This window comes from Jaculus jaculus, chromosome 8, assembly GCF_020740685.1.
Source record: "Jaculus jaculus isolate mJacJac1 chromosome 8, mJacJac1.mat.Y.cur, whole genome shotgun sequence".
NCBI classification, from domain to species: domain Eukaryota; kingdom Metazoa; phylum Chordata; class Mammalia; order Rodentia; family Dipodidae; genus Jaculus; species Jaculus jaculus.
In genome coordinates, this window is record NC_059109.1 from 124,782,772 (window position 1) to 124,925,704 (window position 142,933).

General features: G+C 50.1%; 3 protein-coding genes and 1 pseudogene across 3 annotated transcripts; 3 read left to right on the top strand and 1 right to left on the bottom strand.

Moving 5' to 3' along the window:
- Positions 1-12,943: 12,943 nt before the first annotated feature.
- On the top strand, positions 12,944-27,829 carry Ccn5 (cellular communication network factor 5). Its single transcript, XM_004669313.2, has 4 exons — positions 12,944-13,027; positions 16,938-17,154; positions 24,414-24,668; positions 27,609-27,829. The coding sequence occupies exons 1-4, from the start codon at positions 12,968-12,970 to the stop codon at positions 27,827-27,829; spliced, it is 753 nt and encodes a 250-aa protein (XP_004669370.2). The 5' UTR covers positions 12,944-12,967.
- A 13,474-nt stretch (positions 27,830-41,303) lies between these two features.
- On the top strand, positions 41,304-46,095 carry Kcnk15 (potassium two pore domain channel subfamily K member 15). The gene is made up of 2 exons (XM_004669277.2): positions 41,304-41,586; positions 45,386-46,095. Exons 1-2 carry the CDS (start codon positions 41,304-41,306, stop codon positions 46,093-46,095), a joined length of 993 nt encoding a protein of 330 aa, XP_004669334.2.
- Positions 46,096-46,870: 775 nt separating this feature from the next.
- Positions 46,871-118,700, bottom strand: Rims4 (regulating synaptic membrane exocytosis 4). Its single transcript, XM_004669314.3, has 6 exons — positions 118,589-118,700; positions 69,204-69,342; positions 55,569-55,681; positions 55,214-55,315; positions 54,563-54,702; positions 46,871-51,350 (listed from the first exon to the last, which is right to left on the bottom strand). The coding sequence occupies exons 1-6, from the start codon at positions 118,683-118,685 to the stop codon at positions 51,132-51,134; spliced, it is 810 nt and encodes a 269-aa protein (XP_004669371.3). The 5' UTR covers positions 118,686-118,700; the 3' UTR covers positions 46,871-51,131.
- Positions 118,701-131,919: 13,219 nt separating this feature from the next.
- LOC123462931 lies at positions 131,920-133,160 on the top strand (annotated as a pseudogene).
- The last annotated feature ends 9,773 nt before the right edge of the window (positions 133,161-142,933 follow it).

A 142,933-nucleotide genomic window follows, 5' to 3' on the forward strand; every position in this document is an offset into this window, starting at 1 on the left:
GCTGATGGCGGAAGCCTGGGTCCCCAGACTTAACACCCTGGAATGTGGACAGGCATTTCCAGCCTCCACCCTGGAGGCTGGCTCTCCCAGTCACCTGGTTCTAGGACAGCTCTTGCGGTTTCCTGGGAACATCCATCCCCAGTTGGGAGGCAGCAGCTCAGGGGAAAAGGAGCTGCAGGCTTCAAAACAAAGAGAGCTGGGTTTCATCTCTCCCTCCCCAGCTGTGTAACAACGGGCAGGAACCAACCTGGGCAAGCCACCACGTGCACATCTTTAAACATGGATAATTATCAGAGCATCCAGGGACAACCTTCCTTCCACCGCCACCAGCTTTTGGCCCCTGGGGTACAAATAGGTAACTCTAGGCAACGGCCTCAGGGCCCATCCAAAGAGACTGACCTCCATCAGCTATGTCAGGTTCCAGGCTCCTGAGAACATGGAGAGAGAGGGGCCAGATTCTATCTGGACATCTCTGGGCCAAAGCAACTTACTTGCATGTTCTTCCCAGATCAAGGGCAGCATGTACCTTCAGGCTACAATATTAACAATGACTGTTGCTCATGTTCACAGAGCACCAGCATGGAGCATTGCTACTATAAGCCTCCTGTTAATGACCTGGATCAGTCGTCACCACTCCTTTATCATTGCCTTTATGTGATGAATATGGGACCCAGGGACACTTGGCCAGAGTCTCACCCCAGCATAGGCTGATTCAAGATCTGAACCCTGGGGCTGGAGAGATGGCTTCGTGGTTAAGGCACTTGCCTGCAAAGCCAAAGGACCCAGGTTTGAGTCTCCATGATCCACAAAAGCCAGATGCTCAAGATGTTGCATGTGTCTGGAGTTTGTTTGCAGCCAGATATGGGGCTGGAGAGATGACGTAGCAGTTAAGGCACTTGCCTGCAAAGCCTAAGGACCCAAGTTTGATTCCCCAAGACCCATGAAAAGCTAGATGCACAAAGTAGCACATGCATCTAGAAGTTTGTTTGCAGGGGCTGGAAGCCCATACTCATATCCCTCCCTCCCTCTCTCTCAAGTAATTAAATAAGTAAAATATTTTAAAAAAATTAAAGCTAGATATGGTGGCCCATACCTGTAATCCCAACTCTGGGGAGGTAGAGACAAGAGTATCCCCGGGGCTCGCTGGTTAGCTTGTCTCACTTAATGGGTGAGCACTGGGTTCAGTGAGAGACCCTGTCTCAAAAAAGTAAAGTGGGGCCAGGCGTGGTGGTGCGCGCCTTTAATCCCAGCACTCGGGAGGCAGAGGTAGGAGGATCACCGTGAGTTCAGGACCATAGTGAATTCCAAGTCAGCCTGAACTAGAGTGAGACCCTACCTAGAAAAAAACAAGCAAACTGGGGTTGGAGAGATAGCTCCACTGTCAAAGGCACTTGCTTGCAAGGTCTGAAACCTCGGATTGATTCCCCAGTGCCCATGTAAAATCAACATGCACAAAGTGGCACATGTATCTGGAGTTTGGTTGCAGTGGCAAGAGGCCCTGGCATGCCCATTTCTGTCTCTCTCCTTGCAAATAAATAATAAATAAAGTGGGGCTGGAAAGATGCCTCAGCAAATAACGGTGCTTTCTTGCAAATCCTAATGGCCTCCATTTGATTCCCCAGTACCCACGTAAGCTAGATGCACAAAGTATGTCTGGAGTTTGTTTGCGGTGGCCCTGGTGCACCCATTCTCATTCTCTCTTTCTCTCTCTCTCTCATAATTAAAAGAAAAATAAAGTGGAGAGCAATTAAGGAAGGCATCCAACATCAACCTCTAGCCTCCACATGTGTGCGTGTGCACACATTCACGCACTCACGCACACACACATATGAACAGGAAATGCACGCATGCATTTATCACACACACATGCAAGATACTTGGTCCGTCTGCTTCCTTGTGGGCTGGGGGGCAAAGGTGGGCCGCTGAGGGTCTGCAAACATTGGACCCCAGCCCCTGCCGCCTGAGCTGGAGAGAAACGCTTGCCTGTGAAGCCTAAGGACCCCGGTTCGAGGCTCACATGACCCACATTAGCCAGATGCACAAGGGGGTGCACACATCTGGAGTTCGTTTGCAGTGGCTGGAGTGTGCCCACTTTCATTCTCTCTCTCTTTTCCTCTTTCTGTGTCTGTTGCTTTCAAATAAATAAATAAATTAATTAATTAATTAATTAATTAATTAAAAAAAAATACCCGCCCCCAAAAGAAGCTTTGGACTATGAGGTCAGTCATGCAGCTGTTGTCGCCAGCTGTGCGACCTTGGCTTGGCCTCTCTGAGCCTCAGTTTGCTTCATAATGAGTGCACCATCTTCTGAACGCCCTGTACTCGGGCCTTTAATGCTCAAGACTACCTGGAAACTGAGGCTCAGAGAAGACATGAAGTGACTGGGCCAAAGTCACACAGCCAATAAAGTGAGACACAATCAAGTCTCACCAACTCTCACCTGGTGTCTTGAACCGACTCTGCCTTCGCTTCCAAATGCCAGGCAGCAGGATTTGGAAGGCGCCCGCAGGCTTTCCCGCCCCTTCCAGGGCCTCATACATGCCCGGCAAGTGCTCTGCCACTGAGCCATGCCCCAGCCTCCAGCAGTCAGCCGTACGCTCAGTGAAGGAAAGCACAGATTTAAGGGCCCGCCCCCTGAGGGAAAATCCCAGCTTGGGGAGGACACCCAGGCTGGGCCCTCTGAGCATGTAATTGTTTCTTCGCCCATCACTCCCCCACCCCCCCCTGCAGAGACAGACACCTGATGTGGGTGAAGCCTGCAGGGCCCATGTTAATGAGGAGGGTAGGTCTTGCCTACAGCTCCTGGTATGCCCTGGGGTCATGAGAAATGTCTAAGCTAAGGGGAGTCACTGGGTACCCCAACCACAGCCTCCTCAAGGGGGAAGGAAGGCCTCTTGGAGGGAAGGGAGTGGACAGGAAGTCCCCAGGGCCCCTTGCCATCAGTCCTAGAGAAAACATTTCATTACTGGAAGCCTAGTCCGGCAGAGGGGGTGGGAAGGGGCCTTGTCAGAGGAAACCACACAGGACCAGCCAAACCTCAGTTTCTCTCAGCCAGCAGCCACAGCTGACCACACGGGGCTGGCTCACCCGGTGTTTACGGAAACACTGGCCCGAGGTCACCCAGCTGCTGGGCTGGGATCCCCTGGGTACCCTCAAGCCTCCAAATGCCAGCTTGGCAAGAGCCATCAAAGGCCGTCGCTAGGCCCTGCTTGCCCCTGTGGGAGGCCCTGAGCGGTCAAGGGGCAGCAGGTCTCTCTGCCCACCCCAGGCTGCTTGCTGCGGTAGCTGGAATTGGAGCAGGGGTTTTCTGGACACCCTTGAGAAAGTGACATCCCCTCAGGAGAGACGTACACTGAGGGGACTCTGGATGCACAATGTCTGCGTTTGGGTTCTGGCTACATCTCTTGCTGGTGGTATAATGTAACTTTTCTTTTTTAAAAAAAATATTTTATTTTTATTTATTTATTTGAGAGAGAGAGGATGGGCGCGTCAGGGCCTCTATCCACTTCAAGCAAGCTCCAGACGCCTGCACCCCATTGGGCTTACATGGGACCTGGAGAATCGAACCTGGGTCCTTAGGCTTTGTAGGCAAGTGCCTTAACCACTAAGCCATCTCTCCAGCCTGTAACTTTCCCTTTTTAAAAAAAGTATTTAGGGTGGGCATGGTGGCTCATGCCTTTAATCCCAGCACTTGGGAGGCAAAGGTAGGAGTTCAAGGCCACCCTGAGAATACATAGTGAATTCCAAGTAAGCCTGGGCTAGAGTGAGACCCTACCTCAGAAAACCAAAATAAAAAATAAGGGCTGCAGAGATGGCTTAGTGGTTAAGGTGATTGCCTGCAAAGCCTTAAGAACCCAGGTTCAATTCCCCAGGACCCACGTAAGCAAGATGGACAAGGGGGCACAGGCATCTGGAATTTGTTTGCAGTGGCTAGAGGCCCTGATGTGCCCATTCTCTCTCTCTCTCTTTCTTTCTCAAATAAATAAACAAAATATATATTCTTAAAGTATTTAAAAAGTTGGAGCTGGAGAGATGGCTTAGCAGTTAAGGCACTTGCCTGTGAAGCCCAGAGACCCAGGTTCGACTCCCCAATACCCACATAAACCAGATGCACAAAATGGCTCATGCATCTGGAGTTTGGCCTGGTATGCCCATTCTTTCTCTCTCTGTAATAAATACATATTAAAAACATTTTAAAAGTATTTTATTTATTTATTTGAGAGAGAGAGGCAGATAGAGAATAGGTGCGCCGAGCCTCCAGCCACTGCAAACTCCAGACACGCATGCCACTTTGTGCGTCTGGTTTATGTGGGTACTAGGGAATCAAACCTGGGTCCTTAGGCTTCACAGGCAAGCGTCTTAACTGCTGAGCCGTCTCTCCAGCGCTTGTGTAACTTTCCTATGCTTCAGTTATCTGTCTCTGAAGTGGGAAAAACAGTATTAGCCCACATTTCTCAGGGGTGTTGACATAACTAGATGGCTTGGTATCTCAAGTGCTCAGTGCAATCTCTTATATACTAAGCATCTTAAGTCTCTGTGGTAGAAATTTCTTCAAATCAGATGTCTGTCTGCTGAGCACTCACAGCCTGAACTTATGGAGGGGGGCCGTGAAGTCCCGGGGGTAAACTGAACTTAGATCCTGCCCCGGGGATCTGAGTAAAGGCGACAGGTATGTGTTGGGGGGGGGTGCTAGCCCTCTCCTCCAATTCGCATGTACTTTACCTCTGTGGTCCCTGTCTGCGGGAGGATGACTGCGTTAGTTGCTCTATGGGGCCCTGCACCAGCCTAACCAACCCCAAGCGCAGGTTTGGCACCTGGCTGTGAAATGAGTGAACAACGCTTCCCATCCCTGCTGGGCCTGCTGCAGGTTCAGAGCTCGGGCCTCCCAGCCCTCTTCTTCCCTGGACCCCAAGGAGGAGGGGTTGTGTGATGCTGGGCACACACCACGATTGGCATTCCAGCAGTGAGCACCCCTGCCCATGGCCCCCTGTAGAGCCACTCTGTAGGGAGTTTGGGGGTGCGGGGGGTGCAGTGGCAGTCCAGCTAAGACCTGCCTTGCCTCTGAGCTGCCTACTTCTGCCCCTAGCACAAGCTTCCCTCAGGCCTCAGGCCCAAGGACCCACAGGACAGGATCCATGTCCCCTGGGTGTCTCACGCACAGGACTGGGCAGCGCCAGAGCCGGGCAGGAGAGGACCGATGAGGGAACAGGGACCGTGCTGTGGGACGTCTCTTAGGGGAGAGAGCACTGGGACTCATAGACTTAGCAGGCCTCCGTGGGGCTCCCGGCTCAGAGCCCCACCCCCTGCTTCATCCCAAACTGTTTGGCTTGGGCCTGTTTTAAACACAGGGATCTCACATGTGGTCACGTGCAGAGTGAAGTCTGGAGACTGGCCCCTGAGGCAGGAGTTGGGGTTCCCCGCCCCCACCCAGCAACCCCGAGGCACAAGCTGATGACTGGTTGGTGAGTCAGCTCCTCCTGGCACATCTGCCGTCCCATGACTGGGGATCCGGGGGGTGGCTCCTGACCAAGGTCCCCTGCTCAGTGTCCCCCTCCTCCCCAGCACAACGGGGACGGGAACAGTTAGCTCCAGGCCAGGCCACATGGTCACGTGGACCTCCGTTTTGCTGACCATATGTTACCCCCAGGGCTTGAAGAGCGCCAGGAGGTTAGAAGGGCATCTTGTGATGTCACTGCTGGGGGCACCTGGAGTAGGCAAGAGCCTGAGGGCTGATTCCTGCCCCAGGCAGGGCTATCTTACCTCTCCAGAGGGTCTTGCAGGACACTCCAGGCAGAGCTCCCATGTCCACCTCAGGTCACAAACGTGCCCTCAGCTGACGCAGACCCTCCACACTCAGCTCTCCACCTCCCGCCCTCAGCTCCCTCCTGTTCAAATCACTTAGATAGCAATACCAACTCTGTCCTCAAAGCGCTGTGTCCAGGGCTGGAGAGATGGCTCAGCAGTTGAGGCGCCTGCCTTCAAAGCCAAAGGACCCAGGTTCGATTGGCCTTGTAAAGCCACATGCACAAGGTGGCCCGAGAGTCTGGAGTTCATTTGCAATGGCCAGAGGCCCTGGTGCACACATTCTCTCTTTCTATTTATCTGCCCCTCTGTCTCTCAAATAAATATAATTATAATTAAATTTTAAAAATTAAAAAAAATATTTCAAGGGCTGGAGAGATGGCTTAGCAGTTAAGGCACTTGCCTGCAAAACCTAAGGACCCATGTTCTAGTCTCCAGATCCCATGTTAGCCAGATGCACAGAGGTGAGGCAAGCACGAGGTTGCATGTGATCATTAGGTGGCACAAGTGTTGAGTTCAATTACAGTGGCTGAGGCCCTGGGGAGACAATTCTCTCTCACACTCTCTAAAATAAATCAGAATATTAAAAAAAGTACATGTCTGGCTGGGTGGGGGAGGGTTGGAGAGGTGGCTCAGCAGATAAAGTACTTGCCACACTAACCTCAGCTCAGATCCTCAGAAGCCTTGGGAAAGCCAGATGCTACCGTGAGAGTGTCTGTAACCCCTGGGGCCTTCGTGGAGAAGGGCGGAGAAGACAGGAGAATGTTCCAGAACCTCACTAGCCAGCTGGCAGGTGTGCCAGTGCACGTGAGAGACCCTGCCTCAGACCGGGTGGAAGGCAAAGACGGACACGGAAGTTGCCCACTTCACACGCACACCGTGGCACATGCGCCTTCACAATCACACGCATGAACACGTGCACATGCGCGCGCACACACTCCTCATCTATCTCCCAGGCTGGCTCAGGTGCTCCCGCTCCTTCCCCTCAGCACTCCCCGCTTCCTGTGCTACAATCACCCCTGTGGGCCTGGCTGTCCCTTACACAGGAACTTGTCTTGTCTTTTTCTTTACCAACAAGGCACAGCCCATGCAGACAGTTTGTCACACGAGTGCACGAAATGGGTAGAGGGGTCACGGGTGAATGGATAAGTGGACAAACAAACATGTATGGAGGATGGACAGATGTCTGACAGAAAAGGATCGGGTAGGTTGGACAGAGACTGGTGCCTATAGGGATTGCTAGGTGAGAGGAGAGTCCTCAGACTATGGGTGGGGGGGCTCCTAACCAAAGTGGGGGTTCTCAGATGGGGCAGCCTTTTATCTAACCATGACTTGGCGCCTTGCTAGCTGCTCCCCATTCAGTAAGGGTGTCCTGAACTCAGATAGGCTATCGGAGCCACATTGTGGAAATAACGTTCCACATTCCTGAAGACTCGCCTCCACACCTCCTTTGGATCAGAGCAGCTGCTCCAGGTGTGCTTTTCAGTATAGACACAAATCTCTACAGTCAGGGGGCTCTGGGGAAGGGAAGGAGCTACCTCCCCTTCATTTTACAGATGTGAAAACAAAGGCCAAGCAAGCCCAAGAAATTACAAGAGAGCTGGGCTTGAAGCCTGACTCGTACAGTTCACCAGGTCATTCAGGTAACATGTATGTGTCTAGCACCTAACATATCAGGCCTCATACAGTTTCTCTGGCACGCTGTTCTGTAATGCCAACTATCAGAGCCCTGCCTGCGCCCCATCATGACCTTCAGCTCCCAGCAGCTGCACACTTAACAGCCCCTCACCCCAAGCCCCAGCCCACAGTGGCATGCGGCCACGGGCAGAAGGATCGCATGTGTTCTGCAAGCATCCCCGTTTCAGAGCTTCGGTGGGAAGCACGCTGGCCCCCACAAGCTCCTCCTTGCCAATTCACACTGCAGCCAAGCTCTGGGCTCCAGCCCAGCAGTCCCCCATCCTCCCCACCACCAACAAAAAAAAAAAGGAAAATAAAATAAACAGTTAAAGGGGGCTAGAGAGATAGCTCAGTAAAATACTTGTCTTGCAAGCATGGGCACCTGAGTTTGATCCCCGGTACCCATGTGTATTAGTCAGGGTTCTCTAGAACTGCTAGAATGAATTATTTTAAAAAGGGAAATATTGGATTAGCTTACAGTAGTCCAATATCAGTTGCAGGCCTAAGAATCACGGAACCTGGTAGCTGCTCAGTCCAGGTGGCCAGGGGCCTCAGCAGTCCCGACCCAGCACTGCAGATGGTGCCGGAAGGCCTGGAGGCTTCCTGAGGAGCCACTGGGTTTTGATCCATGCAGGTCTTCAGTCCCTGCTGGTCTTCAGTCCACGCTGGTCTTCAATCCATGCTGGAAGGCAGCAAGCAGCTCCAGCAGCCAAGTGGAAGGAAGGAAGGGCTCTTTTCACCCAGAGCTTCCTTATATGAAGTCCCTCTCTGAGCGGGGCCGCCCGCTCTGGGGGAAGGGCTCACTCTGGGGGAAGGACTTCCTCCTTTAGTTGATCCTTCCTGGAAGCAACCTCTGAGACCCACCTGAAAGGGATTTCTAAACAGATCAAGTTGACAGCACCTTAACTATCACACCATGGAAATGCTGGACAGGATGGCATGCACATGTAATCACAATGCTTGGAAGGCAGAGACAGGTGGCTCTCTGGAACTCGCTGGCTGGTCAGTCTAGTCCAATCAATGGGCTCCAGGCCAATGAGAGACATCCTGACTCAAAAAAGCTAGATGGTATTGCTGAGGGTGACAACCGATATTGTCCTCTGGCTTCCATGCACATGACCATTAAGTGTCCTTGTGTTCATATATTGATGTGCCCACAGCCATAAAAACATGCATATACACATGCATATAACACACACACACACACACACACACACACACACACACACACACGCAAAGGGACTTAGAAATTAAAAGCAATTTTAAAGCTAATATAAACCAGCTATGCATTTAGACATTTGAAAATGGGGAAATGAATAGATTGCCAGGGAGGTATGTGATGCCAAAATATTGACCCAAGAACGAATGGAAAATTTAAGTTGACCAATTGTAATCCATGATCAGGAGTGGTTGTTAAGGCCCTTTCAGCCTCAAAACATTAAAGTCGGGGACTCTGGTGGTGAGCTGTGCAGAACTTTAGGAAAAACTTACTGGTCATTTTATATAAATGGCAGAGGGGAGGAAGGGTGGAAAAGACAAGGAAAGGAGGAGAGGAGAAGATGAAGAAGAGGAGGGTAGGGGAAGATAAGAAGAGGAGAGAAGGGGTGGAGAATGAGGAGAGAAAGATGAAGAACAGGAAGGAGATGGGGAGGAGATAGGAGAAGATGAGAGAGGAGAAGATGCCAGTTCAGCTATTTGATACATGCTATCTTTACATGTTGGTTACAAAAACCAGATGAGGCAACACAAGGAAGGAACATGATAGACCCATTCATTTATGAACATAGATAGAGAGACACTAAACAAAACATTTTTTTGGCTGGATCCAGCAGTGTTAACATAATGACGCTGCATCACCACGAGGAAATTTTCCCAGAAAGCATCGCCGTCAGAAAACATGCCAGTGGAACTCACTGCCTCAGTAGACCAAAAGGGTCAAGAGACCGATGCTCGTGGCAACCCTTGGGGACAGGCTTCGAAAATCCTTAGCAAGGGCTGGAGAGATGGCTTGGTGGTTAAACGCTTGCCTGAGAAGCCTAAGGACCCCGGTTCAAGGCTCCATTCCCCAGGACCCACATTAGCCAGATGCACAAGGGGGCGCACGTGTCTGGAGTTCGTTTGCAGTGGCTGGAGGCCCTGGTGCGCCCATTCCCTCTCTGTCTCTTTCATTCTCTCTCTGTCGCTCTCAAATAAATAAACAGCAACAACAATTTTTTTTAAATGTTAAAAACAAAAAAGAGAAAAATCCTTGGCAAACTGGCAACAGAAGAGAAGTTCCTTGCTCTGGTACAGCTTTTCATAACAGAAAAACCTGCAGAAGATGTTCCCAGCAGGGAACTCATGAGTCCAGCGAGATCAGGAAGAGGCCAGAACGCCGGGTACTTCCCATGCGATCTGACTTCTGGAGTCAGCAGCCAGGCCAGTGGATAAGGAGAGGTGCCACTACTGGAAAGGAGAGGCAGGCTGCTGCTGTTTGTAGATGGTGTGATTGGTTTACCTTGACAAGGTAGACCAATAAATGGACAAAATGTTAAACAATTGGGAACGTGGCTAGCTTCTCAGGTCTGTGATCAGCAACAAAAGCCAACAATACTTTTACATCAGCAATAACTAACCAGAAAAACCAAGACTAATGTTGACTTCAATAGGAGGGGATATATATATATATATATATATATATGTGAATTTTAGAAATAGTGTTTATATATGACAGTGTATATATGCATAAATAATTATGATTTTATTTATTTATCTATATTATTTTATTTTTGAGAGAGAGAATGAGTGCTCCAGGGCCTTTTCAGCTGCTGTGAATGAACTCAGATCCATGCGCCCCCTTGTGTGCATGTGTGACATTGCATGTTTGCATCATTGCAACTGGCTACCTGGGATATGGAGATTCGAACATGCATTCTCAGGCTTGGCAGGCAAGCGCCTTAAACCTCTAAGCCATCTCTCCAGCCCAGTTTTATTTATTTTTTAAAGAAGTTTTTATCCTTTTGTTTGAGAGAGAGATGATGGGTGTGCCAGGGCCTCCAGCTGCTGCAAACAAACTCCAGACACATGAGCCACTTTGTCCATTTGGCCTTATTTACCAGGTCGGGAGGCTTTGCAAACAAGTGCTTTAACTGCTGAGCTATCTTCCCAGCTCCAGTATTGTGCTTTTATGGACGTGAGTTCAATCTACCAGAAGAGTCCCTCAAGGTCACTCAGGGAAACTCTAGGCGTCAGGAGGGATCCAGTTTCCTTCTTTTTCTAATCTTTCTGTTTTCTTTTTTATTTTTTCAAGGCAGGGTCTCGGTCTAGCCCAGGCTGACCTGGAATTCATTATGTAGTCTCAGGGTGGCCTCAAACTCATGGCGATCCTCCTACCTCTGCCTCCCGAGTGCTGGGATTAAAGGCGTGTGCCACCACACCCCCAGCCTTTTTTTTTTTTTTTTTTTTTTTTTTGTCTGAGACAGTCTCACTATGTAAGCCAGGCTAGCCTCAAACAAGATTCTCCTGCCTTATAAGTTCTGGGGTTACACATGTGCTCCCACATTCCTGGCTCTGGCTCCCCCTTTAGCCCCTTCTGCAGGTGAGGCTCACTGTGAAGGCACCCTTGCTATCCGAGATGGCTGCCTGCATCACCGTATGTCTGCCTCACCGAGCAGGTGGAGGAAGAAAGGGGGAGCCGTGGTGGGATCAAAGGGAAGCCCCACCTTTTAAGGAACCCGACACTTCTGCTTGTATCCCCCAGCTGCATGGCCAAACTGAAGGCATCACCTTAAATAAACTCAGGGCTTGGTGACTATGGAAGGACATAAAGAAGGTTATTGGAATAGGCAATGACCAGGCTCAGCCACGGATCCCAGGCGCCAAAGGAGGGGCCAGAGGCTCAGAGAAAGGCGACTTACCTACAGTCACAGAGCGAAGGAGCAACAGGGGTGAGGTTTTCATCAGGCTCAGCGTTGACCATCTGTGCCCACCATGCCATTCCCAGCCGCAGAGCATTGTGGCTCCTCAATCCCAGCCTGCCCCTGTCAGGGCCTGTGTCCTGTCCCTCTGTTCCTTCTACCTAATGACACTGCTGTGAGCTCCTCTTCCCAGTTACCTGACACGGTGCATGAGGCGTGGACTAGCCCAAGCATAGTAAGTGTGAAGGGAGAAAGAAGACAGGGCGCTATCATGAATGGCCCACGCTGGCCCTTTTCCTCCTGCAGGCTCTGGTGCAAGCCTGATGGAGCTAGGTTTTATGGACCAGCTTGATGGGGCCAAAGCCTTGTCCAAGTACCCCTTAACATCACCCCGAGTATTATTACTACCTTTGCCAAATCCTACAGGTAGCGTCCATGCCATTAGAACTCCTGCATCCAGTGCTGGGCCCTTGGAGATGTCCCCACATTCAATGGCTAGGCTGTTAATGTCCTCCAATCTTGGTGGAGAGAATCCTGTGCTGTATTCTCCACATATCTCTTCATTGTCTGCTGTCTAGAAAGTTCTACACCCCACCAGACACCTTCTGCTTCCAGAACAGGCAGGGTTGCTGCATTGGGCCCTGCACCTGGTCATTTGAACATGCTGTTCCTTGTGCCTGGAACATTCTACACTTCCAAGCCCTCTTTGTTTGGCTCAGTGGAATGGCATCTCCTTCACAAAGCTGTACCTCAGGCTAAGTCTGAACAAGGGGCCCTCCTCAGAATTCCCAGGAGCTCCAGGTTTCCCCTGGCTGTCGCCCTCTGGGTCTGGTACCCTGGCCTGCATTGAGTCTTCATCCCTACAGAGCCCCTGAGAGTTGCTGGAACTCAACAAAGAAAATTTGGCCTGACCAGATCATCAGAGCCCAGGAAATGGTGGCACATAGTAGGGCAGCCTGCTCGGGCTCTGCCACCTTAGGCCAACTTGAGAACCCAAGAAACAGGACTGGGAGGTTCCTGGTTGCCAAGAGCAGACAGGCTGTCCCAGGAAGCTCTGCTTTGGGTCACACCCACCTTTGAGTGACTGCCAGTCCCTATGCCAGAAACCGCAGGCTGGGCTGGCGGAGGCTGCCCGGAGTCCGGGCTGCAGGGCTCAGGAGGCTGCGGGTCAGACCTGCAAAAGGGCGCTCGCTGAGCACGTCCACTCTTCACAGACCCCTGGGATGGGCCAGCGGTCCCCGCAGAACTGCGGCAGCTGAGGCAACAGCTTGGACGAAAGGCATCTCTTGCTGGGAGAAGCTAGGAAGCCCCCTGACAACCTGTCACCAGCTGTTAGAGCTGGCGCTGGTTCTGGCTTCACAATACACTGCCCGTCACCCCTTGGTGGCCTCCACAGCCTCACCTTCAGGTAACTGGGCTCATCTCTGAAGCCATGAGGGTGGGGAGAGGAGCAGGGGATATAAAGGCCAGTGTGTGTGTGTGCGTGTGTGTGTGTGTGTGTGCATGCCTGGGAGTGACCTTATAACCTCTCAAACATAGGCTCAGGTCCTGTCTCCCAGGCTCAAAGCTGGCTCCACAGGGAACACAGTGACATGAAAGCCACACTGCAGACCCGCCTCCTGGCCATCTCCTTCATCTGCCTGCTCTCAGAGGTAAGGGACCTGGGCCCCTGAAGTGACAGCAGATTCCTTCCAGGTAGTGGGATGTACATATGTGGCTCAAGACTGTTGGCAGGATCCCAAATTGGACACAGTCTGGTCTCTATGCCCAGACCTGCTTCCCTCCCTGGTTCCAGACAGCTGTCCTTGGTTAGTTCTGTGTGACCTCAGGCAAGTGCCCTGCCCTCCCTGAGCCTCAGCCTCTGCTGAGTGGGCACAAAGAGGAGATCATTGCTCTACAGCACACAGCTCAGGCCCCGGATTGAGATGCGGGCCCAGAGAGGTCATTCATGGTTCCTAGCCAGCTCTGCACCCCTCTCTATGGTAACGGTGGGTCGCCTCACAATGAGAGCAGATGTGAGCTTTGTGTAACTGTGACCCAGAATGGGTAAGATGCTGCCACCTGACTGATTGCAAAGCGCCTTCTGCAAGGGCCCTGTGTGCCGGTCCTCGGGCAGCAAGTGACCCTCTGACCTGAATCACTTCTGTGGAGAAACGGCATGGGTCGTTTTTCAAACAGCTTGTGGGGAGCTCCACCTTGCCTGTCATGCAAAACAATCTTATAAGGAATTGTCCCCACTTTTAGTCAAGCGAGGCTCAGAGATGGCAAGCAATTTTCCCAAAGCCAACAGTCGATGAAGTGTTTTGAGTTATAAAAGAAGAGGCATGTATAGCCCAGGAGAGACATCCATGTGTCTTGGGGGAACTCTAGTTTATGTCTCTTCACCCCAACCTGAGCCAAGACCACAGCTGCTGAGTAATGTTGTCCTCCCAGCAAATGCTGAGTTCCCAGAGCCCTTGGCATTGGCATTGGCCTTGGCATGCAGGCACCAGCCTCTCCCTCTGAGGCCCCAAGCAAGCATTCTCCCCCGGAAAACCGAGGACCCTCCCAGCTTCCAGTTTTGCTGTTACTCTCCCCCAGGGGATAGGTAGGGCATGATGCCAGGGTGTGTGGCTTGGAGTAGGGGATCTGGGTTCCTGGGAAAGTTATGAGAGCCCAAGGTAGAGCTGTCATACACATGGGGCCATTCTTCCCTGGCCCTGGGAAATTAAACAGCACCCCACACAGCATCTGGGGGACTTAGTCATTGCAAACAAGGTGCAAAGCCGCGACCTTCCCTGGGGAGAGAATTCCAAGTCTTCCAAGCAGGCTGTGGGCTCCTGGCCCTAGACTCTGTCAGTGGCAGGGGCGAGAGGCAGGGGACCTGGAAACCGCGAAGCTCTGTAGACAGGAGCTGACTGTGACCGCACTCCCTCCTCATCATCACTTGAGCGCCAGAGGAGGAAGCTCAGCTCTACCTGTACGTCATAAGGCCACCAGCAGTCAGTGCCTTTCATGGTCATAACAGAGTTCTTGGGGAAACCGAAGCCATGGAAAAACTTGATCGTGAGGACACGGGCGCATGGGGTAGAGGGAGGCCTATCGTTCCTTGGCTAAGTGAGACTACTTGCCCTGTCTTGTTCAGTATCTTCCTTGAACAAGTGGGTAAACCGAGGCAGGGGCTAGCGGGAACCCCTGGGGCACAAGGAGTAGGCTTAGGAATTAAGAGCTTGGCCTCTGCTTGCTTGTGAACCTGGATTCTGGTCCTGGCCCCACCTCTTCCCAGCTATTTTCTACCGGTTAGTACTTGGCTTTGATGGCGTCTGTTTTGCTAGCATTGTTTTGGGTTGTTTTCTGAGACAAGGTCTCACACGATAGCCCAGGCTAGCCTGCAGCTTACTCTGTAGTTTAAGCTGGCCCCGAGCTGCCAACTACTGGTTGACCATCCTTAAAAACAGACGCCCAGCACGTACCTCACAGGGGAGGGCTACGGCGACAGCTCACTCACCCGGCACACGTGTAACGGGTGGCGGTCACTGGCATAGTCAGGTAGTCACTGATGGGAGACCCGGATCCAGAGAAGCCACCGAACGCATGCTTGCTGGGTTGCAGCCAGTTCTGATGAGCCAGAGAACCTGACATCTGCTTTGGAGTTCCAGCCTCTTTCCACTCAGCCTCTGAACATTTCACAGTGGAGACAAAGATTACACAGAAGGGTCCGAGAGCTTGCGGTTCTGCTGGACTGCGGGTCCACACGGCACCTTTGGAGTCTGGGATCTGTGCAGTCGCTGCCTGAGGCAGGAGCCTGTTGGTGACAGCTGCCACTCCTCCGACATGGTCAGCCAGATTAGGGCGACCCCTGCTGGCCAGGGTGGGAACTACATGCATCAAAAAGCGGGATTTCAGGACCTCTTACAGAAGTTGGGAGAGACAGGATAAGGACAACTGTCATTAAGGAGTCATTGCTTTTTGGGCCACAGAACAGATTTAAGGTCAATAATTTCCTTTCTTCAAATCACAAGTCCTTGATGAAGCTATCTAGTTCTCCATGGACCTGTCCACAGATGGATCCTTGGACAACAACCTGAGTGATAGCTTTCTCTCTTCAGTTTATTTATTTATTTATTTATTTATTTACTTGAAAGAGAGAGAGAGAGAGGCAGAAAGACAGAGAGAGAGAGAGAAGGAACTCCAGACCTGTGTGCCCCCTTGTGTGTCTGGCTTACGTGGGTCCTGGGGAATCCAACCAGGGTCCTTTGGCTTTGCAGGCAAACGCCTTAACCACTAAGCCATCTCTTCAGCCTGATACCTCTCTCTCTTAGTCCCCACCTCCAAGGAGATATGTAGGGAGACCTTGGCATCTACTCTTGGTTTGGGTGTTTCTTTGTCCTGGGAGGGTAGGGTGGCTGTGTCACTGTGGATGACACTTTGGCCCTGCACTGGGGCCTGGGCCTCTGGCTCAGGCTTCCATGTCACAGAAGTCCCGGGACCTCATCAGGGAAGTGAACTTGGGACGGCTCTGAGGCCTGACTGTGAGCTATGACCACAGTCGCTTTGCCCATCTGCACATAGCTGGGGCAGAGGGGCTCTGCTTTAGAAGCCTCTGGTCGGTTTGTTGAATGGACACGCTGAAGGGACAGGGACTGTGTTTCCTCTTTTTCCCAGCTGATTTGCCATGCGCTGTTGGTAGGTTGAGAAACACTGTGAATTGTACCAGCAACCCAAACCACCCACAGTTCTGTTTGGTGTGTTCAGCCCCGAGGATAACAGCCCGCATGGCAGGAAGTGCTCTGTGTCCGGCGGCGTCCCATCATCTCACTCCTTTGGTTGTCACGCTTACCTTCCTGTGAGCTCCTAAGGGCGGGATGTGGTCCTTTATTGTAATTAGCAAAGACGACTGTGGCAGTCACCTTCTTCTGGCAGCTGGGACAAACCAGCGGACCAGATGCAGTTTGCAGAAGGAAAGGGTTTGTCAGCTTGCAACACTGACAGAAATTTCATCATGGCCGGGGAAGCGCAGTGGGCCTGGGCAGGAAACCTGGGTCACATCTCCACGCCAGAGGGAAGGAAGATGGACCAATAATTGTGAAGACCCGCCCCTAGCGACACACTTTCTCCAGCAAGGCTGAACCTCCAAAAGACCTCGCAACTTTCTCAAATTGTCACCAGCTTGGGACTTAAGTATTCAAAATGCATGAGCCTATGAGGGAGGCTTCATTCAAACCACCGCAGTGCACTTGAGATGCTCAGGGCTCCACAGGCATCATTCACTTCCCTGGCTTCACAGCCAAGGGAACCCAGGCTCAGAGAACTCATGGAACCTGCCCCTGGTCACCCAGCCAGCAAGGGACAGAGGGGGGAAAAGAAACTGTGACCCAGGGTCCTTGCTCACGACCACGTGCCACACTGCCTCTTATGGAGTGTCATAGGATAGCTGAGGTTCAAGGCTAGGTAGGTCCATGTGATTCTGAGGCCAAGCTGGGGAACCCCACATTTCCAAACCGGGCACGGTGGTGGCCAGCTGTGAGGGTCTACTCTGCCGTCCTTGATGGTCATGGCTGACTGAGGTCTCTGTCTCCTCAGGTGTACGCTCAGCAGTGCCAGACCCCCTGTGTCTGCCCCTGGACGCCACCCCAATGTCCGCCAGGGGTACCCTTGGCTCTGGATGGTTGTGGGTGCTGCCTGGTGTGTGCACGACAGTTGGGGGAGTCCTGTGACCATCGGCACGTCTGCGACACGATGCAGGGCCTGGTCTGCCAACCTGGCACGGGCCCCAGTGGCCTTGGAGCTGTTTGCCTCTGTAAGTAGGTTTGTGGGAATGATGTAGGGGGTAGGTGAAGGAGGTCAAGGCCATGGGGTTCAAAGTCAAAGGGCAGTCCTACTCTCTTCATTTCTCTCACTCTGGTACTGTGGATTCATCTTGGACCTGCTCCTTGCTTCTCCCCTCTTGGCCTCGGCTCCGGCTGTCCTTCCACGGGAATAGTCCTTCCCATCCCTACCCATCTGAATCACAGCTAGCTTTCCAAGTCGAGACAAGCAGCTTCCCCAGCAGAGAGCTACCAGACTCTTTAGACCACTGAGGACCCTCGTAACACCGAGTGCAATAAGAGAGCAGGTCGTTTGTGGGCATAGTGTGTCACACCCTGTGCCCACTTCTTGTGGTGCATGCCCCATGGTCCTAGCTCACAAACTCTACACCGAAGAAAGCGAGGCTCTGAGGTATTCGGTGACATGCTCCACATTGCACAGCCTGCCCCTTTCCAAGCAGATCTAAGGGACGGTTGTTCTACTCCTGCCTACGCTGGGAGTCTTGGGCCTCGATATGAAGTCTGGAGTGCAATTTCCCAGTGGCCTTTGGAGTGTTACATTCCTCACTTCTCTCTGCCAGGCATCATCCTCTGGTGCCTTGGGGCCGGGTTTGGCAACTAGGTGTTAATGCCACTGTTGCTAGATGACTCTGCAGTGGGACAGTCAGTGGTCTCTCTGCCCCACTCGATGCCAGGAGAAGCTACCCATCCTCCAGCTTTTTTTTTTTTTTTTTTTGAGGCAAGCCCAACCTGTTTGTTTAAGATGAGAGTGTGAGAGTGAGCAAGGGTGGGGAGGAGAGAATTGGCGTGCCCGGGCCTCCAGCCACTGTAATCGAACTCCAGACATGTGCGCCATCTTGTGCACATGTGCGACCTTGCATCACATTGCGCATCTGGCTTACGTGGGACCTGGAGAGTTGAACATGAGTCCTTAGGCTTCTCAGGCAAGCGCCTTAACCACTAAGCCATCTTTCCAGCCACATCCTCCAGTTTTGACATTGCCACATGACCCCCCCCCCCAGGGTAAAATACTCTGAATAAATATTGCAATTACCTTTTTTTTTGAGATAGGGTCTCACTCTGGCCTAGGCTGACCTGGAATTCACTATGTAGTCTCAGCGTCACTATGTAGTCTCAGCATGGCTTTGAACTCATGGCGATCCTTCTACCTCTGCCTCCGAAGTGCTAGTATTAAAGGCGTGTACCACCATGCCCAGAAGTTACCTTTTTGGTACTGGGACGAATCACCCAACAGAAGCAGTTTATGGAAGGAAAAGGTTAATTTCAACCTACAGTTTAGAAGGGAAATTTCATCATGACAATCATGAAATGTCACATCTTGTCATATCAACAGGGAGGAAGCAGAGCTTGTCAGCACTGGCAAGCAGTGCTGGATTACAAAACCCCAAGGACACGCCCCACATGACACTTCTTCAGCCAGACTCCACCCCACAAAGCTTCACCAGCTGGGGAATCAAGTATGAGGCTTCACCACAAACACATGAGGCTCTCAGGGACAGTTCATTTCAAACAACCAGAGTGAAGAACTATCACGTCAGAGAAATAGGAAGAGGTGAAAAATTGTCTTTTTAACTTTTTATTTATTTAAGTTCAAGCAGAGAGAAACAGAGGGAAGAGAGAGAGAATGAATATGGGCACACAAGGATTTTTAGACACTGCAAATGAACTCCAGATATATACACCACCTTGTAGATTTGGCTTTACATGGGTACTGGGGATCTGAACCTGGGTCAGTAGGCTTTGTAGGCAAGCACCTTAACCACTGAGCCATCTCTCCAGCTCGAAGTAAAGTAATCTTAGCTTTCCGTGTTGGCAGTAGCATAGCCAATATCCAAGGCATGGTTATTATTAATTGAAAAAATAAAATAATAATTTGTGGAGACCAATTTATCTACTTTATCTAAGTACACATCACAGTTTTATGAAGATGAGAGAGAGTGAGGAAGAGACTCATGAGCTATTGACAGTGACTCATCAGTAGGAAAAACTTTGCTACCCAACAAAACTATTGGCTGGGCATGTGGCTCAGTAGGTAGAATGCCTGCCTAGCATGCAGTAAGCCCTGAGTTTGGTTCCCAGCATCACATAAAACCAAGGTGGTGATGCATACCTGATATCCAGGCACTTAGGAAGCAGAGGCAGGAGAATCAGAAATTTAAGTTCACTCTAAGTTACATAGTAAATTCGAGGCCAGTTTGGGCTACATAAGAAAACCTTGTCTTAAAAAACAAAACAACAACAAAAAACCCTTCATCATCAGAAAATTATCAAGAGCAAACCCTTTGGTTGACAGATGCTGAGAAATGGGGGAGGAGTGGTATATTAGATAAGCTTCTGGGCATTTGCCACTGAAAACATGTCTAATTAAAAACCCGAAGTCAGTGACGTGGCTCCTCGGAGAGGAACTGGCGCCTCTGTTGAGAGTTCTGCTCTCGTCATGGCTCTGCATACACCTTCATCAGCACCATCACACGAAAGCTCCCAACCACTACCCGAGGCAGGTTCAAATGTGACTCTGGAGAAAAGGCACCCAGAAAGGCCACTCTTCTTGCCCAAGGTCACACCACTCACAATGGTTTGAGCTGGGATTTGAATTCAGGGAACCAGCTCCATGGCTTGTGGTTTGTGTAAAGCAGCTGTTATTGCTGACAACTTTAAGGAGGGCATTTTCTCGTGCCATCTGGTTTAGGACAAGGATCACAAGGTGGTCCCTGCAGCTCCCAACCCTGGATGGCATATGACAGGTACTCATGTACATTTAAGGCTTGAACCCTAAGGGAACAATCATGTAGTATGAAAGCAGAAAAGAGGCTAAGTGGGGTGGGGGGGGTGGAGAATACTAGCTGGGAGTGGGAAGAGAGAAAGAAATAAAAGAATTGCTTGAACACACCCTAATGGGGGCTGGGAAGATGGGTCAGTGGAGAAAGTGCCTGTTTACCAACTCTAGTCATTGAGCTTGGATCTCCAGCCCTCATGTATGCCATGACACAACACCACACACGCCACACCCCAAACACAAACCAATAATTAAGATCGTAAGCGCCATAATGAAACCTCATACTTTGCATGCAAATAAGTAAATAAATAAATAATCCTTGAATCGGAAAAGTTCCCCAGCTCATTGGTAAGACATGTGCTTAGCATGTGTGAGGTCCTAGGTTTTATCCCCAAGTATATCACATTAAAGAATAAAGAACGGAGGGCTGGAGAGATGGCTTAGCGGTTAAGCACTTGCCTGTGAAGCCTAAGGAACCCCGTTCGAGGCTCAGTTCCCCAGGTCCCACGTTAGCCAGATGCACAAAGGGGCGCACAAGTCTGGAGTTCGTTTGCAGAGGCTGGAAGCCCTGGCGTGCCCATTCTCTCTCTCTCCCTCTATCTGTCTTTCTCTCTGTGTCTGTCAGTCTCAAATGAATAAATTTAAAAAAAAATTTAAAAAAAAAAGAATAAAGAACGGAGTTTTGAGGCTGGGGGTGATGGCCTGCACTGGGCAATCAGAGCCCAGCTAACTTAAGTCCAGCTCCTGGGGCTCTGGAGGGAATTTGCTGCCCAAATCTCTCCTGTCACTTCCTCCTTAGACCCCCCTCTCAGAGCGGATGGGTTTAGGAGACCAGTGACATTCCAGCCCCCAGATCTCCAGATCTGAGGCTTCCTGGTCAGCTGAGGGCATCTCCACCTTCTCGTGGTTCAGGCCCAGGCCCTCTGGGTCCAGCTTGACACCCTCTCTTTCTCTCACCTCCACACACTGCCCACCACACATTCCACATGTGACTCCCAGTACCTGACCCTTCCCAGTCTGGCCCTCACCAGCACCCTGTCTGAGCCCCGTCCTCCTGGGGCCCTGGTTTGCAGTAGCCTTAAGTACATACCCCACTCTGTCCTTGCCTTCTCATCTATTCTGCACACAGCAGGCAGCTTCCAGGATCCCTTCCTTCAGCTCAGTGCTCCTCCTCTGCCTCAGCCTCCCATGGCTTCCCATGTCCTCAGAGCAAAGCCAGCATTCTCACAGGGGCCTTCAACATCAATCTTACTCCTTTCCCCGCCTGACCTCACCTCCTTCCCCTCTCATTTCCGATCTGTGGTCTAGCCACACTGGTAGTGAGTGCCCCAAGCACGTTCCTACCCCAGGGCCACTCCCCTCTACCCTTGTTCTCTCTTCCCAAGTATCTGCAAGGTAAGTTCCCCCATCTCTTTCACCATGCGCTTCCCCAACGAGGCTTTCTCTGGTCACCATGTCCAAGTGCAGCCCTTCCCAGCTCCTCAGCCTCGCTCTGATCGCCGTCCGACACAGTTACCTGGTACTTGTGTTTATTTCCACCGGGTGTATTTCCTCTGCTTGGGGGAATGGCTTTTTGGATCCCCCAACCTCTCTAAAACCCAGCGGGGGCAGGATATTTGCTGAGTCGTAAGTACCTGAAACAGCTTAACCCATGGCAGGTGTTCGGTAAGTACTGGCAGCGTGAATGCATGATTGCGAAAGTTCTAGTAGGGCTGGTGGTCACATACTGCCATGCACTGCGGTCGCGTACTGCGATGTGAGCGAGCCCATGACGGGCACGGTTTTGCTTCAGCCTCAGTGGGGTGGCTCCCAACATTACTCCAGGTGGGGTTGCTGGGCTCAGAGAGGTTGTCACCTGCCCAGGTCAAACCGCTTGCAAGTTGGGGAGAATCCGAACAACCCAGCGGTTCCTGTGCTTGAAAGATACTTCCAGAAGGGAGGAAGCCTGCGGTCTGCGCCTCGGGGAGGCTGGGAAACTCAGAGGAAGGCTGCCATTCCTTAAGGGGAGGCTGTTGGAGGAAGGGGGACTCTGGAGAGGGCCTGGAGGGGAGTTGGGGCCGCTGGTCATACTGGCTGGTAGAATTCCAAGAGGACAAGGAGGTGGCAATGCCTCAGGGACTTCTCACAGGTGCAGCCTATCCTGCTTGGGGGAGCGGCTGCCCAGGGTCCCCTGGCCTCCCTAAATCCCCTCCAGTTCCAAGCTGATGGCCTGGAGGTGCCAGGAGCCCTTGCTAAAACTACTGTCCTCTGGCCAATTTTCCTAAACAAGCCTCTGTTTACCAGGTCATCCTGGCAACCTGGAGGCCTGGAGCTGGGGCACGAGAAGTCAGGCTGGGGGACTTGGGCATAGCCAGGCCAGGGTGGGGATTAAGGCACAGCTGCTCCCGTGGTTTCTAGGGAACTGTCAACAACATGGTCCGGGGCAGCCAGGTCAGGGGTTTCGAGCCAAAGACTTCATTCGGTAAGAAGCCGGGACAGGGAGCTGACAGGGGCTCTGTTCCCCTCCCTGGAGGAGTAAGCAGAGACTGGTCCTTCTCACCAAGCCCCTATATGCACCAGGCTTGGAACAAGATGCTACAAGTACACTGGTTCACTGACCACCCCCTCAACAGCCCTGGGCGCTGAGCTCAGAGAGGTGAAGTAACTCAGCCTTGCTTCCCCCAGAGCGTTCAAGGAGCCAGGGTTGAGCCCAGGCACATGTGACCCCAGAACCCCTATGGAAGGTTCTTCTCGTCAGATCCCCTTGTCCATGAGTTCTTTCCCCAGCCCCGCTCAGTTGCGTCCCCGGGAAGCCATGTCTGCCCCCACCACATACACCTCTCCAGGGTCCTTCATTCTGTCTTGGACATGGTGACTTTTGTCTTCCCCCACCCATGAGCGCCTAGAGGCCAAACTGCGTCATAGCCCTGTGTAGGAACATGGTGGCTGGCACACACGATTATAAAGGGCTGGGTGGCGGGGGGGGGGGATGATTTTATCAAAGTCAGTTCTGGGCCAAGCCTGTGGCAGGCATTCACTTTTTAAATATTTTATTTACTTGTTTGTTTGAGAGAGAGAAAGAGGCAGAGAGAGTAAGAGAGAAAGACAGAGAGTGAATGGGTACACCAGGGCCTCCAGCCTCTGCAAATGAACTCCAGATGCATGCGTCCCCTTGTGCATCTGGCTTACATGGGTCTTGGAGAGTCGAACCAGGATCCTAAGCGTCTTAACTGCTAAGCCATCTCCCCAGCCCACAGGCATTCATTTTTTGAAAAGCCCTTCCTGAGGCTCTATGGTTCCCATCTGGCCTCTGGGCGAGCCCAAGGGATGCCAGGGAGTGTATTCTCGGCCCCAGCCCTCCCAGGAGGCGGTGGCATCAGGCCACATCTTGAGGGTTTCATGCAGTGTTCCCAGGGTGCGTGGCCCTGTGTAAGACACTGTGTATGTTCGCCCATACAACCTAAACGTACAGGTTAATGTTCCTGCTGGCGTTTGGGTCACTCAGAGGTGCTAAAGTAGCTTGCCCAAAGTCACACAGCCAGCAAGTTAAGCCCCGACCTGACAGTAAAAAGTACACATGGCCGGATAGTGACTCTGCTGCTCGAAAACCCCACTGTGTGTAGAACAGCTGTGATTGGGCCTGAGAGACGGCTTAGCGGTTAAGGCGCTTGTCTGCGAAGCCTAAGGACCCAGGTTTGACCCTTCAGATCCCACGTAAGACAGACGCACAGGGTGACGCAGGCGCACAAGGCTGTACGTGTGCACAAGGTGGCACATGCATCTGGAGGTCGATGACAGTGGCTGGAGGCTCTGGCGCACCAATTCTCTCTCTCTCTCTCTCTCTCACACACACACACACACACATACACACACATTTAAAAAAAGGGGGGGCCAGTCTGCTGGGCTTATCTCAAAAAAAAAAAAAGACTAGCTATGATTAATCTATAACATTTATGCTAGTAAGTAGTGGGTGTACTGAAGGGTTTGTACTCGTGGTAGTTGATGTTGTGTATGTGTGTGCGTGTGTGCACATGTTTCTGAGATAAGATTTCCCAGCAGTAGTCTAGGCTGGTGTTCACCTTGCTGTGTAGCTGGGGATGACCTCAAACTCCTGATACCCCTGCCTCCTCCTCCCCGCCACAGGGGTTGGTGAGATGATGTTGGGGGGTCGACCCCAGGTCTCTGTGCACGCTGGGCAAACGCTCTACCCACTAAACTAAGGCCTTTTTATTGTATTCATTACATATTTCAGTTAGTCTCTGACACCCTGTGAAGTAAGTGCCAATATACCCCCTTTATACAGATGGGGAGACTGAGGCAAGAAGTGAACTGCCTTGGTCCAGAGCTAAGGGTGAGGAGGGCTCGGGCCTGAGGCAGGCTGAAGGGTTGGAGTGGAGAGGGTATGCTGGTCTCAGACACACAGGAGACAAGAGCTGAGCGAGCTCGCTGGGGGGGGTCTGTCTCCTCTCCCAACAGTGAGAGAGGACAACGGGAGCTGTGAGGTGGATGGACGCCTATACCAGGAAGGGGAGACCTTCCAGCCCAGTTGCAGGACCTACTGTCGCTGCGAGGACGGGGGTGTCACCTGCCTGCCGCTGTGCCACGAGGATGTGCGGCTGCCCAGCGCAGACTGCCCACACCCCAGGAGGGTGGAGATCCCAGGCAGGTGCTGCCCTGAGTGGGTGTGCAGCCAGGGAGCGGCACTGGGGAACTGGCCCTATGCCGCCCAAGGTGAGTTCAGGTGGGTCCTGGGGCAGAGGAGGCTGGGCTGCTGGGGCTGGGGACAGGATGCTGGGAGCTTCAACAAGCTGGGACGGGGAGAGGATAGGAGAGACGGGGAAAGTGGAGCGTCTACAGGCCTTGAAGCAGTCAAAAGAGGCAGCAGCCACCTGGGTGCCTAATTGTGATTCATAAACAATTAAAAATAAAATTCAGAGCCGGATGTGGTGGCGCACGCCTTTAATCCCAGCACTCGGGAGGCAGAGGTAGGAGGATCGCCGTGAGTTCAAGGCCACCCTGAGATGACAGAGTTAATTCCAGGTCAGCCTGGACCAGAGTGAGACCCCCACCTCGAAAAACCAAAAAAATAAAAAAATAAAAAAAATAAAATAAAATTCAGGTGGGAAGGTGAGGAGGGGGGGACAGGAGGGCTAGGATTCTTTTTTTTTTTTTAATTTTTATTTATTTATTTGAGAGCGACAGACACAGAGAGAAAGACAGATAGAGGGAGAGAGAGAGAATGGGCGCATCAGGGCTTCCAGCCTCTGCAAACGAACTCCAGACGCGTGCGCCCCCTTGTGCATCTGGCTAACATGGGACCTGGGGAACTGAGCCTCGAACTGGGGTCCTTAGGCTTCACAGGCAAGCGCTTAACTGCTAAGCCATCTCTCCGGCCCGGGCTAGGATTCTTGAAGCAAATACTTCCAGCTCACAGTAGTGATAATATAATATGCAAGTATGCAGCATATAATATTTAGAGCATGTATAATATATAACATGTAAATATTATGTGTGTATCAACACATACAAGCCATCCACAATATTATCAACACATTATTTGGGCTTAGCAAAAAAGAACTCAAAACTGAATCAGGCAAGAGACTTTTCTTGGGCTGGGTGGAAATGGGAAAAGCCAGCTATCTCCTTCTATGAACTCTGCAACTTTGGGATTTTGTTGTTCAATTGCATTTGAAAAGTATTGTCATCACACTGGTGTGACTTGGTTTCTGTGAAGGATGCCGCTGCCGAGCAAAAGGCAGGAGAGAGGGGTAAGAAGATGGCTGCGTGGCTGAAAGCACTTGCCACTTAGGCATCAGTGCCTCTTGGGCTAGAGACTGCCAAATTCTACTCCCCAGAACCTACATTAAAAATCTGAGGGCTGGAGAGATGGCTTAGTGGTTAAGTGCTTGCCTGTGAAGCCTAAGGACCCGAGTTTGAGGCTCCATCCTCCAGGACCCACATTAGCCAGATGCATAAAGGGGCGCACACGTCTGGAGTTCATTTGCAGTGGCTGGAAGCCCTAGCACGCCCATTCTCTCTTTCTCTCTCTATCTGCCTACTTCTCTCTCTGTCACTCTCAAATAAATAATAAAAATGAACAAAAAAAAAAATCTGAGAGCCAGGCGTGGTGGCGCACGCCTTTAATCCCAGCACTTGGGAGGCAGAGGTAGGAGGATCGCCATAAGTTCAAGGCCACCCTGAAACTTCATAGTGAATTCGAGGTCAGCCTGGGCTAGAGTGAGACCCTCCCTGAACCCCCCCCAAAAAAAAATCTGGGCATGGCCATACACTCCTGTAAACCCAGTGCACGTGGTGGGAGGAGTGGGGGGCTCTTTGGAAGACTGCAGCTTAGGGTTGAGGGTTGGCACCTCTGTCCTAAGGAAACACGGTTGAGCAATAAGAAAAGGACACCTGACATTCTCTTTTTTTTTTCTTTTATTTTTTTGAGGTAGGTTCTCACTCTAGCTCAGGCTGACCTGGAATTCACTATATAGTCTCAGGGTGATCCTCCTACCTCTGCCTTGTGAGTGCTGGGATTAAAGGCATGAGCCACCACACCCGGCCACAATGGATATTCTCTTTTGGCCTCCCCAACATGCGTGTAAGGGATGTGCATATCTGTACATACATGTGCATACACCACACACACATACACACACACACACACATGACATGGCACATGCATAGCCTCCCCACATGCATGCACACATACATACATACATACAACAGATAAAAAATATAGGGCTATACTAAACATGTGCAGATTTTTTTCTTGTCATCACATGATCTAACAACTATTTACATGGCATCACGCTGTGCCAGCTATCACTAGTGACCCAGTGATGGCACAACAAAGGAGGGTGTGTATGACTTCTATGCACACATGACACCCTTTAAGCAAGGAGTCAAGCATCCCCACATCTTGCTATCAGAGACAAGTCATGGCTCCAACACCTCCCAGACACAAAGGCTATCTGCACCTGGACACGGTACACATGCGTGTGCAGAGCATGTTTTCTCATGTTCGCATCAGCTGAGTAACCCCTGTGGCTCGAGGATGTCCTGTGCATGGTGGAGGTGGAGTCGCGTCTCCAGCCAGTATCACCTCCACCGCCAACTGTGACTACCAAGGTCATCTGTACACATTGTCAAACGTCCCCGCTGGTGCTCAGGACTAGAAAGAAAGACACAAAAATACAAGAGAGAGAGAGAGGGCGAGTTGCGGGAAGGAAAAGCTAGGCTGTGACCAGCCTGCCATCCTGTTTGTGAAACTTGGACTTGTTAGCACCCTGTCACCAGGTGCCAACACCTCACCATAGAGGTGTGTCTGAAAGATGCCAGGCATCAGGAGAAAGTAGCGGGTGCAGAAAGGAATAAGATAGTCACTTACTGAAGACTCCACCTACCAGCCTTATGCTCAGTAGCAGTGGGGGCTTGCAAGCCCCAGATACTGTGTTAAGCACTTCCTGGCCATTGCTTTAGGTAAGTTCCTTAACAGCTAGGTCACTTCTCAGCCCCTCTGGCCATTATTTGATTCACTCTTAGTTCTTAGGAAGTTGAAGAGGAAACCAGGGTCCAGAGAGGCGAAGCGGTTTGGCCAGGGTTGCCGTGACCTCCATCAGGTGGGTGCCAAGCCCAACTTTGCAGTGACCTCCACTTCCTAACTCCTAGGACGCCAGATTCCTGGCCTTGCCGCCACCTCACCTGCTGGCATCCCCTGCCCAGAATGGAGCACAGCCTGGGGTCCCTGCTCAACCACCTGTGGACTGGGTTTGTCCACCCGTGTGTCCAACCAGAACAGCTTCTGCCGACTGGAGACCCAGCACCGCCTGTGTCTGCCTAGACTCTGTCCACCACCCAGGGGTCGCAGACCATGGGACAGTGCCTTCTAGAGCCGCCTGAGAATGGAGATGCGGGACCAGCTGTCTTCACCAGGTGGCCCTGGGATCAGGCCCTGGGGCAGATGGCCAAAGGCCTCTGTCCATGCCCTTGGTTGCAGACAAGCCTTCCTTCCATGTGGGTTTATCATCCAGGGCCACTGACCAGCTGCCTGCTTCTCTGGTACAACAGGGTACGTGATCAGTCCCTTTCCTCTAACTGAGCCTGGGAGGCCGGTCCAGGCAGTGCCTCCAACTTCCGCAACAGGAGGTGGATGGCCAGTCCCTTCAGGGTTAAGCTGCTTGAGGGGCTGGGTGAGCCTGGCCACTCTGCTGTGGCTAATGAGGAGAAGGGATACCAGGCAGCAGACAGTCTGAAATTCCTGCTTCCCGGCCTGGACTCTTATACACCCATCCCCCGAGGTCCAGGCTATGTTTGAACTTGTGGCTTGGGCTTGTGCAGGCTGAGAAGGCTCTCCTCACTGGGCAGAACTGTGAACATCAGGAGGCAAAGCCAGACTTCCTTAAAAGAAAAAAAGTTACAAAGCTCCATGCTGTCCACTTTGCGAGAACACACCTTTCTTAAGCACTCACAATGCTTGAGGCCCAGAGCCCCGCCCCGCACTTCACACAGGCCTGAGCTCCTCAACGTGAGAAAGGCGGGGCCAGTGGAGCCCCAGCCTGAAATAAACCAAGCCCAGTGTTAGACGCTGTTTGATGCCTCATTTTTCCTGACATGTGTGCGTGTATGTATAGTATGTATGGTGTTGGGTGTGTGTACATGTGTGTGCAGCCAGTGCACATGTGTGTGAAGGCCAGAGAAGAGTGTTAAGCGTCCTTTATTGCTCACCTGTTTCCTTAAGACAGAGTCTCTCAGGCTGGAGAGATGGCTTAGTGGTTAAGGCACTTGCCTGCAAAGCCAAAGGACCTCAGTTCGATTCCCCAGGACCCAGATGCACCAGGTGCATGCATCTGAACTTCATTAGCAGTGACTGGAAGCCCTGGTGCGCCCATACTCCCCCTCCCTCCCTTTCTCTCTCTACCTCTTTCCCTTTCTCAAATAAATAAAAAAAAATGAATTTAAAAAAAAAAAAGACAGAGTCTCTCACTGAACTGAAAGCTGCCTTTATTTATTTATTTTTTTTCAGTCAGACTGGTTAACCAGTGAACCCTAGTGATTCTCTTCTAGCTGCCCCTCATAGGACTGAGGTTACAGGCATGGGTGACCATGCCCAGCTCTTTTTTAAAATTTAAATTTATTTATTTTTAAGATCTAATTTTTAAAATTTATTTATTAGAGATAGAGTGAGAATGGGCATGCCAAGGCCTTCAGCCACTGCAAACGAACTCCAGACACATGTACCACCATGTACTTCTAGCTTACGTGGGACCTGGGGAATCGAACCTGGGTCCTTAGGCTTTGCAGGCATGTGCTTTAACCATTAAGCCATCTCTCTAGTCCCCATGCCCCATTTTTAGAACAGTATTTTAATTTAATTAATTAATTAATTAATTTTGTTTTTTCAAGGTAGGGTCTCACTCTAGCCCACGCTGACCTGGAATTCACTATGGAGTCTCAAGGTGGCCTCGAACTCATGGCGATCCTCCTACCTCTGCCTCCCAAGTGCTGGGATTAAAGGTGTGCACCACCACACCTGGCTCTAATTTTATTTTATTTATTTGAGAGAGAGAGAAAGAGAGAATGGGCACTCCAGGGCCACTAAACACTGCAAATGAACTCCAGACACACGTGTCACCTGTGCATCTGGCTTTATGTGGGAACTGGGGAATTGAACCAGTGTCCTTTGACTTTGCAGGCAAGTACCTCACCTGCTAAGCCATCTCGCCAGCTCCCATGCCCAGCTTTTTTATGTGGGTGCTGGAGATCTAACTTAGATGGTCTCAGGCTCTACGACTGCATAGCAAGCACTCTTACCTGCTGACCCATTTCCACCTCATGTTTTATTATTCAAAACAACAACAACAAATATCCAAATGTAAATTTTACATCCTCTATTCTCTATGATCTCCTTGTGTTTGTTTAAAAATAAAACTGTTTCCATCAGGATCCAGCCAGGCAACTAGAAAATAGTTGTTCTATTCAAATGAGGATTTCTTTTTATGAAACTGATTATGTCGAGGCATGTGTAATTTGCACACAGTTAAATGTGCAGGTTGTAAGCCCATAGTTGAATGAGTCTTAACAAATGGGCACCCTGAGGTGACCAGCACCTCCATCCAGGCATGACATGTTTCTGCCACCTCAGGGGGGTCTTCTGACCAGCATCCTGTCGCTGCCCTGCTGCGATTCCCATCACCACAGGCATGAGATCTGCCCATTCTTTGCATACCTAGAGCCAGGGCAGGTACCCTCTGATGAATGGCTTCTCCCCGTCAACATAATAAAAAAATAAGAAATTTAATGTGGGTAATGAGCTACCCAGCTGAGAGACCAAAGAGAGAAAGTTGAGACCAGCAAGAGGAGGTCATAGCGGCCCCGCTGTGGCAGGGACAGGGTGGCCAGACGGAAGGATGCCCAGGGCTGTCTTCTCCCAGAGTTGCCTTCAAAAGCCACCCCTGCCATCTGCGCCTGGTCACAGCAGGTTCCTGCATTCCCCCAGCCTCCGAGCCCACCCCATATCCCCTCAGCATGGTCCTGGATAACTGCATCTCGACTCCCAGCAGCATGGAATACACCTGCTTTGGAACTTCATTTTCCATGTGTGTATGCCTCCTAAGTGCACGTGTGCATGCACACGTGTGTGTGTGTGTGTGTGTGTGTACATGTTCCTATGTATGGCAGTGTGCATATGGAAGCCTGGGGAACCTCAGGTGTCATTCCTCAGGCATCATTTCCCTTTTTAAAAAATATTTAATTTAATTTGTTTATTTTCAAGGAGAGAGAGAGAAGCAGCATGCCAGGGCCTCTGGCCACTGCAAACCAATTCCAGATGTGTGCATCATTTTGTGCATCTGGCTTTACATGGGTCCTGGGGAACCAAACCTGGCTCGTTAGGCCTTTTTTTTTTTGTTTGTTTATTTGAGGGGGTGGGGAAGATAGAGAAAGAGAGAATGGGTGCACCTGGGCCTTCAGCCATTGCAAATGAACTCCAGATGCATGTGCCACCGTGTGCATCTGGCTTTCGTGGTTCCTGGGGAATTTAACCTGGGTCCTCTGGCTTTGCCTTAACCACTAAGTAATCTTTCCAGCCCAAATTTGTATCTTTTTTTTTTTTTTTTTTTTTTGGACAAGCTTCCCACTTCTTTGAAATCTGTAAAAGTAACAACCCAGTGGCTTCAGATAGGGTTTGGGCCTGGTAACGCGATGCTGCCCCCTCGTGGTACTTATGAGCAAGGACAACAAAGAGGCCAGAACCTCTCAGCAGCCTCTCCCGGATTCTGGAGCCCCAGAGGGGTCAAGCCCAGAGCAATGGCTTTGACTTCCACCCCTAGCTTCCCTCAAGAAGTGGTCCTCCACGCACTCGAGTCCTCCTGCATCCTTCAGACATCCCCAAGGCCCTTTCTCGGCTCCCTTCCACCTGCAGCGTCTGCCCAGACTGGACCCCGGAGTGACACCCCTATTGCCACATCGTTTGCTGCAGGTGGCCACTTCAAGGTCCCAGAGTGGCCCTTACGGAGGGCAAAGTCCTCTGAGTCCCCTCTGCAACTCATCACAAATAAACAGAAAACATAACACATACGATATGACATGATGCTTTGTTACAAAGAATGAAACAAGATCGAGCGACCTGCCATCACTGCACTGCGGTGAAAGTATAAACAGCACTTGGGAGACCTCTGTGGCTTCAAGGAGATATGAAAATACCTACGACTTCTGTTGGTGATGCAAATTGACTTTGACATCTGCATTCATAATCAATGGGAACGTTAAATGTCAGAGTGAAAATAAAAGATGCAATCATTTTCCCTACCCAGACACTAAACCCAATGGTGTCTGATCATGGGCTTCTCAGCCTCCAAACCTGAGGGCAGTAAACTTGTTGGTAATCAACTACTCAATCTGAGATATCTCTGTTACAGCAGCGCAAATGGACTAAGACAGTGCCAACCTTGTAGGATGCCATAAGGATGAAAGGGAATGCTTGTAAACTTTATTGACGTTTCTACCTGGTGCTCCTGGGCACTGCTAGATTTCAAGAAAGTCAACTCCTGCTCTTCTTCCAGTAGCTGCTCTTGGGACCAGGTAATCTCTATTTACTATTATGAAAACTGACTAAACCAAACTGTGTCCCAGAGTGGAGATGACATTGCAAGTCCCCTCCCCCAGAGGAGTTTAATAAGTGGTCCAGATAACCTGATCTCCTAGGTTTGAGTCATGGGTGCTCAACCTTCCCTCACACGCCACACATTCCATGAGAGGGACCTCCCTTCTGCCCTTTCTCAGCATCCTGATTCCTCTTGGTGTTCAATAAGACATCTTGGGCCCAAGAAACAGTTCATCTTGGCCTTCAAGCTCTCCAGCTGACAGGCACTGTCAGTGAGCTAGGGATACAAACAAGAATGACACAGTGAGGTCGCTGGCTCAGTGGGCTCCATCTGAAGCACCATCCTTCCTTCACAAATACATAAAATATGCAAATCACTTTTTATTCTATTTATGTGTGTGGATGTGTATGGTGTGTTTGTGTATGTGTGTGTGTGTGTGCCACAGCATGCATCTGAGGACAGCCTCAGCGTGTTTGTCTTTTCTTTCCATCTTTTTTAAGGCAAGGTCTCTGCGACAGTCTAGTTGGCTCATGAGCTTCTGGATTCTCCCGGCTCTGCCATTGCTGGAGGCATGTTGGGATCCCAGACGCAGGACATACCACTTTGCGTCTGGCTTTGCATGGTGTGGCGGTTTGCACATAAAATGTCCCCATAGCTTCATGAATCTGTGCTTAAGCCTCATACTTGATCCCCAGCTGGTGGAGCCGTTGGGAGGCGGAGCTTTGATGGAAGATGTGTGCCACTGGGGGCATGCCTCGGGATTTTTATAATCCAGTCCTCCTTGCCAGTGCTAGCTGGACTCGCTCTTGCTGCTTCCTGCCAGCTCATGTGACAAGATGTGACACCCAGCTGTCTGTTTCTTGCTGAGCTTTCTCCACCCTGATGACACTTCCCCCTCGAGACTGTAAGCCAAAATCAACCCTTTCCTTCCATAAGCTGCATCTGGTCGGGTGTTTTTTCCCAGCAATGAGAAAGAAACCACTATATACAGGTGCTCAGGAATTGAACTCAGGCCAGCAAGCTCACAAGCAAGCACTTTTACCCACGGAGCCGTCTCCCCAGGCAAGCGGGAGGGTCTTATCTGGGGATCAGGCCATAGGAAACGTATCACTTAAAACTCTTTTAGATATGTGTGCCATCTAACATCATCATCCCAGAAACCCTACATAGCAAGTGTAGTAGGTAGGGTAGTGTGGTAAGCTGCTGTTGCCGTCAGGTTGGCATTGCTGGCAGAAAACACGCAAACAAGAGCAGCTTGTTGGGCGGGGGGGAGGAGATTGGTTTACAGACTCAAGGGGAAGCTCCATGATGGCAGAGGAAAATGATGGCATGAGCAGAGGGTGGACATCACTGCCTGGCCAACATGAGATGGACAACAGCAACAGGAGAGTGTGCCAAACACTGGCAAGAGGAAGCTGGTTATAACACCCATAAGCCCACCCCCAACAACACACTGCCTCCAGGAGGCGTTAGTTCCCAAATTGCCATCAGCTGGGGACCTGGCATTCAGTTTATGGGGGACCCCTGAACCAAACCATCACTACTAGTGGAGCAGGGTGATAAGCAGCCGTTCTGGCAAAGCAGGCAGGTGCCCGGATGGGACAGCTGCTCTCCTTCACGGGATGATCCTGGTAACTTACACGGTGGCGCCACCATTCCCCAGGGTTTCTCTGCATCTAGGTTGCCGACAGATGTAGGAGCTCATCTGTTTCCTAAAGGCCCTGCCTGGACAAAGTGACAAGCCAGCTTGGACTCCATTTATAAAAGCTAGTCATATAGTCACCTGTGGGGGTGGGGGAGGGTGGGAAATGTAGTGTCTGTCTGTCTGGGCAGGTTTCTTGCAGAGCCAGCACCATACTATGGAGTCTTGTTCAGATCGAGTAGGATGGAGAGGCTCTTGTCACCAGCCTGTTTAAGCAGCTCACTGTGCCAACCAGTGCTCTCCATACTGTCTGAGTGTCCTGCCACCGTCTTGCTAAATGCTCCTGGCCAGCAGGTCACTCTCTGGCCACCTTGCCCCCCTCTGGCTCTCTGCCACAGAGCAGCATGTTTTGCCAAGAGTCAACTGGGTCTGTTTCCAAACCGGTTTGTACCAGCCACACTTGTTATTGTAAGGAGACAGTTGAATTATAGAGGCCGTAAGTTGGTGGAATATGAGCGCAGTAGGCAGAGACTGGTTTTTATGAAAGCTCAACAAAGACTAGTTGGTGGGAAAAATACTGTTAAATTGGGTGTGGAAGAAACAAGTGCAAAGAAATGACCACAAGGGGGCTGGAGATGTGGCTCAGTTGGTAGAACGCTGCTCTGTGTGTACACAGCCCTGGGCTTGATCCCTAGCCCTGGATAACCTGGGTGTGATGGCACACGCAGAAGTGGAGGGAGGAGGCTCCGAAGTTCAACGCTGTCCTCAACCACATATGGAGTTTCCTTGAGGCTAGCCTGGGCTACATGAGCTCCACCGTTAAACAAAAGAAAACAAAACAGACAACGAAACCCCGCGAGAACCTACAGCGATTCTGCACTTATATTGCTATGGGAGCGTCTACTTTCTGCCAGGCCAGTGTGGTAGCCAAACTTGAAGTATGTTTGGTGCAATAAAAGAACTGAAATTTTTAAAGTGACTTATTTATTTATACCCGGGAGGCAGAGGTAGGAGGATCACCGTGAGTTCAAGGGCAAGGCAGGGCCTCCAGCTGCTGCAAATGAACTCCAGATGTAGGTACCTCTCTGTGCATCTGGCCTTACGCAGGCACTGCAGAATCAAACCCAGGTCACTAGGCATTGTGGGCAAGCGCCTTAACCGCTGAGCCATCTCTTCAGCAATAAGAACCAAAATAAATAAATAAATAAATAAATATTTTTTGTTTTGTTTTTTGAGGTAAGGTCTCGCTCTAGCCCAGACTGACCTGAAATTCATTCTGTAGTCTCAGGGTGGCCTTGAACTCATGGCAATTCTACCTCTGCCTCCCAAGTGCTGGGCTTAAAGGCGTGCGCTGCCACACCCTGCTAGGTTTTTTATTATTAACAGACAGCAAAGCAATGCCTTATAATTAGTGATTAGCAAAGGTTTTACTCTCTCCATTAATCTAAGGGTATTTATCCTAATGAAGAGAAAGAAAAAGTCGTAGGGCCTCCATGTAAATACTCACAGACACATGTTGAGACTCCGGCCCTGGCTGGGACTCAGCAGCCAGAGAGGGATCATGTTCACACATTAACCCCCAAATAACCTCCTCATCTTCCAGAGAACAAAGTTGCCCTCGAGTCTGGAGAAGGTTATGGTGTTTCCCTGGCCATAAAGGCTCTATCTCTCCCGGTTCCCCCAAACCACATGTTGGTTCTTCAGTGCCCGGAGCATTCCGGGAGACCCTCCACCCAATCCTGATAACAACATTCTTATATCGGAAGGTAGCTTTTGATGCCTTGCAGCCCAGACCCCTGAGTGACAGTCACTGCAGAAAGGCCAGAGCTGTTCTGACCAAATGTCCCGTGGAGTGAAAACCAACCGTTCTGTTAGGAGAGAAGTTGGGGAAAATACCTGGGCTATGTGGCCTTCTGGAAAATCACTGAACTATATTCTAACCATAAGAATTGATCTCTTATGATTCCAACAGTCCTGCAGAGGAAGCAGTGAGGGGGGGAAAGAAGAAGCTGGAGGGAGGGAGGGGGCACCGGCATTTGCTGGCACTCCTTGGTGTGAGCGTGCCTCAAGCATTTCCATTTGATCCTCACAGGAATCCTGCCCCTCCCCCAGTCACAGATGGGGAAACCGAGGCACAGAGCTGGGAAGTGACCTGCGCAATATGGAACCTGGTCCTGACTGATTCCGAAACCCACTTCCTTTTTAACCGCTGCCTGCTCACGTGCACCTTAGACAAGCCCCGACCCTCTCTCATTCTGAAAGCTTCCTGTCCTTCACTGGGCAGTGGCAGTGCCTGCCAACTCTCAGAAAGATCCAGATGCAGAAGGCGTCTGAGTCCCTTTGAAGGAAGCCCAGAGCCCTGTCAGAGTCAGGAATCACCTCTTTTATTGTCCTCAGAGTTGACAACTTTGGAGCTCTGGAAGAAGTAACTTCCAAAGCCTCATCGGGGGGTCACGGGGTAACACTGTCACTGTGGGACAGAGGAAAATCACTGGGTCCCCAAAGGGTGGAGGAGGAAAGGAGGCAGACGGAGGGGAGCTGAAGGGGTGCCTCAGGGAGTTTCTGTTTTTGGTGTCTGCTCAGCAGATGACTTTCCAAGCTGAGAAACACACATAGACAAACTCTAACCTCCTCTGGCTTAAAATAGAGCTGCTGCACCAAAAATGCCAGGCACAGGGCACAGTCACCTGCCTGGCAGGGCCAGACAGCTCCGCCATGGCCCCAATTATACCCACTCGAGCAGGCGGGCTACACAAGCTGCCTGTCACAGGGTCCTCACGACGATGGGGGAGTTTTGGCCACCGAGGCTCCCTTGTCCACCTCAGAGCAGAGGGAAGTGAGGTCCCCAGGGCTCGTGGGGTGGTGATTTGAATAGCAGCATCTTCCGTGACCAGAATGGCGCCCTTAGGGGCTGGGGAAGTAGCGCGGCAGGGTAAGAAAACTTGCTGTGCAAACACGAAGACCTGAGTTTGATTCCCAGCACCCAAGGCGTGGCTCCGTGTGCCTGTCAACCTAGCTCCAAGGGGAAGTGGAGGCAGGAGGGTCTCTGGGGTTCACTGGTCAGTCAGTCTAACTGAAAGCTTGTTGAGCTCCAGGCTTAGTGAGTGACTGCCCCTTCCTCTAGAAAATTAAGTAGAAGAGCAATAAAGAAGGACACACGTGTATCTGAACACATGAACACCCACTACACACACACCACACACACTCACATACACACATAGTGCACACACCACACATGCACTCACATACTACACACACACACACACACACACACATTCTATAGACACACCAAAACTTTTCTTCTAAAAATTGAGATCCTTGGGAGATAGAGAGATGGCTTAGTGCTTAAGGCATTTGCCTGCGAAGCCAAAGGACCCAGGTTCGATTTCCCCAGGATCCACATAAGCCAGGTACACAAGGGGCACATGCATCTGGAGTTTGTTTGCAGTGGTTACAGGCCCTGACGTGCCCACTCTCTCTCTGTTTGTCTCTCTTTCTCTGCTTGCAAATAAAGAAATAAAAAATAAATTATTAAAAAAATGGGACCCTTGAGAGTCAATGAGCCCCAAGTTCTAGTCCTGTTTTAGCTATGACCACGAGGACAGTGTCTTCTGTTTCCTGTCTTATAAGCAGAGGGCCACTGTGATGTCTGTAGTGAGGTACAGTATAGACAGAGCCCCACAGTCTTCAGCCTTGCCTCTGCTTCTCAAAACAGAATTCCTCCATCTGTAAGCAGACAGTTGTGTAAAGGGAGGGAATGTAGCTACCAGCCCAGGGCACCTGGAAAATGGCACGCAATACTTCTTTTGTAAAAAAAAAAATATATATATATATATATATATATATTTTTATATATATATATATATATTTTATATATATATATGCGTGTGTGTGTGTGTGTGTGTGTGTGTGTGTGTGTGATTGAACACAGGACCTCTGGAATGCTACACAAGAGCTCTACCACTGAGCTATATCCCCTGCCCTCACCCAGTAGTCTTTATAACTTCAGTACGGTCCCCTGTAGGTAGCATTGGTATCCTGGTTCATGCATGGGGAAACTGAGACATGGAAAAATGGAAGTGTTCTGTCTGTGGACACCCAAATAGAAAGAAGAGTTAAATTTGAACCCAGTTTTTTTCTGGACCCCAGCTGTGCTTGTGACCAGTTTCATGAGCCCTCTGCTTTCCCTAAAACAAATCTGTTTCCCCAGCCCCACTGTCTTCAGGGACTCTTCTCACGCCCTTCTTGGGGCTGAAGATCCTGGTGTCCCCCACTCCCATCGTGAGGCTTCTGCCCCTCAGAAGGCTGCAGGGAACCAGAAAACCAAACTTGCTGATGCTGTTACAAAAAAATAAGAGTGAGCCAACTTCCAGCAGCCTCACCATCAGCGTCCTGTTTCTGGGCCGCCGAGCTGCCATCCTGCTTCTCTGGGAACAAACTCCCCTCTCCAGGAACAGTCCCAGAATTGAGGCCCCACAGGCCAAGGTCCACTCACTGTGATATTTGTAATAGCTAAAGCTTCTAGACACGTTCTGGGGCCAAGCACTGCTCTCTGGGTTTCATGAATCCTCATGATCATTCGATTGTCATCTTGTGACAGCTGCCACCAATCATCACAAATGCAGTGACTTACACACACACACACACACACACACACACACACACACACACACACACACACTACCTTTTAGCTCTTTCTATATGGGCCTCCGGAGCTAGAAGTAAGGAGCTGCCTGGTCCATGTCCCTTTCTGGAAGCTAAGCAGGAACCTGTCTCTTTCCCTTTTCTAGTTTCCAGACATCACCTGCTTGCCTCATCATGGTCGTCTCCTCCACCTGCAGCACGGTCCGGCTAGTACTCCTAAGCTGCCATCCCTCTGGTTCTCTCCCCTGCTTCCCTCCTCTGTCTCTCTCCTGACTCCCTTCTCCAGTTACAGGGACCCTTGTGATGATGCAGGACCACCCAGATAACCCGAGACCATGCCTCATTTCAAAGCCAGCCCATTGACAACCTAAGCCACTGGCGCCCTCAGCTCCCCTTGGCCATGAAGCCAAATATATTCACAGGTCCCAGAGGTGAGGCACATCTTTGGGAACCATTCTTCTGCTCTTCACATGATAGAAATTTTTAAAAATGACATTCTACTGAGGGAGACATTGAGGCACCTCCAGTTCTGTAAGCAGCAGACGTGGGCTATGAATCCAGGCTGTCTGGTGCTCTTAAATTGTACATGTTACTGTCATCAGTTGACCACAAACTGTCATTTGGGTGTGTGCTCTGTACCAGGCCTGGGTGCTGGAGACCAAAGAGTGACCAAGATTGGATGGATCCTTGTCTTCAGGGAGTTCGCCTGCAAGGATTACTTTACAGTAAGAGTGCAGAAACCTCTAGAACAGAGGCGAACAATAAGGAAGAGTCAAGAACCATCCATCCAACTGAGCCGAGAGTGGCTAAGTGGCCAGCTGTGTGGGGATGATTAAGTGTATCAATATGGCTTCTGATGGCCCCTGGCCCTTGTCTAGTAGGCAGGTAATAGGTGCAGACTGGCGTGTGGGATTGGGGAGTGGGCTGTAATAAGCCGAGCAAGAAGTGGAAAGCTAGGGGAGGGAGAACCAAGAAGGGCTGGGGGCTTTGGAGAGAAGCCGGAGGAGTCAAGGAGAAGGGAGGGCCAGGCACTTCAGACAGTTGCAGTGAGGCACCCTCGTGATCTGCTTGCAGTCCACACAGGCCCACCCAGGACTCTGAAAGACCCTCAGCTGCTCTCAGCTCAGTCGGGACATAATTCCTGACTCCTCCGCAGATGGTGTCCTCTGTGCTCCTAGAGGCATCGCACCGCAATGCCATGCTGGGGGACAGAAATGGGCTTTTGGAAAGTAGGGTCAGTGGAAGGCTCCCCAAAACACCCAACAGCTCAGGACATAGACCTAGGCACCACCCAGAGTCCTTTTCTCTACCTTGCGCACACCAGCAAGTCTTGTTGCTTTAATGTACCAGGGCACCACCACCCTAAGTCTCTGTATCTTAACCCAATGGGAGGCACAGATGCTCAGAACATGTGTCCCCGGTGCTAGCCTTGAGATGCCTCTGAATTCAGCCTGAAGGTGGGGGAAAGAGGTGGGCCGGGGCAGGGCTTTAAAAGAGGCCAAACCTAGGAGTAGCACCTCACTTCTGCCCTGCTTAATCTACTGCAGCTTGGCCACATGGCAACTCATAGGTGCCAGGGAGACTGGGAAGTGTGGTTACCTGTGTACCCATGTCTACTTCCCTCATGCACCCGGATCCATGCACTTCTCTCCACCTCTGAGGCTGTGGTCCTAGGCCAGCCCCCCCCCTTAGCATGCATTTGGGTGACAGGACCCTCCCCAGTGGCCTCCACCCCTGCTGCCTTTCTTTCCTCACGTCCGCCCTGTCTTTGTGAAAGTGAATCTGATCATCCTGATGTATCTCAGCTTGCAGCTTTCCTATGGCTCTCAATTGTCCTGAAGAATAAAAGTCCACATAAGACTGTGGGAAGTCACCTGTCCGGCTTCCTTCTGTCCCCTACCCCATCCCGAAACCCAGTTCTCTTGGTCCCAGCCACTCTGGCTTCCCTGCCTTTCCTGGGTGTCAAAGGCAGCGCCCTACTGGCTGGACGCTGAAACGACACTTGCTGCCTGTTCACTCGTCAACGTCTCGGCGCCCACCTCCTCCAAGCATTATTTGTTCCTGATCACACTTGTCCCGCATTATGTTTTTGCTCGTCGGTTAGCCTGCCTCGGCTGACTGGCATATCAGCTCTGCTCCTACCAGGAATCATGGCACCCGTGGAACCGGGGTGGTAAATATTTGCCGGGTGATCAATGAGAGGAAGGAACAAGGATGACTTGCCCAAGATCGCACGCAGGGCGCGCATGAGAGACGGAGGCACACCCGGGCCCCCAGCTGTCCCTGTTTGCAGATGCCTTAGCCCCCGGGGCGCGAGGGCGGGGCGCGGCGCGGCGGGAGAGGCCAGGCCCCGCCCTCGGCTGCGCGCTGGGGCTGGCTTGGCGCGGCCGGCCGGGGAGAGAAGATTGGGGCGCGGACTTTGGGGGAACCGGCGGCCCGTGAGCGGACTGCGGGGCACAGCGGGCCGGGGAGCGGACTGAGGGGAACCAGTAGCCAGGGAGCGGGCGCAGCCGTCGGGGACGCACGCGGGCCGGGGAACGAGGTGCAAGGGGCAGGGTAGAGGACTTCGAGGTGCAGCAGGCCGGAGAGTGGACTGCGGGGTGCAAAGGGACGGGGAGCGGACTGCAAAGGGCCGGGGAGTGAACGTCGGGGTGCAAGGGGCCGGGGAGCGGACTGCGGGGTACAAGGAGCCGGGAAGTGGACTGCGGCTTGCAGCGGGCTGGGAAGCGGGCTGCGGGGTGCAAGGGGTCGGGGAGCGGACTTCGGAGTGCAGGGGGCCGGGGAGCGGACTGAGGGGTGCAAGGGGAGCGGACTTCGGAGTGCAGGGTCCCGGGAGCGGACTGCGGGGTGCAAGGGGCCAGGAAGCGGACTGCGGGGTGCAGCGGGCCTGGGGGTGGACTGCGAGGGGCGGAGGGCTCGGGGGAGGGGGGCGGACTGCGGGGTGCAGCCGTCGGGGGCGCACGCGGGGCCGCCGGGATGAGGAAGCAGAGCGCGCGCACCGCCGCGCTCGTCCTCTGCATCCTGTCCTACCTGCTGGTGGGCGCCGCGGTCTTCGACGCGCTCGAGTCCGAGGCGGAGCGCGGCCGCCGGCGGCTGCTGGCCCAGAAGCGCGGCGAGTTCCGCAGGAAGTACGGCTTCTCGGCCGACGACTACCGGGAGCTGGAGCGCCTGGCGCTGCAGGCCGAGCCGCACCGCGCCGGCCGCCAGTGGAAGTTCGCCGGCTCCTTCTACTTCGCCATCACCGTCATCACCACCATCGGTGAGCCGCCCGGCGCCTCCCCCTCCGCCTCGCTCCGGTCCGGGACACCCCGGGCGGCACCTGCCTCCCTCTTCCCTCCCACTTCTGTCCCATCCAGCCCAGTGACTTTGGATGGGTCCCTTTAGCGCACCAAGGCTCATTTGCCTCGCTGTGCAAATGGGGGAACTTATTTCACCAGTACAGGGCAGGAGACCTGTGTCAGTATGCCAAGGAGGGTGGCACAAGAGTGTTAGAAAAAGCCCCAGGGCGCGCGGGGGGGGGGGGCAAATGAAGTGTGGATGAACTAACAGCTAGCCTGTTATTTCTTTGTCCCGTTGCCACACGCTACCTACATGGCCTTAGACAAATTGTTTAACTTTTTCCAAGCCACGGTTATTTTTTTTTTTTCCTCCTCTGTAAAACAATAGGGCTATGCGGGGCATGGTGGTGCGCACGCCTTGCATCCCAGCACGCGGGAGGCAGAGGTAGGAGAATTGCTGAGTTCGAGGCCAGCTTGAGACTACAAAGTGAATTCCAGGTCGATGTTGGCTCGAACGAGACCCTACCTTCAGAAAACCAAAATAAATAAATACAAAATAAGTAGCAGGACTAATAGAACCTTCGGTGGGGTGGAAGGTTATTAAGGAGCTAATAATATGCACAGGTTTTTAGCACAGCAGCATGGTCTGTAGGAAGCATTACAAAGTGAGCATTTGTTTTTGCGTTATAATTATTCTGCTACTCCACCAGCACCGTTTGTCTCGGTCACTGCTGTGCAGCCAGCCTAGAGCGGAATTATACATATTGGTTAATGGAAAATGACGGATTACCAAAGTTTTGTCCCTCACCCTGGGGGATCCACAGCAGCCCCTCTGTCACCCTGGCGGCCAGCAGTTATGACTCCACCTGGCGGGTACCTGCTGTGACTCGTAAAGGAGAGAAGCTGGCTGGGCAGGGCTCCCGGGTTGGTACCAGCCACTCCCCAGGCTCCAGCGGTGACTGTCCAGGGGGCCCCTTGGGTTCAGATCTGCAGCCCAGAAGCCTGTGTCTTGCAAAAAGTTCCTCCAGGCCGCTCTGGCTTGGAAACTACAGGCCTTGTGGTGTTCAGAGCACACACCTTCTGCAATCTTCCTAAGGCCCCTCTCCGCTGCTACGGCCTGCCTTCTTGGGCAAGCAACTGTGCTCCTCCGAGACCTGGTTTTGTCAAAGGTACAAGGTAACTGGCCTATCTCACTGGTGGGGACGCAAGGGTGGGTTGTTGCCAGGTTTAAGTGAGGTGAAGTTTGTAAAAGGCCTTGCATGGTACCCTAGCTAAGTAAACACTATTCATTAGTAATAATAATTTATTACGTTTCAACTACAGCCTCAGCTCTTGGTCAGAACTTTTGCCTACTCCTGTCAAAAAATGACCTACTGCCCCACTATCTTAACCTGAGAGAGACCCTCCTGATCGGATCGGGTGCCCACATCCACTGCCCCTTTCCACATTCTTTGGAGGTCTACCCATCAGGATTATGGTCCTTGCAGAAAGCCAGGATCCAGGACCAAACTCTGCTTGGGCAGAGGAGAGGAACTGAGAAAACATAGAGGAGCTGCCTTTTTTTTTTTTTATTGACAACTTCCATAATTATAGACAATATCCCTTGGTAATTCCCTCCCTCCCCACACTTTCCCCTTTGAAACTCCACTCTCCATCATATCTCCCCCCTCAACCAGTCTCTCTCTTATTTTGATGTCATCCTCTTTTCCTCCTATTATGAGGGTCTTGTGTAAAGTGTCAGGCACTGTGAGGTCATGGATATCCAGGCCATTTGTGTCTGGAAGAGCACGTTGTAAGGCATTCTTTCCGCCACCTCTTCCACAATGGACCCTGAGCCATGGAAGGCGTGATTGAAATATTTCAGTACTGAACACTCCTCTGTCACTTCTTCTCAGCACCATGATGCCTTCTGAGTCATCCCAAGGTCACTGCCATCTGAAGAGAAGGTTCTCTAACCAAAAGTGAGACTAGCATTAGTATACGGGAATGAACATTAAGAGAAGTGCTTACTGGGCATTTTGATGAGCATAGTATATGCATTTGGCCAGACAACAGCAGGTGTTACACCCCTGGGGTTCATGACTACCTGTGTTGTAGGTTTTCAGTATCAGGGATGTATTCCCTCCCATGGAGCAGGCCTCCAGTCAAATTAGAGGGCAGCTTGTTTCCTCCATAATAGATGCGCCACTATTGCACCTTTTGGCTCTTTTGGCCTGGTTGGCCAAATATAAGGCTTGCAGTGTCCACTGTTGGGGATCTTCACTGGTGAGAAGCTGCCTTAATAGCACAGACTCTGGGACCTTCGAGTAGCTTCCTGCCTCTGAGCTGGGTTTCCTTTCTGTGTGGTCCCCGGAGGGCTGATATGTGGAGTGCTTAGGATGTTTAGTTACCACCTCTTATTTCACTGTCTGCACAAGGGATGTGGCCTAAGCAGCCAGAAACAGCGCCTCCTCCTATTCCTGAGGAGACACCCCTCCCCCACCTTGGTTTGAGTCGATATCAGTAAGCTTCATTGATTCCATAGTCCCTATGTCTGTGTAGAGAGCTGATGACTCAGGACATACAGATGTGACCACCATGGTTCCTGCCCTCAAGGAGCTAAAAGTCTGATGATGGACAGAGCACCTCATCCCCAATAAGACAGAGAGGCAAACCCATAGGGATATACAGTGGCAATGTGGAGGTGCGGCCATAGGTCTTTAAATGTGTATGTTGTGTTGCTCTTTTGAATATTATGTGTGTTCAGAGTACACACTTCACAGGGCGCAAAAGGGTCTGGGATAAAAAGGCAAGCTCCCCTTTTAATGCTTTTTTTTTTTTTTTTAAGAGAGAGAGAGTTGGTATGCCAGGGCCTCCAGCCACTGCACATGAACTCCAGATGTATGCACCATGCCCAGATGCATGCACCACAGTGCATCTGGCTTTACGTGGGTACTGGGGAATCGAACCCGGGTCATTAGATTTTGCAGGCAAGCGCCTTAACTGCTGAGTCATCTCTCCAGCCCCATGAAAGCTTTCTGTTGTTGTTGTTTTGTTTTTCGTGGTAGGATCTCATTTTAGCCCAGGTTGATCTGGAATTCACTATGCAGTCTCAGGCTTGCCTTGAACTTGTAGCGATTCTCCTACATCTGCCTCCCAAGTGCTGGGATTAAAGGCGTGTGTGGCCATGTCCAGCTCCATGAAGGGTATTTCAAGACACCCGCTCACTGTACATCTATGGCACCATGATCCAAGACTCAAACTTTATTCATGTCTAGATCCCCTGTAACATCTGAGGGACTCAGAGTCCTTACGTCAGACACGCCCAGAACCAAGGGCTGGTTGAGGGAAGAGTGGAGAGTGAGGTGGAATTTGAAGAAAGGATTAGACTGGGGACGGGAGAGGAAGCCATTCTGGGAAAGGCTGGGAAGTGAGGAGGCAAGGGAATGGGTGAGCCTGGGGAGACTGGAGGCAAGGGAAGAAGGGATGATACTCTGGGGAGATGGAAGGTAAGGGGAAGGGTGGGGGAAGAGGTTCGGATCAGGTAGGAGCCAGGGCTCCATGGGAGAGCTGGGACCTTACCCTGTGGGTTCTAGGAACCTTTTGCTCCCGCCCCCAAAGCTTAACTCATGTGGTTGGTTCCCCAGTGGAGTCTAGATTCTGAGTACCTTGTCACCTAGCTGCAACCCGAGCCATAGAACCTTCATTTCACCGCCCCTGCCCTTCCCCATATGAGATCCATCCTTTAACCCGGGATGCCTGCGGGGCGCTCAGCCCACGCTCTTTTCCCTCTCCGCGCAGGGTACGGCCACGCGGCGCCGGGCACGGACTCGGGCAAGGTGTTCTGCATGTTTTACGCGCTGCTGGGCATCCCCCTGACGCTGGTCACCTTCCAGAGCCTGGGCGAGCGGCTGAACGCGCTGGTGCGGCGCCTGCTGCTGGCGGCCAAGCGCTGCCTGGGCCTGCGGCGTCCGCGTGTGTCCGCCCAGAACATGGTGGTGGCCGGGCTGCTGGTGTGCACGGTCACCCTGGCCCTCGGGGCGGCCGCCTTCGCGCACTTCGAGGGCTGGACCTTCTTCCACGCCTATTACTACTGCTTCATCACCCTCACCACTATCGGCTTCGGCGACTTCGTGGCCTTGCAGAGCGACGAGGCGCTGCAGAGGAAGCCTCCCTACGTGGCCTTCAGCTTCCTGTACATCCTGCTGGGGCTCACGGTCATCGGCGCCTTCCTCAACCTGGTGGTCCTGCGCTTCCTGGCCGCCGAGGTGCCCGAGCGCGCCGCCCGCCGTGCCAGCCTCCGCCGCCCGGGGGCGCCCGACAGCCGCGTCCGGCTTGGATGCCGCCCACCGGCCCGGGATGCACGGGGCTCCGCCTGCACTGCCCACCGAATCCGCCCGCTGGAGACCTGGGCCCGTGACAACCCCGGATTCTCGCCCCCCACGAGTCCCGAGGCCGTAACCCGACCCTGCACAGCGGACAGACCCCCAGCCAGGAGGATGTCCATCTGACAATCCTGTTTCACCAATAGGGTCTGGCTGCAGCAATCAGAAAACCGCACTCCCACCCCCACGCCCGTCCAGGGAGGGGTGAGGAGCCTCCAGGCTTCTCATTATCTTCTGTGGCTTCAAAAATACATTAACAGCTGCATCAAAAGTTCAGGCCGACTTTACAGTCTCCCTGGGGGCGTAAATCCGTTGGTCCAAACTTGGAAGACGCTAGCCCTTGGACGCTCCACCCAGGTCCTGAAGGGATGGCTTTGTGTCTTTCAGGGGAAATCTACGACCTTCAGCCCTGGAATCCTACACGCGAGGTGGCGTAGTCACACTAGGCTCATGGGACTGGATATGGACAGAAGGAATCACTGAATGACTTTGCATTTTCTTTGCCTGTGTGTGTGTGTCCGCGTGCATGATAGTGGAATTGGTCCACGCGTGTGAATGGTTGCCCTCACCTATAAAACAGACACTTTGTCCCTGGCCAGCCCCTCTTCTGAAGGAAACTTACCGACAGCTTCCGTGCCACTCACTACTCAGAGGTAGCCCAGTGTTGTGGGATGAACTTCATTCTGGGCCCCAAGAATTACCAGCAACGTCACTTTGGGTTCCTCTTGACTTCCCTCGGTTTCAGCGTCTCACAAGACTTTCTGAAACTGTCCCCCCCCCCAGTCCCAAAAGGGAGCGTTATTAACCAAGCCCATGGTGGCATACCCTGGCACCCACAGTACCCACCCCTTAAAACACCCGTGTCCCTTGTCATCCCAGCACCATGCAAGAGCAGGCCAGGTTAGAAAAACCAAAAACTTTAATTTCCAACATGAGCTACATGGTCATGAACACAATGCAATGTGATCCACTCCAACCCAGCAGCCCCCCCAACACCCTCCTTCCCCTGAAAGCCCAGGGTGTTCCTGCTGCCCAAGAGGACATGGAGAACGGCAGGCAGATGGAGGGACAAGCCTAGCCTGAGGACTCAGGATCCCATCTTGCCACCCTGAAGGAGGGTCTAGCAAAGGACTCAGAGATGACACCTGTGTGCTCTGAGCTGCAAGGGCCATCCACTGGGGCTTGTCAGGCGAGCACTCAAGACACTATTGCTCTTTGGACTGTTTACTTCCACTGAGTCGGTGCCCCTCCTGGAGGGCAGAGGGAGCCCTGACAGGAGATAGGAAGGAGGCCTGGGTCTGGCATAGCTCTGCTGCTCAATAAATAAACAGGTGACCTTGCCTGGTGCAACAGCCATGCCTCAGGAGTAGGGCTCCTTGCTGTTTCTGAACCCCAAAGACCCAGAGAAGCTCCAGTTTCAGGAGTCAGATGGTGAATCGCCTGTAAACTGCAATTGCTCCGCTGTCTGTCTGAGCTCCTGGGCTACAAGAACCAGCAGGCTTTGAACTACTAGAAAAGTGAGGGCTGGTCTTGCCTCAGCCACTGTCACAGGCCAGCATCTTCCTTTCCCACAGCCTCCACTTCCCCCTCCTGAAAATGGAGCTGATGGTAAAGGCCTCTCTCCACCTACCACTGGGGGCTCTGGCCAAGGTCCGAAGGTCATCTGAGTCAGAGCCCTGTACAAAGTAGGGGAATTGCCGTGGGAAGGGCTGTCAATAATGAAAGTGTAGAGAGGACTTCCCTGGGTGTGGGGTTGTGATGCCCCCACTCTGCAGTCCTAGACAGAAGTTACGTTCTTCATCCTCTCCAGTTGGTCCTGGAGAGGTTACACCACACTCTGGTGGAGGCCCCACCAGCTCATGAAGGCCTAGATCCAATCCTGCAGCTTATGATCAGCTAGGGAGACCCCAGTCCTGACACCCCTCCTCTTTCTCCAACACCATCCCAGAAAAGACACTAGCCCAGTAATAGAGCTAAGCAGGTTTGTGGAGCCCAGGGCCTGGAGGCCAGAAATGGTGATGGCGGCCAGCCTGCCCCACAGCGACAGTAGCCTGCCTGGGGAAGGATGAGAGGGGCTTTCCCATCACTCCTTCCCTGTGAGGCATCAGCAGCTCTGTGTGGAGATGGCAGGACTAGACAGAACCTTAAAGGACACCCAGGGCATCTCTGCCCCCCCGCCCCCATGGTTCATTTGCTGAAAGGCCTTGCCCTGGGCCTCGGTTTCCTAACCTAGGCTAGATCTTATCCTGTCCATATCTGGGGTCCACGGGGAGGCTCCAAAGAGAAGAAAAAGTGGGAGACAGCAGCCCCATTTCACCCTGCCCTGGCTCCAGCTCAGTCAGATGTGGGGGAACCCAGTGCAGGAGGTGGGGGGTCACACTGTGAATACCAGTAACTCAAGTAGCTTTTCCTGGACAAGGTCTCAAGTCTCTTCTAAAAAAAAAAAATGTGAATGGACTCAAGGTCCCCCAGGCCCTTCCCCTCAGAATGCACGGGCCTCCTGGTAAAGAAAGTGGAGAGGGTCCTCCCGTGGCAGGCCTGCATGGGGTCTCTGTCCAGAAACAACCCCAACAAAATAATCACCCCGGCAGACCCTAGACCCAGAAAGACCTCCACCCTCTGTGCTCCTCTTCAAATGGAGTTTGAGTTGGCAAAAATAAATAAATAAATAAATAAATAAAAATCATACAGAAGTAGACACAGGCTGGGCTTGAAGGTTCCCAAAGCTAAAGATGAAAAGTCACTCCTCCTCCCCCAAGTCCTGTCCCGTCCCTTGGCGAGGAGGACAGACATGGTTCCCACACTCAATGGTCACAGCCCCTCGGAAGGAAGGCATGTGCTCACGATGATGATACAAAGAAGAGGGCTCCAGCCCCCACCTCACCCCGCCAGGAGGTGAGATTTCACAGAACAAACAAGAGAATCATAGAGGGGGCTGCACAGACCACCCCCAGGTGTTATTGCTTTGGCGCTAGTGCTCCTGTGTCCATCTCTCTGCCTGTCATCTAGGTCCATCTCCCTCTCTGGCAGGTCGCAGAGCGCAGTGCCCTCTGGTTGAGATAGCCAGGCTCCCTGCCCCACCCCTGGACAATCGTAGCAGTGACAGCTGGAGAGGAAGTACACTCTTGCTTCGAAATATTCCAAATGGTGAGCAGTAAAGAGAGAAATCACACTAGTTTAAATTAAAAAATGAGACTGGGGCTGACTGTGGGCCTCGGATGGGAGCCCACCTGGAGCCCTGTTCCTCCCTTGGGCTCTGCCCTTTTACAATCCCAGGAAGCTCTGATGACCAACTCCACAAGAGGGGTCTCTCCATTGCCCCGTCCCTGTGTAGTGTCAGCAACTCAGTGTGGAGGTGACAGAACCAGACCAGAACTTTAAAGGACACCCAGAGCTCAACCAGGCTGGTGGACGGGTTCCAGGGGGTCCCAAGTAGAAGGAATCCCTGGTCGAACCAGGAATCAAGTGGGACGGAACCAAGCCTGTTGTCCTCAGTGGAAAATGACACTCTCATGGGGACCAGGCCCTTCTGCAAGGCCCAACATTCCTCAGAAGTCCCTTGTTTTTGTTTTTTGTTTTGTTTTTTAAGAAAGCTAGTGCCAAGGAGAATACATCAGAACATTGAGTATAATGAGCAGCTCAGGTTGCAACCACACTGGAGAGAGTGAAAAGGGAAGGGGAGGGGGAGGAGGGGACAACAAAGGACTGGCCTCTGGGGAGCGAAGCCCATCCAGCCCAGGCTAACGAGAGACTGCAGTCTCCTGGAATATACTGGGGTCTCCTCTCCACCCCCAGCCTGGGGCGTGGTAAAGACTACTTCTGAGCTAAGAATAGGCCCAGGGCATGGACACTACCTACCTAGCTAAGCCCTACACAGCAGGGACTAGGTGCAAAGGAGTGGCAGGCAGCCGGGTGCCTCCCAGGGGAGGTGGCAGAAATGTGCTTCTATGAAGAGGGGCCAGCCTGTGTTCTCCCTCACATGCAAAAAGGGGGGGGGGCTCCTGCAGGCCCCAGGGAGGGCTGCAGAAAGGCAGCTACCCAGACCTAAGCCCCCACCCCCACCCCTAATTCTTACACTCCTAGCTCCTCACTTCTTCTGACCATCTCTCCAAAGTGACTGAGGCCCAGGCTGGGATTCTGCCCTTAGTACAGGATAGGACTAAAACAGGGGAGTTCTGATGCCTCCCCAGCCCCCAGCCCCATGACAAAGGGGTAGGCAAGATGCTCTTTGATCTCATCCAACAAGGAGAGGTTCTCCTATTTAGGACATCCTTATCTTGGCACCACCAGACCCAATCCTAGTTTTCCTCAGTACCCTTCCCCTACCATCGTCCACGTTCTTAGGGAGGCTTCCTGGACATGGCGTACAGGAAACTCAACCTTCCCCAGCTCCTCCTCCAAAGCAAAGATGACACTGTCCTTTCCAGTCCACAAGAGTCCCCAGACCACCTTGGTGCAATCCTGTGACGCAAAGTCCCCTGGGGACCTGTGTCAGGTCTCACACATTTCTTCCTTCCCTTTGGTCCCTGCTGGCCCCCAGTTCCTAGAGCCACCAGCAGAGGGGCAGGCAGGAGGGGATGGATGGATGGACTCGGACAGGCTGCGGCAAAACTCCTTCCACGGGCAGGCAGAGGGAGACTCAAACTCCCCTTCAAATAAGGAGCTCTGGGCCCCCGGGAGCTGGCTCCGGATCCTTGCCAAGCTGCCCCGTCGGCTCTGGGGCAGGAGTAGCTGCCTGAACCCGGTGCCGCAGGAAAGACACTTGCTGGTAATTGGCACCATGGAGATGGCCAGCTGGGTTCTGGACTTGGCTCTGGGCAGCGAGCTTCCAAGGAGGCAGAAGGGGGACAGGTGGGGTGGTGCTGGGGAGGGGAATGGTTAGCTCTGCTACGTCAGTCTTTCTCCGATTACAGCCGCCACCACGGGGTCAGGACCGGCCAAGTCAAAAGTGCAGCCAACCCGCTGGGAGAGGAAAGATCTCGTGGGTAGGAGGCAAAGAAGGGGTGAGGAGGACCCGAGGGGGGCAGGTCTCCTCATTCTGCTTCCCCACCGTGGGGGAGAACCCCATCCTCCTCTGTCCAATAGGCCCCTGGGCTTGGGGTCCCAGGTCAGGGCTGGGTGGTCTCCAGGCCAACTCGGGGATCCCCTCCCCATCCCCAGCACTAAGATCGCTCGCCGCAGGGCCCCACTGTGCTCTCAAGGGACAACTGGGATGCTTGCCGGAGCAGGGGACCTGTGGCTGGGTCCACCATGGAAGAGGTGGGGAAGAGCTTGTACCAGCCCACAGCCAGGGTGGTCAAGTCCAGCTCTTCCAGCAGCACGCGGGCCACACCCATGAACTGCTTCCGCTCCATCCGCCCGTAGTTGCCCCACACGATCACCTGGGGGGACAAGAAACATGATGAGTTGACATCTACCACTGTCACTTACAGGCCCCAAGCCAGAATTTGGGGTCCCTCATGCCAATGAATCCATGCTACCTCCTGAAAATCTCTCAAGTCCAATAATGTTTTCTGTAGTATCTGTTACTACTGGCGTCCTATCACCAGTCTGACCTCTCTGTTACAGCCTCCATGTACCCCATCTTTGAACCCAGGCCTTGAAGGAAAGCCCTCACAGAACCCCTGTGAAAGGAAGTTTGACCAAGTGACTGTTATGGTGTACAGTTGGTTTCCTTTCTGTGCCAACCAAACTTTTTCCACAGGGCTTTCTGGTTTCTTGGCCAACACCTACTTGCGACTGCCAGGCTGATGGCCTGTGTGGCTGAAGGACCCCCTGTGCTGCCCTGTGCATCAGCTCCTAGCTCCATCTCCCTTTACAGAGCTGGGCTGGCTCAGCCCTGCTCAGCAAAGCCTGGAGGCTTAGGGTTCAGGCCTCAGTCAGACAGGACGACCATTTACTGTCTTGTTCTTGACAGTCACCTAACCTCACTGAGCCTCCATGACCGCGTCTGTAAATGGGAGTGATCCCAGCTCAGCGTTCTCCCTAGACAGTGAGATGGGAGAGCGAGCGGTACACTGCCCCTCGGCCCCCACGCTACAGCCAAACAAGGGGGCTGCTTGTGCTCCGCTTGGGACCTAAACTGGCCTGAGAGTCAGCCTTCTGCCACGATCCTACATGAAACGATCTCACTCACATCGGAGCTGTTTAAACTTGAGAAATGGGGCTGGGGAGATGGCTTGACAGTTAAAGGCACTTGCCTGCAAAGCCTGTTGGCCTGGGTTCAGTATCCCAGTACCCATGGAAAACCAGACACACAAAGTGATGCATGTGTCTGGAGTTCATTTGCAATGGCAAGAGGTCTTGGTATATACTACACCCCTCCTCTCTGGCAAATAAATACATAAATTTTTTTTTAAATAAACAAATACACTGGAGAAGTCAAGTCATTTGCCTGAGGCAGTTTAACTCAGTACTCAGTGTTCCTTGGGAAGCTGGCCAAAAGCCATTTCTGGGGAGTGGACAGTTTCATTTTCACTGATAACTGTGAAATGTGTCCTTACAGTTGACGTGCTGAAGCTCCGCTTGGACAGGATCTCCAAATGTGATTGTATTTGGAGACTGGGTCTTAAAAGGGGTGACCAAGCTAAATGAAGTCATCAATCTGATTAGTGTCTTTGTGGAAAGAGGGGATTTGGATATACAGAAACAACAGGGTGTCAGTCACTCAGGGTAGGGGTGCCCTACTGTGACATTTGTCAGAGCATCTAGCAGTAAGGACCCCATCTTGCTGACATCCCAGACTGGGCCAGTAGACACAAACCTTTGTCCACTGGGTCAGGGTAGCACAGGATAGTCTTCTGGCCAGTTTATTTTATTTCGTATTTGTTCATGTGTGTGTGTGTGTGCGCGTGCGAGTGCATGCATCATGGAACACATGTAGAGGTCGGAGCACAACCTCAGGTGTCAGTCCTCGCCTTCCACCTTGTTTGAGGCTGGGTTTCTCATTGATTCCCTCTGCCTTCACCAGGATGGCTGGCCCGCAAGCTTCTGGGGAGGTCCTCCGTCTGCCTCCTTTCTGGCTGAAGGCACACTGGGCTTGCAGACAGCCACTGCAGCATCCAGCTGCACATGGGTTCAGGAAATCGGAGATTGGCCCCTCATGCTTTGGAGATTGGCTCCTCATGCTTGCGTAGCAAGTACCTTATCCACTGAACCAGCTCCCCAGCCCCTGGCTATTTTAAATGGTACTTGAACATCTCTAAGCTAGCAGGGGTTTCCATACATTTATGTATTTATTTACTTTAAAGTATTTTATTATTTTGAGAAAGGGAGAGAGAGAATGGGCATGCCAGGGCATCTAGGCACTGCAAACAAACTCCAGATGTAGGTGCCACCTTATGCATCTAGCTTATGTGGGTACTGAGGAATTAAACCTGGGTCATTAGGCTTTTCAGACAAGTGCCTTAACTGCTGAACCATCTCTCCAGGCTTCCATACATTTTCAATAGTAACAGACAGCAAGAAAGGCATTAATCTCACCACACAGTACACATATGGAAGAAGTAATTGAAGCAAGTGCCCATCAAATAATACATAGCTTACTAAGAATGATAAGCATTTTCTTTCCTATCCTATTTCATCTTTCTTAAAAAAAAAACACAACTTTATTTATTTATTTGAGAGAGAAAGAGGCAGAGAGACGGAGAGAGAATGGGCATGCCAGGCCTCCAGCCACTACAAACAAACTCCAGACGCATGTGCCACCTTGTGCATCTGGTTTACATGGGTCCTGGGGAGTTGAACCGAGGTCCTTTGGCTTTGCAGGCAAAGCCACACCTTAACCACTAAGCCATCTCTCTAGCCCCATCTTTTTTATTTTTTTTTAATCTCCAGTGTTGGAGACGAAACCCAGGCCATGTACATGCCTAGCAAGCACTCTACCACTGAGCTACATACATGTAAAAAAGCTGTTTGTTTAGACTTACTATAGTAGACATCACACCTCATGAATGAGCACAACCTACTGAAAACCTCTGTCCCTGGCAGGATCTAGGCTTTGCAGGCTGGGCAAAGTCCCCATGATTTGGTAACATGGAACATACTGGCCCCACTCTGACCATTTCATTGGCTCAGGTGTATACAAGATTCGAGGAGCGGACAGAGGTGGCCAAGGGACAGCCGAGACTGAGCGCACAGGGCTCCCATGGGCACTCTTCCTTCCTGCCCCATGAGGAGATGCTCTGTAGTTCCAGTCTGAGCCACTATCAGAGACCCTTGAATAGCTGAAAACTAAGTCTTCTTTGGGGTCCTCAGTAGGCCCCAGCTTCTCTCCCTGTGGTCCGGAGCTGGTGGCGATGACTGTGGTGACAATGACTTCGGTCGTCTATACGGTCCTTACAGAAGGCTATCCTTGTGGGCGTTCTTCCTACATGAGCAAAACTGCTGACCCAGAAATGCTATCTGAGAGGCACCTTCAGCACCCCACTGTCCACATGAAGAAGCCAGGCGCTGGGGGGAGTTGGCTCACAGGGGCACAGGAAGTCATGGCACTGATCAGCCACCGTGCAATGCTTCCCCCAGGTGAAGTCCTCCAGAGACCCCACTCCAAGTAACACAGAGGAAGAGAGAGGGAGGAGGAGAGAGCCCTCACCTGCAGGACTTTGCCCTGGGGACTCTCAGGAAACAGCAGCACCTGGTTGTACAGCGGGTCCAGCGACTTGCGGGCAACTTTGGTCTTCTTCTTAGCAATGCAGACGCCATTTTCTAGCAGGTAGGCCTTGATGTAGGCCGCTGGGGACAGAGGCCAGTGGGCAGGGTTATAGGCTGGTCCCTGGCACAACGGGGGGGGGGGGGCAGCCTCCCACTGCTTGGGAGAGGACAGCCAGCTGCCCAGGGTTGTGGGGAGGGGCCACACAGCATGTAGGTGGCACGTGCTGTCTTGGCTGGGTGGCTGTGTTCCCTCTTCACTGATGATCCTGCCTGCTCCCTCCTTCCCTCCCTCCCTTTGCTTTCTCCCTCAGCTCATGACTCCCCCACCCCTGACTGTCCATGCACATTCATTTGCTGACATCTCTGCAAATGTTAAGTGTCAGTGTGTACCACATACCCTACTAGGGACCAGGTTACAATCCAGAGTTGCTGGGCACCACTACATGCCAAGTACCTCACTGGTTACAGTAACGAACAGGAAAGATATTCCAGCCTCCCAGAAACTCAGTCCGTGGGCTACCTCTGGATACCCCTCAGGATGTCCTCTCTGACCCCCAACCCTCTCCTGCAGAAGGGGGGGCAGCCCCCACACCTGGCAGTGTCTTGGAACCTGGCTTGGCTGTCAGTCCTCGAGCCTGGATGATGTCCACTTCCAGCTGGCCATTCCGCTCCTGCAAGCCAATCTCCACATCCCCTGTAAAAAGCCCAAAGAGATGAGACTGGGAAGTGGCTCCAACAAGGACCCATTCCCTTTCTCCGCCCTGCTTTCAGCCCAAACAGAAGCAGCAAATGCCCACACCTGTAGCTTAGGCACTGTGAAGGGCATGCCTGTCGGACCCAGGCTTCAGGCCAGGTGCTCAGAGCATACCCAACAGGCAAGGGGGTTAGAAGGGACGGACACAGGGCTTGGGATGGGGGGGAGAGACACAGGGCTTAGGAGCACTTACCCATGGGTGTGGTGGCCAGGGTCTGGCGGCCTACAAACTGTGCTGGCCCCATGCTGCCCAGGAAGTCACTGAATTGGGCATCTGAGGCCAGGCAAACTCCTCCATAGTTAAGGCTGCAAGAAGAAAAGATGAGTCTTCATGAGTGTTTCCCGGGGCTGATGGAAAAGTCCAGAACGTCTCTCATCTCATGATGTCCCCCACCTTCAACTGATTTCTCCTTGCCAAGCCTCCATGGAATGCATATGCTGATCTAACATGTCAAGGTGGCTCTAAGGATCATGAGAGAGGGTCTGCCAGATGCCAGCCTACGTGGCTTAGTGCCCTGATACTCCAAGATTGGTCCAGAGACTGGGAACATCAGTATCACCTGCAACTAATTAGAATTGCATCACACCTGCCCCTTCCTCCAGGTACTTAGCAGAATCCACAATCTATCACGAGGCCAGATGCTCGTGTGCATGTGAAAGTTGGAAATGCCCCGCACGCTAGCTTTGGACCCTGAGGGGTACCACTGCTGCTTGCTGAGCTCGCCAATATCCACATCCCCTTCCTTTGGTAACAAGACCTCAAGTTTCCTTGAGGAACCCCATCTCCCCATGGCACGTGATCGCGCAAGGAGAACAGGCCCTGGCTGGCCTACAGCTCTGCCTGGCTAGTCCAGGCACTCCTTCCCTTTGACTAGTGCCTGACTCCAAGACAGGCACGTGGCCTAATTCAACAACAAGGATCTGGAAGCTTCTTTTTTCCCCACCAGACTTGGGCATCAGCATTAGAATGGGAGATGGTGGCAGATGGAGCTTAAGGGTGATGCCATCCGACTGGTGGTGGGTGAGCGCCTGGATCCAGCTCTGTCCGATGCAAATTATTTCCTCTCCTCATGGTTGCATAAATCAATCACAACAATTACTAGGATCACTATGGGTAAGCCAGTTTGAGTTAGCCGCCCTTCCCTGCCTCACTGACCGTTCCCGTCCAAGTGTCTACACTAGAGAGGGCAGCATTCCCCTCTCCAAGGTCTCGGGAAGTCTTGACTGAGACGAGGCACTGGGCGCCACACCCGATGTGTCTCTCCACCTTTGGGAACAAGGTACGCACAACCCATTTTCTCTTCTGTCCTAATCGCAACTACTGTCGTGTGCGTTATTTTATTTATCTTCACCTCCATTATTCAGATGAGAAACATATTTACCCAGCAAAACAGTGACCATGATTCCTGGCCAGAGCTGATGGATCCAGGGTCAGAAGCCTGACTGAAGTCAGGTTACTTAAAGACTCTGATAGGCACAAGGTGACTCTCAGAGGACTGACTATGATGACTGTCCTCACAAGAAGCAGGCTGAGCCAGGCGGGGTGAGGCACGCCTTTAATCCCAGCACTTGGGAAGCAGAGGTAGGAGGATTGCTGTGAGCTCAAGGCCAGCCTGACCCAAGCATAGCCAAGAGGGTTTGTGACTGCGCAAGGTGTTGGTGAAAGTAATGGCTAGCACAGAACCCCACATTCGCTGGCATGGTTTCCTACTGCCCCTGCCTGTCCCCCAGGCTAGAAGCTGATGTCGACTGCCTCAGAGGAGGGACAGCCCAGGAAGATACACACACCCACACTCAGTTTCTTTGCTTTTCAGCTGAAAATCTAAGAAACAGACTTAGAAGGAGAGATTCAAAACCAGTCTCCCTCCCTATTAAAAAAAAAAAAAATCCTTTCTCTCTCTCTCTGCCTCTTTCTCTCTGAAATAAACAAATAAAAATAAAATAATTTTTTTAAATGGGCTAGAGAGATGACTCAGCAATTAAGGTACTTGCCTGAAAAGCCGAAGAAGCCATGTTTGATTCCCCAGGACCCACATAAGCCAGATGCACAAGGTGGCACATGCGTCCGCAGTTCATTTGCAGTGGCTGGATTCCCTCATTCCCCATTCATTCTCATTCATTCTCTGTCTCCCTCTCTCTTTCTCTTTTTCTCTCTGCCTCTGTGTCTCAAATAAATAAAAATATTTTTTTTAAAAAAAGCTCCAGCCTGGAGAAGGGAGGAAGTCTGATGAAGAGGGAGTGAACTGAGATGTTGATGGGGGCGGTTCTTGAGCTCATCTGTGGTCCCCAGCTGAGCGGGTGGTACTGGGGGATCACAAAGGACCCCAGACAGGTGTGGAAGATCCAAAAGTAGAGGGCAGGGCATACTGGAAGCTTCTGCAGGCTCACACCTCAGAAACACCTCCCAGCTGATGACAAATAGCAAGCAGTCTGCAGCAGGGACAGCAAGGTCACATGCCTGCCATGGCCCCCAATCTCCAGCTACCCACAGTGGTCACAGGCAAGAAAACTGTCCAGTTCCAGTCCCTCCCTTCCCTTCTTATTTCCTCCTGCTCCCATGGCTGAGTCCTGAGCTGGCTTCCTGGATTCTTTCCCCTCCTGCGTCTGTGGGCCAGGGTCAGCCTCTGGAAGACGGGGCAGAGTAGCGCTGGGTGCAGGCAGTTGAGATTCAGTGACTATCATCTTAATTTAGCAGCAGCATAGTTTATTTTTACAGAAAGGGACTGAAAAAATAGTCACTTAAATGTCAGGACTGAAGTGTGTACTCAGTATTATTGCCAAACCGAAGACCCTTAGCTAAGTGCACCAAGCCACCCCCAGACTCGGCTGGGACATAGCCTTCGCCTCACGACCTTCGGTCTGTGCACTCTATCCTCCCAGCGCTCAGGGGAAGGTAAGGCCAGAGTCCGTTACGGAAGCAGGGTGTGAGCCCCAGAAACCGGAGAAAAGAAGAGATGGCAGGGCCTTCCCCAGTCCCAACTTGAACGTTCCCTCCGGCAGCATCACTGCGGCTCCTCAGTTCTGGGCGCAGTGTGAGGAGACAATGGGTTCTGGCAGGCCTGGTAATTAGCAGTAATTGTTTCTAGTATCTGGGCGGCTGCCTGACTTACCATCCCAGGGAGCCTCACAGGCTGCCACCCTGCAAACCCTGAGCAAGTGAACACATCTTCCATGATGCTGGAGACGTCGAGTTCCTAGTCCCTGCTAGCCAGAGGAGCAACTGCATGGGAGATCCCGTTCTGGCTTAGGGTCATCCATGGAGATGGTGAAAAGGCAGACAGAGGCTACAAAATCAGACATGGCCCTACGCCTCACTGGCCACTGGCTTGTGGTATGACCTCTGCCTTGCACTGCGGTCAGAGACCTTACCCACATCAACAAGATCACTCAGCTGTGCGGACAGCGTGTGTATGCTATACCAGCAGTGTCTCAAAATTCTCTGCTTCCAGAACCCATTAGCAAAGGAATGTAAAGAGGTTGCTGGGGCTGGAGAGATGGCTTAGAAGTTAAGGTGCTTGCCTGTGAAGCCTAAGGACTCATGTTTGATGCTCCAGATCCCACGTAAGCCAGACGTATAAAGCGATGCAAGCACATAAGGTTGTGATGTGCCCCAGGTGGCACACGCATCTGGAGCTCAATTGCAGTGGCTGGAGACCCTGGCTTGCTAATTCTCTCTCTCTAAGAAAATAAAAAGGACAGTCTGTTGGGCTTGCCTCAAAAAAAAAAAACAAAAAACAAAACTTGCTGAATTATACAGTGTTACTTATGTGTGACCAGTTAAGACGAATCCTTGTATACAATAGAAGCTCAATACATGTTCCCTGACGAACCCTATGGCTGGTCTCAAATTGTTAGAATCAAAGATAATGATTAAGACTGGATGTTACCATGATACAAACCCTAATTCTAGGGTGGGGCAATCTGGGGTTAGTTTTAACCTCTCTGGACAACGGTTTCTTCACACGTCAGATGAGAATGAATAAAGCCTAGTTTGCTGAATTCGGGGGAGAATGGGTGGGCTCCCTGGGCTTGGCACGGAGCTCCTCCTAAGTGAGTGAAGGTAAGGACGCCATGGGTCGCTGGTCCCTGCTGCCTGGCTCAGGACAAGTTCTCTTGGTGTTTATGTGGCATGGCCTTTCTTGTTCCAGATTTGTCAACTGGAGTTGCATCCAGATGCCTGGGACCAAGCACAGGCCATGTTGGGGTGCGGGGTCTGGGGGGGGCAGCAGGAACCAGTTCTTCCCAGGGACAGTGTCACATGGCAAAAGGCAGAGCTCTGAAACAGAATTACACCTATGTTCTGCTGGCCTTTTATTTTGTACTAATGACAAAATGAGATTTCCTGCTTCTCAAATCCTGTTAGTTTTGTTTGTGAGGTGACACGCCATTTGTCTTTTATTATTAACCTTTGAGCTTGGTTTGGACTCTGAATTTTCTGTGTTCTTGATGGTTAAGGAAGTAATAGGGTAATTTGCAGGTCTGACTCCATTCCTCTCCCCCCACAAAACAGATCATCTGTCTCAATGGCATCAGAAATTAAAAGGTCATAGCACACTCACAGTGATTATAGGCTGTGGTTCTGAACGGTTCTGGAAGTTCATGGGCCCCCATCCATTTATTCACCACCTGTCTACCTCCCATGTATGTCTGTCTGTCCAACCTCCTTCCCTCAAACTTGTCACATTTACAGCAGATAAATTCTGCTTTCAGGAAAAAAATATGCAGTCCTACAATTATTTATTTTATTTATTTGAGAGAGAGAGAGAGAAACAGACAGATAGAGAGATGATGGGCACACTAGGGCCTCTAGCTGCTGCAAAGGAACTCCAGATGCATACGCCACCTTGTGCATCTGGCTTATTTGGGTACTAGTGAATCGAACCTGGGTCCTTAAGCTTTGCAGGCAAGTGCCTTAACTGCTAAGCCATCTCTCCAGCCCCAAAATTATTATTTTCAATTAATTAATTTGCAGAGGTGTGTGTGTGTGTGTGTGTGTGTGTATACCAGGGTCTCTTGCTGCTACAAATACCACATGCTGGTGCCACTTTTTGCATCTGGCTTATGTCATGGCCTAGGAATTGAACCTGGACTGGCAAACTCTGCTGGCAAGCACCTTTAACTGCTGAGCCATCCTCCTAGCACCCCTAAAGATTATTGTGCAGTGCAAAACCCTACAGTGAGGACCACAGGTTATGGTGGAAATGGGTCTGTGTCACATTAGAAAGAAAAAAAAGATGGGAGCCTAGTAAATACAGTGGCAGGGTTATATACATGCTAAATGGCTAAGCAGTGCATAAATACTACAATGAACACAGCACTTTAGCTTGAAAGGGAGTGGGCAGAGTTGGGGCCTATGAGGCATTGTGAAATACGAAAAGAAGGCCAGCTGAAGCCAGCTGGAAAACTGTACCGCTAGAGCAGCTCTTAACGCCTGGCTAGCTGAGGACACGTCAGGTGTTGGGGCCGTGCGAATTCCTAGGTGGAAACTGTTCTCTGCATCTATTTGTGCTGCTCATGGATGAAACCCTGCCTGACTGAGCAAATGTGAAATTCGTGTTATGCTCAAATTGTTCTCTAATATTTCAATTGTGTTGGAACAAATTCTAGTTTTCAAAACAAGCACTGTAGCCGAATTGACCGTAGGCTGGCATAACTGAGTCACATGATCCGGGCTCCAGCTTCTCAGCATTCAAGACATGTTCAAATCTGCCCCCCACCACTACCATAGCATGGCTCATGGGCACAAAGTCAGAACTTTGGTGGTTTTTGTTGTTGTTTTTTTGGTTTTCCGAGGTAGGGTCTCACTCTAGCTCAGGCTGACCGGGAATTCACTATATAGCCTCAGGGTGGCCTCGAACTCATGGTGATCCTCCTACCTCTGCCTCCCAAGTGCTGGGATTAAAGGCGTGCATCACCACACCCAGCTGAAACTTGGGTTTTTTATTTACCAAAAATCTGGCATGCCAAGCCAAGTCTTAAAGTATCAATGTAAACTCATTTGCAGTGGTATGAATGTAAAATGTCCCCCTTAGGCTCAGGTAATTGAACACTTGGTCTTCAGTTGGTGGCACTCTTTGGGAAGGTTGTGGAACCTTGCTTGCAGAACTGAGTCACTGGGGGTAGACCTTCATGTGTTACAGCTCAGCTCCACTTGCTGTTACTAGCTCCTGCCTGCTGGTGTGATGATATGAAACTGGCTGTCTGCTCCTGCCAAGATAGACTTCCCCTTAAAACTGTAAGTGGAAACAAACTCTCTCCTTCTCTAAGCTGCTTCTGGTCCAATAGTTCCTCCCAGCAACAAGAACATAATTGATACATCATTTAATTCAACAACTTCATAAAACCTAGGCATTTAAACCATTAATATCCACTGTACAGAAGGGTAAACCAAGGCACAGAGCTGTTAGTAATACAACCAAGATAACTACTGCTATAAAGTGGTACACATGGGATTTGAACCCAAGCAGTCAGATTCTTGTATCCAATTTATATTTTCTGTTGCTATTGTTGTTGGTTTTGAGGCAGTGTCTCACTGTCGTCCAGAATGACCTAGAACTCACTCTGTGGCCCCAGGCTGGCCTTGAACTCACTATGAGCCTCCTGCCTCAGCCTCCTAAGTTCTGGGACTAAAGGCATGTACCACCATACCTGGCTCGCATCCAACCTGTTGATCATGGAAGTACACACTTGACCATTGGAATTCTCAGGGTGTTGGTTCCAGGACTCCCCATGGATATCTAAACCCACGGAAGCTTAAGTCTCTTAAATAAAATGCCATATTTGCATATAACCTATGAACATCCTCCCGTAGACTTTAAATCACATCTAGGTTATTGACAATGCCTAAAACTATGTAAATTCTATGCAAGTATCCTTTTACTGTGTGGTTTAGGGAATGACAAGAAAAAGTGTGCACATGTTCAGCACAGAGACAATTTTCTCCCAAATGCTCTTCACCCTGATTATCTGAATGCAGGGATATGGGCTGATGGTACTGTCTCCAGGTGCCCAGAATGGAGGGGGTACAGCTCAGGGGCAGAGCATTTGACTGCAGAATGGAGCTGTAGGTAAAGCTCTTGGGTCGGAGAGGCTTGGAGTCACAACCTCCTTCCATGGCTCATCTTTCTAGGCCTCAGTTTCTTTTTCAATAAAACAGAAGTAACAGGCTAATCCTCGGTGCAACTGTTGAGGAAAAGTGTGACGCAATCTAACGCTTGATGCACACTAAGGCTTATGAAACGAGACAGAACAACCCCTCCTCCCAGCGCCCAGCCACACCGTCCGCTAGCGCCATGACTCTGCTACACAGCGCAGCTGGGAAAGGCAAGGGGTTCTCAGCACTATGGGTCTCCTGAGCCTTTGGACACCAGGCAACCGCCTCAGTGGGCATGCAACCCAGAGCCTGGCATGCAGCAGCCCTGCCATGACTGCACAATGTGTTTATCTGGGCTTGGGCACAGTGACCCAGACACTTACAGGCATGACTGCTGCTGACCCAGACACCTCAGGTCAACAGAAAGCCAACCCTGAGCGTTACCAGGTTACAGAAAGGATACCAAGGGCCTGGATTCTGCGGGATGAAGGAGACTGGGAGGGCAGAAAAGAACAAAATATGTAACTAGTCTGTCCTCAAATTTGTAGAGTACAAACGGTGGGTCACCTGGGCTGGCACTGGACTCAGTGTCTACTGGGTCAGAGAGATAGACAGACACAGTGGTGACAATTATAATGGAGAATAGAGGATGCTATGGGAGGCAAGAGGTTGTGGAAGCTGCTGATCTAGCGAGAGGAACAGCAGAGCTGTGCTATTCTACTTCTCCTGTCCGTGCCAAGGCAGACATTGCTAATCGACTTCAGCACTCCCACCAGGCCTGGATCTGACTCCACAATCCTCCTCAACACGGCATGCCAGGGAGCCACTATCGGTGAACTGGCATCAGCACATGTGCTGAAGCTGATGTGACCATTCTTCACTGGTATCTGGAGGAGTGAGTCAGAGGGTGAACAGGGAGAAGGGGAAGGAGAGGCTGTGCCAGGGAGAAGGAGCTGTGGATGCCAAGGCCTGAGGCAACACCACAGAGTGCCGAGGCTTAGGAAGGTGGATGAAGGCATGTGGCTAGGGACTGGGAGAGGCTGATAGAGCGCAGAGGAAGTAAGTACTGGATGACAAGTTATGGACTGTGGACCAAAAAGCCTTGTAGGAGTCCAGGCAAGAGTGGTGGGAGGTCTCCACTTGGGCCACTCGTGAATGAGGATGGGGAGATAAGAATAAAATGTGCGTAACGTTGTGGGTTGGATAAGGAATGTGGGAGAAGCAGCGTCCAGAAGCCCTAGGTTTTGCGTTTGGGCAGCGGGAATGCGGAGTCCTGCGTGACCAGTGTCGTGGGCTCTACTGGTCCTTCTGTCACTTCCTTTCTGGTCAGGGCTCAGACTTCTAATTCCAGGCCCTGGGTTCTTTTACCCGAGCTTATCTTCCCTGAAGAACTTCTCTAAGCCCCTGGCCCATGGTGCTGCAGGAACCGGAGAGCAGCCAGCAGTGAGTAACTAAGAGGTGGAATACACCCTCTGCTCCCCTGCCTGCTGGGGGCGAACCTCCAGGGGCCTACTCCTTACTGGTTGCCAGGGTTTTCCATTAGGACTGAGCTGCCCATAGTGGAAGCCGGCCTCATAAGGCACACTTCATTAACCACCTCCCCTGGCCTCTCTGCCACACAGTCTCCTCTAACACTGTATTCTAGAATCATCTCCCAAGTGAACTCATGCTTGAATCCATGTGTCAGATCTGGTTCTGTGAAAAAAACAAAGGCAGACAGCAGGAAGGACCTTAGGACTGGGGGAAGAGTGAGAGAGAGAGAGAGAGAGCGCGCGCGCATGTGTGTGCGCGGTGCACAGGGAGGTGCTATTTCTTCAAGGCTCCATCTCAGGGGCCTTGAACTCTAGCCACTGCCTTTTGTCTAAGTGAGAACCTGCTCTGCAGGGCTTGGAGCTTGGCTAGTTGCCTCTCCATCCTTAGCAGAATCCTAACTTTTGTAGAATTTTTCATTTTTTAATATTTTTATTTTTTATTTTTTTTATTTTTTATTTATTTATTTGAGAGTGAAAGAGACAGAGAAAGACAGATAGAGGAAGAGAGAGAATGGGCGTGCCAGGGCTTCCAGCCTCTGCAAATGAACTCCAGACGCGTGCGCCCCCTTGTGCATCTGGCTAACGTGGGACCTGGGGAACCGAGCCTTGAACTGGGGTTCTTAGGCTTCACAGGCAAGCGCTTAACCGCTAAGCCATCTCTCCAGCCCAGTATTTTTATTTTTTTATTTGAGAGAGAGAGAGAGACAAGAGATAGAGAGTAAGAATGGGAATTCCAGGGCCTCTTGCTACTATAAACAAATTCCAGACACATGTGCCACTTTGTGCATTTAGCTTTAAGTAGGAACAGAAGAAATGAATCTAAGTTGGCAGGCTTTGCAAGCAAGCATCCTTAACCAGTTGCTGAGCCATCTCTCCAGCCCCAGAATCCCAATTTTTTTAAATTATTAATTTATTTGGAAGAAGAGAGTCAGTGAGCATGGATGTGCCAGGACCTCCTTCCACTGCAAACTAACTCCAGATGCATGTGCCACTTTGTGCATCTGGCTTGACATGGGTACTGGGGAATTGAACCCAGGCTGTTAGGCTTGGCAAGAAAGTCCCAGTAACTGCTGAGCCATCTCTCTAGGTACCCAGAATCCTAATTTTTGATGAGGCAGAAAGAGGCTCAGGTAAAGGAACACCTTACCCAGCCCCAGAAGATAAACCATGACGGGTACACGACTTGAGTCCTGCACAGGGAAAAATGGGGGGCCCTTGATGGCATCACCAATATACCAACTCAGCCTGGACCATCTACCTCCAGAATCACCGTCAGCACAGCACTGAATCAGAGAAGGGACTGAGTGTAACTGTTCAAGGAAACATCCCTGCTCCGCCACCTACTTACTGTGTGACCTTACGCAAGTCGCCCTCTACCATTTCCTCATCTGTAAAGTAAGGACAGTAGCATTCCCACCCTTCCTCAGCCGTTGTGGGCATTAAATGACAGCGTGAGTCAAAGCACTTGGTGCAGTGTTTGCGTGGTGTTTTCTAACTGTATTAACTATGGCCGCTATGACCATTAAATTATGCCAGGGCATCTTAAAAATGTTCACTCAGGGCTGGAGAGATGGCTTAGCTATTAAGGCACTTGCCTGTGAAGCCTGAAGACCCAGGTTCGATTCCCCAGTACCCATGTAAGCCAGACGCACAAGTTGGTGCACGCGTCTGGAGTTTGTTTGCAGTGGCTAGAGACCCTGGAGCACTCCTATTTCCTTTCTCTCTCTCTCTCTCTCCAAAATAAATAAAGATTTAAGAAAAGAAAACGCTCACATAACCATCTAGGGATCTTGTTATAACAGACTGTCCAGTAGCTGTGAGGCAAGCCTGAGGTTCTACATTTCTAACAAGCTCCCAGGGGAGGAGGAGGAGGAGGAAGATGCTGTTGCTGGATTGTGGTGAACAGCAAGGGCTGCAGCCACTGCCCACTGGTATGATGCCACCTGGGGCCCCTGGCATCTTCACCGACAGAAGCCCAAGCTGCACGCACATCTTCTCTATCCCCAAGTCCACACTGCTGACTGCCTGGCCATGCCCATAGTGAAAGTGGGGGGGACAGACTCTCCATGGTGGCCAGTCCAGCTGCCTGGCACACAGTAGGGCCTCGATCACATTTATTGGTAAAGATCCCTCCGCTCTCTTGCAAGGGCATGTCCACAGTACCTGGCTGGGCAGACTAACAGGGCCAGGGGCTGCAACCTTGTGGCACTGCCCAAGCAAAGTTGGCTCCCTGTAAGTCTCTGCTGGGTTGGCAGAAACCCAGGAGGTGGGGAGAGGGGATGAGCACACACACACCATTCCGTTTCAGAGCCTGGCACCTGGGCTTAAGCAGTGCCCAAAATACCTGAAGAAAAGGAAGAGGCTGACTGTAGCTCTAAAGATTCCTGTCCCTTCCTCGCCCAGGTGCTCAGGCCTCCACTAAGACTCAGCCCTTTCCAGGAGGTCAAGACTGTCCCCACTGTGGGAACCAGCACCCCTATGACCTTTGACCCTTCCTCAGCAGCACTTAGCCCACCCCTTCAACTTTTCAAAAACCACCCCAGCCAGTACTCACCCTGCAAGATGGCGCTTTACAGACAAAACTGTAGTGGGGGTGACTCACCGTATCTGCTAGAATGAAACTGATGCCACGCAGCCAATACCCAGCTGACAGTGGCTGAGTTAATGACGAACAAGAATAACAGATCAGGACTGGAGAGCTGGCTTAGTGGTTAAGACGCTTGCCTGCAAAGGTTCCAATCTCCAGTACCCGCGTAAAGCCAGATGCATAAAGTAGGGCATGTATCTGGAGTTTGGTAGCAGCAGCTAGAGGCCCTGGCCCTCTGTCTGTCTCTCTTCTCTCTATCTCTCCCTGCTTGCAAGTCAATAAAAATAAAATAAAATAACAAGAAAGACAGAACAATGCCAGGGCTGGCTATGTGCCAGTCCGCATTCTCGGTGCCATGTTGTACATTCTCTCACTCATCAGCAGCTCTGTTGCTGGCCCTTCTCTACAGATGGAGAAACTGCACTTGAAGAGTAAGTAACTTTCCCAAAGCCACAAGGCTACCGAGAGCCAAAAGCCAGGGCTGTCTGCTGAGCCCGGCTGTGACCCTGTCTATGATGCAGCTGGACTCTGTTCCCTTCAAGCACATCAGCCAGTGACGTCCAGAGCCGCTGTCACCAGCAAGCAAGGCCCTTGCTGTTCCTCCTGACACTCTCTTACAATGGTCTCTGCAGTTAAGCGCCGTGACTTGCTGAGCTTTCCCTTCCTGTTCTGTGACATGGGACTGTGGGGTCGGCATGTCTGGCTGCTACCCACAGCACCACACTCCCCCACCCCAATGGTCTGTGAGGCTAACATGCGGTCTCCAAGGCTTAGGGAAGTCCCAGATGTACCTGAGGCCACCTACCGCGTCAGCAGCAGGACCAGACTGAGCCTCGGGCCTCTTAACTACATGAGTACCTGTGAGCTCCCACTGTACCCCAGATGCCTACTTTCCTCCAGGCTTGGCCGCCCTGCCAAGTGTCTCAGATTACAGAGAAGGCTGGCTTCCTTCCTCTCCCTTCTGTTTGTCCACACCTCCTGTCCACCACTGGAAAGTCTCCCTTGAGGTGGGTGGAACAGCAGCCTCGCCAAGGCCAGGCCGCTCATGAGGCTGCAGACGTCCTCGTGTAGGAGTGGCGGGCTGGGGCGGGGAGAGGGGAAGGCAAGGCTTTCAGCTGGCAGGAGCCCCGGCTGAAGAGGACCAAAGATGAAGGGCAGCTGAAGGCGGGGGCTGACCTCCGCCTACCCCACGCTGTCCTGGATGGAGTCTGCTCCCAGCCCTGCCCCGCGTTGGCACAGGCCACTCAGCCAGAGCTGCCAGCGCAGCTCCACAGCACTCCCTGCTGTGCCCCATACAGGGGCCACAAACCACGTGTTGCCTCTGAGCACTTGAACTACAGTTCATACGAGAGCATAGCGTCGAGTCTTGCTTCATGTTCGTTAACTTACACAGCCACACAGCTGGTGACACCTGACAGGACAGCAAAGGCCTTAACCACCCCAAGCCTCTGCCTCCCCACGTGCATGACAACCACACTGCCCCAGACCTCTTAGCTGCCTCGGCAGATGGCTGGGGGTGTGTAGCAATGTGGTGGTGCGGGATAGGCCCCAGATGGGCGTCGGGATTCCCAGGTTCCATATACCAGCCTCTGTGTGACCCAGGGCAAGTTCCCAAACCTCTCTGAGTGCCTGGGTCCTCAGTACAATATGAAGTTGCTTGGACCAAGTTTCTTTGCAGGAACCTATGGGTGGGCTCTCTAGGGGAAACTAAGAGCTTCCTGCCATTTTGAAAAAAGCATCTTGGCTTTTGGTGTGGGAATGATGGTGTATTTTTGCGCGCTCTTACGTGCGTGCACGTGTGTGTGTGTGTGTGTGTGTGTGTGTGTGTGTGTGTGTTTACTGGGTGCAGACCCCAAGCTTTCCCTCAACTCTCTAAAGGCTCCATAGAGAAAGCTTCTGGAAAAACCAAACTCCTGGGCTCTTCTCCCAGAGATGCTAATTGGGCGGTTGGGAGGCAGGGCCCCGCCATCTGTATTTGCGACGTGTTCGCAGCGATTCTGGTGATTTCTGGTGTGCAGCCGGAGGGGAAGGCTGGCAGGGAGCCAGGAAACAAGGCTGTCTTGAGGTTTGACGTACATGAGATGCCTTTATCAAGCTCTAGTTCATATTTTTAAAATCCAACTGAGATTTAAGAAACTAAAGAAAGAGGAAGCAGCAATGATAATAAGCCCCTCCGGACTCCCTTCCTGGGCACTCGCCAGCACTGGTTCATAGCACATATGTGTCACATGCTTTCCTGAGCTCGGTACACATATTAACTCAGGGTAACGTGGGTTGGAAATGTCTAATCCTCATATAACCCCATGCAATTGGTGCCTAGTCCTGTCTTACAGATGAGGGAACTGTAGCTCAGAGACGTGACCTGCCCAAGGTCACACAGCCCAAAGGTATTGGGGCTGGAATTAAGTGCAGAACCTAGGCTCCACGCATACTCTCTTGGAGCTCCATCTCCCTCCTGAGAGAGGCTCAATCTCCCTCCTGAAGATGAGCATGGCCCCAGAGCCAATGCTCCAACAGCTGGGGAAACCAGGGCTCTTGTGGGACTTGCTTAGTTCCTCTCCTACTGAGAAAACTTTGAGCTGGAAGGCTACAGGCGAACACGGGCCCCACACTCACTTGCCCTCCGAGCCATAGCTGTTCATGCTGTCCTCGATGGACTCGTGGCTGGTCTGGCGCAGTGTCCGGCTGGGCATCTCCACAGCCAGGCCCGTCTCTGTGCTTCTCTGGATGGCACCCTTCAGCCTCCGGCTGTCTCCTGCAGGGTACAGGGTGCCAAGAGAGATGGGGAGAAAAGGGAACGGTGAGACAGGTTTTCTGGTTAGCATTTCAGCAGCTGCTGGCAGCCTCGATGCAGCTCCAAACCCGACCCACCAATGTCCTCCGTCCCACTGGCCCCAGCTGCACCCGCTCTCCCTGGAGCACACAGCGCCCGCTGCACTGCCCAGCGTGCAGCACCACTTCAGTTTTGCTAACTGATGGGCTCATTTACACACCTTTTACCCTGCAACCTCCTCCTCTGAAGATACCACCCTGGGCACCTACTATGTATCCTGCAGAGTCAGACCTCAATGGTGGCATGAATGGCTCTGGAGGTGGCATACTGCCTTGATGTGACGCTGGCTTGTGCACTGTGGAATTCCTAGCAACATCTCTGGCCTCTCCTTACTAGATGCTAATAGTACCCCAGTCTAACTGCCAACCAAACATGTCACTGGGCATTACTAAACATCCCCAAAGGGACAGAAATCACCCTCAACTGGGGACCATTGACTAAGGTCACTGGTTCTGAAGCCAAAGGGCCTGGGTTCAACTCCTTAATGTCTTTCTTATGGGCTCTGAGGCTGGGTGGGTTACTCCGCCTCTCCATGCCTTCATCTGCTCATTGGTACGATGGGAGAACAGCAAATGGCCTCTGTGCTTGGTGTTCCTGTCTGCCATCTCTCCCTCCATTAGCTGCTCAGTCCTCCACTTCCATCCTGGGCCCCAACACCACCTAATCGCAGGCCTCGCCTGCCCACTCCCAGCCCCTCTACAAGAGCGGCCCACGTGACCCCACCCCCTCTGCCTAAAGCCTCTGGTCTTCTCCTGCCACTCACCCCAGTGCGGTGCGTGTTCAGTTCATTACTGACCCACTTCCTCCTCAAAGGTGGACTCCAGGAGGACATGGGACTGTGTTCCCTGATGGAAGCCTCACTGCTGACTGATGAAAGCATACCACCTTCATCGTCACAGGCACTCGTGAAGCCGTGGTTACTGTTGTCCCCACTTAATACAAAGGATGACAGCCTGGAGGCCAGGGACTGGTCAAGGCCCGCAGAGCCAGTATAAAGGGAAAGGCGCCAGGATACACCCCCAGAGGCTCTCTGTCCGTGTTCCATGGCCTGGTGACTCACAGGAAGCTTTATTATACTACCCACCCCACAAGGATTGTGGCTTGCTATGGGTGAGGAAGATTTTTAAAAGGACTTGTTTATTTATTATTTGCTTATTGGAGAGAGAAAGAGAACGAATGGGTGTTACAGGGGCTCCTGCCACTGCAAACGAACTCTGGATGCATGCACCACTTTGTGTGTCGGCCTTTGTGTGGCTACTGGGGAACTGAACCCAGGCCAGCGGGCTTTGCAGGCAAGCATTGTTAACTACGGAGCTGTTTCTCCAGCCCGAGTGATGAGGATTTTCCGCAAGACCCTTCACACGACACCAGTGTCCAGATGGGCAGACAGACCTCATGGGCTTCTGCGATGCTTACCAACTGACCTACTGGGGAAGGCAGCCACCGATCCCACACTCCTGCCAGCTAGGCCAGGGCCTCCTCTGCTGGCCTCTTCTTAGCTTAAGGATGTCACTGCCTTCCAACTCTGAGAGTCACACACGTGCGCGTGCACAGAGACACCAGAGCTGTGTGTGTTTGCTACGGGGGGCGGCCACATGCTGCTGTCTCCCTCGTGTGCCCATGCTACACAGCTGCAGGGATGCCCCACACTCAGACACACACAGCAACACGTGGGCATATACACGCGAGGTACACAGCACCTGCGCGTCCACTCGGTGCGTTTCCAGGGGTCTTGCTCTACCTACCGCCGGATGCGTTTCTGAGGAAACTGGGCGCACGTGGACCTGTGTGTGCCAGCCGCACACGTGCCAGCCGCACATCAGCAGACATCCACGCCCGCCCGCTGGAGAGAGCGCTCCGAGAAAGCAGCACTGTGCGCCTGGGCGCATGTCAAGGGGGGGCTCCTGATCACGTGGCAGACGTGTGTGCTTGCACTCCACAAGTCTCTACCCTGCATCTGCAGCCAGCCCCACCCCGTTTCTGTGCTTCCCTGTGTAGCGCAGGTAGAGACAGGAAGAGAAACACAACGAGAAATAAACTCGTAGCTTTGAGAGATGTCTCTAGGCGCACACAGGGACAAACACCACTGGAGTTGCAGACCCACGACTGAACAACTACAGACAGACTGCAGACCCCTTTCTGGGCGTCTGACTTCCCCACTCACCGCACCCCTTCTACCATCGCCATCTACCAAAGCTGACATGGGGTCAAGTAAGACAAGCAGCTAGGTCCCCAGGGGCCAGAGGAGGGTGTGGTGTGCTTCCTGCCGGTGGCAGCCTGCAGCTCCCAAGGCACTTCACACCCCGGCTCCTGGGACCCGGCAGCAGCACGGCTCAATTTCCCCACCCTGTATCCATCCATCCTGATGTGATCTTTCTCTGGGCTGGCTGGAAGATGCATCATTTCTAACTTCCTCACCTCAATGCGGTATTTCCACACCCTCAGACCTGTCACCCTGTCCCCTTGACCCTCTCTCCTGAGGAAAGGGAACCCCTCTTCCTGTCAGATCATCGTTTGACCCTCCCAAAACTACCTCCTGCCCTCATCATGCCGCCTCACAGATGTCCTCTGGCACACCTCAGTCGTTCTTTCTCTTCACTCCCACTTCTCCTTAAGGCTTTGCTTCTTCCACAACTGCCCCTCCACAGACTAGCTGAGCAGCCTCTGGCCACCACCTCACGATTCTCTTGCAAAGTGTCACTCAGCTCCTGGATCCATTCACAGGGTTTACCAGGCTAGTTTTCAAGGCCCAGTCTTGAGCAGGCACGAGGAACTTATGTCAGCCCCTGACCCCTGAGGCCTAGCACTCTCCCTCTTCAGCTCACGTTTATGTGGCGCTTGCTGGGTGGAAGCTTCACAGGATGCTGTCCTCACTCATTAATTGCAGATCTCTGCTGGCACAACATGCTGATGGGGGACCGGAAGGGAGAGCCCATTTCCGGTGCACATGGGGCATAGAATTCAACTGTTACTTGACCTGCTGTGGGGAGAGCGGGACGTTCCTGCCAAATCTCTCTACCACTTCTATGAGCTCTTCTGGTCAGAATCCTTGACTTGAGCCTCCTGTGGCCTGTACCTGACATTGTTGTTTCAGGTTTTTCTTGGGCTACTAAGTTTATTTGACCATCACACAGGTGACACGTCTGGAGATATGCAAACCCTATTGTGAGGCTTCCCCAATCCTTAACCTAAGACTCACTGCAAGAGGAGAAGGAACTTCATTCCAGTCCTGAGCCAGTCAGAGGCAAACACAGGCGCCCAGGCAGCCTTATGAGATGACTGGGGTCCTCTTCGTGGGATCTGCCCATGGGCACGTCTTTGTCTGGACCTCTCCCTATTTTTTTCAAATACATATTTTTATGGGGGCACAGAGAGAACTGGTGCACCAGTCACTGCAACTGAACTCCAGACACGTGAGCCACCTTGTGTGCATGTGCGACCTTATGTGCTTGAGTCACCTTGCAGAGGGAGAGTCAAACATGGGTCCTTAGGCTTCACAGGCAAGCGCCCTAACTTGCTAAGCCGTCTCTCCATCCATCTATATGTATGTATGTACACACACACACACACACACACACACACACACACACATATACATACACACACACACATATATTTTTTTTTTAATTTACTTGAGAGGGGGGAGGAAAGGAGGGAGGGAGAGAGAAAAATGGGAATGTCAGGGCTTCTTGCTGCTACAAACAAACTCTAGACACATGCACATCTGGCTTTATGTGAGTACTGAGGAATCAAACCCTGGCTGGCAGTGCTTTGCAAGCAAGCACCTTTCCACTACTGAGCCATCTCCCAGGTCTTCCTCTCCTTCCTGTCATGGTCCCTCAGCCTTCTCCAGAGGCTCTTTTTCAGACATCTGCCACCTGCAGCCCACCTCAGGGTCTGCTCTGGGAAAACCTCCCCTGAGAGGTTACACCCCAAGAATCAAACCTCACAACTCTTCATAGAGGTAGGTCCCAGCAAGATATCTGCCCCCTCCAAGGATGATGTGGTAAAAAGGCAGCATGGAGGAGGCCATGCTTCCCAAGGTGGTGAAGGCAGGCAATGGCCTAGTGACATCAAGAGAGATTATCACAGGATGTCATTGTGGGGGCCTGGTGTTTGAGTTCTATAAGTTATGGGTACCAGTAGTGAGGCTTGCCCTCAAGACTGACCACTCTAGTGTCTATACTATTTTATTTGCTTATTCATTTATTTTGAGAGAGAAAGAGGCAAATAGACACAGAGAATTGGCATATCAGGCCCTCTAGCCACTGGAATTGAACTCCTGACACATAGGCCACCTTGTGCATCTGGCCTATGTGGGTACTGGGGAATCGAACCTGGGTCCTTAGGCTTCGCAGGCAAGCACCTTAACTGCTAAGCCATCTCTCCAACCCCACCCTGGTATCTAATACACTGAGTTTGGATGTTCTATTGTGTTGGCTACCCACTCATATATGCTGTACTCGAGCCTCAAACTTTACACAGCTTGCATATTCTTCCACGGGGTACTAAGTGCCTCACCTACCAATGTGCACAGGGGAGGGAGAAAAGTCACATGGTGTGGTGGTTTGAATCAGGTGTCCCTCATACACAGGTGTTCTGATTGCTAGGTTCCCAGCTGATGGAGGTTTGGGAATTAACACCTCCTGGATGCGGTGTATTGTTGGGGGTGAGCTTATGGGTATTATAGCCAGTGTCCCCTTGCCAGTGTTTGGCACACTTCCTGCTGTTATTGTCCATCTGATATTGGCCAGGAGGTGATGTCGCCCCCTGCTCATGCCATCATTTTCCCCTGACATCATGGAGCTTCCCATCGAGTCCATAAGCCAAAATAAAGCATTTTCCCCCAAAAGCTCTTGGTTGGGTGTTTTCTGCCAGCAATGCAAAGCTGACTGCATCACACGGGCTGCTGAAGTCCCACCAAGGAGGCAGTTATGACTGGGGACTTGAAGATGGAACCAGAGTGGCATGGTCCTTGTTTTCGTGACCTCACACTTCAGAGGGGAGGCTGGCAGGAAGCAGATGATCACAGATTAATACAGGTATGCTGAGTGAGTGCTCGGGACAGCAAGGACACGACGTGGTGAGAGCACCCATGGAAGTCAGCGTGCAGCCAAACCAACTTAGGCTACTGATGATTTCATGTGAGGCATAATTTCAGTGAGACAGAGTTTCTGCAGACCTCCACCTTCCACAGCCATCACAGCAAATTCTATTAGGCCTCTGCCAACCTTTGGCCACTGCCTTTATCCTTCATGGCCCCATGCCTTGCACACATATTAGGCCCTCACCACACAGTCCTTGGGTTCTCTTTATCTCTAGATCTTCCACACCCCCGTGATTCATCCCACCCCAGAACCTCAGGACCACCCAATGCAAATGAGTTGTACACCCCAGTGGGGTGTGCAGCCCTGAACTCAGACCCCAGCTGTCTGTGTGCCTGCATTCTACATGTCATCACCTGGATGAGGAGCAGGCTCCTTGCAGTCAACCTGGATGAAGCTTGACCTACCACTGACCTCGTTTCCCCAACTGCCCATCTTCCCAGCCACCCCGACTCGGAACCTCCCGGGAGCCCAAAAGCTTTTATTCTCTCATCAGATGCCGGGCCTTGCCAACTCAGTCCTCTCAGACCCGACATCTCCCCTCTTGTCCGTTCTCACAACCAAGCACCCCTGCTACCTCAAGCTTGAACTCTGAAACAGCTTCTGAACTGCTTCCAACCCACCCAGGCACCTGCAAGCCGCTCACAGACTAAATAACCACTTCAGACGAAAGTGTTCTGTTCTTACTAGTTCACTCCAGACCTACAGTCACAAAAGAGCACACAGCAATGCACGAAAAGGTTTCCCACAGTACTGCTTACACCGACGAGATGCTGAGATGAACTCTTCGCTGATAAAGGGCCGGTTAACTAAATGACACATCACCCCATAAGATATTGTGCAACTGTTGAGAAAAAAAAAAGAAAGAAAGAAAAACTCATCTCCATCCACAGTGCCACAGAATGACTCCCTCGACAAACTGGCAAGTTAAAAAACAGGTTGCAGGGCAGTATATAAAACATGGTGCCGTTTTTGTAAAGCTATAGATAGCTCTCTCACTGTCTCCCTGTGTGGAGAGGCGACAGAGAGCAAGAACATGACAGAGTCCTTTATCTTTGCATTCGTGCACATGCCCAGAAGAATCTAGGAAGATATAAACCAACTGCTAATGGTGAATAATCATAGGGAGAAAGATTATTAGAGAGTATATGAGAGATGATTTTTTCATACGTGTTTTAATCTATGCATAAGATACATACAGAAGAGTGAACAGGCATTAACTGCAGAGCTTGATGCATTTTTTACAAACAAAACGTGCTCATATAACCAGTACCCAGTAGGATCCGAAGGACCCCTGAGCCTCATCTTCCATCTCGAGCTTGTTCACAAAGTTAGCCACCATGCAGATCTCGAATGCCAGTTATCAGCTCTGCCTGACTCTGGATGTTACATAAGGAGGGCAGCCTTTGGGGGTGGGGTGGGGTCCCGATATTCTCTGCTTGCTACACAGCAGGTAATGGTAGGGTGCCAGTCCACTGTTCATTGGTACCAACTTATTTATGCCCTGTTTGGCGGAGGGCTTTTGTCTAGTTTTATCCAGCTTATGACTACAGGGAGTGACAGTGTGGTGGTTATTTTGAGTGCAAGGCTCTTGGTGAACATCTGCACCTGTGTCTTTTGGACATGCACCTAGGACTGGAACACTGGGCCACAAGGGAGGCGTTTGTTCAGCTCAGGCGACTCTGCCAGAGAGCTGCAATTTATCCTCCACCAGCGCACTGGGAAGGAGATTGTCTTTCTCTTTGGTGTGTGTACTTCTTTGCCATTTGAATTTTTATGCTTAAACATATTCATTCTATAATGTGAATGAAAGTAAACAAATATATAAATAAGTCACAGCTCCAATCATGCCACAGTCATCCTATTTAAAACCTTAGAAGGACTCGTCACCTCCTGCCAAATTAGGTTTAACCACTGCACTAGGTGTCCAAGACTCTCTGCAGACTCCCACTACTGCTACGGGCTTCCTCATAGTCTTCCTCCACTAGCCCAGGTGGATACTTCTCACTGCTCCACATCCATCCTCAGTGACTTCCTCCTCCCATTTCCCTATCCTTTACTTTTCTCCATCTCTCACTTCCTCGTCAAATTCTAACCCTCCTCCAGAGTCGAGCTGTGAACAACACCGGTCATTTATCAGACACTCTCTAACTCGGTTTCTTTGTCATGGAACAGGACTAATAGCATCAAACTCTTAGGGGTGTTGTGAACATTAAGTGTAATGGGTTATGTAATAAGTTAATAGAATTTCATCCTCAGGACATTCAAGGAGAGCTGCAGTACACAGTAACACTCGACAAAGGTGGCTATCATCAATATGCTATTACCAGATGCTGTGCTGAGTGTTTTCCACAGGCACCGTCCCACTTAATTCTTCACAATAAACCACGAGACAGTTGCCACTCCACTTTACAGAGAAAGGAAATGAGGACCATGAAGTGACTTACGCTGGGTGTGTAGCACACTGCCGTCATGCCAACAACTGAGAGGTGGAGGCAGGAGGACTAACAAGTTCAATAGCAGTCTGAGCTGCACGGAAAATTCTCACAGGACACACAGACACACAGAGCTTCTCACGGCTGAGTTAATTCCAAACCTAGGCCTTTCTACCTCCCAAGCCAGGTTTCTAAGGAGCCACTGAACTAAACTCACTGATCTCTACCACAAGGTTCAAATGTCATCTCTCCCAAGAAGACTTTCATACCTGACTCCTTGAGTCTCAGGGACACTTGATCTTTACCTATACTGGGAGGTCCAGTCCACTGCACGTTGGGACACTGTCCTGCCAACCCTGTGTTTACACTGTGAGCTTATTCCTTCTGACCTCCTGTTCAGCACCGAGGATAGCTCCTCGGCTGCCCAGCCCACTAAATGTGTGTGTAATTTAACTGGCACTAAGGCATGTCCCCAAGAAGCCACTATTGTTGGTTAAACAGATATGCGGTGCCCATCAAGCTGCACTCTAAATATTTATGTTTATGCCTAGAGGGTAGTGTTGCTCTCACCTTTGGTTAGAGAAGCTTGGTTTTGCAGTTGGCAGTGAGGAGACTCAAAACTCATGCAAGTGCTGATAGTGACTAAACAGACATAGATGACTCAATGAACGTCTGCATCATCCTCTCCAAGGCTCAGGGAATATTTCAGAAGAGAGACAGGACAGAATGTAAGAGTCAGAGGATGGGGAGGAGTGCTGTGGAACAGTCTTCCAGGCAATGACATGTGACTGTTGCATTTGTGACCTCACAGTGACTGTCATTGCCTGCACAAGACCTGAACAGCATTAGGCCCATCAGCATTCTGCCATGGATGGTGGAGGAGCGCATGAGATCCCATCCCTCCCTGAGGAGTTATTGACTATTAACAGTTGTTGGGGGAGCATGAGAGATTTTTTTCTTCTTTCATTCTTTCCTTTCTCCCTCCCTCCCTCTCTCTCCCCCTCCCTTCCTCCCTCCCTCCATTCCTTCCTTCCTTCATTCCAAGCAAACCCAACAGACTGCTCCCTGTTTGTTTTTTATGAGAGGGAGTGACAGCGTGTGTGTGAGAGAGAATTGGTGTGCCAGGCCCTCCAGCCACTGTAATTGAACTCCAGATGTACGAGCCACCTTGTGTGCATGTGCTGCCTTGCATGCTTGCATCGCCTTGTGTGTCTGGCTTATGTGGGACCTGGAGAGTAGAACATGGGTCCTCAGGCTTCACAGGCAAGCACCTTAATCACCAAGCAATCTCTCTAGCCCAAGATTTTCTGTTGTTTTTTTTTTTTTTAAGGTTTAGAAAGACTTTGTTAGATTCAAAGGAGGAAAGAGAAGGAAGTACAGAGAGCTCCTGTCATGTAGAAGATAGGAGGGGTAAAGAGCCTAGGTGGAGTAAAGGTCCTCTCCCTAACCCCGCCAGCCAGGCTGGGACAAGGAGAAGGCTTATCAGAGCAGGGACCTGGAGATCCAAAAATCAGGAGAGAGGAACAGCCAAGAAAAGATCTCACTCACCCCTTAATCATCTACAATCTATTCCAGGGGGCTTCACTGTCAGGCCAGATGAGCTCTGAGAGAGCTAACTAGTCTGGACTCAGGGGGCTGGCTCTGGAAATTTGGGAGCTGAGCTTAACAAACCACAATGCCAGGATCAGATTTAAACCTTAATTCTAGGAAAGAGGAACTCTTTCCCATGGAGGGACTCAGGTTGTTTATGAAAAAACAAATGTAGGCAAAGAAGAGATTTTCACCAGACATGGTGGTGCACACCTTTAATCCCAGCACTCAGGAGGCAGAGGTAGGAGGACCACCATGAGTTCAAGGCCTCCCTCAGACTACATAGTGAATTCAAAGTCAGCCTGGGCTAGAGTGAGACCCTACCTCAAAAAATCAAAATAATTTAAAAAAAATAAAGATTTTCTTCAGTCATGTAGCCACTTGGTAAACTGCACGTGCTCTGGCTAATAACCCCCAACTATGCTCATGCAGGAAACCCTAGTTAGATTCAGTTGGGGGTATGCATATGCACATGCACACACACACACACGAAAAAGATCAAAATAGAAGAGGGAGTAATTAAAAACGAGGTGTTCAGTGGAAAGGGGATAGGAAGGGGAACAAGAGAAGGTAATAGGGAGGATTATGATAAAAATACATTATGCACTGTATAAACATTATCAATAAAACATTAAGAAACAAGATGCCCCCAAGAAGAACACAATTCTCCAATAAAGAAAACAAGTAACTCTTACTCAGCCACTCATACCTGAATCCGAGCATGTTTAATGCACTGCCTCCCTCGCGAAAGCAAGTGTTTACAAGAAACAGGATAATAAAATGATAATGTCAAACTGTGAGAGCAGATACGATGATTTTTAGCTTTTTCCCTGTACTGAGCACTATTGCACATGTATTTCAACTCAGTATACCTAAAAGGAATGGATGATTGCCTAATTTCTTATAACGAGGAAAAGGCTTTGAGTAGTTCAGCAAATGATGCAGGCTTACAGCAAACACAACAAAGTGAGGAGTGAAGCCTGGGTCTATGTGGGAACAGACTCAACACCCTTACCCACTGAAAGCCCCGGGACTGCGGCAGTGAGACACGGGGGAAGGAAGGAACAAGAGGTATTCTCCACCACGACATTTTATTGCAGGTGACCATTACCAGCTTTGTTTTCCAGACAAGGAGCCTAATGCTGAGGGAGGTCACGTGGTCTGTCCACGGGTCCCTAGCTAGCATGTGATGCTATCTCTGTGAGTGCCCCCTGCAAGTCCACACAACATCCTGTGAAGTTCCCCCAGGCACAAGAGCTCCAGGTGTGACTGCCTTCTTTTAAACCAGAAAAAGCCGGGCGTGGTGGCACACGCCTTTAATCCCAGCACTCGGGAGGCAGAGATAGGAGAACTGCCATGAGTTTGAGGCCATCCTGAGACTACATAGTGAACTCCAGGTTAGCCTTGACTCTGCCTAGACTCAACCTTGAAAAGGAAAGAGAGAGAGAGAGAGAGAGAGAGAGAGAGAGAGAGAGATGCTACAGCCCTGGCACACTGCTATCTCTTCCCAATAATTGGTATAATTGGTTATTCCAAACATCTGCACTTCTTCTCCCTCTGAGATAAATACCCCAGAATTTTTAGCCTAGGAGAGCCCTACAGGAGCAGATGGAGGACAACAGTCACCAAAAGCATGAATACGCAAGAGGCCCTGCACACCATGAAATCAAGCAGCCGGTCAAGAAGAACACACGTGTGCAATAGTGGCAGGCATCCTCTGCAGGTAACCAACTGTTCTGTGATTGGACATGAGGCCCACTCAGTGGGAGAGAACTCATTTCTGGTTCTAGAAACCCAAGTCAGAATCCCATTGTCAGGAGCTCAGCCTTCAGAAAGAAGTCCCTACTGCTCTCTGGTAAGAGTGGGCTTGCACACTAAGAAAAAAAAAAAAAAAGAAACCTCTCTAATCTGCATACCCCCTTTAACTAAAGCTGCTCCACTCTTGTTTAGAGAATTTGTTTTATTTTACAGATGGTAGAGAAAATAAAAGAGAACTAAGATCCATCGATAAGATGAGATGTGCCACCTCTACCACATCTGCCAGGGTCCAGGAGAAACTGCAGGGGAAGTGACGACATGAACACTGTTCTCACTCTAGCCTGACAACCAGCCCAGGGCTGATGGTGACAATCTCAGTGATCAATCAAAACAGGGCTGGAGAGATAGATGCCTTAAGTGGTTAAGATGATTGCCTGTGAAGCCTACGGACTCAGGTTCAATTCCCCAGAACCCACATAAGCCAGAAGTACAAGGTGGCACATACGTCTGGAGTTTGTTTGCAGTGGCACACTCACTCTCCCCCCTCTAACAAAAAAATAAATAAAAGTAACATATTTAAAACCTATCAAAACAGAAACTCAGAGGCTACAGAGAACTTGACACTAAATCAGACTGTCAACAGGCCTGACATGGCTGGGGGAACATTGCAGAAGAGGAGGCTGAAAGATTGTAAGAGCCACAGAGTGGGTAGGGATATCCTGAGGCATGGTTCCTGCTACCCCACAGGAACTGACTGAGGCCTTCACAACACCACAGTCAATACCACAACCCCACTGAGGAGGGCCTCCAGAGTAACGGGAGCTGGGGTGAGGAGATAAGAGAACAACCTGTTATAATTTATATAAAATAAAAATAAAATTTTTAAAAACAAACAAAAATGATGTGGTCACAGTAAAGCACTTGTCTCCTGAGGGCTGCTGGGGTCACAGGCAAAGCACTTGTCTAATATGCACAAGCTTGACCCCAGCATCACAAATACCCTTTAAAAATACCTCATCATCACTTTCCTAGGCTACCTGACACCTTCACTAGCATAGTGTCCTTTCCTATCAGCTCTCTCCTGTGGCTGGCATGAGCCTTCTAAACCTCAATCCTCAACATATCACCTCTTCGATTAAAAGCCTCCAAGGTGGGCTGGAGAGATGGCCTAGTGGCTAAGGCACTTGCCTGCGAAGCCTAAGGACTCATGTTTGACCCTCCAGGTCCCACATAAGCCAGACGCACAAAGTCGCACAAGGGGGCACACATGTCTGGAGTTTGAATGCAGTGGCTGGAGGCCCTGGCACACTAATTCTCATTATCCCTCCCTCTCTCCCTCCCCTCTCCCTCCCTCCTTCCCTCTCTCCCTCTCCCTCTCTCACACAAAAAGGTCAGTTTGCAGGCTAGAGAGATGGCTTAGTGGTTAAGTGCTTGCCTGTGAAGCCTAAGGACCCCAGTTCGAGGCTTGATTTCCCAGGACCCACGTTAGCCAGATGCACAAGGGGGCGCATGCGTCTGGAGTTTGTTTGCAGTGGCCAGAGGCCCTGGTGCGCCCCTTCTCTCTTTCTCTCCCTCTCTGCCTCTTTCTCGCTCTGTCTGTTGCTCTAAAACAAATAAATAAATAAACAAAAAAAGGTCAGTTTGCTAGGTTTGCCTCAAAAAATAAAAAATAAAACAAAATAAAGTTCCCAAAGCACCCCACTGCTCACAGAATAAACTCCAAAGGCCATAACACTGTTTGTTTGACCTGGTCCTAATTTACAAGTTCAGTTTCATGTTTTTACCCCAGTGTGCTCTACATTCTGGAATAATTCCAAACATCCCATGTGACCAGCCAGCAACCTCCCCCCCCCCACCAACTTCTTACTCATCATGCTCCAAAGTCTCAGCATTCTCTTCTCTTCTGGAAAAAAGGTCATGTGAGTGTGTGTGCATGTGTGAGTGTGGGTCTGTGTGCTGGAAAAAGTTCATGAGTGTGTGTGTGTCTGTGTCTATGTGTGTGTTTGTATGCATGTGGGCACAAATGTGTATGCATATTCATATGTCTGTGGGCATGTGTATGTGTTCATATACATGTGGGCACGTGTATATGTGTTCATATGCATGTGGGCACATATGTGGTCACATGTGTATATATGTTCATGTGCATGTGGGCATGTGTGTGTGCACATATATGGAACCTACAGGTTGACATCAGGTGTCTTTCTCAATAGATCGTCACTTTATTTACTGAAGCGGGGTCTTTCACTTGAACCTAGAGCTCATCAGTTCAGCTCATCTAGCTAGCCACCTTCCCCAGGATCCCACCTCCAGAGCACTGGGGTTGCAGGAGGGCTGTCTCACCCATCCAGCATTTACATGGGGGCTGGGGACCAGATCTCTGGTTTTCACACTTGCAGACAAGACATTTCTCCAGCAGTGAGGAAGATGTTTCATTTGTCAAAATATTTTATTTATGTATGTATTTATTTATTTAAGAGAAAGAGGCAGATAAGGAAAGAATGAGCATGCCAGAGCCTCAGCCACAGCAAACAAACTCTAGACATGGGGCTGGAGATATGGCTTACTGGTTAAGCACTTGCCTGTGAAGCCTAAGGACCCTGGTTCAAGGCTCGATTACCCAGAACCCAGGTAAGCCAGATGCACAAGGTGGTATATGTATCTGGAGCTCGTGTGCAGTGGCTGGAGGCCCTGGCATGCCCATTCTCTCCCTCCCTCCCTCTCCCCCCCCAGTCTCTCTCTGTCACTCCTAAATAAATAAAAATAAACAAAAAAATTACAAAAATCTCCAGACATGTTTATCACCTTGTGCATCTGGCTTTACGTTGCTACTGGAGAACTGAAGCTGGGTCCTTTGGTTTTGCCAGCAAGTACCTTAACCACTAAGCAATCCATCCCCGAGGAAGATATCTTTAAAGCAGCTGCTTATTGAATTACAATACACACAGAGAAAAGTGTGCAACTGCACAGTGTATGGTCGTAAGTGCTCAAGCCTGGTGAACAGTACGCAGTGCACACATCTGCAGAGCAGCTCTCAGACCAGGAATCACAGCATCCCCGATGCCAGAAGCCCCTCTTGCCCACATCTAGTTGCTTTGTCGAGATCAGCAACATCTTGACTCCTCAGACCACAGACTGTGCTGTCTATCCTGGACTGTTTTAAATTTTTTATTTATTTGTGTGTATGTATGTATTGGAGGCATGCTCATGCCACAACACATGTGGAGGTCAGAGAGCAATCTCAAAGTGTCTGTTCTCTCCTTCCATCTTCTTTGAGACAAAGTCTCTCTCTTACGCTGCTGATGTTTTGCTCCTGAAACGCCAGTTTCAGGATTCTCCTGGCTCTATCTCCCATTGCCATCGGTGTGTTGGGAACAGAGATGCATGCACCCACTTTGTACCTGGATTTATATGGGTGCTGGGAGGACAGAACTCGAATCAGGAGGCGTGCAAGCAAGTACTTTTGGCCACTGAGCCAGCTCCCCAGCCAATGTCTTTACTTTTAGATTTTATTTATTTATTTATTTATTTGAGAGCGACAGACACAGAGAGAAAGACAGATAGAGGGAGAGAGAGAATGGGCATGCCAGGGCTTCCAGCCTCTGCAAACGAACTCCAGACACATGCACCCCCTTGTGCATCTGGCTAAGTGGGACCTGGGGAACCGAGCCTCGAACTGGGGTCCTTAGGCTTCACAGGCAAGCGCTTAACCGCTAAGCCATCTCTCCAGCCCAATGTCTTTACTTTTAATAACTGCAATCGTTCAGTATATCTCCCTCAGTGTCTGTCTTCTTTCACTCCACATTATGCTAGTGAGGTTCATCCACACTGACTGTCTCATTGCAGTTCATTCATTCTCATGCTTGTAGTACAATATGTGAATGCATCAAAATTATTTCTATTGATTCTATTATTGGTGCACAACTGGTAATCTCCATATGGAGTGATTGCAAATGGCTCTGCCAAAACTATTCTTGTACGTGTCTTTTAGTGACCATTTGTGCACAATTCAACTGGGTGCAAACTTGGGGAGGGAAATATTAGATCATCAGATGCGCACTTAGAATACTTCTTACAGGGGTCAAAGTGTGGCCTAGACTGAACAGGTGTGGTAGTTTGAATAGATAGCCCCCACTACATTCACTGTTTTATTAGTTTGTAGTTTGCTTCTGCCACCACTTGGCTGGAGGTGATGTCACTGGGTGAATCTTAAGGTGTGGTGGTGGATTTGAGATTTCAATCTAAAGATATGCAGTGTGCCTAGCTGGAGCTCCTGAAGTGTGCTGCGCTGTGTGGCTTTTAGGCTTGTGCTTCTCTCTGTGTGTTTGGTCCTGTGAAAGCAGGCCAGCTTCTTCTGCCCTTATGGAACTTCCCCTGGATCTGTAAGCTTCAATAACTGTGCCTGGTCTGGAAGTTCATCTCAGTGAACCTGAAGCTGTCCGCTACAGCAGGTTAGCACCCCGGATTATTCTTCAGCAGGAAGCAATATCCTGAAGAAACGGCACTCCGTCCAGGAAATAATCAGGGCAGAAGGACTGTGGAGAGACTACGGACATACTGTCTACCTGGCTCACGTCAGCATGCTCAGAATAGAAGATGTGTTAAGTGCATGTATGGACAGCATCCAGGGTGGGACAGGAAGGAGTGGGGAATGGTCTAGGGCAGCCTGGCATTCAATAAATGTTTCATCATTACTAACCTCTTAAGGGTCAGCGGGCAACTGATCATCCCGTTAGTTCTAATAGATGGTCATTATTTGATTAAGACAGACATTTTTTCAGAATCTCCCAAATCAAGGTGCCAACAACGACCAATGGTACGTCAGAGTTCAACTCTGCTACACTTTGGCTCTCTCCTAGTGGTACAAAGTTGTGACTTGTTCTGGAAGGCCTCAGGCACTATGGAAGATCAGCAGGGGCCATGGGAACTGTCCGTGGTGCTGGCCAAGTGCCAGGCTTGGGTCTGGCTAGGGCAAAGGCAGAGCTCACAGAGAAAAGATTTCAAACAAAGAAGCATCCATAACTTGTGTGTTTTTTAAGTCATACTTCCTTCCCATCTTGCTGATGGGTGAATTTTTACTCTCAAAAAACCATGCTTCTGGGCTGGAGAGATGGCTTAGCACTTAAGGTGCTTGCTACAAAGCCAAAGGACCCAGGTTCAATGCTCCAGGTCCCACGTAAGCCAGATGCACATGGTGGTGCATACACCTGGAGTTCATGTGCAGTGGCTAGAGGCCCTGGTGTGCACCCATTCTCTCTGTAGTAAACAATAAGTAAATAAAGAAATACTTTTTTAAAAACCATGATTCCATGGGAGCTAACCCTTAACCAAGTTTAACCAAGGACTGCGAGATGTGTTCACTACACTGATCCTTCATTGTTCCTCATCAGTTTCAGGGATGGAAAGCTGAAGCTCAGGGTTGTATGCACCCGCCCAAGGGGGGTAATGTTGTAAAGTGGGAGCATGATCTTGGGATCTTGTTTCAATGTCGACCTGCGTGTCATTATGACTCAGACTTTTTTTTACAAGAGGATCAGGAGGAGAGATCAAAAGACACAGACAGGAAAGGTAGCAGGAATGGAGGCAATGTGTGTGTGGTGAGGATTTAGGAACCCCAGAGAGAGACAGAAGGACTGCAAGAGGATCAGCTGGCTAACGTACGTGACAGTGCTTTGTATCTTTAAAGGGTTTTGCACCTGGACAGAAATCTGACTTCTACATATCCAGTAAAAGACCCACTTACTGGGCTCATTTCTAATGCCACGCTTCTCTTGCCACTGAGAATCTGAACAAACGTCTTCATCCTTTAGGAACTTACAAGGCAGTGGGGTGGGGAATGGAAGATGAAACAGACAAGTAATTTTCATTCATTCAACAAACTCTTTACTAATTACCTATTCAGTGCCACAGCCTGTGCTAGAGAATCATAACACCGACGGATTAAACCCAGACTTTGCTAAAACTCTCAGTCTACCTGAAAAGACAGACAAGCAAGGGGGCAATTATAACACAAGGTGTTGTAATTACAATGGAGTATACAGTAAGGGCAGAAATGTATGCAGAACATTATGGGACCCAAGAAGAAAGATAATTAATCTTGCATTGCAGTTAGAAGCAGGGTCTGGGTTTATAGGCAGACTTGTCTCGATGCTGAATTACACGTAATTGCAAATAAAATAATATTTCATTGAACATGCAAGTGCCACGTTCTGGTACAACTGAAGGTCATGTTGACAATGGAAGCTGTATAGGAAGAAAGCAAAAATAAAATGTGGAGCCAGGGCTAGGAAGATGGCTTAGCCATTGAAGATGCTTGCTTGCAAGCCTGCAGACCTGGGTTTGAGCCTCAGCAACCATACAAAGCTGGACAATATGGCACACACATCTGTAATGCCAATGTGCCTGCAGTAATGGGAGGCAGAGCAAGGTGGGTCAGCTAGACTGGTCTATCCAACGACAAAACAAGAGAGACCCCATCTCAAAAAGAAGGTGGAAGAAGGGCTAGAGGGATGGCTAAGTGATTAAGGTACTTGCCTGTGAAGCCTAAGAACTAAGGACCCAGGTTCAATTCCCTAGTACCCATGTAAGCCAGATGCACAAGGTGGCGCATGCATCTGGAGTTCATTTGCAGTGGCTGGAGGCCCCAGCGTGCCCTTTGTCTCTCCCTCTCTCTCCAGGAAGCCATTCCCATCTGTACTTGGGAATGGAATGAACATGCTTTAGAAGAAGTGAATTGTGGGAAAAGGTACAGTCTCTGTCCCCATCTGGCACTGGGATACTTCACAGTACACACAGCATTTGAGCCTTCCAGGATTTGTCCCAAACCTGTACTACAAGCCTAACGTCATGCACTTACCAGGTGCTCCATCTACACCAGATTACTCATCCTTCAGCAAACACAGCCCACAGACTTCCGCCTTCTTTAACGGGCTCTGGAGCCAACACAATGGGTTTGAGACTTGAACAATTTTCTGTCCCCCATCCCTACTTTTGCAATACTGGGGGTTTGAATTTAGGGCCTTGTCCATACTAGGCAAGCATTTTACAACTGAGTTATACCCCCAGCCCCACCTTTGTCATTCTCTTAGCAAACTAAAGAAATTTACTGAACTTATATGAGCCTCAGTTTCCTTGGATACTCAAAATAATAGAAGAACTCATCACAGACTGTTGTAAGGAATCTGTGTCACTCAGCCCTCCCTGGGTTATGCCGCTATAACAAGTGACTCCAAATTTCAGGGGCTTACAGAACAAAGCTCTAGTTACTATTCATGGTGAACATCCTTCCTGACTCCACAGTGGCCTGACCTCACAAATTATTCTGGGACCTGGAGTGAAGGGGCAATTCCTATCTGGACAGAGAAGCTCTCCAGCACAAGAGAACAGAAATGCCGAGCAATGGGGAACTCTTCCAGTCACTTCACTTTTCTGTATGTATATTTCAGGGTTTTAAAAATATATAAAATATAGGCTGGAGAGATGGCTTAGCAGTTAAGGCTCTGGCCTGCAAAATCTAATGACTCAGGTTTGATTCCCCAAGACCCACATAAGCCAGATGCACAAGGTGGTGCATGCATCTGGGGCTCATTTGCAGTGTCTGGAGGCCCTGGCATGCCCGTTCTCTCTCTCTCTTCTCTTCTCTCTCACTAATAAATAAATAAATAAAATATTTTTTTAAAAATTACTTTTCAGACTGGTGAGATGGCTTAGTGGTTAAGGTGCTTGCCTGCAAAGCCAAAGGACCTTGGTTCAATTCCCCAGGACCCATGTAAGCCAGATGCAAAAGGTGATGCATGTGTTTGGAGTTCACCTGCAGTAGCTGGATGCCCTGGAATGCCCAGTCTCTCTCTCCCTCTCTCAAATAAATAAATAATAAAAATAAATATTTTTTAAATTACTGCTCTTTATTTAAAAACATATAAAAGGAAAGGGAAGGGAAGAAATATGAATCCTAGTACGTGAAAAGACCTAAGGTGTTTAGGGTGGCGGGTTCTATCCCCAGCATGCGCACCCTATGATTTGTTCTTGCAATGCAGCACATTAGTCCATCACAGCACAGCCATGCCCACAACAAAATACATTCTCTCACGCCTTCATGGGGCTGAATTCAGTGACATATGTAAACTGCCTGTCATGACAAGATAAGGGCACTGAGTAAATTATAGCCACCATTACCAACCACACTCTGAGCCAGACAGTAGTGTCCCCAATTCCCAGAAGCTCTCAGAAAAGGAAGGCACAGAGCAAATATATATATATGTATATATATTTTGCCAAGGTACAGTCAGGAGACAAAAGAAGCCTGCCTCAGCAGCGCCAGATGCAAGTGCTTACGGCAGCACTGTTAGTAAGACTCAGAAGGAGTGGAACCCTGGGCTGAGGAGAACACAGAGAGTCAAAACAGTGGGGTCCTGGGCTGGGGAAATGTGCAGTGTGATAAAGTACTTGCTGGGCAAGTCTGAGAACCTGAGCTCGGATTCCCAGATTCCACATAAAAAGCCAAGGGCTAGAGCGAGACCCTACCTCGAAAAAACAAACAAACAAAAAAAAGCCAGAAGCTGTGATAGACTTGTATTATCCCAGTGTGCGTATGGTGGAAAAGGAAGGGGGAACAAGAAAATCTCCCAGAAATTCATGAACAGAGGAGTGAACATTAAGAGGCCTTGCCTCAAATGAAAGGGAAGGCAAGAACTGACCCAAAGTTTGCCCTCTGACCTCCACATGGGCATCACAGCATGTTCGTACCTGCATTCACACATACATACACCCCCCCCCCATACATGAAGTGTATTCAACCCAAATGACCTTCAGGGGGTGACTGTATAAACAAACTGCGGTAAGACACAATGGAGTATCATTCAGTCATAAGAAGGAACGGAGCACTGTGACCTAGTACATCATAGATGATCCTTGACAATATTATACTAAGTGAAAAGAGCTAGCCACAGAAAACCATTGAGCAACTTTATTGTCACAATATTCAGCATTAAGCGAAACTACCGATGGAAAGTTGCTAGGGCAGGATGACGGGGGATAGGGAGTGACTACTAATGAGTTCCGATTCTCTTTGGAGTAAGAAAAAAGTTCTTCTGGTTGCATGACTGAATATACTGAGATACATGGAAATACACAGGGGAGGGGGATGGTGTGTGTTACATATCTATAGCACATGCTATATATATACTCACAGATATCATATCCCATGTCTGGCTCTTTTTTTAAATATGTGTATCTGTGTTCGTGTCTGTGGGTTCCTGGATTCTTGCTCTGGGGGACGGCCCCGGTCCCCTCCCCAAAGGCATCCAGGCAAGGGGGGTTGAGCGCATGACAAGAGAAACACTCCAGGAAGATAGCTGAACAGCTCTCTCCATTTATTGTCAGTGAAATGGGTTTATAAGCATCTGAGGGTGGGGGGAAGGGTCCTAAGGCAACTGGACATACCAAGTTCATTTCTAGTGCCTAATTAGCATACGGGAACATTCATTCTAGCACGTAGGCAATGGGGGGGGTCAGGTGATCTTGGGTCTCAGGGGTATGGGTTGTGTGAAGGCTGATAAGGAGTTTCCTAGGCAACTAGCCTATGGGCAGAACCTAAATTCAGGTGTGCTGGGCTTGGAGAGGGAGTAGCCTCCTGTAGCCTGGGGGTCCACAGCCATGTCTGGAAGCTCAGGCTCCTCTCCTGAAGACTCCAGCCTGTGCCTGGCAGTGCCCAACACATGTCCATGCAGGTTTATATGTGTGGGGGGTACACGCACATGTGCACACATGTGTGGAAGTCCGAGGACAACAGCGGCTGTATTCCCCCGGGAACACTGTTCACCTCTTTTTGAGACAGAGTCCCATTGGCCCAGAACCCATCGAGTATGCTAGACTGGCTGGCCAAGTGAGCCCCAGGGATCCTCCTATTCTGGCCTCCCCAGCACTGATACACAGGCACATGTCACTATGCCTGACTCAGGCCTGGCTCTTAACTCCTACCCTACACTGACCTCTAGAAAATCATGAAGCCAGTGGTGTAGGCATGTCTACCAGAGACAGGGAGGTCTGCGAGAAGCCTGCTAGAAGGCCCAACAAGCCTTATCTTTAGAATCTATGTGGGGTCTTGAACCCCACAAGGACCAATGGATGAAAACATGCAGTGGGCACCTGGGGAATGGGATTGTGGACAGAGGGCGGGGTTGGCACTCCTGCCTCTCAATTGCATGAGGGCAAGCCACTTGTGTTCTGCACATCACCTTCCTCAAATGACACATGACCAGCTTCCCTTCAGCGGCTACCAGACTCTGGAGAGTAGCTAGGATCAGTAAAGACAAGTGGAAACCAGCGCCTGACAGCAGCATCCGAAAAGCCATCCCATCCTTGGGTGTGCTGTGCTTGGCACCAACGCTCAGCACTGAGGCAGTGCACTCCACGCAGATGCCACTCTGCTCACATACACCCCATCACTAGCCCCTCTCTGAACCACTCCACAAATTGGCAGCTCCCCTGTGCCCACTAGGTCTCCCCCACCAAAAACTCCCACATCGCTGCTTAATGCCTACTGGGGTCTCCAACTCCTTGGGAAGGAAGTGCTACTTTTCTCTTCAGTTTAACCAAGGGCCTCCCATGATTTGACCTTAGCAGTCCTGGAGAGCTGCTGGGTCCCGTCTTGACTAAGGCACCTGTTTCCTCTAGCGTCTCAAATGAGGGTGGGGACCACGCCTACCTTAGATCTGGGCGCCTGGCAATCAGTGGGTGCTCTGTGTGGATTAAAGCCTTGTACTTCTCAATGTTAATGTGTAACAGGGAACTTGTTACAATGCAGATTCTGAGGCTGGGGAGACAGCCCAGTCAGTGAAACACTTGCCACACAAACATGAGGACCTGAGTTCAGACCTCCCCCCACCAGCACCCATGTAAATGCCAGGTGAGTGTGGTGGCCCACCTGTAATCTCAGAACTCAGGTGGCAGACCCAGGGGTCCTTGGAGACAAACTGGATAGCCAAACTAGCTGCATCAAAGATCTCAGGGTTTAAGCAATAAACCATGTCTCGGGAAATAACGTGGACAGCGATTGAGAAAAATACCTTTGGCCTCCACACCCACGCACATGACTCACATATGTGAACATACATATACATATGCATGCAACACCACACACACATACTCATGCAAAAAATGCAAATGCAGGTTCCAATTGTGCAGGTCTTGGGTGGGGCCTGAGAATCTGCTTTTCTGACCACTCTTAGGTGAGGCCAGCACAGCTGGTGTGTGACCCACATGCTGAGTAGCAAGAAACGCTCCCTTTTCTGATCTCACTGCTTTTCTTGGCCAGGCCCAGAGCCTCTTGAGAGCTGACGGAAGATGTTTGCTCTTCCTCTAGGAGAAAACCTGCCAGACACGCAGTATACCGTGAAAGAGTTTAGGGCTTGCAATTCATGGGTTAAAAGCTATTCTTCTGAACCTAAACACCTTAGTTCTAGTGGAGAAGAGGAAGCATCAGGGGCAGAGAGAGGAAAGCTCAGTGGGGACTCAGGACCCTGGAGTCTGGTCTCAGCTCCACTACCAACTGCCCAACTGACATCCTGTAAGTTTCTGACCTCCCTGAGCTTCCGTTTCTCAACCATAAGGGCAGTGGGCAGATTGGTGGTAAGTACGTTCTTTCTCTCTCTCTTCTTCCCTCCCTTCCTCCCTCTCTTCCTCCCCTCCAGCTCTGGTTAGCTGTTGCCTAAAATAACCCCGTGCTAAGAATTCTTAGACTATGTCTGGTCTTGGCAGAAAAAGGTGTCATGATTGATTGGTGATGCCTGCCGTGGTCCCAGGAAAGGGGCCCTTGATTAACTGGTGATGTCTGCCAAGGTCCCAAGCCTGGAGGCCTATGGTGCTTCCTGCCAGATGTCTGCCCACCCCAGAGAGCCTCCCAGCAGTGACATCCATAGCTCATTTAGAGTCACACCAGAATGGAGAGGTTGGTGTTTGTCCTCAGGAGTGTAGGGACAGCTCATTCTTTAAGGTACTGTCTTCTCAAACCTGCAGCCCCACAGCCCCTTTTGAGAAGGCAGCAGAACCCCTGCTCGGTGGCAGAGGACAGCGTGTCCTTGTACTCCCATCCTTGGCTATTTTTAACTCCAAGGACATGGACATAGGCTCAGGCAGAAGCTGAAACACAGGAGGGCCACCCAGGCTCCTGAGGGAGGGTCGCCATCAGGCTGTCAGCATTTCCAAGTTGGTTGTGGTTGGATAAGTCCCAAGGCGGGCTGGGAGGTGACACTCCCACCACTCCAGGCTGTGCTTTCCTAGTCACTCCGTCTAGGTGCGTCCAAGACCTTCTGCTGGACCTGGCCCTGCCACACCCTGCCTTGTTCCTTCAGGCACCCAGTACCCACACAAGACACAGTACCAGACATGACAAGGGAGGTTCTTGGCCCCGAGCCCACCCTGTCCAGGTGGAGGACACGGCAAACAGAAAAGAAGTCCCAGTGATGGCTGTGGGGAGTACTCAGAGGAGAGTGTGACCATGGTCGCTGTCAGGTCCTCCAAGTCCCTCAGGAACAGAGAAGTTCATACTCATACTTCCATCTGGAGGACCTAAGGACCACTCCCACACAGGGAAGGGCCCAGGACATACTAGTCTATTAGAACCCGACCTAACAGATATCTGTGGGGTTTGAGAGCCCAAAGGATCCTACCTCAAACCAGGTAAGATCCATGCACTGGGTCACTTGTACACAACATGGTGTGTGTGTGTGTATGTGTGTGTGTGTGTGTGTGTGTATGTGTGTGTGTGTGGCTTTTTAAGCAACTTTTAGTTTTAAAAGAGTATTTGTTTATGATTTATTTATTTGAGAGAGAGAAAGAGGTAGCTAGAGAGAGAATGGGTGCGCCAGGACCTCCAGCCTCTGCAAACGAACTCCAGAAGCACGCACCACCTTGTGCATCTGGCTTATGTGGGTCCTGGGGAATTGAACCTGGGTCCTTTGACTTTGCAGGCAAGCGCCTTAATTGCTGAGCAATCCCTCCAGCCCTGGAGCAATTTTTATACATCAAGTACTGTTCTGGGCTCTGGAACTCCCACAGGGAACAAAAGAAAGAAACTACACAGCCCTCCTGAAGCCCAACTGCAGGAGGGAAAGCAGCACGAGATGCAGCAAATAGTAGCAAGGGAATGGACGCAGGGTGGTGGTGAGTGGAAGGCAGGAGGTCCTCGCGTCCATGGGCAGTCAGGCAAGCTCACCATGGCATCTGGGTAAAGAACTGGAAGACGGCAGCGGCCTATCACTGTAATCCCAGCACGTGAGAGGCTAAGGCAGAAGGACTGATAAATTCCGGGTCAGCCTGAACTATATAGTGAGACTTCAGCGTGCGCACGTGCACGCGTGCACACACACACACACACACACACAATGGTGTTGGGAGGATGGCTCTATTGGTAAAGTGCTTACCACATTAGCCCATGGACCTGAGTTCAGATCCACAGTGTTCATGTAAGAAGCTGGGTGGGTCACTGGTGTGTGCCTGTAATCGTTCTGCTGGGGAGGCAGACAGGAAGATGTTTGGGACTTTTGGCTAATCTATAAGTGCCGGGTTCAGTGAGAAACACTGAGCAGTTGAGGAAAACACTCAACACCAACCTCTGGCCTCCACACACATGTGCATACATGTGCACATGTACCTGAACACATACATGCCCACAGGTATGTATATGAACATACATGCATGCACACCACAGATGTATGTATGTGTATATATATATATGTATACAAAAAACCAAAACCCTAAAGGGAAGCAAAGGAGTGAGCTCATGTCTCTATCGGGGAAAAGGAACCTAAGAGCCGCACAGCGGCTTTCAAGCTGGTAGGTTCCACAGACAGCAAGCGGGGCAGAGTGGCTGGAGCCCAGAGGATGGGAAGAGGAGGTGGAGACGCAGGAGGAGTGTGGGAGGGCAGACTCTGGGAGAGAGGCTGACCCAGCACCAGGCCTGGCACAGAATGGATGGGTGGTGATGGGGACAGTGACACTGAAGTATGGCGATGAGAAAAAGCAGCTGTCATTCCCTGGGCACAGGTCCCACGTCTCTGCCACACCATTAATATGGATCATTTATTTAACCCACACAACACTCATGAAACAGGCCCTAAACAGGGGCGGCTGAGGTTCAGCGAGGTTTATGTGGCCTGGAGTACCGGGCACGGTAGTTTACAGGGTCACTGGCTGGGCTGGGCTCTCTTCCTGGTGATACCCAGTGCACTCCACAGATGCTGTGAGCACCAGCTTCAGAGTTCTTAATCCTTGTGGACGCCCCTGAAAACCTGTTGAGAGCGATTTTTCCTTGGAGAAAAATTCTGATTTTTTTTCCCAAGGGGAAAAATATGGGTACACAAGATTACAACTTGTACAAAATTCTAGGAGGTTCAAAGTTATAAATTCCAGCCCTGAAAATAAACATTTTATAAACATTTGTGGGGGGGAAGCAAGAATTTTAAGAGATTTCCAAAGAGGCAGGAGCAGACCACTGGCATGCAGAAGACCAGCTGCAGCTGCTTTGGGGCTGGCCCAGAGCCTCCTGGGAATGAAGTGCTTGCAGTAAATCTCACTTTATCCTCATTTAAAAAAATACTTAGTTACTTACTTATTTATTTGGGGAGAGAGTAAGAGACCAGTCATGCCAGGGCCTCTTGCTCTTGCAAACAAATTCCATCCGTCTTTACACGGGAACTGGGGAATTGAACCCTGGCTGGCAGGCTTTACAAGCAAGCACCTTTAACCACTGAGCCACCATGCCAGCCCTTAACCCTCAGTCTAACCCTGTGAAGTGATGGCTATGCTCCCTTTCCAAACGAGGCACAGAGAGGCGAGTGACTGAGTTCAGGGTCACAAAGCTAGGATTTGACAGAGCTGAAAATTTCCCAGATCTAGTTGACTCTGGGCCCAGTCTATTCTAGATGGGTTCTCTTCTCATCTCTCCAGAGACTCTTTACCTTCCCTTGAGGTCTCACAGGTCAGCACATGAAGGACCACCAGTCACATGTGACCACTTCCACTGGTTTTTTAACTCTGTGTGTGTGTGTGTGTGTGTGCGTGTGTGTGTACGTGTGTATGTGTGTGCTTGTGGAGGCCAAAAGACAACCTTGGGTGTCACCCTCAGGTGTACCAAGCACCTCTTTTTTTAATATTTTATTTTTATTTATTTATCTAAGAGAAAGAAAGAGGGCATACCAGGGCTTCTAGCCACTGCAAACAAACTCCAGATGATTGTGCCACCTTGTGTATCTGGCTTACATGGGTCCTGGGGAATTGAACCAACATCCTTTGGTTTTGCAGGCAAGCGCCTTAACCACTAAGCAATCTCTCCAGCCCTTGCCTTCATACTTCTTATTGTCTAAGGGGGTGGGAAGAAACAGAATCTCTGTCCATGTTTCCCTACTGAGCTGAAAATCCAGACATCAGAAGCTGCCAAGCACCTCTTTTTTTATCTGAGAGAGAGAATGGGCACACCAAGGCCTCTTGCCACTATACATGAACTCCAGACACGTGCACCGCTTTGTGCATTTGTTTAGATGGGTACTGGGAACTCAAACCCATAATGGCAGGTTTTGCAAGCACGTGCCTTTAACCACTGGGCGATCTCATCCACCTCCTGTTGAGATAGGGTCTCTCACTGACCTGGAGCTAGCCCCAGGGACCCTCCTGTCTCTGCCTCCTCAGCACTTGGGGATAACAGGCATGTGCCCCCACTCCTGGAATCTGACTTGAGTCCTGGGGATTGAACTCGGGCTCTCACGCTTGTAAGCAAGAACTTTACCCACTGAGCTATTTCCCCAGCCCTGCCCCTGGCCAGTAGTTAAACTCTTAAAGTTGAGAATTTGGTCCTCAGTCACATTTCAAGGGCCGAGCAGTTGTATGCATGTCACGTACTAGCAATGGCTGGACGCTACAGACATGAATATCTGAACATTCCCACCATCACAGAAATGTCAATTAGACAGAACACAGTGTGGAATGTGACTCCCAACCCTTGGGCCTCCGCTGCCAGGACTTAACAAATTAGATTCACCTGGTAAATAAAGACGACCGTGAAAAAGAGGGAACCGAGAATCAAGGCTGTGCTAGAGAAAGGAGAGTCTGAGAAGGGCTCACAGGAGGCCCGCAGGAGTTGACAGGATGAAAGGTGCGGCAGTCACTGGCTCGAGACCCACCTGACAAGTCATGAACACACCAGACGCCTGACTACGGTAGACCATTTTTAGCTACAACATTTTTCTCATTTCCTTGGGGATATATATACCTGAGGTTTCCTTACCAGGGGATGGGTAAAGAGAGATAAGTGGAGAAAAAGCAGGTCAATCAGTCAGACTCCTCCAACAAGGAAGAGGGTAGCACAATTCCTGCTCACTTCCCTTGGGTGGGAAGGATGCTAACAACAGGGGACATCCCACCGCCAGCCAGCCTTGGGCCCAAGCGGTGACTCAGGGTGCAGAGCTGGGTTACTGACAATGAACAACGTAGACTGAACCTGGAGCTGCCAGCGCAGATCTGAGCCCCACCAAGGACAGCTGAGTGGCGATGTCACTCATACTCCCTGGGGACCCCTTTTTGCCTGCAAGATCCCCAAAGTCATCATAACTAGGTTTCCTTGGTGGCATTACACAGGGAGAGAAGGTCCACACAGTTGTTCCTAAACTGCCCATCGTACAGGGAGTCATGGGGGCTGAGTCTGGGGGGATCCTGGGCCCTGGGAGAAGTGGCCAGCCCCTCCTCCTTTCTTCCTCCTTTCTCATAGGCACTATTGCAAACCTTTCAACAGGAAGAGAAAAGAGAGAGGAGGCAGAAGATGTATATGAAACTTTCCAGCTTGGGGGGGGGAGGTTCTTGGAAACCCTTCCCCCAACTTACGTGACCTTTTCCTATTTATTTAATTTTTAATATTTTATTCATTTATTTATTATTTGAGAGACAGAGAGAATGGGAGTGCCAGGACCTCTGTCCACTGCAAATGAACTCCAGATGCATGTGCCACCTTGTGCATCTAGCTTATATGGGTCCCAGGGAATCAAACCTGAGTCCTTTGGTTTAGGGAACTACCTTAGCCCACTAAGCCAACTCTCCAGCCCTACTTATTTAACTTTTTAACATATTTTTGTACATGTATGTGTGCATGCATACCAGGGTATCTTGCTGCCACAAACGTACGCCTGCCTAGCATTACATGGGTGGCTGGGGAATTAAACCTAGGTCAGCAGGCTTTGCAGGCAAGCTCCTTAAACCTATGAGCCATTTTTCCAGCCCCTTATTTATTTAATTTTTTAAAATTTTTATTTATTTGAGAGAGGGAGTGAGAGAGGCAGCCACTGCAAATGAACTCCAGACACATGCACCACCCTGTGCATCTGGCTTAAGTGGGTCCTGAGGAGTTGAACCTGGGTTTGCAGGCAAGTGCTAAGGCATCTCTGCTAAGCCATCTCTCCAGCCTTTATTTATTTAAATGTTCTCCCTATATAACGAGACTGGTCTTGTATGGTCTGTGGGTGAAGACAAGATCATTGCATTGAATCCCAAGTGTGACTGTGCACTGGCATCATGGGGTGGGGGTGTAGCAAGTGAGGTCATGGATTTCCAAGCTCCACAGAGATGCTTAATTGGGTATCTGAATTGAGTTCCGGATCCTGGAAAAGCATATGCAAAGCCAGTGGAGAATCAAGTCAAGAGTGGAACACCTTCCTCACTCAAGACTGCTGGACTCCGGGAGCCTTGGGAGTCATTAAGAGAACCTAGGACCCGGGGGCTGGAAAATGGCTTAGTGGTTAAGCGCTTGCCTGCGAAGCCTAAGGACGCCGGTTTGAGGCTCGATTCCCCAGGACCCACGTTAGCCAGATGCACAAGGTGGCGCGTGCGTCTGGAGTTTGTTTGCAGTGGCTGGAGGCCCTGTCACGCCCATGCTCTCTCTCTCTCTTTCTCTATTTCCCTCTTTCTCTCTCTGTCTGTCACTCCCAAATAAATAAATAAAAATAAAAAAAATTAAAGAGAACCTAGGACCCACTCTTGTCATATGCAGTCAGCTTAGCAGTAGTGAGGACTAGATCTGGCAGAGATTGTGCCCAGCACGAGACCATGGGCACCAAGACTCCTCCCGAGCCACCTCTTCTCTGGACTTAAGCCTCCCTTACTTCCCAGACCCCTCTTGAAGCTTAAGGGTCTCTCCTGTGGACAGCTAAGTGCACATACATGGCAGGCAGGTGCTCTCTAGAGCCTGTGCGCAACAGCCTGGAGGTCCGGGCCCTGCGGAGTGCTCACGGCTACTCGGGGGCAGCTCTGCTCCACACGGGATGGACAGAGGAGGAGGCGAGGGACGCAGCTACTGCAGGGAAGAAGTAATCCAGGTCACCAGGTTGGGAGGAGACAGAACCCACAACTGCTCCCCACTACTGTGCAGAAGAGGCTGGGGCTATTTATAGCCCGCCAGCCGTATGCGTCTTGCATTGCAATGCAGGGCCAGGCATGGAATAAAATCCTGAGGAGGTCTGTCAGTTTCAAGTTTATTTATTTTTTTTATTTTATAGGAAGACTAGTGGGAGAGCAGGGACAAAAATGCACCGTGGCCTATTAGGTGGAGCTGCCTGTGAGTCTGGCTGGCTAACTCTGCAGACAACAGCCGAATCACATATTACTGTGGACCTGATCCTAGAAACAGTTATGCCCGTGAGACCAGCCTGTGCAGGACCGTTTAAGGTGGTTTTGGGTGATGGTACCATCAGCTTACAACACAGCATCACTACATGACCCTGCTTTGGTACAAACATGTGCACCCGGACATGCTCACACTCCTAGAAACACCTTATAGGGACACATTCGACATTTGAACTAGAGGACTGACTGAGGTTGTTTTTATTTTCTTTATTTTTATTTTATTTATCTATTTGAGAGACAGAAAGGCAGATAGAGGGGGGAGAGAATGGACATGCCAGAGCCTCCAACCACTGCAAATGAACTCCAGATGCATGTGGCCCCTTGTGCATCTGGCTAACGTGGGTCCTGGAGTATTGAACTGGGATCCTTTGGCTTTGCAGTCAAATGCCTTAACCACTAAACCATCTCTCCAGCCCTGTTTTTATTTTCTTTCTGTTTGCTTTCACTGCAGTGTTCCTGAATTTCCATCATGCCACACACAGTGTTCCAAGACTGAGCTTGTAAGATCCTCGGAAACCGTGGCTACCATGTATTTGTTAGCGTGCAGCCCTCATGAGCTACTGAGTCTCTCATCTGGGCATCAGAAGAGTCACAGGACCTTTCCCAGAGCTCCATTCTGGTGCTGTGCACATTAACCTGCATGGAGCTTTTGCACAGCATTGGGAGAGGCCAACAAGAACAACACGTGTGTTTCTAACTGGGAGACCACAATGCCGCTGTCTTAAAAGTTAAAATGGCTGGGTGTGGTGGCGCATACCTTTAATCCCAGCACTCGGGAGGCAGAGGTAGGAGGATTGCCATGAGTTCGAGGCCACCCTGAGACTCCATAGTGAATTCCAGGTCAGCCTGGGCTAGAGTGAGACCCTACCTCAAAAAACCAAAAAAAAAAAAAAAAAGTTAAAATTATAGGGCTGGAGAGATGTCTTAGTGGTTAAGGTGTTTGCCTGTGAAGCCTAAGGACCCAGGTTCGATGCTTCAGGTCCCACGTAAGCCAGATGCACATGGTGGCACATGGTGGAGTTCATTTGGAGTGGCTACAGGCCCTGTTGTGCCCATTCTCTCTCTCTCTCTCTCTCTCTCTCTCTCTCTCTCTCTCTTACTCTCTCTCTCATGCACTCTCTCTCTCCCCCTCTCTCTGTCTCAAATAAATAAATAAATAAATCAGAAAAAAAGTTTAAAAGACCTAAAGAGACTACTAGATTAAGAGAAGAAAATTTTCCTTAAAAAAAAAGTCAAAGTGATAAATGACAACTCTGCCCTTCTTGGGAATGAAAGGAGCCCCAGCAGAGCCTGGATCCCAGCTTGGGGTGCTCACAGCCAAGTTCCAATTACACCCATCTAAAAGTGTGCGAATGCCTTCCTCTTCCCCCTCCATGCCCGATCTCTGACTCTGGGAAGGATGGCTGGGGCAGAGGCTAAGTCTCACCCATCTCAACAGAGGCCCATGAGGTCTGAAGGTGATGACGTAAACCTGGCCTCTAAGCAGCAGCTGGCCCCAGGCAAGGACCCAGGGCTTTGCCTGACCCCCACACTCACGTCCTACCATTCCAGGACACGTAAATAATGTGCCTGCTTTGTCCCCAGAAAGCCCCTCCAGGACCTCCTGTGGCTGGTCACCTTTCAGTCTGGTAAGCAACTTCTGATGAGCCATGGTGTGCTTGGCACCCCTCCTCAGTGCAGTGCTTTTACTTGCCCAGTTGTCTTTGGTCCTTGGCTGAGGGGTGCCCCAGAGCCACAGAAGCACCCAGCACTCTGCTGGTGGGTATTGGCTGACTATGAAAAGATCACTTTAAAAGGGGGGGAGAGCTGGAGAGATGGCTTAGCAGTTAAGGCACTTGCCTGTGAAGCCTAAGGACCCAGGTTCTATTCCCCAGTACCCACATAAGCATGCAGAAGGTGGCGCATGATTCTGGACTTCATTTGCAATGGCTACAGGCCCTGGCACACCCATTCTCTCTATCTGCCTCTTTCTCCCCCCACACAATCTCTCTCTCTCTCTCGCTGTTTCTCTCTCCAAATAAATAAATAAAAATATAAAAATAACAAAGGGCAGTTTGGAGCAGTAACCATAACAGACTCAGGAGCCAGACAATTCGGGATCTGAACTTAATGTTGAATGGCCTATCCTCTCTGGGCCTCAGTTTCCCCATCTGTGCAATAAACATGACAGCTCTACTCCCTCCTGGCCTGACTTCTCAGTAGGATAAGCCATGATGAGGGTGGACGACTATTCACCATAGAGAAGGGCTTAAAGGTCAGTTCAGCGTCCCAGAGTGTCAGCACTAACCATTCTGCTCACGCCTATGGCTCCTCTGTGGTTCAGGTCTGAGCCGTGCCATGAACTCTCAAGGACAGGCCGTGCTGCAAACAAAGGTGCTCAGCTGAGGGTGGCGAAGGCAAAAATGCAGCTGTGCCCATCCTGCTGGTGCTGGACAGGAGCCTTTTACCAACTCACCTTCCCCAAGAAGGTAGCGGTCAGGGTTGGGGAGACATAGCTCCCACTGACCTGCACAAAGGTGCCAGTTAAACCATCACCCGGGTTCAGGATGTGGACTATGACCAAGGGAAGGGCCATGCTGAACCAGCCTGCTCTCATTCCAGAAAGGGACATAAAGGCCCCTATGCGGGGCTTGGGCAGGAATACAAACGAGGCTTTCATACTTATCCTAAATATTTAAAAGTTATAAATCAGGGCCATTAAATAAAATATGCCCCATTCTTCTATTCTGAGAAATATGCCTTCATGATGACCTTGAAGGCCAGGACAAGCTCAAATTTAGAATCCCAAGTCCTGAGGCTGGCCATTAAGTGAGCAGGGTGCCTGATCCCAGATACAGCCCCTCCCCAGCTCTTCACTTCCAGCCCACGATACGCATTTCCGTGTCGTGCTTATCGATGCAAACAGCACCTGGTTGAGACATCAGTGGTAGATAAAGTACACCCTTGGGAGAATGAATCCCAGGGAGGGGTCTGGATAGACCCAGAAACTAGCTCAAGCCCGGCAGAGCAGGGAAGTCTGGGGTCTCCAGACCTAGGCCATAACTAGCATGAAGGGGCAGGTAGGTATGCCCCTTTCTGTTCCCCTCAGGCTCCCCATGCCTGAAGAAGGACCTCAATGGAGGGAGATGGGACAGCAAGCAGCCCCGGGAGGCTGGGATCTCAGAGAGGGCGGAGAGGCCGGGCTGAGGCAGAGCACAGAGCCACCGGCAGCTAGCTCTGCCACTCACCCGTCAGGTCATGGGAAAACTCAGAACAGCGTGGCATGGGCCCATCCTTTTTAAGATTGTTTTACCGAATCCTTTTACAAATCTGTTGATCAGGTGTTTAGAGGTGAGCTGGGTAGGAGGTTTCTCTTTCTTCCCCGCACAAAGCCCAGGTTTAGGAGTTCAAATCCCATGGTAAACCTGGACATCGGAAGCTCTAGCCCAATTCAGGGCATTTTCTTGGGGCTGAAGACACACAGCTGGTGTCAAACCCTCCAGCCCCAACCTTTAACTGAAGAGTGGTTTTCCTTTTGTTTATTATTTTAATTTTTAAAAGAAACTTAGACAGTCACCTCCGGAGAGAAATTACGGGTTTCAAGAGTTCTTGACAAAGAGCTCCATTCCAGAAACGTACAGCCAGCATTTTAAATTTGGTTCTTATTCACTGCTGGAAAGTATTAGAATGAAGATTATAAATTTAATAATGTAACACGGCAGGAACTGGCCCAGCCTCGTCTCCAGGAAAGTAATTTGTTCCTGCCTTCCAGCCAGCACTTCCCAGCCCCACAGCATCTCCAGAGCTGCCCGGTGACACACTCCTGACTCCTCTCTGTCGCTCCGCCAGCTGGGATGCTAGACCATCCCCACCCCACCGCAGCTGAGGACCCATTCTGGGTTGGGGATCTGTGTGAGGAGAGACAGTGCGTGCAAAGGGGACCAGCCCAGGGTCTCTAGGCTCCCTTCCTCCCTCTACGACCACAGAGTTCTTTAAAGATTTGCAAAGTGGGGGCTAGAAAGATGGCTCAGCAAATGAGACTATCTTCCCACATAAGCACAAGGGGCTGATGGACATTCTCCACTGGCCTCTGTGCACCCACAGGATATGCACATCTACACACTCACACACACACATACACACACGCACACATGCACGCATACCACACCACACACAGTGCACATTCACAAAAGAATTTGCAAACCCCAAGCTTGAGAGTTACATCGCATCCCTGTTAAAAACTTCAATAGGGGCTCCAGATGTTCTTAGGATACACCTTTTTAAAATTATTTTTATGAGGGCTGGAGAAATGGCTCAGCGGTTGAATGCTTGCTTATGAAGCCTACGAACCCCCAGTTTGAGGCTTGATTCCCCAAGACCCACGTAAGCCAGATGCACAAGGTGGCACATGCCCATTCTCTCTCTCTCTCTCTATCTGCCTCTTTCTCTCTCAAATAAATAAAAAGAAAATGAATTATTTAAAAAGTTATTTTTAGGCAAGTCAGAGCAAAGGTAAGAGAGACAGAACTGGTACACCAGGGCCTCCAGTCACCGCAATCGAACTCCAGATGTGTGCACCACCTTGGGCACATGTGTGACCTTGTGCTTCTGTCTTACATGGGATCTGGGAAGTTGAACACAGGTCCTTAGGCTTCGAAGGCAAGCACCTTAACAGCTAAATCATCTCACCAGCCCTTCCAGCTGTTCTTAAGCATGAGATCCTTGATTTTAGTGATGTAGTACAAGCCAGCTTTCCACCTCATCAACCACTTTTCCCTAGGCTTTCAAAAGACTCTGTCCTGAGGACTGGAGAGATGGCTTAGCACTTGCCTGTGACGCCTAAGGACCCAGGTTCGATTCCCCAGTACCCACATAAACAAAATGCACAAAGAGGTGCATTGTCTGGAGTTCATCTGCAGTAGCTGGAGGCCCTGGTGCATCCTTCCTCTCTCTCAAATAAATAAGATTAAATAGACTGTGTCCTTTTCCAACCTCGGGGCCTTTTCTCAGCTTCTAACAATGCCAAGAGCTAATATTTACTGAATACTGCCTATAAGTCAGGCACTGGGCCAGGGCTCCCGAGAGGCTCCTAACCTTACACTCTGAGGCAGGAGCAGAACCCAGCAGCTGAGCTCAGACTTTAGCCCAGTGATTGTGGGTGACTTGCTTTACCTCATGGTGCCTTTGTTTCCTTATCTATAAAAGAGACCTTATAAAAGGTGCCTTAGTTTCCTCATCTATAAAAGAGAGAGAGTAGTTAGTACCCACCTCAGGGTGACTATGGGGCTTGAATGAGTGAACAGAGGTGACACAACAAAAAGTGACTGGCACCATATGAGTAGAGAGAATTAGCATGGACTCCCCTGAGAAGAAAATTAACACAGAAGGTGCAGTGTATGCACGCGTGAAGGCAGCGTGGTTTCCTGACTCTGGGGCCCTTGATATATTTTTCCTTTTTCTTTTTTGTTTTCCCCTTGTGTGGTATGTATGCGTGTGAGCTGAGTGAGTCTGTATACACATGCTCATATCTAGGTGGAAGCATGTGTGTGTGCGCATGCATGTGGAGGCAAAAGTTCAATGCCAGGTGTCTTCCTCAATCATTCTCCATTTGATCTTTTTAACATTTTATTTATTTATTTGAGACAGAGAAGGGGGCAGGAAAACGGGCATATCAGAGCCTCCAGCAAATGAACTCCAGACACATGCACCACCATGTGCATCTGGCTTATGTGTGTTCTGGGGAATCGAACCTGGGTCCTTAGGCTTCACAGGCAAGCACCTTAACCGCTAATCCATCTCTCCAGCCCCACCTAATTTTTCTTTCTTTTTTTTTTTCTTTTTTTTTGAGGGGGGGGTTGAGGTAGGGTCGCACTCTAGCTTAGGCTGACCTGGAATTCACTATGTAATCTCAGAGTGGCCTTGAACTCACAGTGATCCTCCTACCTCTGCCTCCCGAGTGCTGGGATTACAGGTGTGCACCACCACCCAGCCCCACCTTATTTTTTAAGGTTTCTCACTGAACATGGAACTCATGGACTTGGCTAATCTACCAAGCCAGTGTCCTCCTGTCTCCTTCTTCTCAGTGCTGGCATCACAGCAACACCACACTTGACTTGCATGCAATGTTGGGGATACAAACTCAGGTCTTCATGCTTGCATAACAAACACTTTATTGACTGAGCACCTCCTTAGCCCCAATTGTTACCACAGCATGTCCATTGGAAAACAGATGGAAGACACAAACTACCAATAATCCTATTATGGAGAAGTGATTATAGTTAGTATTCCTCCCTCCCTCCCTCCCTCCCTCTCTCCCTCCCTCTCTCTCTCTCTCTCTCTCTCTCAAGTGAGTGAGTGTATGTGGGGGCAGTGTCATAGAGAAGTAGAGTAATAGAGAAAAACAGAAATGGGGCGGGGGACTGGGACAGCCACACAGACTGAGAATCCAGAACTCCACCAGCACTCTCAGAACTGTGCTCTGGGCATGGTGGACTCCTGCCCCATCTCACCCTGCCCACCTTCACAAGGCCATCTCCACTCAGCCCTCACCTCAGGCCTCAACTTATGCCTCTGTCCTTCCCCAGGTCAGCTCTCTGTGTGTTTTCAGCCACCCTGCACTTGCCTCCCGTGGCACTCACCACAGTAGTGATGGAGCCGTCACAACCACCATTCCTTTGGGCTGTCTATGTCAACACCCCCCACACTGTGAACTGCATAAAGGCCAAGGAGACGGCTGGCTTCATGTCCCCAGAACAGGGCCTGGTGCCAGCAGCCACTGGAGAAAAAAAGAAAAGGAAGAACTGGGTGCTGAAAAGAGAGGGAGAAGTTTGGGGTCCAGCACTGCCTTTCACATCCAGTGCCCTAGATGGTCGCTGGAGAAAGCGAAATGCAAAGGATCGTGGGAACACCCAGCTCCATCAGAAGACAGCTGTGCTTGGCAGAGCAGGGAGAGGCCCACTATGGAAGAATGGCCATACCAGAGACACAGAGGCAGAGAACCCAAAGAGGAACATCAGGTGGGGCTGGGGATTTGAACACTCGCAAAGGCTAGTTCTGTGTACACACAGCACCGTGAAGACAGGTTACCTGCTGCGTTACAGCCACACTTACACAGCTGATGAGGAAATCACATTTCAAGAGAATGACTTGCCCAGGGCCATCCAACCGGCAAACTAGCAGAAATGAGATCTCAAATCCAGGTCACCCTATGACACATCCGCTCCCCCATGAGCCATCTCCTCCCCTCAGACAGCCTGCTGGGCCTCCTGCCCACCGCTCCAATTCAGGCCAATACTCCATGAGGATGGGTGAGACGGAGTGCATCAAATGCTTCGTCCAACACATTGGGTTTTGTGTTTGCAAGGTGCAAAGCAGAAGCCAGGACAGACGCCCTTCAAAGGGACACCTGGAAAGAAAGCCACCAAGAAGCACTAGATACATAGGTAAGTGCATGAGAAATGAGAGGCATGGCTCCGAGCCGCATGCCAACCTGGCAGTGGAGGCCTGCCCCGGCCCTCTCACTGGCTGTGTGGCCTTGGTCAAGACATGAGTCCTTCCTCAGATGCCCTTCACCATCCGCTGCCTACAACAATCAAGCCCACCTGGCAGGAGTGTGGACAGGTAACCTGCAACCATCTGAGCATGCTCAGCACAGAGCTGGGCTTCCCTGCTCTCCCCAGCGGGTAGCTGGACCCCATCAGTGCCAGGCTCAGATGCCTTTACCGAGTAGGCCATATATCCTTCAATAGATCCACTGGTACTGGTTCAGTGCTGCCCCAACTTTGAAGAACTGCGCTGGGCTGGTGGGGCAGTTTGGGTCCCAGCTGTCTTGTCCCAAAAGTTGCGCCTGCTTCTCAGGTGGGGAGGCTCCCTGACGGAGAAGAGCTGAAGGCTGGCCTGTGGCGCCATCACTCTTAGCAAGTCCCTGGGAGCAGGCTGATGAGACTCCTTTCCACTTGGAAATCCCAAGCCTCATGTACATGCCAAATCCTCCCTTGCGAGAGGCACCCACCTGGCTCCGTGCTCAGTTTGGGGGTTCCTCCACCCTAACTCAGATGCCCAACAAAAGCTGGGCAGAAGTTGTAGCTTCCTGGAAACAGATGGCTCAGGGGTGGCCTGGCCCAGGTTGAGTGGGCCCCACAGGCATATAGTCCAGCTTGGTGCTGGCCAAGTCCATGAAAGAGGTTTCTCAAGACATGTGCTAAGGAACTAATTAATTTCCATTACAGGCCCCAATTAGTGACACATCCTCCCACTCACTCCCAGGGCGACTGCAGGTGGCATTTTCCAGGGACACCGAGTGCTGGAGATGTAGGGTACAGACTTGAAGCCTCAGGTGCCAGCAAGGCCCATCCATCATGGCCACTTGGCACATCTGGGGCGGGAAGGGAGCTGGGAGTATGAAAACACCAGTGCTGTTTTGGGCTTTATCATTATCTTTTTTTTACATTATTTTTATTTATATTGGGGAGGCAGATAAAGAGGGAGAGAATGGGCATGCCAGGGCCTTCAGAATATTGCAAATGAACTCCAGATGCACGTGCCACCTTGTGCATCTGGCTTACGTGGGTCCTGGGGAATCGAACCTGGGTCCTTTGGTTTTGCAGGCAAGTGCCTTAACTGCTAAGCCATCTCTCCAGCCCCCATTGTCATTATCTTACTGTGAGATTTGGGGCACACCGAGATTCCTCTCTGTTCTTTGACTAAGGGAGCTAGAGTCAGTTACCTCAGAGAGCCATCCAGCTTAAAGATTCTGAGCTATGAGAAGCTAGCACTCTTAACTCACTTCTAGCATGTAGCAGACTCTCTATAAATGAGTCATTTAATTCTCCTGACACCTTTGAGGCAATAAGGGACTATTTTACAAATGGCTCAGGGGGGTTAAGTAGCTTGTGCATGGTTGCACAGCCAACCAGTGGCAGAGCCAGGATTCAAACCCAGGCCTTTTCCTGCAATCATGCTGCCCACCTAGGATGATCTGGCCTCTCGGGAGCCTTCACAATGCCTGGCCCAAGGCTGGATACCACCATAAGTGTTTGATATAATTTAGTAACAAGAAAAGACTGGACGCATTAAGGATCATCATGGTGGCTATGGGGTGAACCTGCATAGTGGAGGCAGGAGAGGGATGCATGCTTCCTCTGATGTCCTTTGGTGCTGTTTGGCTGACTATCCATATGCATGTTTTCATCAGTGACAGCAGCATATGGGGTTTTGAGAGCAGGAAACAGTGCTCATGCTAAGGAGGGGGCAGGAGGATTAGAAGAAAGGGTGCCCAGGACACTCCTCACTGGGTATCTTTCATGCATTTAAAATGTCATAGCATCTGCATATGCTAATCTCCAAAAATACTTTTAGATGGATCCAATGAGCCACCCACCCACCAAAGACCATCTAAAGAGGAATTCTGGCAGGAAGAAGTCCTTGATGAAAAATAATCGCACAGGTAGTTGAAAGGAGGACACTGGACTTGGACAAGGGTCTTTTCTCTCTGAGAGACTCTGGTTGTAGCTAAACCAATCTCACCAGACCCCTCTTTACAGACAGAGACACTAAGGCTCAAGAAGAAAGTGGAAGTGAGCAGAGGAGACACTGAGGTTCACTGGATGCCCAGAAAACTCCTTGCTTGAGCCCTAACGCGGGTGGCCTCTCGGGCTCCATGTGCACACCGTGCGCACGCGCACACCAGCCAGGCGTCCCGTCCCCAGGCCGCAGTGCACTCCCATCCTCCGGCCCTTCTTCCAGCTAGGCATCACCTCATTCCAGGAAGCCTGCAGCGGCGGGAAAGGCAGCAACTTCCGTCTCCCGAATGCCTTCCCCGTGCTGTGCAGGGACTGCCTCAAGTCCTCACCGGACCTCCGACTTGCACGGTGACATTCCGCAAAGCTCAGAGCTGAAGCCCAGATCAATTCCCTACAGTGGATACTCCGGGTTACGGGGAGAGAGACCTGCAAACCCAGTTACTGGGCCTCTGAAGTCCAGGCTTTGTTTTTGTTTCTGTTTTTTCTTTTTCTTTTTTGCTACATTCTTTGCTACACTCAGAGAAAACATCTTCCTCCCAGAGAGAAAGTCCCCTCGGCTTGGGTCACATCTCACATGGAAAAAAGTTTTTTTTAACATGTGTACGTGTGTGTGTGTGGTGTGCATGCATGTTTGTATGCTTGTGACTGCATATGTATGTGACAGTGCCCATGTGTACACATACATGTAGAGCCAGAGGACAATGTCATGTCTTCCTCAATTATTTTCTACTTTTTTTTTTTTTTTTTTTGGCTTTTCGAGATGGGTCTCATTAGCTCAGGCTGACCTGTAATTCAATATGTAGTCTCAGGGTGGCCTCCAACTCATGGTGATCCTCCTGCCTCTGACTCCCCAGTGCTGGGATTAAGGACGTGCACCACTGTGCCAAGCTTTTTTTTTTTCCCCTGAGACAGGGTCTCTCACGGAATCCAGAGCTCACTGATTCAGCTAGAACGCCTAGGCAGTATGCCCTGGGGGATCTTCCTGTCTCTGCCTAGGCGGTGCTGGGATCACAGCCCGCCTGCGTGGGGACAGGGATCTAAGCCTCAGGTCCTTGCACTCATGCCCCGAGAGCTTTACAGACTGGGTCATCTCCCGAGCCCCTCTGAAAACGGTTTTTAAGTACCGTGATTGTTGTCCTGAGTTGTATTGAGCTGAGTGAGAACTTCATCTCTCGAGGCCTACCTCCCGCTAACCCTCCACGTCCGTAGAAACTGGCTAGTGACCCCTTTCTCAAAAACACCTCAATAAACTGACTCAGCCAGCCCCTTGGTAACACTTCCCAGCAGCATGCCTTCCAAATCCATGATCCCTTTGACTTACTTCTTCCTAATAGAGGCTTGTCCCCAAATGAACCTTGTGTTGTAACACACAGCCCTGCTTACCTTTCTCCAGTGCTGGAGGGGGCAGTGCCCTGTTCTGCCCAGGAAAGGATGCTAAACCTGAGTCCTTAGAGTTCCTAGAGATGCCCACATCCAACAGTCTGGGCCTGATGCCTCTGCCAGCCATGTTAGTGCGGTCATCATCCGATGTCATCAGCTGTTCAGATGGCCTCCCCAAGGATTCATGGAGCCTCACCCCAAGTCCCAGGCAGCTGAGGCTCTTTTGGATCAGAGACCGCAAAGGCCGCAGCTGGGAATGAATTTAGTAGCCAGCAGCCCGGCATCTAAGACACTGGGCCGTGTGTTGAATATGGCCTTTGCTTTTCTCTAACCCAGTGGGTCTCCAGGGAGCAGCTCCCCCCCCCGCCCCCCATCATCGGCCTCAGTAGAGCACAGACTCGGAGCTGGTGAGAAATAAGGCTCTCGAGGCCCTGCCCGACTGATCAGGAAATGCACTCTGGAGTCTGGCTATGAACAAGCCATCTTCTGGCGAATTCTGGGGCTCACTGGAAACTGAGCCACCCCATTCTGCACCAAATTGGCAGGACAATCACAGCAGTTGCCACTGGCTGGAGCCCTACTGTGTGCCAGGTACTGAACAATGAGCCCATCAGTCCTCAACACTGAGGACACCTCATGTGCCTATTCTGCTCTGGGCAAGTGCATTCATTCATCCCTCATCATAACCCTCTGAAGCAGTGTACAGGGGGAGGAAGTTGAACCCAGAGAGGCAAAGCCACTAGGCCAAGGTCCAGGGAGTGAGGGAATCAGAAGCCTTACTCTCTGTTCACCATGGAAGACCCCAGGTTCCCTCTCGGCTTTGTCAGTTTGAGAAGCTACCAAGCTGTCCAGTGACAGGGAAGGGGGCGGGGGCAGACGGGATGAGCAGGGAGAGCCGTCACCGACTCCACAGCACCTTCCAGCTACAGCTCCAAGGAAACCATGCTGGGTACTTAAAAACACAGCTGTCCGAGCCCAAGGACGGGACTGAGGAGCACAAGGTCCTGGTCTCCCCTGACTTTACCCAGTCTGAGGTGTCTCTGGACCTCAGCTCCCTACTCCATGGTCCTTATCATTGTCCTCCAGTAATGATCTGCCCTGCCTGCTCTCTTCTCTGATCTCTCCTTTCACCTGGAATCTCTAATCATGCCTGTCTGCTTTCTGTTCCCTAAAACACCAAATCACACTGACCTCAGGACCTTTGCACAGCTGGTCTCTCTGCCTAGAATACTCATAGTAGTCCCACTGCTGTTTTTTGTTTTGTTTTGTTTTGTTTTGTCTAATGTCACCACCTGTATAAGCTGTCCCTGACTACCTTAATGTTATCTCCTGTCTAGTCACAGTTTCATTTTCATGCCACTTAACAGGATCTGAAATTATTTTTAATTGATTACCCAGTAATTATCTGTCTCCCTCAGCCCAGAAAATAACTCCATGAGAGTAGAAAGCACGTCTGATCTGGCTCCCCGACACATCTCCATCACCTACAATGTTGTATAGCACTAAGCAGCTAATTAAATATTAGCTGAAGGAATAAAAGTCAGAAGAGAAAAATCTGGACTTGAAGGCCAAGAACTCTTGGACCCTTACCATGTGACCTTGGAAAGTCATTCTGCCCCTTTGAGCCTCAGTTCCCCTCCGTACTTAACAAGAAGAGTGGACCAGATGTTCCCCAAGAGTCCTTCCAGGATGGCTAGTCTTGGAAAGCCAAGCCTGGAACCCACCCAGTTGGTCCATCCATAGCAGGCACCTGGCCAGTGTCCTGGCAGTAGCTCCTCTGTCCCCACCTCCACCCAGGTCCCTGCCCAGCCAAACGGCCCTCTCACTCCCCCACCACAGAAACTGTTAATGAAGTGCGCACTGCTAAATGCAGTTACAATTACGGGGGCTAAGAATAAGGCGCTGACATCAGCCTCGTCAGTTTCCGAGTGAATCAGAAAGGGAGGGGGGAGAGAGGAGGGGGGGTGGCGCTCCAGAGCTGTCAAGTGGAAATAGCACAGCGTTAAATATAATCCAGCCCTGGCCTACATCGTTCTGCAGAGGCAGGTGATGGCTGGGCCCCCAGGGCCAGGGCAGACAACTGGATCCTTCAAGGAGGCCAGGCCACCACAGCTGCGGCTGGCCAGCTGATGGGGCTCCTCCAGGAATGGTGGCCTGGAGCAGACTGATGGGCCCTGGGAACAGAGGACTTACATAAACCTGAGCAGGGGGGCCCCTATACCCCAGCCTTGGTCACCTGCTATTGTGATAGACAGCACAAATACAGTCCCTGAAGTTGGCATAGCCTCTTGCCACCTGGGAACTCACTCCATGACCAGAGTTGGAAGTCGACACAGCTGAGTTGGGATCACCGTCATGCGAACAGCTCCAGCTGCCTGGTTTTCCTCATCTGTAGAATGGGTGCGTCAGCAGCAATGCCTGCCCCTTTGGCTGCTATAGGAGCCTGTGGATTGTGCAAGACGCTGGGCATAGCTGAGTGAGCCCCAAAGAGATGCTCCAACCAAGATCGGGAACCAGTCCCCACCCCCTGAATGCAGAAAGGTGAAGGGACTTGCTTGTAACCACAGGGCAAGCATAAAGTTAAATTCAAGCCCTGTTAACACACACACACACACGAAAAAAATGGAATGATGCAGACCCTAGGGTCGGAAGGTAGTAATGGGTTTCTTTCCAGCGGTTTTAAGAAGATCCTGGTGATGGTGGGTAGGAGGAAAAGGCTGAAGACAAACAGGAGAGTGGGGCAGCTGAGGGCGAAGCTGTCTCCCCATCCTGCTCTCCTCCGCAAGCCGCTCCCCACTCAGCCTCCAGCTGGAACTCTGGGCCTGGGGGTGGCGGCTTGGGGAGGCAGGCAGAGCCTCACTCCAAAAAGGAACCAATGAGGATGGACCCTTCCTTCCTCCTTCCCTCTAAGCAGAGCCAGATGGGCCCTGGAAGATGCAAAATCAAGGAAGTTGGAGCTGGAAGACAGAGAAAGCACCCAAGAAGGAAAGCACAGGAGGGTGGGATCAGAGCAGACCTAGCTGATAGGCCAAAAGCATCTACATAATGGAGAGTGTCAACCTTTGCATACCTGGCTTTGCTGTGATGGTTCCTTCAGAATAATTTCTTTCTTATTTTTTGTTTTCTGGGGCTTTTATTTTTGGGGGGGGAGGAGTTTCAAGGTAGGGTCTTGCTCTAGACCAGGCCTGGTGAAATTCACTATGTAGTCTCAGGGTGGCCTTGAACTCATGGCTATCCTCCTACCTCTGCCTCCCAAGTGCCGGGATTAAAGGTGTGCACCACCACTCCTGGCCTCCTTCAGGGTAATTTGATTAGAATGGCTTGACCTACACTCTGACTTTATACCTCAGTGTGAACCATGGACATACCTGGTTTGACTCAATACCACACTTCCATTATCCGTATCTACAACAATCCCGCCCTCCTCCCAAGTTTAAAGCTGAGTGTGGTGACACAGAGCTGGAATCTCAATGCTCAAGAAGCTGAGACAGGAGGATCATGAGTTTGAGGCTAGCTTGGGCTACATAGTGAAATTCTTGGCAGTTATGAACTACATTGTAAGACCCTGTCTCAAAAACAAGCAAACAAACAGAAAGATTATAAATGAACTGGGTAGCAAATGGGGGTGGAGAGCAGGAGTGGTAGAGAAGAGAGACAGGAACTGGCTGCCTTGGGGTGAGGGTGGGAGTGGAGGCTTCAGGCGGCCTCCACCAGGAAGGACTGTCTATGATGTCCCTCATCACGATGCAGCCAGCCCCCTTCTATAGTAATGCACTCACTTCTGTTCCCATCATCTCCAGGGGAGGAGGAGGGGCTGCAGGACATTTTGTTCCCAGATATAGCTCAGGTCACATTTCAAGGACAAAGTTAACACCTGGTCTGGGGGGCTAGGGGGAACGCCACTGAAACTGGGAGGGGGGTGAGATTCCAGTGCAGCCATTCCAGGTGCCTGGGGATGAGGGCAGGAATTGGAATCCTCTTATTGCCCCTGCCAGGAAATGGGTAGCTCTGCTTCACAACCCAGAAGTAACTCAGACAACCACCTCCATTTCCCCTCTGTCCAAAAACAGTGAGCCTGGCAAAAGGGTGGGGGGAGCTGTGATACTACTTTGTGGATCTCATCCACCATGCCCCCCCCCAATCAGATTTGGTCTGAGCGGAAGAGGGAGGTGCCACGAAGGGCTTTGCAACCCAGAGATGTGGCCCGAACTGCTAGGAGAGGGACCGGTAGCCGGCTGGTGTTGCCATGGTAACTTCCTCCCTGCGCTGGATCCAAGCATCCATCCTATGGGCAAATCAGAGCTGGCTGCTCTAGCTTCTCCGCCCTTCTCCTGGGCGGGGGGTGGGGGGGATCTGGATGCCAAAACCACTTGGTCAGACTCAGGAACACTATACTCAATTCCATACCTAGATGCAACAGCTCCCTTTGGTACCCGTTAGAAAAGGGGGGGGGGAATCAATCCCTGTTCCCCAGCAACACCCCAGCGCACAGAGGGGCAGAGTCAGACCTGTAGATGTGCTGCGAATGAACTGATCAGGAATTGCAGGGAAATGGACAGCCAAAATGCTCTCCACCTTCACTTGCCATGCAAGCCACCCCCAAATCCCCACTTTTAAGCTGCTTCAAGGAAGACGAGCAGATGCAGGGTGTGGTGGTGCACCCCTTTAATCCCAGCATTCGGGAGGCAGAGGTAGGAGAATCGCTGTGAGTTCAAGGCTACCCTAAGACTGCAGAGTGAATTCCAGGTCAACCTGGGCCAGAACAAGACCCTACCTCAAAAAAAACAACAAAAATAAATAAAAATAAAAGAAGAAAGAAAGAAGGAGGGCCAAGCTCAGCCTCAGTCACTACAACAATGCAATAAAATTAGCTGATTAACTTGATGGCAGCTAATATTTTGAGAATGATGCTTTCCCTGTCCAAACTCACAGGATTTTTCTTCACAGCCCAGAAACAACTCTCACTTGGCAATGAGAGAGATCAAAGTGAACACCAGGGCAATCTATCTCACGCCAGGTACTGTGCTAAGTCCTCTGTGTAGCAAGCAGTATAAATAAAAGTATGTGTGTCTGAATCAGATTACCCCAGTTCAAACCCTACTTCTCTCACTTCCTGGCTTAAGTGACCTTAAAGAAATTACTCTGTCTGGACCTCAATTTTCTCATCTGAAAACGGAGGTGTTAATAAGACATTAATTTTATGGGAGTGCTTCAAGAAAGAAATTGAGATAATACATTTATACCTAGAAAGACATCAAGCCCAAGGGAATCATTTTCAAAACACTGACCCAATGGAGAAGTCTGTCTTATTATCTTCTTCCCCATCTGCATGAGAAAAATGGGGTCACATATCTAACTCCACCCCACCCCGGAACTCCCTAATTACAACCCATTCCCAGCAAGTCTGTACAACAAAGGCATGGGTGCAAAAATGCCCCCGAGTGATTGGCTCTCTAAAGCCCTAGCATCCTGAGTAACAAGGCAGCATCCCAAGAGATGCACCCAGAGCACATGAGGAAAGATGCCTCTTGACAGGCATTCCAGCAACCAGCAGTGACTAGCCTCTTAAGTGTCAAGGGCAGTCAGAAAGAGGTGAGAAGCGGGCAGCTTCTGTTGCCTACACCTGTGTCTAGGGCTCCTCAGTCCAAAGCCCCATTTAAGGTTAAGGCAAAGTCTCCTCCACCCATTCCTCAGAACCCTAGCTGAGGGTGGCATGTGAGCCCTGAAGATGGCTCTGGTGCGACCTGATGAACAGAAGAGATGTGCTGACATCTGTTGGAAGCTGCAACAAAAGAGAGGCTCTCAGATGAGCCCAAGGCCTGTCAGGGTCACACTTCCGAGAGATGGAGCCATCGGTAACAGACTGGCAACAAGAAGGCCCTCGAGGGGAAAGAGGCAGGTGGAGCCCAAACCCGCACTGACTGCCGCCTACTGAGCCACTGTCTGTCCAGGAGCCGAGAGAGCTCCATTCCAACTGCCTTTTAGAAATGGGTTCAGCACGGTGCCATTCTACAGAAATAACATCCAAAAGGCTGCTTTCAAGAGAAAATTAATGACTTTGAGGAGATCAGGAGATATTAAGCACCAAGACAACAGTCCTTACTTTCAACCTTCACCAGACCCTCGTTATTCTCCTGGAAATGAAAGTAGACTTTCTCCCTCCTCCTCCTCCTCCTCCTCCCAGACAACCTTGGAGACGAGCAGACCGGGAGCTTGAGATGTCCAAATGGAACCCTGGGCTGTCAGCCACTCCCTGAGGCCTCCTCACCTGGGAACCATTTTCTACACAGTGAGGTCTGGCTTTTTAAAGCAGCCTCCTCCGGGAGAAAGGAGAGATACTGGTGTTCCGCTGGAAAGAAGCGGAAACCAGCCTTTGGTCTCAGCTTTACGCCTGCTACGCTGGTGACCTTGGGTTAGGTACACAAACACATATGCATGCACACCACACACCAGAGCTCCAGTCATACACACACACACACACACACACACACACACACACACACACCTGGGGATAGAAAGGCTAGACAAAATGATTTCTAGGTCTCTTCCAAGAGAAACATAAGACTTTGAGGGAATTCAGTAAGGGGAAAAAAAAAATCAGGCAGACCTTTAACAATCCTGCTAATATTTCACAAAGTTATCTGTTGATTAAGGGAAACCTAGAGCAAGTCCAGTGCAGAAATAATAACCAAGGTGCCTGACCCACAACATGGAGTATGACTTCGGAGAAAAACCAAAACATGCCTGCCTCTGATGCTCCCACACACCCATACTCCTGCCCAGACTGGTTGTTGAGACCCAAGTGGCCTGCTGAACCTTAGGAAGGCACTGGGACATCAGGCCATGGCTGGGAGCCTGCTCACCTATGCTGATGGGCCCTCTTGCCTAGGCTCCCTCTCAGCAGTGGCTCCCTCCCCCACCCCCACCCAACTAACCTGATTCATATTCTCCTCCCCCCCCACCTCAGTTCCAGAAGAGGCCACTGTGTGAGGGGCCCCACCCCCTTTCCTCCTCACCTGGTCTTGTCCAGCATGGTACTACAACCTCGCCTGGCTGCACCAAATCAGAGAAGTTAAGTTTCTGAGGCTCAGTTATTGGATTTATGAAATGGTGATTCCATAAACTGTATTTGCAGGTCATCTTGACCTCCCTCCTCCCTCCTCAGGTCAACAGCAAGACAGGTCTAGGAGGAGTCTGCCTTACCTTCCCCCACGCACTCACTATCCACTGCCTCTAAGAACTCTCTCCCTTTCCCACGTTGCTCCCACAGGTGACACCCCTCCTGCCATGACAAAATCCAGACAGTAGATTGACTTGACAATGGTCCCAGCAGACAGGCAATGGGAACCTGGACCCTGGGAGTCCCTAGAACTGTATGCTAAATTTCTTGGGTGGTGCATATCTTTTGAGAGATAGTCTCAAGTCTCAAGATGGTCTTAAAGCCTTCTTGTTCCTCTCCGCCCCTTACACTCCTCTCTTTCCGTTGTCCTCTCACTGAATTCAAATACTTCCAAATTACCAGCTCACAAAACACTTTTAACTCCAGCCTCACGTCATACAAGACCTTGTATCTAAGGCACTGTCAATCCCCTGTTTACAGATCAGGAAACCGAGGCTCTGTATGGCATGACTTGTCCAAGGTCATAGCTTATAAATAAAAAATGAAGACTGGAATCCAAGTCTAATCCAATGTTGGCACTCTTTGGAGGAACTGTTGCCCAAACCTTCTAGCTACCACCACCTGTTGTTGGATCCTCTTCCTTCTCTCAGAGCCAAACCCACAGCTCTCCTACCCTCTCCCTGGTCCTGAGGCCAAAGATCAGGTTTACCTACATCTCCTGGCCCCTGAGCTCTAGCTAAGGTTTTGCAGGCCTGAGAGCAGGAGGTTGGAGATACAAGATGGTGGCTGGGCTCAGCCCACCCAGAAAGACCACTGCAGGGTGGGAGAGGGGGTGACAAGAGCCCCTGAGGTCCGGGCACACACTGGGGCGCTAATGTAGACTTGGCAGCGGTGTCACTCATTATACACCTGCCTCACACATCCCTGGGGAACACCAAGAAGAATGAGGAGGAAAGGCCAGCAGATATATCTATCTGCCCAGTTGTGCCACTGCCCGCACCAGTTCCATTAGAACCTGGTGTGTGGAACTCCAGAGCGCGCGGTGGGGGGGGGAGGGGGGAGGGAATGACAAGTGGGGACACTCAAGCCCTTGTCAAGGGTCTTGGGCATCTGGATGTAGCCGAGACAAAGACGAGAGACTGCGGGGGGTGGGGGAAGAGCGGATCAGAACCCCGGGGATAAAGCGGTAAAAAGCCCCAAGGTTGGAAGAGTGGGCAACATACACAGTGGAGACTCAGGGGTGGCGCCTGGTGGGGTCGCGAAACGCGACAAGAGGGAGTCCAGCAGGCGCAGGTGAGTAGGGAGAGTTGGGTTCAGGGCCCACCTGCGGGAAAGGGGTGAGTGCAGACGATCCGGAGGTCCCCCCCACCACCACCGCGCGCCCAGCCCCGAGGGACACAGAAGGTTCATCCTAGACTCCTGGAATCCCCGAGGCAGGGGTTAGGAAGCCACCCCCAGGGTACTGATCCGAGCTGGGCTAAGGATGGAGGAGAGAACAGGGACCGCCACTCAGCGCGCCCCGGGGTCCGGGAGTGGGCCTGGGCATCTGGATCCCGGGACACTGGCCCTGGGGTGGTGGTGATGGTGGGTGGTCGGGGAAGGGTCTGCCACGCTCACCTGCGTCCTCATCGTCGAAGGAGTTCATGCACGGGAAGTAGATGGCGAGCGCCTCGAAGGAGGCGGACAGGCTGAGGCGGCTCTGCGAGCGCTCCATGCCCGCGCCGGCTCCGGGAGCCTCGGCCGCGCCGCCGCCGGCGCCGGCGGCGGCGGCGGGCGGCTTGGGCAGCTTGGCCGCCCCATTCTTGACACGGAGTACGGCGCGCGGCGTGGTGGCGGCGGCCCGGGGTCTCCGCGGCGGGGCTGGCGAGCCGAAGGCGGGCGGGCTGGCGGCGGGCGGGCCGGCGGCGGCGCGTGGAGCCCGAGGCGCGCAGTGCTCCGGGCGGCGGCGGCGGCGGCGGCGGCGGCGCAGCGCGCTCTGGCCCGTGGCGCCCCCCGCCGGCCGCGCGGGGCGGGCTGGAGCTGCGCGCCGCAGCCAATCAGAGCGGTGCGGGGGGGAGGGGCGTGGGAGCCGCGAGGGTGCGGGCTGCGCACTCTTCCTGCGGCCGGGCGCGGGGTCCCGGGGCTGAGCCCCTCGGCCCCGTCCCGACCTCCCAGCGCTTCCCCCCCGCCCCACACACACACACACACTCCACGAGGGTCAACCTCAGACTCCTTCCCGAGGCACGTGGCTGGTCACTGACCCAGACAGGCCTCACCCAGAGTCACCGATGTGCCCTGAGACACCATCGCTCAGCCTTGCATTGCTCCGGGCTGCCACGGAGACCCTCAGGTTCGCAAGGGGCATCGCAGATCACCCTAGCTTCAGGCCCAGACAACTGGACACACACACACGGACACACACACACACACACACACACACACACGCATGCACTCGTAGAGATGTGCGGGTGCATACTCTCATTCTAGAGTCTAGGGACCTGCACTATACTGAGGTAGGCAGACACACATCCTCTCTCGCGCCACGGTCACAAAACCCTCAGAACTTCAGACACGCACACACGGTCTCATGCACCCACACACACGAATTCAAGCACGCACGCGCGCGCACTTGAATGAGCACACAGCTCTAGCCTTGAGACACATACATTCAGCACCCTCCCCGTGCGTCTACCTAAGTGTCAAACGTTGGGACAGTCACTCTCAGACACACTCATACCAACATAAGGCCATACAGACTCAGTCACTCCCAAGGACGGATGAATAGCCACCCTCGGATTCAGGACTCTGAGACACCGCAGCTGGCTCACACTGGCACACCCACACGTACCCGTATCTCCACCCACAGTGACCACAGTCCTCAGATTCACACCCACAGGTTCAGGTACAGCCCTGGCATAGACAGAGCCAAGCACAACCCCAAACCCACATTGCCCTCCCAGCCTGATGGGACCAGACCTTCCCCCCTCCACACTGACCAGGAAGAAGTGAGCCCCCCCCATTCCAGGCTGCTCCCACAGCTCTCTGTGTAGCAACCATCTGAGATGACTTCAGAAAGAGACAGTGGGGCTGGGCATGGTGGCCCACTCCTTTAATCTCAGCACTTGGGAGGCAGAGAGGTGAAAGGATCGCTGTGAGTTCAAGGTCAGCATGAAACTACAGAGTGAGATCCAGGTCAGCCTGGGCTAGAGTGAGACTGTGCCTCAAAGAGAGAAAGGACAGTGGGGAGTTTCCATCCCCAAGGTGGCTCTTTCTAGGTGACCTTAGGCAAGATCGTCTATCTCACTGGTCTGTTTCCTCATCTGTGCCGTGGTGACACGATCCCTCCACTCTGGATGTAGGTGTTACTTTTCTGTTGCTGTACAGCCAACCAAAAAGCTTACAAGCAACATCCTGGTCTTAGCGTGCAATCATTGTAGTTTAGAAGTCTCTGGGCGACCTCTGTTGTGGTTCCCGCTTCCAATCTCACAAGGTCTTGGCCAGACAGGGCCCTGAAAAGAACCTGCTCCAAATATTGTTCAGTTCGAGGGCAGGATTCAATTCCACGTGGTGGCTGTAGGACCGGAGTCCTTCTTTTCTATCTGGATGCCATAGTTCAGCTCCTAGAAGTGCTTCTGTGGCCCTTGCTTACAGCCTCTTCTCCACTGTCAATGGCGAACACTCCTGGTCCTTTTGTTGCTCCCTATGGTGGTCTAGCCCGAGGGTACACTCTACTTATAAAGGACCATGTGATTAAGTCAGGTGTGTGTGGGTGTCCTCCTTTTCCCCCTGTGTTATCATGTCACTTCATCACAGCACTGATGTCCTGTCCTAGTGGGTTTCCACCCATCATCAAGCAGAAGAGAATTATGCAAAGGCAGGGACCTCTGGCTCACTCTCACAACTAGTTCAGTGCTTGGTGCAAGGGAGGTTCTCTGAGACCTCTGTTCTTCCCAGGAATCAGACCTAGACCTTGAAAGCAACAGGGAGCAGTCAGAGTGGTCGCCGCACAGCCATCCCCAGCTTGGTAAATATCTGCTCCATTGTCCCCAAGGTTTTTCTTATTGTTGTTTTTGGTTTTTGTTTTGTTGTTGTTTTTTGATTTTTTGTTTTTCCCTGAGGTAGGGTCTCACTCTAGCTCAGGCTGACCTGAAATTCACTCTGTGGTGGCCTCGAACTCACAGCTATCCTCCTACCTCTGCCTCCCTAGTGCTGGGATTAAAGGTGTGCACCACCACACCCAGCCAGGTTTTATTTATTTACATATATATGCATATATATATACCCATATATATATATATATATATATATATATATATATATATATATATGCACATATATTTGCAAGCAGAGAAAGATAGAGAGAAGAGAGACAGACAGAGAGAATGGGTGCATCAGGGCATCCAGCCACTGCAAATGAACTCCAGATGCATGCACAACTTTGTGCATCTGGCTTTCCATGGGTACTGGAGAATCAAACCTGGGTTGTTAGGCTTCGCAGGCAAGCACCTTAACCACTGAGCCATCTCTCCAGCCCTGCCCCAGTTCTTTAGATCCTAAATCCTGGAGTCGTCCTTGACTTCTCACTACATTCAGTCCATCTACAATTCCTGTCCTCTACACCCAAAATGTGTCCAGACACCGACCACCTCTCAAGACCCTCTCATTCAGAGTCAAAGCCCAGATTCTACCGGGACTTAACTTCATTGGCTCAGTTGACATCAGCTGGCAACTGGGCATGAACCTTACATCTGTATCAGTTACCTTTCTCATTGCTGTGACAAAAACGTCTAACAAAAGCGATTTAGGCCGGGCATGGAGGCACATGCCTTTAATCCCAGCACTCAAGAGGCAGAGATAGGAGGATCGCTGTGAGTTCAAGGCCACCCTGAGACTACCTAGAGGATTCCAGGTCAGCAAGGGCCAGAGTGAGCCCCTACCTCAAAAAACTAAAAAAACCCAGCAATTTAGGGAGGGACACTTTATTTCACTTTAAGATTATGGCCCAACATAGTGGGGAAGGCGTGGTGGCAGAAGCAGGAAGCAGCTGGTCACACTGCACCCGCAATCAGGAAGCAGAGAGAGGTGGACGCTGCTGCTCAGCTGACTCTCTCCTTGTAGGCAATCCAGGACCCCAGCCCAGGGAATGAAGCTGCCCACAGTCAGTGTGGGGTCCTTCCACCTCAACTGCTCTAATCTAGAAAACCCCTCACACACATTCCCAGGGATTTGTTTCCATGGAGATTCTAAATCCTGTCCAGAGATTAACCATAACACCTTCTGAGCCCTTCCCAAGCATGCTTTTATGTTTAAGATTTTTTTTTTAATATTTTGGGTTGGAGAGGTGGCTCAGAGGCTAAAGTACCTTGCCTGCAAAGTCTAATGGCCTGGGTTCTGTTCCCCTGTACCCACGGAAAACCAGATGCACTAAGTGGCGCATGTATCTGGAGTTCTTTTGCAGTGGCAGGAAGCCCTGGCACACCCATATTCACTCTCTCTGTCTGTCCTTTCTCGCTGTCTCTCTTTCAAATAAATAAATAAACAAATAAATTTTTGTTTATTTTTATTTATTTGAGAGCAACAGACAGAGAAAGAGGCAGTCAGAGAGAATGGGCACGCAAGGGCCTCCAGCCACTGCAAACAAACTCCAGATGCATGCGCCACCTTGTGCATCTGGCTTACGTGGGTCCTGGGGAATCAAGCCTCAAACCAGGGTACTTAGGTTCTACAGGTAAGCACTTAACCGCAAAGCCATCTCTCCAGCCCCTAAAATAAAATATTTTTAAAATATATGTATATATTTTATTTAGACTTAAAATGTTTATTATTTGCTTGTGTGTTAGGGGACACTATACACATGTAGAGATGAGGGGCTTGGTCTATACTCCACCTTCTTTAAGATAGGGTCTCCTGCTACTGCAAAAGAGTCTGCCCCATGAGCTTTGGACTCTCCTGGCTCGCCTCCCATTGTTGTAGGCACCCTGGGACCACAGATGCACAGACCACTTTGCTTCTGGCTTTACATGGTTGCCAGGAATAGAACTCAGACCAGCAGGCTTTGCAAGCAAGCACCTTTACCTCTGAGCTATCTCCCTAGGCCTTGAGATATTTTATGCCACACTGGAGCAAGTGAATTAACTTCTTTGGGCCTCAAATTTCTCCATTTGCAAAACAGGGACAGTGTCCCACAATGCAGGTACCCGGCGTCAAGTAAATCCTTCAACATGGAGCTCTTTACAGCCCAGGCACATAAGTGGGAGTTTATGCTACAAAAGACCACACAGTTCCACCTGCCAGAGCCGAACATGCGGACCAAATATTACCCCACCTCTCTGAAGCAGTTTGGATGCACAGAGTCTCCCCCACCGACCCCCATAGCCTCAAGCGTTTGCCTGTGAAGCCTAAGGACCCTGGTTCAAGGCTCGATTCTCCAGGACCCACGTTAGCCAGATGCACAAGGGGGCGCACGCATCTGGAGTTTGTTTACAGAGGCTGGAAGCTCTGGAGCACCCATTCTTTCTCTCTCTCTCTCTCTCTCTCTCTCTCTCCTCTCTGTCGCTCTCAAATAAATAAATAAACAAGAAATTTTTTTTTAAAAAGAATATAGGGTTGAATAATGGTCCTGGCCTTTGCTTCCATGGAGTTTGGAGTTTGACAACATTAAGCAAATAAGTATGCCAATAATTACTTAATGACATCATCTAATAGTTTCATTAGGACCATTTAAATTACAACTGTGATAAATGACATAAAAATACACATGTGCAGCCGGATGTGGTGGCACACACCTTTAATCCCAGCACTCGGGAGGCAGAGGTAGGAGGAGTGCCGAGAGTTCGAGGCCACCCTGAGACTACATAGTGAATTCCAGGTCAGCCTGAGCTAGAGTGAGACCTCAAAAAAAAAAAAAATACGTACCTGCATATCTATATATTTCATAGTGCACATGGGCATGGACTGTAACCCAGGGGTGTCAAGGAAGAAAGGTGTCCTCCAGGTATTGCTACTGAAGGGGGGAATGTTACCTACTATGGGCCTGGCATTGTTTTTGGTCCTGAGGGCGCATCAGTAGATAGAATCACTTCTCTGGAACTTACATTGTAAAGTAAGCCTGAGCTGCTCTGGGCCAGGGTTAGATTAAAGTGAATTCAGAATGTTGCCTTTTCTCTTCTCTCCAGGCAAATCTTGACTTGAACCAAAAAAGCCTTGGATTATTTCCTGCTTCCTCAGCAAAGAATGATGGCTGGAACAGAGCACCCATCTGAAAGGAGACACGGAGGAGAGTTTTTTTTTGGGGGGGGGGATATTGTGGATGGTGGGGCCGGCGGAAGGCTGTGGCCAAGATGTGGGTGGGTGGTAACCAAGGCCCAGGCTAAGGGCAGAGCTGGCTACAGCAAGCTGCGGAGATTGCATGGGCAAGGAATAGGTGGCAGGGGTGAGGGACAAAAACCGTAAGTGGCGAGAAGCCCTGCTCTCCAGGCCCCTCTGCTGCAAGCTGAAGAATGGATGGAAGGGCCCTTATAGTCTGCATAGTTCACAAGACCCAGTGTGTGGCTCTAATCCTAGAGAAAATGAGAAATGGCTGGAGCACAGCTGAGCCCAAAGGGAGTCTGTGCAGCTGGGTCAGCAAGAGAAAGATTGGGTTCATCTGTGTCTGTGCTCTGCCTACTGGTGTGTGTGTGTGTGTGTGTGTGTGTGTGTGTGTGTGTGTGTGAGAGAGAGAGAGAGAGAGAGAGACCTCTGCTCATGTATGCATGCCTCTGAATAGGAGGACATTTCTGCAGACCTGTGTCCTCATCTGTGTGGCAATGACCTTGTCTCTGAGTATGTCCTTGCAAGGTGTGGGTCGTTGTGTTAAGGTTGTCCAGACCGGATTTCAATGTAACCTGCACCCTGACCTATATATGTAATGTGTGTGTGTGTGTGTGTGTGTGTGTGTGTGTGCGCGTGTGTGTGTGTGTTACTGGTGGCATATCCTTCTGCTTGTCTCTAAGTGCGTCAGGGTCTGTGTAGGTGTAACTAGGTTGGGTTGGCTATATTTGTGTAGAGTGTAAGATGTCAGTTCTTGTCTGCTGATGTGTGCCTGTCTGCCTCTCTTTGCATCCTGAGTGATGTGAGAGCATCCTGGACTATGTGTGAATGCTATTGTGTGTGACCTTGTCCATATCAGCGAGTGGCTGGAGACAGAACTCATATTGTCTTGGATTAATTTCTGCTTCAAAAAATGCATAATAGATAACTTAAAGATGATCAAATACAGATATCCACACACAAAGAAATGAGTAGCCAGGTGTAGTGGTATACGCCTTTAATCCCAGCACTTAGAGGCAGAGGCAGAAGGATCACAGTGAGTTCAAGGCCAGTCTGGGACTACAGAGTGAGTTCCAGGTCAGCCTGGGCTAGAGTGAGACCCTACCTCAAAAAATATATATTAGGGCTGGAAAAATGGCTTAGCAGTTAAGTGCTTGCCTGTGAAGCCTAAGGACCCCGGTTTAAGGCTCAATTCCCCAGGACCCACGTTAGCCAGATGCACAAGGGGGCATACACATCTGGACTGCATTTTCAGTGGCTAGAGGCCCTGGCTCTCTCTCTCTCTCTCTCTCTCTCTCTCTGTCACTCTCAAATAAATAGATAAATAAAAATAAACAAAAATTGTAATCATATATATATATATATATATATATATATATATATACACACACACATATATATTCACGCGGGACAGATGGCTTAGCAGTTAAGGTGTTTGCCTGCAAAGCTAAAGGATCCCAATTCGGTTCTCCACTCCAGTGCCCACATAAGCCAGATGCATAAGGGGCACATGCATCTGGAATTCATTTGCAGTGGCTGGAGGCCATGGTACACACATTCTCTCCCTCTTTCTCTCTGTCAAATAAATAAATAAAATATATTTTTAAATGTTTTAAAGTATATACATATATATGTATTCACACAGATATTCGGGTCCTTTGTAAACTTGAAGTCTCCTATGAACTTACCTGACCACTAATATTTTTTTATCTTCCATCTCAACTGCATTGACATTTAGATGCATTGTGCTTATCTCTCAGGCAAATTGCTAAATTTCTCGGGTTTTTTAATCTATAAAATGGAGGTGAGGGGGTGTAACATCTGCTGATGTCTGGAAAAATGTATATACTATGCTTATTAAACTGCCCAGTAAACACTTCTCTTAATATTCATACCCTTATATTAACGCTACTCTCACTTTGGGTAGAGAATCTTCTCTTTTCAGATGGCAGTGACCTTGGGAAGATTCAGAAGGTATCATAGTGCTGGAAAGAAGTGACTGGAGTACTGAGTAACATCTCGATCACACCTTCCAAGGCTCAGGGTCTAATGCGGAAGAGGTGGCAGAAAGAATGTAAGAGCCAAAGGAAGGGTAGGACTCCTTACAACGTGCTCCCCTCAGACTCATAATGGCCTGGATATCCATGACCTCACAGTGCCTGACACTACCTACACAAGACCATCATAAGAGGAGGAAAAGATCATGACATCAAAACAAAAGAGAGACTGATTGAGATGGGGAGGGGATATGATGGAGAGTGGAATTTCAAAGGGAAAAGTGGGGGAGGAGGGTATTATCATGGGATATTTTTTATAATCATGGAAAGTGTTAATAAAAATTGAGGAAAAAAAACTATTAAAACAATGGATGTGATAGGGGCTGGGATATAGAGTATTTGGTAGAGTATTTGCCTAGCATGCATAACACCCTGGGATCAGTCCTCAGCGCCATATAAAACCAGGTATGGGGCTGAAGAGATGGCCCAGCAGTTAAGTTACTTGCTTGCAAAACCTAACAGAGTTCATTTCCACAGGACCCACGTAAAGCCAGATGCACAAAGTGGCACAGGCATCTTGAGTTCATCTGCAGTGGCTAGAAGCCCTTGTGCTCCCATTCTCTCTGTCTGTCTGTCTTCTCTCCATCGTTCTGCTTGCAAATAAATAAATAAAACTAAAAATATATTTTAGAAAAACAGGTGTGGGGCACACGCCTGTAATCCCCCGGTGCTCATAAGCTAGAAACTGGAGGATCAGAAGTTTAAGGTCTGGGGCTGGAAAGAGAGCTCAAAGGTAAGAGCGCTTTCTGTACAAACATGATTAGTCAAGTTTGATTTCTAGCACCCACATAAAAAGCTGAATGTGGGCTGGAGAGATGGCTTAGTGGTTAAGACAAGTGCCTGCAAAGCCAAAGGATCCAGGTTCAATTCCCCAGGACCCATGTAAGTCAGATGCACAAGGGGGCGCATGCATCTGGAGTTCATTTGCCGTGCCTAGAGGCCCTGGCATGCCAATTCTCTCTCTCTCTTTTTCTCCCAAATAAATAAAAAAATAAATTTTTTGAAGCTGTATATGGGCTGGAGAGATGGCTTAGCAGTTAAGGCACTTGGCTATGAAGCCTAAGAACCCAGGTTTGATTCCCCCAGTACCCACATAAGCCAGATGCACAAGGTGGTGCATGCATCTTGTGTTCATTTGCCATGCCTAAAGGCCCTGGCATGCCCATTCTCCCTCCCTCCCTCCCTCCCTCCCTCCCTCCCTCCCTCCCTCCCTCCCTCCCTCCCTCTCTCCCTCCCTCCCTCCCTCCCTCCCTCCCTCCCTCCCTCTCTCTCTCTCTCTCTCTCTCTCTCTCTCTCTCTCTCTCTCTGTCTCTCTCCCCCTCCAATAAATAAAATGTTTTTAAAGCCAGATGTGAAAAAATAAAAAGCCAAATGACACCACACAGGCCAGTAACCCAAGACCTAAGGCAAGCACAGATGAGAGAATTGCTGAGTCTGCCAGACTGACTAAAAACACCAGCAGCTCTGAGTGGGAACAGAGTCTGTCCTCAAGGAAGCAACCAGAAGAGCGACAGAGGAGGACTCTGCACAACCTACCCTGTCCTCTACACGTGTGCATATGGGACATACGCGCACACACACACACTCACTATACATACAAACACCACAAACACACTACACATATACACACCACACACACACTCACTATACAGATGCACCACACACACAAATTTTAAAAAGGTTATGTACCTAGAAGAAAGGAAAGATGTTCAAGGTCATCCTTGAGTATATCCATGGACAGCCTGGGCTACATGAGACCCTGTCTCAAAAAAGGATAAAATGGGCTGGAGAGATGGCTTAGTGGTTAAGGTGCTTACCTACAAAGCCAAAGGACCCAGGTTTGATTCCCAAGGACCCATGTAAGCCAGATGCACAAGGTGGCACATGTGTCTGGAGTTCATTTGCAGTGACTAGAGGCTCTGGCGCACCCATTCTCTCTTTCTCTCTCTCTATCTGCCTCTTTCTCTCTCTTTCAAATAAATAAATTAACTAAATTAAATTAAATATTTTTAAAATATATAAAAAAGTAAGGGCTGGATGACCTGAGTTTGATTCCCAAGTACCCATGCAAAGCCAGATACACAAAGGGGCACATGCATCTGGAATTTGTTTGCAGTGGCTCGAAGCCCTGTGTGTTTATTCTCTCCCTCTCCCTTCCTCTCTCTGACTTTCTCTCTCTCTCCCTCTCTCTCATTAGAAATAAATGAAATATCCAGGCATGGTGGCACATACCCTTAATCCAAGCACTTGGGAGGCAGAGGTAGTAGGATTGCTATGAGTTCAAGGCCACCCTGAGACTACATAGTGAATTACAGCTCAACCTGAACTAAAGTGAAATCCTACCTCAAAAATAAATAAATAAATAAATAAACAAACAAACACATTAAAACAGTCAGCAGGGCTGGAGAGATGGATTAGTGGTTTAAGTGTTTGCCTGTGAAGCCTAGGACTCATGTTCAAATCTCCAGGTGCCGCATAAGCCAGACGCACAGTGATGCAAGCGTGCAATGTCGCACATGCACACAAGGTGGTGCATGAATCGGGAGTTCGTTTGCTGTGGCTGAAGGTCCTAGTGCACCCATTCTTACTCTCCATCTCTCTCTTTCCCTGCCACTCTTCAAAAAAAAAAGAAAGAAAGAAAGAAAGAAAGAAAGAAAGAAAGAAAGAAAGAAAGAAAGAAAAAACCTGTGAGAAAATGTGAGGTTGGAGAAAGTAAAGAAGACTAATGAGATAAAGCCATATCAGACTATAAAACATAAAACAACAGTGCTTTCTAAAGACTTTAAAAGATAAATTTCCTTAATATATAAAAAGCTCTCACAAACCAATATAAAAAGACCCTTGCAACCAGGAGCAGTGGTGCATGCCTATTAATCTAGCACTCAGGATGCTGAGGCAAGAGTAAATTTGAGACTAACCTGGGCAACATAGTAAAACTCTGATTTAAAAAAAAAATACTCAAGTTGGAAAGATGGCTTAGTGGTTAAGCTTGCCTGTGAAGCCTAAGTATCCCGGTTCAAGGCTTGATTCCCCAGGACCCATGTAAGCCAAATGCACAAGGTGGCACATGCACTTGGAGTTTGTTTGCAGTGGCTGGAGGCCCTGGCGTGCCCCATTCTCTATCTATCTGCCTCTTTCTCTGCTTGTCTATCACTCTCAAATAAATAAAAATAAAAAATTTTTAAAAATACTCTTGGGCTGGAGAGATGGCTCAGTGATTAAGGCACTTGCCTGCAAAACCTAATGACCTGGACGCAGTTCCTCAGTACCCACATAAAGCCAGATGCACAAAGTGGTGCATGCATCTGGACTTTGTTTACAGTGGCCAGAAGCCCTGGCATGTTCTCTCTATATCTGTCTCTTCTTGCAAATAAATAAAATATTTTACAAAATACTCTTACTACTTTAGGAAATAGGTAGCACACACCTTTAATCCCAGCACTTGTGGGAGGCAGAGGTAGGAGGATCACCATGATTTTCACTGAGGCCACCCTGAGACTATGTAGTGAATTCTAGGTAAGCTTAGACTACAGAAAGACCCTAACTCATTAAAAAAAAATCTAGTAACATAACTAAGCTTCTTATTACAATTAATAGAATGACTATGCCTACTAAAATAGCAGTGAGGTATCATTTTCTAGCTCTTTCTAAGGAAGAAGAGGTTACTTCCTAAATAGCATAGAAGAGAGTAAGGAAAAATAACATAGTCACACAAGAAACTTTGAAGATTAATTTGTCAGTATCTATTAAAATATTTAAATCTACATACCATTTAACATAGCAATTCTTCAGGAAGGTTATTCTATATTCTACAGGTAAGTTTGCACATGAGCACAAAGGTACACACACAAGAGTGTTTGTACAACATTATTTGTAATAGTAAGCAACAGAAAACAAGCTAAGTACCCATCAAATAAGCCAAAGACTCCAGGTGTGGTGGTGCACACCTTTAATCTCAGCACTTGAGAGGTAGATTTCAGAGGATCACCATGAGTTCAAAGCCACCCTGAGAATACATAGTGAATTCCAGGTCAGCCTGGGTTAGAGTGAGATCTTACAGTGAAAAACCAAAAGAATGAAAATAAGGGAGCACTTTCCTGTTGCTATTGTCTATCTGATGTTTGTCAGGAGGTGATGTCCACACTCTGCTTATGTCATCATTTTCCCCTGCCATCATGGAGCTTCCCCTCAAGTCTGCAAGCCAAAATAAACCTCTTTTTCCCACAAGCTTCTCTTGTTCAGGTGTATTCTGTCAGCAATGCGAACCTGACTGCAACAGTAAAGTTGGTACTGAGAAGTGGGATAATTGCTGTTAGAAACTTGACTAGCGTTTGGCCTTTTGGAGCTGATTTTTGAGAGGAATAGGGAAGAATTTGAAACCTTGGCCTAACAGACACCTTGCAGTGCTGTAAGTACAGCTTGATGGATTATTCTAACCAGAGTTAAAAGACCTGAATGCAGTAAGAACTATGGATTGTGAGATGTGACTAATGAGGGTGAGAAAGAGCTTTGCGTGGACTAGGCTAGAAGCAGTTTGTGTGAGAGGTTTGCTGTTATGACCATGTCCTGATAACTTGTGTAGGACTGCATTGCATAGAAATGGACTGGTGTGAGCAGAGGAAATAAAAAGAAAAAAGAAAAAAATAAGACCAGGCATGGTGGCACACACCTTTAATCCCAACACTTGGGAGGCAGAGGTAGGAGGATTGCCATGAATTTGGGGCCACCCTGAGACTACATAATGAATTCCAAGTCAGCCTGAACTACAGCGAGACCCTACTTCAGAAAACCAAAAAAATAATAATAAATTAAGCCAGAGACACAGGGGAATCTATACATGGCAATTCTATAGTCAGTATAGAGATGACAAAACATGTAAGTAAAAAAGCAAAGATGGGCTAAAGAGATGGCTTAGTGGTTAAGCACTTGCTTGTGAAGCCTAAGGACCCCAGTTTCTGGCTCAATTCCCCAGTACCCAAGTAAGCCAGGTGCACAAGGTGGTGCATGCATCTGGAGTTCGTTTGCAGTGACTGGAGGCCCATTCTCTCTGTCTCTTTCTCTTTCTCTGTTGCTCATAGATAGCCAGATAGATAGATAGATAGATAGATAGATAGATAGATAGATAGATAGATAGATAGATAGATAGATAGACAGACAGATAGATAGACAGACAGACAGACAAACAAATAAGCTGGGCATGGCGGTGCATGCCTTTAATCCCAGCACTCAGAAGACAGAGGTAGGAGGACCACCAAGAGTTCAAAGCCACCCTGAGACTACATAGTGAATTCCAGGTCAGCTTGGGCTAGAGTGAGACCCTACCTTGAAAAAAAAAAAAGGCAAAGTTAAAAATATCTAGTGGCTGGAGAGATGGCACAGCAGTTAAGGCTCTTGCCTGCAAAGCCAAAGGACCCAGGTTTGGTGCCCCAGGACCCATGTTAGCCAGATGCACAAGAGGGCGCAAGCATCTGGTATTGTTTGCAGTAGCTGGAGGCCCTGGCACACCTATTCTCTCCCTCCCTCTCTCTCTCTCTCTCTCTCTCTCTCTCTTTCTCTCTCATGAATAAATAAAATTAAAACTTAAAAAAATAGTATGTGAGTTACCATCACACCCCGGGAGGAGCCGCAGCTGCCGCAGCCGGCCCCAGTCACCATCACCGCAACCATGAGCAGCGAGGCGGAGACCCAGCAGCCGCCCGCCGCCCCCGCCCTCAGCGCCGCCCACACCAAGCCCGGCACCACGGGCAGTGGCGCAGGGAGCGGCGGCCCGGGCGGCCTCACATCGGCGGCGCCTGCCGGCGGGGACAAGAAGGTCATCGCAACGAAGGTTTTGGGAACAGTAAAATGGTTCAATGTAAGGAATGGATATGGCTTCATCAACAGGAATGACACCAAGGAAGATGTATTTGCACACCAGACTGCCATAAAGAAGAATAACCCCAGGAAGCACCTTCGCAGTGTAGGAGATGGAGAGACTGTGGAGTCTGATGTTGTTGAAGGAGAAAAGGGTGCGGAGGCAGCAAATGCTGCAGGCCCTGGTGGAGGTCCAGTTCAAGGCAGTAAATATGCAGCAGACCGTAACCATTATAGACGCTGTCCACGTCGTAGGGGTCCTCCACGCAATGACCAGCAGAATTACCAGAATAGTGAGAGTGGGGGAAAGGATGAAGGATGGAGAGCGCTCCTGAAGGACAGGCCCAACCGCAGGGAAGGCTCCCACCTGACCACGTGAAAGGCCCTATGGGCGTCGACCACAGTATTCCAACCTCCTGTGCAGGGAGAAGTGATGGAGGGTGCTGACAACCAGGGTGCAGGAGAGCAAGGTGGACCAGTGAGACAGAATATGTATCGGGGTTATAGACCACGATTCCGCAGGGGTCCTCCTCGCCAAAGACAGCCCAGAGAGGATGGCAATGAAGAGGACAAGGAAAATCAAGGAGATGACACCCGAGATCAGCAGCCAGCTCAACGTCGGTACCGCCGCAACTTCAATTACTGACGCAGATGCCCAGGGAACCCTAAACCACAAGATGGCAAAGAGACAAAAGCAGCCGATCCACCAGCTGAAAATTCGTCCGCTCCCTAGGCTGAGCAGGGCGGGGCTGAGTAAATGCCGGCTTACCATCTTTACCATCATCCGGTTTAGTCATCCAACAAGAAGAAATGAATATGAAATTCCAGCAATAAGAAATGAACAAAAGATTGGAGCTGAAGACCTTAAGTGCTTGCTTTTTGCCCATTGACCAGATAAACTAGAACTATCTGCATTGACTATGCAGCATGGGGTTTTTATTATTTTTACCTAAAGATGTCTCTTTTTGGTAATGACAAACGTGTTTTTTAAAAAAAAGCCTGGTTTTTCTCAATATACCTTTAAAGGTTTTTAAATTGTTTCATATCTGGTCAAGTTGAGATTTTTAAGAACTTCATTTTTAATTTGTAATAAAAAGTTTACAACTTGATTTTTTTCAAAAAAAAAAGTCCACAAACTGCAAGCACCTGTTAATAAAGGTCTTAAATTAAAAAAAAAAAAAAATAGTATGTAGGCCGGGCATGGTGGTGCACGCCTTTAATCCTAGCACTCGGGAGGCAGAGGTAGGAGGATCGCCATGAGTTCAAGGCCACCCTGAGACTACAGAGTTAATTCCAGGTCAGCCTGGACCAGAGTGAGACCCTACCTCAAAAAAAACCCCCCAAAAAATAGTATGTAGAATATCATCTCATCTGTGTACCCAAAAGATATATATGCATCTAGGTAAATATGTATCTTTGAATATGCAGAAATGATGCTCTGGAAACCAGTAGAGATGATTTCCTCAGGAAAATAAGACTGGGCGCTTTTGGGTGGAAGTATCTTTATTTTTAATTTAAGTTAATTTCTGTTTGTGGGGTATGTGTGTGTAGTGTGGTGTATGCATGTGTGTGTGCAGATGTGTGTGCCTCGTGCTTATGCTGAAGATGTCAGAAGAACACATCTAGTGACCTCTCTCACTCTTCCACCTTATTTCCCTGAGAGAGTCTCTCACTGAACCTGGAGCTCCTTGGGTTCTGGTGACACTGGCCGATCGTGGAGTCTGGCCATCTTCCTTTCTTGCCCTCCTTAGTGCCTAGGTTACTGCATGTGAAGTCATGCCTGGCTTTTTTATTACTACTTATTTGAGAGACAGAGATAGAAAGAGAGAGAGGCAGACACACACAGAGAGAGAGAGTAGGCACACCAGGGCCTCCAGCCATCACAAATGAACTCCAGACACATGTACCCCCTTGTGCATCTGGCTTATGTGGTTCCTGGGGAATCGAACCTGGGTCTTTTGGCTTTGCAGGCAAGGGCCTTAACCACTAAGCAATCTCAAACTCCCACTTCCCACCCCTATCCCCCACATTCCTGGCTTTTTGTGGGGGGTGAGGGGGTGGATGGGTGGGTGGGTTTTGGAGGTAGGGTCTCGCTCTAGCCCAGGCTGACCTGGAATTTACTATGTAGTCTCAGGATGGCCTCGAACTCATGGCAATCCTCCTACCTCTGCCTCCCAAGTGCTGGGATTAAAGGCATGCACCACTACGCCTTGCTATATCTGGCTTTTTAATGTAGGGTCCGGGGATGAAGCCTCATGCTTGCACAGGAAGTGCTCTTTCTTGCTGAGCCATCTTCCAGTCCAGAAGTCTACCTTTTGCTTCATAGCTCTTTTCTATTTGATAGGAGGTTTCCTTTTTCTTTCTTTCTTTTTTTTTTTTTTTTTTATTTTAGAGAAGGTGAGAGAGGAGAGAGAGAATTGATGTGCCATGGCCTCGGCTACTGCAATTGAACTCCAGATGCTTGCACCACTTAGTGGGCATGTGTAACCTTGCGCTTGCCTCACCTTTGTGCATCTGGCTTAGGTGGGATCTGGAGAGTCAAACATGGGTCTTTAGGCTTCACCGGCAAGCACCCTAACCATTAAGCAATCTCTCCAGCCCTGTAATAGGATTTTTTTAAACCACGAGCATGTGTCATTTTGAATAAACTAATCTTAAGTACATTTTTGTTTTTTACCTAAAGGGGCCAGTGCCAGTGATAAGTGAATAACTAAGATGGATGCGTGCTCCCTGATCTAAGGCACACTCTCCATTCTTGTTATCTGTGACTTCAATAGCGTGGATTTGAAGTCCAGCACCGAGACACGCTGATGACAGACTAAGCACATGTGGTACAGATGCCCCTGGGACCACCCTCAAGGTGGAGCCGCTTCCTCTCCACCTGGGAGTGGACAAGCAGGTTGGGATGCCCAGAATATTCACCTGTCATTTTCCAAACTATCACTTCTGCGGAGCCAAGAGAGCCCCCAGCTGCATGCAGAGGCTGGACACGTTGTCCCGTCTTCCTAGGACCCCAGAACCTCTTACACCCTTTATCCTTTAAGATAACCTTGACTTCTACACTACCCCTCAAGGGCACCCAAACCAAGGGAAAGAATTAGCTGGGGTCAAGAAACCTGCAGATGCCCCATCAAGTAGCAGGATGACCCTGGGGCAGCCGTTCTCTGTCTCCTGTCCCTTACCCTCAGCCAGCCTCCCCACATGTAAGAAGGGAGTTGGTAGGGCAATTGCTGGAGGGCCTCAACTCTGACCAAGTACTGAGTTTGGTTTGGTCTCCATCCACATCGTTTACTGCCTCCCCAAGTCCCATCGTGCTGTGCTCACATGAGGAGCTTTCCTCATCTCCCAGCGGAAAGAGGAAGACTCCAAGACCGAGAGGAGGGCAGAGTCACAGAACACTGGGCTGGGCGCTGCCCGGCCACATAGAACATGCGTTGACACAAAATAACCCGGCTCGGGAGCAGGAAATAAAATTTTTTTAATATTTTTTATTTTTATATATTTATTTGAGAGAGGGAAAGGGCAGAGTGAGAAAGAGAGAGAGAGAGAGAAAGGGTGCTCCAGGGCTTCCAACCACTACAAACGAACTCCAGATACATGTGCCACCTTATGCATCTGGCTTATGTGGGTACTGAGGAATCGAACAAAGGTCCTTTGGCTTTTCAGGCAGGCGCCTTAACTGCTAAGCCATCTCTCCAGCTGGCTGATCGGGTGAGTTTTGTCGTTTTGTTTTATTTTGCTTTTTTAAATTTTATTTCTTTATTTGCAAGCAGAGAGAGAAAGGGGGGTGGGGAAGCATTGCGTGCCAGTGCCTCTAGAGACTGCAAGCTAACTCCAGGTGCATGTGCCACTTTGTGCATCCGGCTTCACGTGGGCACTGGAGAATCAAATCCTGGTCGTTAGGCTTTGTAAGCAAGCACCTTTAACCACTGAGACATCTCTCCAGCCCTTGTTTTGTTTTAATAGCACTTCTCCTACCCAGGTTGATACTGGGTTTTCATTCACTACTGAATACTTAAGGCTGGAGGAGAAATCACATTGATATTAAAAGAGCCTCATTTGGCTGGGCGTGGTGGCGCACGCCTTTAATCCCAGCACTCGAGAGTCAGAGGTAGGAGGCTCGCCATGGGTTCGAGGCCACCCTGAAACTACCTAGTAAATTCCAAGTCAGCCTGGGCTACAGTGAGGCCCTACCTTGGAAAAAAAAAAAGCGTTGTTTGAAACAGGGACCATGGGGGATGAAGAAAGTCCCACAACCCACAGAGAAAAGAGAAGGGCAACAAGCGGGTGCTCTCTCTTCACTGCGTTCTCGGCCTGCGTGATTCGATAACGCCAGCAGCCTCTTGTGACTGTGATGCATTGCCTCCCCGCCCCTTTTATTTTCCATTTGTCTAAATGTCATCTAAGGACATGATTCATGGCAGTGTATTGCTGGTGGTCTCCTGGACCCATGTTTTATCTCCCCCCCCCTTATCTTTCCACCATAAACATTTTCTCACGGTAGCAAATATACCTCCCTGTCACTATTTTAAATTATTAAACCACCTTCTCCATTATTTAGCTAATCATTTATTGTTGGATGTTTAGATTATTCCCAGTCTTTTGTTCTCATGGTAACATTTAGTGAAATACTCTTACAATGAGATTGCTGAACCTCCCCATGGTGACTTCACTAGCCTGGCAACTGCTGGGTCAAAATGATGCTTGTTTTCAAAGCTTTTAATAAGTCATGACGCATTTCCCCTAACAATGCTCACCAACCTTCACTCTCCAGGAGCATATGACATTATTCCCCATCTTTGATCTCTCAAACAAGATGTTTTAGTGTGTGTGTGTGTGTGTGTGTGTGTGTGTGTGTGTGTTATCAGCAATCCCACAATTTTGTACCTTCCATTCCCCACCACCGAGACACCCACTCTGATACATTAAATGTGAGAATGCAAAGGAACCAGCCGCAAAGCCTCACGCACACATACATGCATCCACAAACAATATATAATAGTGCTTTAAAAGAGCATTTTTTAAAGTCCTCATAGATGCTATTCAGTTATTTATTTTATGCTATTGCCCCTTGCCCGATCAATACTATTTCTGAGAGAGAGCTGTATTAATATGCATAACTTTTACATTTTTTTCCGAGGTAGGGACTCACTGTAATGCAAGCTGACCTGGAACATACTCTGTAGTCCTAGGCTGGCCTCTGACTCACAGCAATCCTCTTTCCTTTACCTCCAGAGTGCGCCAGCACGCCTGGCTAATTTACATAACTTTCGATTTATCCATTTTAACTACTGATTAATTTTTTCCACCATCAAATTTGATTACTGTTGTAACTTGTTGCCGTCACTTTGCTACTATCAACGATGCCATGATAACATCTTCCTACGTCCATCTTTAATCGTGCCAGTTTCTATTTAGAAGTGCGACTGTTGGCTGATAGGGTTAGCAGTGGTTTTCAAATGTTTGCTTTTAAATTCTGGTTTGTGTATGTAGTACGTGTGGTGTGATTTGTATGTGCACAGTGCATGCACATGGCTATGTGTACAAGGGTACTTGCACCCTTACTCTTACATTGCAGGGACCAGAGTAGATCACTCCTTTATCACTCCCCTACCCTGCTTCCTGCAGCTTGAGTCTCTCACTGCCCTGGAGCTGCCATTTTTTCTGTCGGACTCCCTGACCTGTGAATCCCAGCGATTCTCTGGTCTCTGCCCTACACACACACACACACACACACACACACACACACACACACACAGTGGGCTGGGGTTATAGGCATGCATTGCCCATGGCCACACCTAACTTTAAATGAGTGCTGGGGATTGTACTCAGGTCTCGGGCCCTCTGAGACATTCATGCTTGCCTAGCAAGTGCTTTTACCTGCTGAACTGTCTCTCCAGTCACTTTATTCAAATATTTGTAACTGTGACCCACAATAAGAAATACATTTATGGGCTGGAGAGATGGTTTAGCTGTTAAGGCACTTGCCTGCAAAGCCAAAGGACCCAGGTTCAATTCCCCTCAACCCATGTAAAGCCAGATGCACAAGGTGGCACATGCATCTGGAGTTTGTTTGCAGTGGCTGGAGGCCCTGGCAAGCCCATTCTACCTACCTTCCTTCCTTCCTTCCTTCCTTTCTATCTATCTCTTCTCTCTCTTTCTTTAATGTTTTTTTTTCATTTATTTTTATTTACTTATTTGAGAGCAACAGACAGCGAGAGAAAGAGGCAGAGAGAGAGAGAGAGAATGGGCGCGCCAGGGCCTCCAGCCACTGCAAACGAACTCCAGACACGTGCGTCCCCTTGTGCATCTGGCTAACGTGGGTCCTGGGGAATCCAGCCTCGAACTGGGGTCCTTAGGCTTCACAGGCAAGCGCTTAACCGCTAAGCCATCTCTCCAGCCCTCTCTTTCTAATTAAAAAAAAAAAAATACATTTACAATATCATCTGGTGAGTTTCCTTCTTCCATATGTAAAAGTTTCATGAAATGACCTTTGTACTTATTATGTTATTACAAGGAAAGCATCAGAGTGCATTTTATTCCATTTACTTCTTTTTTTTTAAATATTTTTATTTTTATTTATTTATTTATTTGAAAGCGACAGACACAGAGAGAAAGACAGATAGAGGGAGAGAGAGAATGGGCGCTCCAGGGCTTCCAGCCTCTGCAAACGAACTCCAGACGCGTGTGCCCCCTTGTGCATCTGGCTAACGTGGGACCTGGGGAACCGAGCCTCGAACCGGGGTCCTTAGGCTTCACAGGCAAGCGCTTAACCGCTAAGCCATCTCTCCAGCCCCATTTACTTCTTTTTTAAAATATTTTTACTGACAGGCGTGGTGGCACACATCTTTAATCCTTGCACTTGGGAGGCAGAAGTGGGAGGAGAGCTATGAGTTTGAGACCAACCTGAGACTACATAGTGAATTCCAGGACAGCCTAAAGTAGAGTGAGACCCTACTTCGAAAAACCAATATGTGTGTGTGTGTGTGTGTGTGTGTGTGTGTGTGTGTAATTTATTTTTATTTGTAAGCAGAGAGAGAGAAAGGTAGACTGAAGAGACAGAGAGGATGGGCATGCCAGGGCCTCCAGCCACTGCAAATGAACTCCAGATGCATGCACCAGTTTGTGCACCTGGCTTTATGTGGGTACTGGGAAATCAAACCTGGGTCATTAAGCTTTTCAGACAAGCACCTTAACTGCTGAGCCAATTCTCGAGTACCCATTTACTTCTTTTTTATCATTCTAATCACAAATCACTCAACTGATTTCTCAACATACTAATATACCACCTCTAATCATTTGAAAAGCAATGCATGAAAATATATTCAATTTTACCCAATATTTTAAAATTGCTTGTCAGAGTAAGCATACTAACTTGACACATTAGGTTCTCATTTCTCTACATCTCAACCAGCACTTTTTAAAAAATCTGTTTTATTTCTCCCAATCTGATGAGAATAGGGTAGTGCGTCATTACTATTTTAATGTTTCTTCTTCTGACAACCAATAAGTTGAACTTCTCCCCACATATTTATTCACTATCTGAATTTCTGGGGAATAAGTTTCCTGTTTTTGCAAATCGAGTTGTCAGATTTTTTTTTCTTGGTGTTTTATTGCTGAGTTTCTTATACTCTTTAGATTTTAATCCTTTGGTTGCCATTGAAAATATATTGCAAATGCCTTTCTTATTCTGGTAACATTGTGATGCCATTTAATAGACAAAAGGCAATTATTTCCAGGTGTGATGGCACAAACCTTTAATCCCAGTACTTGGGAGGCAGAGGTAGAAGGATCACCATGAGTTCGAGGCCACACTCAGTCTACATAATGAATTCCAGGTCAGCCTGGGATAGATGAAACCCTATTTTGAAAAAGAAAGAAAGAGCGGGGGAGAGAAAGAAAGAAAGAAAGAAAGAAAGAAAGAAAGGAGGGAGGGAGGGAGGGAGGGAGGGAGGGAGGGAGGGAGGGAGGGAGAGAAGAAAGAAAGAAAGAAGAAAGAAAGAAAGAAAGAAGAAAGAAAGAAAGAAGAAGAAAGAAAGAAAGAAAGAAAGAAAGAAAGAAAGAAAGAAAGAAAGGAAGAAAGAAAGGCAGTTATTTTCTTTGGACTTATTTTGCTTGCTTTTTGTTTGTTTGTTTTTCTAAACAAGGTCTTGATATTTAGCTCAGGCTGACCTTGAAATCAATATCCTCCTGTCTTGGACTGGAGAGATGACTCAGCACTTAAGGAACTTGCCTGTGAAACCAAAGGACCCAGGTTTGATTCCCCAGTACCCACATAAACCAGATGCACAAGGTGGCGCATGCATGCATCTGGAGTTTGTTTGCAGTGGCTAGAAGCCCTGGTGTGCCCATCCTCTCTTTCCCTCTCATAAATAAATAAAATAAAAAATATCCCCATCTTTACCTCCTTAGTGCCAGAATTACAGCTGTGCACTATCAGCCAGGATTGATCTTGGGAGGAAATCTCTTCATTGTTTTGCTTCCTGATGAAGTTGAATATTTTCTTTTTTCTTACTGGATGGTTGCTTTTCTACAAGTGGAAATCTTCTTGGTTAGCTCTCTTGTCTTCTTGCTGTTGCTTTGAGGTAGTCTTTTTCTAGATCAGGCTGATCTGGAATTCATTATGTAGTCTCAGGCTGGCCTCAAACTCACAGGGATCCTCCCACCTCTGCCTCCCAAGTGCTGGGACTAAAGGTGTGTGCCACTATGTTGGGCTGTCTTTCCTTTAAAAAAAAAATAAATAAAATATATATATATATATATTTGCAAGCAGAGAGAGAGAGAAAGGGCACGCCAGGCCACTAGCCACTGCAAACAAACTCCAGATGCCCGTGCTCCTTGTGTATCTGGCTTATGTGGGTCCTGGGGAGTCAAACCTGGGTCCTTTGGCTTCACAGGCAAACTACTTAACCGCTAAGCCATCTCTCCAGCCCCGTGTTTCTTTTTTTTTTCTGAAAGGACCAGCGTGTTGATAACTGGATTACTACAAACTGAAATATCTGTTCCATCTTCCATGGGTCATAATTCTTGAGGTGAGCTTTGACCTCCACCCCAAGTTTCCGTCTTGGCAGTCTAACTAATTTCCTGGTTCCTCTAGGCTTGGGCTCCTGCTTTGTTCTTGTCTGCACTGCCTGGCCATCCCCCCCCCCTTTTTTTAATTGAGAAGAACCTTAATATATAAACATATTACAAATTGGTCATATTCCCATCATGTTATCTCTGCTCCTCCCCCCAGTTCCCTGAGAGCCCCCTTCCTTTTTTCTATTCCTTATCAGCCTAAGATGCAAGAGAGGGTGTCAAGAGCAACTAATAAAACAATGACTCCTTCTGTTTTTAAATAAATGTAATTCAGGGCTGGAGAGATGGCTTGGAGTTTAAGGTATTTGCTTGTGAAGCCTAAGGACCCAGGTTTGATTCTCTAGTACTATATAAGCCGGATGCACAGGGTGGCACATATGTCTGGAGTTTGTGGTGGCTGGAGGCCCTGGTGTTGAGCTTTTTTCCTTTCCCTGTTCTCTCCTTCCCTTCCCTTTCCTGCTCTTCTCTTCCCTGTCCTTGCTTCTCCTCCCCTTCCCAGCCTTCTTCCCTTCCCTTCCCTTCCCCATTTCCTTCTCTTTTTCTGGCCACTCACGATGGAGGGAATGGGAAAAGGGCACTTCAAGTTCAGCCGGTAGTTTTGTGAATTGGCGCAGGCTTTCTGGAGGACAATTTGGCAGACTATTTTTAAAACAAACCCTGAAGACAGGCACGCTTTTTGATCCAGCAATGCTACTTCTAGGAATTTTTCCTGAGGAAGTAATTAGAAGCAAACACGGAGATGAATAATCGCAGCTTAATGCTGCCTGGCTGTTCACTCTGCACCGGCAGATACATCTGCACTTGACCCTAACTCATCTAGCCCTCACCACAACGAGAGTGTTGCGGGGAAACTGAGACTCAGATGCTGTAGGTGGCTAAATTCAAGCAGCTGGTGAGCTGGTGACAGGATGGGCTGGAAGCCTGGTCTCTTGAACTCTGCCCTCCATGCTCTGTCCTGCTCTCTGGAACACTATGAATTAAAAGACCTTGTGCAAGCAGGGTGTGGTGGCGCATGCCTTTAATTTCAGCACTGAGGAGATGGAGGTAAGAGGATCACTGTGGGTTTGAGGCGCGCCTGAGACTGCATAGTGAATTCCAGGTCATCCTGGGCTAAAGCAAGACTCTACCTCAAAATCAAAAACAAACAAACAAAAAGGGCTGGAGAGATGGCTTAGCAGTTAAGCACTTGCCTGTGAAGCCTAGGGACCCCGGTTCAAGGCTCGATTCCCCAGGACCCACGTTAGCCAGATGCACAAGGGGGCGCACACATCTGGAGTTCATTTGCAGTGGCTGGAGGCCCTGGCGTGCCCACTCTCTTATCTATCTGCCTCTTTCTCTCTCTGTTCTGTCGCTCTCAAATAAATAAATAAAAATAAGCAAAAAAACAAAAAACAAAATTTTAATCCCCTGTGCATAGTATTGTCTGAAATATCAAAAAAAAATCAGGAACAAATAAAATGTTCACAGAAGGAGGAGTAAGATTAAATAAATTGGCTGGGGAGGTGGCTCAGTGGGAAAAGCATTGGCACTCCTAACTACCCAAATTTGACCCTCCCCAGATCCCATGTGGGGGACAAAAGAAACAGATACAGTGGTGGTGGTTGGGAGGGCCTTCTGCAGTCCCAGCACACTTACTGTGAGTTGCAGAGAATCTTCCAGAAACTCATGGTGAACACAGCAAAGACCA

What these genes read in the sequence shown, in the direction of transcription:
- Ccn5 (XM_004669313.2), top strand. Translation starts at nt 12,968, where the DNA reads ATGAAAGCCACACTGCAGACCCGCCTCCTGGCCATCTCCTTCATCTGC. An exon ending in TCATCTGCCTGCTCTCAGAG is followed by an intron (nt 13,028 to 16,937) that starts GTAAGGGACCTG and finishes CTGTCTCCTCAG; the next exon opens with GTGTACGCTCAGCAGTGCCA. An exon ending in CTGGCCCTATGCCGCCCAAG is followed by an intron (nt 24,669 to 27,608) that starts GTGAGTTCAGGT and finishes CCTAACTCCTAG; the next exon opens with GACGCCAGATTCCTGGCCTT.
- Kcnk15 (XM_004669277.2), top strand. Translation starts at nt 41,304, where the DNA reads ATGAGGAAGCAGAGCGCGCGCACCGCCGCGCTCGTCCTCTGCATCCTG. An exon ending in CACCGTCATCACCACCATCG is followed by an intron (nt 41,587 to 45,385) that starts GTGAGCCGCCCG and finishes CTCTCCGCGCAG; the next exon opens with GGTACGGCCACGCGGCGCCG.
- Rims4 (XM_004669314.3), bottom strand. Translation starts at nt 118,685, where the DNA reads ATGGAGCGCTCGCAGAGCCGCCTCAGCCTGTCCGCCTCCTTCGAGGCG. An exon ending in AGCTATGGCTCGGAGGGCAA is followed by an intron (nt 55,682 to 69,203) that starts GTGAGTGTGGGG and finishes TTCTTCTTGCAG; the next exon opens with CCTTAACTATGGAGGAGTTT. An exon ending in CCCAGGGCAAAGTCCTGCAG is followed by an intron (nt 51,351 to 54,562) that starts GTGAGGGCTCTC and finishes TTGTCCCCCCAG; the next exon opens with GTGATCGTGTGGGGCAACTA.